The sequence below is a fragment of the Melanostigma gelatinosum genome (genome assembly GCF_949748355.1).
Source record: "Melanostigma gelatinosum genome assembly, chromosome: 13".
Classification (NCBI taxonomy): Eukaryota; Metazoa; Chordata; class Actinopteri; order Perciformes; family Zoarcidae; genus Melanostigma; species Melanostigma gelatinosum.
The window spans coordinates 8108165-8246087 of NC_136646.1; the positions used below are offsets into that span (position 1 = coordinate 8108165).

The 137923-nt window shown below is 44.3% G+C and overlaps 13 protein-coding genes across 22 annotated transcripts; 6 read left to right on the forward strand and 7 right to left on the reverse strand.

The window, feature by feature from the left end:
* Nucleotides 1–1034: 1034 nt before the first annotated feature.
* On the reverse strand, nucleotides 1035–17060 carry LOC306786475 (histone acetyltransferase KAT7-like). Of its 3 annotated transcripts, XM_079281255.1 has the most exons (16): nucleotides 16994–17060; nucleotides 15068–15212; nucleotides 13548–13763; nucleotides 11962–12246; nucleotides 11747–11829; nucleotides 11228–11314; nucleotides 9736–9834; nucleotides 9525–9635; nucleotides 9360–9407; nucleotides 8443–8634; nucleotides 5800–5889; nucleotides 4941–5081; nucleotides 4674–4767; nucleotides 4225–4371; nucleotides 1987–2093; nucleotides 1035–1800 (listed from the first exon to the last, which is right to left on the reverse strand). In XM_079281255.1, the coding sequence occupies exons 1-16, from the start codon at nucleotides 17006–17008 to the stop codon at nucleotides 1702–1704; spliced, it is 1959 nt and encodes a 652-aa protein (XP_079137381.1). In that variant the 5' UTR covers nucleotides 17009–17060; the 3' UTR covers nucleotides 1035–1701. The 3 variants fall into 3 exon arrangements, with proteins under 3 accessions (XP_079137381.1, XP_079137382.1, XP_079137380.1); XM_079281256.1 differs by lacking the exon at nucleotides 9360–9407; XM_079281254.1 differs by having other exon boundaries at nucleotides 9360–9635.
* Nucleotides 17061–17634: 574 nt separating this feature from the next.
* aldh16a1 (aldehyde dehydrogenase 16 family, member A1) lies at nucleotides 17635–24657 on the forward strand. The gene is made up of 17 exons (XM_079282362.1): nucleotides 17635–17915; nucleotides 18954–19053; nucleotides 19156–19282; nucleotides 19357–19514; nucleotides 19600–19677; nucleotides 19906–20093; nucleotides 20238–20396; nucleotides 20526–20684; nucleotides 20915–21071; nucleotides 21334–21409; nucleotides 21542–21647; nucleotides 21748–21884; nucleotides 22161–22331; nucleotides 22990–23194; nucleotides 23299–23484; nucleotides 23633–23758; nucleotides 23862–24657. Exons 1-17 carry the CDS (start codon nucleotides 17826–17828, stop codon nucleotides 24027–24029), a joined length of 2391 nt encoding a protein of 796 aa, XP_079138488.1. The 5' UTR covers nucleotides 17635–17825; the 3' UTR covers nucleotides 24030–24657.
* A 3555-nt stretch (nucleotides 24658–28212) lies between these two features.
* Nucleotides 28213–29982, forward strand: LOC306787512 (ferritin, spleen middle subunit). The gene is made up of 4 exons (XM_079282669.1): nucleotides 28213–28519; nucleotides 28987–29133; nucleotides 29311–29436; nucleotides 29551–29982. The coding sequence occupies exons 1-4, from the start codon at nucleotides 28418–28420 to the stop codon at nucleotides 29704–29706; spliced, it is 531 nt and encodes a 176-aa protein (XP_079138795.1). The 5' UTR covers nucleotides 28213–28417; the 3' UTR covers nucleotides 29707–29982.
* A 3031-nt stretch (nucleotides 29983–33013) lies between these two features.
* Nucleotides 33014–34783, forward strand: LOC306787565 (ferritin, spleen middle subunit). The gene is made up of 4 exons (XM_079282744.1): nucleotides 33014–33320; nucleotides 33788–33934; nucleotides 34112–34237; nucleotides 34352–34783. Exons 1-4 carry the CDS (start codon nucleotides 33219–33221, stop codon nucleotides 34505–34507), a joined length of 531 nt encoding a protein of 176 aa, XP_079138870.1. The 5' UTR covers nucleotides 33014–33218; the 3' UTR covers nucleotides 34508–34783.
* Nucleotides 34784–37851: 3068 nt separating this feature from the next.
* On the forward strand, nucleotides 37852–40131 carry LOC306787533 (ferritin, spleen middle subunit-like). Its single transcript, XM_079282698.1, has 4 exons — nucleotides 37852–38167; nucleotides 38659–38805; nucleotides 39463–39588; nucleotides 39705–40131. The coding sequence occupies exons 1-4, from the start codon at nucleotides 38066–38068 to the stop codon at nucleotides 39858–39860; spliced, it is 531 nt and encodes a 176-aa protein (XP_079138824.1). The 5' UTR covers nucleotides 37852–38065; the 3' UTR covers nucleotides 39861–40131.
* A 2331-nt stretch (nucleotides 40132–42462) lies between these two features.
* On the reverse strand, nucleotides 42463–53603 carry LOC306787451 (deoxyribonuclease-1-like). Its single transcript, XM_079282581.1, has 9 exons — nucleotides 53219–53603; nucleotides 50881–51019; nucleotides 50084–50172; nucleotides 49836–49922; nucleotides 48304–48416; nucleotides 47804–47916; nucleotides 47515–47678; nucleotides 47299–47392; nucleotides 42463–42653 (listed from the first exon to the last, which is right to left on the reverse strand). The coding sequence occupies exons 2-9, from the start codon at nucleotides 51016–51018 to the stop codon at nucleotides 42606–42608; spliced, it is 846 nt and encodes a 281-aa protein (XP_079138707.1). The 5' UTR covers nucleotide 51019; nucleotides 53219–53603; the 3' UTR covers nucleotides 42463–42605.
* A 10266-nt stretch (nucleotides 53604–63869) lies between these two features.
* Nucleotides 63870–65628, forward strand: LOC306787238 (ferritin, spleen middle subunit-like). Its single transcript, XM_079282331.1, has 4 exons — nucleotides 63870–64168; nucleotides 64634–64780; nucleotides 64959–65084; nucleotides 65203–65628. The coding sequence occupies exons 1-4, from the start codon at nucleotides 64067–64069 to the stop codon at nucleotides 65356–65358; spliced, it is 531 nt and encodes a 176-aa protein (XP_079138457.1). The 5' UTR covers nucleotides 63870–64066; the 3' UTR covers nucleotides 65359–65628.
* Nucleotides 65629–67697: 2069 nt separating this feature from the next.
* On the forward strand, nucleotides 67698–69483 carry trir (telomerase RNA component interacting RNase). 4 transcript variants are annotated; one of them, XM_079282200.1, is made up of 3 exons: nucleotides 67698–68526; nucleotides 68862–68933; nucleotides 69029–69483. In XM_079282200.1, the coding sequence occupies exons 1-3, from the start codon at nucleotides 68218–68220 to the stop codon at nucleotides 69134–69136; spliced, it is 489 nt and encodes a 162-aa protein (XP_079138326.1). In that variant the 5' UTR covers nucleotides 67698–68217; the 3' UTR covers nucleotides 69137–69483. The 4 variants fall into 4 exon arrangements, with proteins under 4 accessions (XP_079138326.1, XP_079138325.1, XP_079138328.1 ...); XM_079282199.1 differs by having other exon boundaries at nucleotides 67698–68508; nucleotides 68810–68933; XM_079282202.1 differs by having other exon boundaries at nucleotides 67698–68437.
* Nucleotides 69484–69569: 86 nt separating this feature from the next.
* On the reverse strand, nucleotides 69570–78883 carry ubn2b (ubinuclein 2b). Of its 3 annotated transcripts, none has more exons than XM_079282197.1 (17): nucleotides 77487–78883; nucleotides 76669–76797; nucleotides 76459–76560; nucleotides 75922–76053; nucleotides 75704–75810; nucleotides 74865–75375; nucleotides 74577–74647; nucleotides 74366–74495; nucleotides 74019–74125; nucleotides 73800–73910; nucleotides 73281–73424; nucleotides 73149–73199; nucleotides 73015–73057; nucleotides 71553–72845; nucleotides 71039–71240; nucleotides 70480–70548; nucleotides 69570–70237 (listed from the first exon to the last, which is right to left on the reverse strand). In XM_079282197.1, the coding sequence occupies exons 1-17, from the start codon at nucleotides 77838–77840 to the stop codon at nucleotides 70191–70193; spliced, it is 3603 nt and encodes a 1200-aa protein (XP_079138323.1). In that variant the 5' UTR covers nucleotides 77841–78883; the 3' UTR covers nucleotides 69570–70190. The 3 variants fall into 3 exon arrangements, with proteins under 3 accessions (XP_079138323.1, XP_079138324.1, XP_079138322.1); XM_079282196.1 differs by having other exon boundaries at nucleotides 69573–70237; nucleotides 71517–72845; XM_079282198.1 differs by lacking the exon at nucleotides 70480–70548 and having other exon boundaries at nucleotides 69572–70237; nucleotides 71517–72845.
* Nucleotides 78884–80292: 1409 nt separating this feature from the next.
* rpsa (ribosomal protein SA) lies at nucleotides 80293–82960 on the reverse strand. Its single transcript, XM_079281295.1, has 8 exons — nucleotides 82907–82960; nucleotides 82160–82329; nucleotides 81883–82001; nucleotides 81368–81613; nucleotides 80939–81067; nucleotides 80666–80828; nucleotides 80542–80562; nucleotides 80293–80430 (listed from the first exon to the last, which is right to left on the reverse strand). The coding sequence occupies exons 2-8, from the start codon at nucleotides 82290–82292 to the stop codon at nucleotides 80336–80338; spliced, it is 906 nt and encodes a 301-aa protein (XP_079137421.1). The 5' UTR covers nucleotides 82293–82329; nucleotides 82907–82960; the 3' UTR covers nucleotides 80293–80335.
* A 932-nt stretch (nucleotides 82961–83892) lies between these two features.
* On the reverse strand, nucleotides 83893–88488 carry LOC306786296 (mitochondrial glycine transporter A-like). 2 transcript variants are annotated; one of them, XM_079281026.1, is made up of 8 exons: nucleotides 88159–88488; nucleotides 87342–87439; nucleotides 86779–86894; nucleotides 86483–86567; nucleotides 86171–86350; nucleotides 85436–85604; nucleotides 85117–85277; nucleotides 83893–85023 (listed from the first exon to the last, which is right to left on the reverse strand). In XM_079281026.1, the coding sequence occupies exons 2-8, from the start codon at nucleotides 87354–87356 to the stop codon at nucleotides 84901–84903; spliced, it is 849 nt and encodes a 282-aa protein (XP_079137152.1). In that variant the 5' UTR covers nucleotides 87357–87439; nucleotides 88159–88488; the 3' UTR covers nucleotides 83893–84900. The 2 variants fall into 2 exon arrangements, with proteins under 2 accessions (XP_079137152.1, XP_079137153.1); XM_079281027.1 differs by having other exon boundaries at nucleotides 86779–86907.
* Nucleotides 88489–89508: 1020 nt separating this feature from the next.
* LOC306787043 (myosin-9-like) lies at nucleotides 89509–120598 on the reverse strand. Of its 2 annotated transcripts, XM_079282042.1 has the most exons (41): nucleotides 120397–120598; nucleotides 108983–109314; nucleotides 107681–107837; nucleotides 106148–106175; nucleotides 105951–106044; nucleotides 105042–105062; nucleotides 103883–103975; nucleotides 103712–103775; nucleotides 103467–103565; nucleotides 103228–103371; nucleotides 103035–103130; nucleotides 102648–102919; nucleotides 102354–102527; nucleotides 102053–102226; nucleotides 101789–101903; nucleotides 100460–100644; nucleotides 99461–99582; nucleotides 99295–99364; nucleotides 99046–99206; nucleotides 98810–98918; nucleotides 98603–98734; nucleotides 98212–98418; nucleotides 97999–98136; nucleotides 97725–97848; nucleotides 97426–97597; nucleotides 97116–97328; nucleotides 96856–97000; nucleotides 96543–96749; nucleotides 96204–96308; nucleotides 95516–95668; nucleotides 95153–95401; nucleotides 94847–95059; nucleotides 94559–94771; nucleotides 93453–93614; nucleotides 93227–93355; nucleotides 93046–93134; nucleotides 92822–92945; nucleotides 92450–92658; nucleotides 91710–91818; nucleotides 91424–91596; nucleotides 89509–91123 (listed from the first exon to the last, which is right to left on the reverse strand). In XM_079282042.1, exons 2-41 carry the CDS (start codon nucleotides 109307–109309, stop codon nucleotides 91015–91017), a joined length of 5880 nt encoding a protein of 1959 aa, XP_079138168.1. In that variant the 5' UTR covers nucleotides 109310–109314; nucleotides 120397–120598; the 3' UTR covers nucleotides 89509–91014. The 2 variants fall into 2 exon arrangements, with proteins under 2 accessions (XP_079138168.1, XP_079138169.1); XM_079282043.1 differs by lacking the exon at nucleotides 105042–105062.
* Nucleotides 120599–126368: 5770 nt separating this feature from the next.
* txn2 (thioredoxin 2) lies at nucleotides 126369–129827 on the reverse strand. The gene is made up of 4 exons (XM_079282124.1): nucleotides 129755–129827; nucleotides 128240–128511; nucleotides 127310–127433; nucleotides 126369–127172 (listed from the first exon to the last, which is right to left on the reverse strand). Exons 2-4 carry the CDS (start codon nucleotides 128509–128511, stop codon nucleotides 127056–127058), a joined length of 513 nt encoding a protein of 170 aa, XP_079138250.1. The 5' UTR covers nucleotides 129755–129827; the 3' UTR covers nucleotides 126369–127055.
* Between the last annotated feature and the right edge of the window lie 8096 nt (nucleotides 129828–137923).

A 137923-nucleotide genomic window follows, 5' to 3' on the forward strand; every position in this document is an offset into this window, starting at 1 on the left:
GGCAGCTATAGCTTCCCGACTGGTGCGATGGGTTAAATACTGGACACGATGTGTGTGTTTGTAGCATGAGAGAGATGCTGAGTTATTGATTAGCTCTGAGTTCAAACAGTCACTATTAAGAGTCAGAAAAATGTCTAAACACTCTGGCCTGTCTGGCAACATTTCTGAAACAAAGAGAATCCGTAAAAGAGAACAGCTGACTGTGGATAAAAAGGTCTACGCTATTTTTTTTAAAGACATATATATATATATATATATATATATATATATATATATATATATATATATATATATATATATATATAAACAAAGAAACTTATAAAAGGCAAAACTAAATTTTTTCTCACCTATTTGGATCAGCCTTAAAAAATTGATCACCAGAATTATTTTTTTCCTCACTTCCTGCCTGTTTTAATCCTGTTCCAATTTTGTTTTCCAATCCTCGAAGAACTCTGTTTGGCATCTCTCTGTTTGGGATCTCTCTGTCTAGCCATGTGTGACCCGAGCGGTAAATCAATGCCGGGGCTCTTATTCCTACAAACTTCATTCATTTTTATTTTTTTGGCCCAGGCCTTGTCCTGTTTAACCACAGCCAGCTGGTCTGTGTCGGCCGAAATGCCTCGCATGAGTCAACGTGCTGCAGACCTGCGTTGTGTCGAGCACCTCGACAACAGAATGAAAAGCAGCACCGGTTCAATACCAGCTGCCGCAGATTGGGTTAGAAGGTGTGCCTGGTGCTCTGCGCTAATCAAGTGTCTGGGAGGAGGTGCACTAACAACGCACAATTACTTTCACTTTCCAGACAACAAATGAGGTCGAGGAGACATCAGCGGCAATCTTACGTAGACAGACGTCATCTGCCGCTGCTTTGCTCATTGTTTTATAATTTAGTCACACTGATCGTTAGACCCTGAAACCGAAATAACTAAATATATCTATATATATATATATATATATATATATATATATATATAAAATATATAAAGAAATCGTGAACAGCTGATTCTCTTCTATGGAACCCCTAAGTGGTCAATATTTAATACGTTAAAAAATATATTATTAAATGAATAATCACATTAATAAATTGTAAATCAACAATTTGTGAAATGATTAAAATTCTATTTAAATGAGCAAAATATTTAAAATCGCCATGTAATATATTAATGCAATTTAAGTTAGTAATAGCCAGTGGCATACGGTTGTTTACATGTATGACCTAATCATAAACAGGCTGTAGTGTAACATATTGATTATTGCTCGTATTAGCTTAACTAACTATTTAGGGACATCTGAAGCTACAATATTACTTTAGTTTCATTCGCTTCTAAACACAACCATTAATTGAACATTAATGATATGCATGTTTTTTTTTTTTGTTCACCTTTAAGTGTTTATTGCAAAAGAAGCCCTCCCCGATGACTCCTTTTCTTCTATTTTTGTGTAATGTCCAAACCAATACTCTGGACAGGCATCGTATCGGTGTTCTCATGTTCCACCTCCATGACAGTGACTGCTGAACCCAGAGTTAACGGTGGACACAACAAGTGGCTGACTGCGCTGTAGCTGTTGAAAAGGGTTTTGTACAAGAGTGTGTGGGAAGGGTTTAGGCTCAGGGTCTGTGAGCATGCCAGTGTGCGCTGGAGGATCTGTCTGTGTGTATATGCGTGCGTTTCTGGGTTTGTAGTGTGAAAGGAAGCTCCTCTACGTCCCTTTAGGCGGTGTCCATTTTAAGGCTTTGGGGTCAATGGTCTTGCCATTGCCGCGTTTGGTCTCCTTGGACTTCCAGTCGTCGATAAGGTCCTGCAGAGAGAGAAAATGCCCCTTAGTCAGCTGCGCTAATGTACAGCTATGGGATGAAGCTGAAATGTGCTCGTCCTCAGTACCCAAGTAATGCGGCTTTGAAACTTAAATGATAACCAATCAGCTACCAGCTGGGCAAAGTAGAGATTCCCTACCAAACGGTCAAAACAGCATTTTATTTCCTACCTGTCTCTTTAAAACCAGGTGCTTTCCCTTCCAGTATTTGAGCATCTGGAGGGATTGCAGCGTGCTGACAATATCCACTGGGTTCACCGCCGTCTCCTGACTGATCTCTGTGAACACAAGAGTGGGACAAGAGGAGGTCAGAGTGATCCGGACTGTCTGATTAAGAAGACTTAAATCTTCAGCCATGCTAGCGTCTCTATGAGGCAGTACAAAGCAGTGCTTTGAGCTAAATGCTGAAACCAGTATGCTAAAACCAGTATGCTAAAATGCTCACAGTAATGATGTTGAAGAAATTGTTAAGAAATATGTTGTTGTTTTTTTGCTTTCTTGCTTTCTTGCCCAGAGTTAAATGAGATGATTGAAGCCACTCATGTCTGGCAGTAAATGTACAGCTACAGCCAGCCGCTGGTTAGCTTAGGATAAAGACTGGAAACAGCTAGCTTGTTTCAGCCAGCAGCTGGTTAGCTTAGGATAAAGACTGGAAACAGCTAGCTTGTTTCAGCCAGCCGCTGGTTAGCTTAGTTTAGGATAAAGACAGGAAACAGCTAGCTTGTTTCAGCCAGCAGCTGGTTAGCTTAGTTTAGGATAAAGACAGGAAACAGCTAGCTTGTTTCAGCCAGCCGCTGGTTAGCTTAGGATAAAGACTGGAAACAGCTAGGTTATTTCAGCCAGCAGCTGGTTAGCTTAGCTTAGGATAAAGACAAGAAACAGCTAGCTTGTTTTGGTCCAAAGGTAACACCCACCGGCACCTCCAAAGCTCACTAATGACCATGTAATGTCTTGTTTGTTTAATACATCGCCGGACAATCAGAGATCACAGGGAGACTTTTATTTGTATAATTGAGGCTTGAGTTGACTGAAACAATACTCAACATTATACAACTTCAGCTAAAGTATGACCACATCCAGAGGTGCAAACACAGCGGTATAGTTAGAACTGATCAGAAGGCTCCAGAATGATGACAAAACCCACTTTGTACAATGTACGCTAATCTCTACAGACGTGGCGGCGAGTGGTGGAGGCAGAGCGGTCGCATCATGGCAGCACAGAGCGTTTTCAATGTCGACTGGAAATGACTGAGATGAGTTATTTGTGTTACTCTGTACGAGTTGAAAAGATCTTCCTAAATGCAAAATGGCATGCAGGAATTACTGAAAAAGAGGACACAAAGAGGGAACAGAGAGTTATCACTGAACTATTCGCTGCTTTGTCACACTGTCGTGGTTGCCGTCTGACCCCGGAGGCTATTATTCGATGCTTTTGCTACCTCCAGTAAGCGTGACAAAATGATGTTTGAATTACTGTGAATCATCTAAAACTAAATGCAATATTGTGTCTTAGTCAGCTGGAATTATTTAAAAATGAAAAATAAATAAATCATATTGAGTCTATGACCATTGAAGACAAATGCTCAACATCCGTAATGACTTATGAATTGTCATAACTTTGGCGCTTCATCCAGCACCATCATCAGGTCAAATCCAACACTAAAGACATTCCCATCAGCCTCAGCTGTACTTTGTGTTTCGTGCAAATGTTAGCATGCTACCACGCTAAACTAAGTTGATGAGCATTGTACCTGCGTGACATCACAGCTGTAATTGGGAGCATGTTAGCATACGGACATTGACCGTCGTGCCTCACGAGGGACATTTTTTGTCTTTTCAATTTTACGATAATTTTGTCTGTGTTAATACATTTTGGCAAGTTTGTGAGTTGGGATTTTGGAACTTCAACCTGAAGCTCCTATAATAAACCGTGTTGCCAAAATACAGACAAAACGTCCCCATTGAAACCCATTATAATCCCAAATGTTGACCCCACGGCTATTACAGCATAGATTCTATTGCATAAGACTTTCAATCTAGAGCAGCGCCTTCAAAATTGTCGTTCTTACTATTTTCAATCACATTTAGCCATTTTCTCACTCGGGGCAAATACATGCAATTCACCTGATACACCCAGGAGAAAGATAATATGTTTGGGATGACCCCGTTTTGTTTGGGTTTAAGTCTTGGGTGCATCCGCCTTCATTTATCACCTGAACGCTGACCTGGAGTGGCCACAGTGTTCTCTGGTCCAGTCACTAAAGACGACACGCATGAATGCATGCGTGCACATAATAACACACACACACACACACACACATCTTAAATCCCCACTGCCCATCTTTCCTCTCCCCTAGGGTTTTTCCCTATCTCTTGCCAGAACTTCAGAGAGTGCAGTCCAGCTCTGACCTTTGATGGAGATCTCTTTGCCCAGAAAGTTGTTCAGGTAGCGCAGCAGCACCTCCTTCCAGTAACTCCGGTAGCTGATGAGGCCCAGGTCAGACAGGGGGCGCTCAGGTGAGCCCACCTTCTCCTCCACTTTGGACAACAGGTAACCTTAAAAGGGGAGATTAGAAAGAGCTTTTTTTGTTGGCAACACTCCTCCTCAAGCATTCCTATCTCCCACTGAAATGTAATAAGGATACAGAAAAAATACAGCAGATGAACTAATGCCTGTAATAGCCAAAATACAAGAGTGTGCTCCGGTATCCTCGGAAGGGAAAGTTCCAGACAGCCTCCTGTATCTGGTGTTATTGTGCTGTGCAGAATCCCTTGGCCTGTGTTTAAAGTTTATGAGGCAAAAACACACACGCAAGAACACGCAAAGAGGAATACACACACTGAGCGTGTGCACTCACTGAAGTCTATGAGCATCTTGCCGTAGCCCTGCCTCATGTACTGCGGCATGGTGAGGATGCAGGATACGTTGTAGTTGAGGAAAGAGTTTTTCTCCTGCAGAGGGAGAATAAATCCGTAAACACGATGGTTTGGCTGAAATGGGAAACATCTGATCTTTGCATTTACCAATCTCATTTTGGCTGTGCATATTCACTTGAGCTCGTTTATTTTCTCTGGTAAACACTGGACATTTGTGCTGTAAAACTAATCCATGTCTCCCAAGTTACCTTGGAGAAGTATCCGACTAGATGGCACCCTGTGTTGTCAGCTTCGGTCATGACATAGAAGAGGAACGGTTCTACATCGTAATACAGAGTCTTGTGGTCCAGGAAGAGCTTCGCCAGCAGACACAGGTTCTGGCAGTAGATCTGTGAGCAAGAGCAGTGTCATTTATCAAAGTTTACAGGGAACACAGCTGGCTAATCTCACACAGACAGATCATTAGGTGTGAGAGTATTACTTTCAGGCACAACAATAGGTTAGACGGTCCAGAGAGACAGGTCGTACTCAAAACTAAAGAGAAACTGCAAAAAACCAACCAGAAGTGTCTTTTTTTTTTTTACATGGACACTACTAATCAAACAAAAGGGGACTTGGAGGTAGCGTCACCTTTCCTTAATGCTCACACTGTTGACACTTGTCCACAGTAAAGGAGACAGGCTAGGTGTCAAAGAGCCTTCCAGTGATTTAGGAGAACCTGCTGCATTCAGAAGTGTTCTCATCTTTTAAGTATGAATGAAATGCACAAGTGATCCAGACGGTGTGCCTTTCACTACAGCGGGAAAAACCCTTGTTTGACTTAAGAATTTAAACAGGAAGAATCACACCTTAAAAGGGAAGTATTTATATTTTCTAATTCTTTCTAGTCTCCTAATAAGAGCACTGAGATGGTTACATGTGTTATGTTGGAACGAAGCGGAACAGTTAGCCCTGAAACAAGTAATTCTGCCGCGTTTGTAAAGAGCTCGGTCAGTCCGACTTGGGACAAGAAAACCTCAATGAAAGAAGTAAGAAAAGCTTACGATAAGAACACGAAATGATACCCAATGATACCCGGGGCCTTCCCGGGAGGCGGCGCTCTTTTACCTTGTTCTTCTTTCCGTCCACCTCAAAGACAGAGATGTTCCCCTTCCTGTAGATCTCGTCACCTGGAGGGTGCTTCCACACGCACTTGGCCTTTATGCAACAGAGATAAGAGAAAGCGGCGCCGGTTAGTTTATATAGAAGTCAGCAAAACATTTGACTTTTAGTTTCGCGTGGTGCTCATTCTGGATTTAGGAAAAGAACCAAAGAAACAGAGGCAGAGATATTCTGACTCCCATAATTTCCGGACTATAGAGCGCACCTATATATAGGCCGCACCTGCTAATTTTTAAAAGAAAAAAGAAATTGTACATAAATAACTAGATCCTCCCTGCTTGATCAACTGCCCTCATCTTAGATAAACCTGTATGTGTGATATGGGTGGAGCGTCCCTTTAAACCAGTGGTCGCCAACCCGTCGATCTCGGAGACGTTCAATGCACCGATCAATGGCAGCCCACTGCTCCCTATATACAGGGATGGGTCAAATGCAGTTGTCAAATTTCGTGTATGTGTAAATGTATATGACAATAAAAATGGTTTCTTCTTCTTCTTAAATGTTTTCTTACGGACTTCGGAAGACCAACGTCAGAAAAGATCTCCGCCTGAAAATGGGTTCTTACACAGCCGAAGTGCACTTCCTCATTCGGGGGAGCACAGTTCTCAGGTGCACGCAATTCTTAAATCGCGTGCACCTGGATTTGCATACAGAAACGCCCCGCCAGCTCCGTATAAGGGCATGCAACTGAAGAGACGTGTGCACAATCGGCAGACTTCACAGGCAACGCGAAAGCAACTTCAGACTGATTAAAATCATGTCAAAGCGGAAAGTTGTGTCCGGATCTAGTCCTATCGTGTTTTTCTCTGTACATTGTAATCCTAGTTCGACTTGATTATAGTGAATGCATTGGGTGCCTTCCATTTCCGCCCATCATACAATATTTGTCATTCAATAATTAAGATGTACTTGAAATGTGTTCTTTTATTTTTGTTATTCATGTTTTTTTTTCCATTGAATGGTATATTTGAGACTGAACTAGTTCATGTTTATCTCAGTGATAGTGTCCAAATTAGCATAAAATATCACTGGTATGTAAAAACTACACAGACAACAAAATAGATAATATAATGGGTAAATGTTGATCAAAATCTTATTCCCTTCTGCTCATAATAAAACAAGTAAACAACTCAAAAGTTGACACTGTCAGGTCCATTCTCCATCCATTGTGTACGGTCCCTTTAAGAATTAGGATTTGGTCAGTCTTTCCTTCACAAGCAGGAAAATTATTTCTCTTTCTTTATTTGGGAAAAGTTCATATTTGTGTTGTCAAATTTCACTGTGACCCTTAAATTCTGTCTCTTGTGTTATCATATACTGAATGCAAGCAAAACTACAGAGCAAAAACACTCTGATTGAACCAATAACTGTCTCAAACAATGGATTTTTGCGGCCCCAAAAAAAATTGCCGCTCGCTACGGCCGCAAACATGACACGCTCCCATTGGGGCTAAGCCCCCCCCTTTCTTTGAATCCTAGAAATGCCCCTGGTCTGGACAGACTTTTTCTCTCAACGCCTCAATAGGTAGATCTTGCCTGTCACCAAGGCAGGGGTTGGGGATCTTGGGCTTAAAAAGGTTGGTGACCACTGCTTTAAACCATGATAGTGTATCTTTTTAATCCCAGTGGACTGTTTTCAATTGACGTTTGAAATTCTCATTTCAATAATGGCCACAGTCCACTACAAACAACAGTGTTGTGGCCATATAATAGTTTGGAATCCGAGCTCCAAACTATGAAGTTCAGTAAAACAAATGTCCTCTTTTCGCTTCTCTCACTCCAATATAAAAAATGGTGTGAACTGCATCAAGAGGGCAAAGTTATACAGGCTATCTAAATAGAGTCTGCATGGTCTAGGAATACAATTATGAGTTGCCTCTGGCGTCGAGATAGCAAGGTTATGGTTGGAACTAAGGCCCAGGCTCATTTCGTGCCACAGTCCATTTTCACTTTGATGCTTCAACATCACTGACTGGCAGCTTCAATCTTTTTGGTTGTCGATCAGAGACATTTCAGCTATGATTAAGTACCGCTCCCTAAACCTCACCAGGCAGAGTTTGCAGTATTTGGCAGTGGGTTTTTTTACCGTTATTGTTGAAATGTGGGATAAGGATAGAAAATTGTCAAGAAAATACTGAAAAAGGATGCAATTTTTATTATCCCCTTTTTGAACGATAAATCATCTCCACAGTGAAAAGACCATTGAAACTTCAGAGAACAGCCGGACACATTATATGTAATGCATGGTTACCAGACATGAGACTAATGTTGTCACAATACCAACAAAATACAACTAAAAACAGTGTATCTGCAGGTCTAAAACACTGAATTAAAGACTTTTACAACATAAATGCAAAATGGAATTGAATTTCGGTAAAAGTTGCCAAAACAAGAAGAGAAACTACAGTATGCATAAACTAGCATGTAGATGAGTCCAATACAGTGTGCCCAAGAGGAATTGCAAGTAAGGTTTCAAGACACATTGCATTGTGGGATTGTTAGTGAAAAAGGAGCACGAGACAGATTTCAGACAGAGCCATCCTCTGATTTCAAAGGACCTGCAGATGCCGCGTAGAAAAAGCTGTCTTACCATGTGCCGCCGCAGAATGGTCTGGCTCTTCATGTACTTGAGGCAGAACTCGCACATGTAGAGCCTCCCCAGGCGGGCGTATTCCTCTGGGTATGGGGAATGGTACCACGTGTCCAGCTCGTAGCGGCCAAACACGATGGTCTTTATCATGTTGCTGCCCTCCGACACCTGGCCGGCCAGCCGCAGTTTCTCCTATAGAGGCCAGGACAGGAGGGACAGGGGGAGAAAAGGCACAAAGAGGACGAGAAGAGAGGAGAGGAGAGAAGAGAAGGAAGAAAAGATCTCGATTATTCAGGGAAGAGGATCCGGTGAACCAAAGATCACATGTAGGAAAACCTCAGTGGAGGCAACCAGCCAGATAAAACAATAACAAGGTGCAGGAAGAAAGATTTCAATGGGGAACAAATAGGAAAAGGCTTAAAGTTGAGCTCTGAAACTAATTTACTAAGTTTACACGTTATCTGCAAGGATTCGTAAGACGCGGCAAACAGAAGATAAGATTTGGGTCAGAATTGTGCCCTTTTGGTACTGAAGTATTTTTCAAAATCCGTGAAACTGAATTTAAGACTTAAATAGTGTGAACATGATTCAAGGCATTGAATCGATGGCAAAGGAATTTAAGAGAATTGAAGCTGCGTTACCGTACAAGGAGAACATTACTTTGACAAAGAAAGTATACCTGTCTTATGTTTTTCCAGATGTCTTTTTTTTTGTGGTGAAATAAAACCCAATAGCAGCTTGAAACGGCAACTCTGAATCTATTGTGTGATTTTGGAAAATTTGTAAGCACATGCCGTTTGTAGGTAACCAACTAAAACATACAAAACCTTCTGGATAATAAAGCCTTCTCATCAAAGTAACAGAGCAGAGGTAAAGAAAAGAAACACAGAATAACAGGAAGTGATTGTCCAAACTACCAAAAATATCTCAGACTCCTCCTGTGGCTGCAGAGGAGGGTTTGCTGACTGAAACAGAGAAGAAGAGGAATAATGCAGAAAAAGGTGGGGGGGGGAGGGACCAAAAAAACAAAGGGAAGCGGGAAAGAGTAAGGGAGGGCGGTGATGATGACTTTTCTCTCTTACAAGGTCCTCCGAGGCACGTGCCTGTGCTTTCCTGAACAGCTCGAGGTCGTAGTCGCTGGTGATGTTCTCCAGCAGCGGCTCCCTGCTCGCTCCGTGGCTCTGACGGTGGTCCTGGAAGTAGGGGGAGGGGAGGAGAGCCTTTCAAAATATGTATGGTTAGGCTGTGGAGGTGTATCAAAGGGTTAAACACTTTCAGTTCTCATACACTTACCACGTACTTGTCCTTCTGCTCCTTATTGAGGCTAGAATTCCTCTTCCTCCTCAGCTCCGTCACCTTCTCCTTGTAGCGCAGCTGACGGTCTGACGGGGCCTGAGAGCACACGGAGGCAAACACTTCAAACAGGGAAGAGTTCGCACTGCCTGATGAGAATATATACAGAAATAATGTGCTCCTGAGATAGATCCATTTCTATTTATACTGGTGTTATTGATATTTTACTACTGCTTTATGTAATGGAAAAAATGAACAAAAACTGTGACGGTTCATAATTGTTAGTACATTGCTTTTAACTACTCTATCGGCGTCCTACAGGGAGCTGTGCTAGGACCACTTCTATGTCGCCTTTATATAAAAGATGTGCAGATGTCTGAAGACGTCCAGCAATATGCTGATGATACGGTGATCTATACTCACGGTTGCACAGACAGCAAACATACCAATGCAATAAGCCATATATTAAGGCAAATCGTCTGGTTATATTTAAATAACTTTTGGTTTATAGGAATGTCAATAAACTTCAAAACAGCTATGTTCTTGTAAACCTACGATGAGCAAATGAGACTGAAACATGGCATTTTCTTTTTTTCATTTCAATCTTTTTATTCATTTTTTACATTTCATTACTTTCTGGTTTATTGTCTAATGCTCTTGCCCATGAGACTTCATTGATGTATGGTATAATAGTTTTTATTCTCAAATACTCTCAAGGTTCAGCTGTCCGTTATGTTTTTCTTGAAAATATGAAACATGGAGATGTTTGTTACTTTTGGATACTGTATTTGTTCCTACAAGTCCAGTAATAAATGTACTTTAAATAAAACAAACACATGCTAACAGAATGTATATGAATTGACTCTTTAAGTTCTGGACCACAAACCAAACGGCCTTCAGAGCCGGTAAAAAGTATGTTTTAAATCAGTTGATGTTTTAGAGAAAATCCTACTCAGTCCTCTGTTATTGAGGTCCTTGCATGTTTTCTTTTCATGCATGTTTTTTACTGACATACTACGTATAGTTTGCAGCAAACTACCATGTGTTACACTGTTCCATTACTTGTCCTGCTATTTTATAAAACATGTAGTTCTATTCTGGTTTAGGTGAAAATGGGTAAATCAGTGTTCTGCAACAACTCAGACTCATTTACAGTATTTTCTCTGTTGATCAATGAGCACAGTCCCTGTCAAATTAACTAAGGAATGACATCAGAACCAGGAAGCGTCACTTCACACTCACTGTGACTCAACCAAACAGCAGTTCCTCGTGACTTTGCCTCCGAGGAATCACAGTGCGATCTCAGACCTGAGGTATTACTGCTTATAGAATGCGGGAATTCCTCTTACCCTTACAATAATATGTATGTGTACATGCATCTCTCTGTTTTAGGTGTGAGCATGTGTCACTGTTTGTTAGGCTTGTCTGATGCACTTGCTGTTTATACCTATGTGTGTGTGTGTGTGTGTGTGTGTGTGCGTGTGTGCGTTACCTGGTTTCTTGTGGAGTGTCTATTCTCGTCCTGACGGTGTGACAACGTCCTTTCCTCGGCCTGTTTGTCGCGCGTCGATGCCTTGCCCTAACAAAACATCAACACTGTGTCTGCCACCAACGACTCACAACAGCCCCCACAGCTGGGGGGGGGGGGGGGGGGGGAGAATTCCGTGTTCCTGGAAGCTTCGCAGCTTGACAACTTGGATTTACCAGTAAGTCTGTTGGTTTCGTCCACTGGACACTCGGTCGCAGTGCGATGTCTGAGATATTTTTCACAGAGGAAACTTGGTTTGACTAATGAGTAATATCATAAAAGCACCAAAGTAGCAGAACAAAATGTTTTACAGATGTCAGAACTACAACAAAAAAATGGAAAAAAGGAAGAGAACAGAAAATACATGAAATGGTGAGAGCTTCTGTTTTAAAATAGCTTTCAACGTCATGGTTTCTACACCTACTTCTTACCCTGGATGCCCTGTTGATATGTCTTTGTGCGTAAGTGTGTGTGTGTGTGTACCTTGCATTCATCAGCAGAGAGATTGTGGTAGAGAGGACATCCCGATATGGAGAAATGTCTCTCATGCCTCCCCGTTAGATGACCTGAGAGAAAAAGAGGGAGGGAGAGAGAGCGAGAGAGAGAGAGCGAGAGAGACACTAAGGGTTGGTGCGTGGGAGCGGGATGTCTGGTGCAATGAAAAAATACAAAAAACGTTGCGGTGTTTGTGCCCTCACCCAATGAGTTGCACCCGGGTGTGGGACACTTCATGTTGAAGTTGTAGCTCTCGTGGAAGCGCCGCCGTTTGGGCCGGTGGGAGAGGTCGTGGGCGGCGGCCTCTTTGAGCGACAGCTCTTTGGCCAATCTCTCGTCCTCCTCTTGCGACACTACAATGTCGTTGCTGGACGACACGAGGTCGGTGCTGGGGCTGGAAACGTCGATGTCGGACTCCGAGGACGGGGCGTTACCCGTCGGGGTCCGGGGAGGGGTCTCGTCTCGGTCCGCCCCCTGCTTCAGGTCCGCTGAGCCAATCAGGGACGAAAGGAACGAGAGGGAATTATTGCAAGGACGCTGACCTCTGCATAAATCTGTGGTTCTGCTGCAGTAAGGCTGGCAGGTGAATGGGACACATAGCAGCCCCTCTCCTCTCCTATTTTTTCGCATTGGACTTTTCAAGCGAGATTGCAAACCTCTGCCAATGCTTAACAGCGTCTTGAATTTTATGTTACACCCTGAAACATCTTTCCTAAAACCACATGCATTTCAACCGAGTCACTTTCAGAAACCCTGCAGGTGGGCAAAGCAAACAAAGACACAAAGAGGTACAATCCATTGACTTCGAGACGAGGGAACCGGAAGTGGGAAAAAAATGCAAACTAATTTCCGGGTTTTAGGACTCAGTCCTGCAGCACTCTTATACGAGAATCCAAAAATCTTCATGTCTATGTCAACTTGTCACCTATCGAGAAATTAGCCCGTTAACATTAACTCTGGTGTTCCACAAGGGTCCGTTTGAGGACCTGTGACGTTTTTAATTTGCCCAATGTTCTAGATTTGAATTTGCAAGCATCAACAGTATCTTTTATTCTCAGAGAAATCTTGATAAGTTTATAGTTGTTTTGCTCCTGAATGGTGTGGATTTCTCCTAAAAGAGGGGGAGCCATTAGCCTCTGCGCCTCTTGGCTTTACATGCATATCTGTTGCTACTGTATGATTCTTTGTTTGTGTTTTATGACGTCACTCTTAATATCGTTTCGCTGTTTGACTCCCTGTTAAGGCACTAAACGATAAAGTTCAACAACCAAACAATCTAAGGCGCTGACACATCTCTTTTAATGGCTACAGATCAGCGTGTGAAGTTAAGACAACAGATCCTGGCCTCCCCGTGAGGTAATTCAATTATCCCGTAGACAGAAAACACACGGTCAGGATATGTACGGAGACACGTTTGTCTTCATTATAATCGGGAACACACTGTGATCACAGACGGGGCTCATGACATTAGCTGAATGGCAATGAATGAACTACGCACATAAGACGCTCTTCTTCCTCCTTCCACCCCTCATCTTCACCTCATTCACCCTTCTCTTCCAGCTTCCTTTTACAACCCCTTCATTCTCATCAGTCTTTCACTTACACTCTTCTCTGACTTTACTGCCTAACTTCCACCCCCCTCTTTTCATCTCTTCTTCCTTGCCTCTGTTTCTACTCTCATGACAACACCAAATGGCATAAACTTTTCATAAAGGAGGTTGAAAGCACCCCTTTAATGGCATGTATAGGTGTAATATCTAAGACACACTGGAAATACTACCGGTCTCACCATTAGCCTCGGTGTCTGAGCCAGACGACCTGCTCTGACGCAGTGGGTATTTTTTGGCCGCGGTGTTTGTCGCCCCCTGCTGGCTGCGTGTGATCCTGCGCCCGGAGGAGAAGACGGACGCTGCCACTGCTGCTGCCGCCAACTCTGCAGCTGAATCCAGGCCTTCGTCTGGACCAATGGCCGCAGGAGAGCTGCTCCGTACTGAGCTGCAGTTATCTACAAGAGAAGAGATCCCTTAATGATTTCCAATATGGTTTTAGATACTACCTACAACATTAATATACAGATTCAATATGAATACACTTAGAAATATAATCTGGATGCATCTTACTGCTAATGTTTCTTTACATTTAAATGCATTTCTTTCCCTTCATGACATTGCTACTTTTAATTGCCTACAATTTTAGTGGGCTTTTAAATTGACTACTATTTTGATGATTAATTGATCATTTAAGTTAATTGTTAAGGCACAAATATCCTAGTTCCTGCTCTTACATTACGAGGATTTGCTACTACAACTTCTATAAACTGCACAGCTCTTTGATTTTCATTCAAATATATTGTACTTATTTGTATGTGTGTATATATATATATATATATATATATGCTTTTACTTTAGATTTGAATTTAATAACAAAAAAAATGTATTTTTATTTTCTCTTACTGTGTTTATGTTATGCACCAATGCACCAAAGCAAATGTCTTGTATGTGAAAGTGAAGTGAGGGGGGGGGGGGGGTGAGGTCTCCCTGTGGTCCCTGGACGTAAACATCCTCACTCATTCAAATGACACTTAAATTTAATTATATTGTAAATGTCTGGCTCGGTAATAAATATGTATGATTAAATATGTATGAAATGAAGAACATAACCACTAAAGATTCACTACAAATAAAAAGCAGAAAACTAAACTGGATTACAATAAATGGATTTAATTAAAACCAACAAGGAAAACTGGCCAAAAAAAAATATGCTTCTAATTTTCTAAGGTCCAAGGAAAGAGAATACTGGTGTTATTACATTAGGCTTTTAAGACAAAGTTACAACCACGTTGCATGGGTGACACTTTGAAGTTAAAATGTAAGGTTTATAATGTGTTACAGTGCAGCAGTTAGACCCAATTCAATGTTAATAGTAGAATGCTATGCTAAGCCAGTCAACACATGGCGAAAACCGAAACTAATTAAAACTACCTGAACTTGATAATACAACCGACCCAAGCAATTACTTCAACACTACATGCACAATGTATGAGCTAACGTTATAAGAACTGTTTTGATAGAGCTGACACGTTAGCATGTAGCTCACTGATGCTAACCTACAACCTGCATGTAAGAATTCCTTTCAGTGCTTTAAAAGACCCTCCTGTTGTCTCTTATTCCACAATGTATCATCCCCATCTTCCTATTGTTCTTACTTATTAAATATGAATATGTGAAATAAGTTCATACTTTTTTTAGTTTGTTCTTTCTATATTGGACTATTTACAAGAAAAGAAAAAAAAAACGTTGAAACGTTTACCTTGTGAGCTCCGACTGAGGCGCAGTGAGGCGCGAGTCAAACGCGTGCTGCTGCGCCTGCGCACGCTCTCGGAAGCTTCCACGTGCTCGAGGTCGGCGGAAAAATCCGAGTCCTCCGTCCCGTCCGAGCTGCTGCCGGCGGTCCTCTGCAAACCACAACGTTCATCAGCTATCAGCGTGATTAAAGTCAAAGTCGGGACTGTCAGCAAAAATAAGTATCAGACGACTTAGCAAAAGTATGTGAGGCTGATGTTAGCAAAGCTTTGTGTGTGTTTGTTGTTGTTGTTTGTTTGTTTTATTTTACCATCGGGTAATTCAACAAAGATCAGATGCTGGGGGAGGAGCATCAACCCCTCCGGCTCTGAGCCCCCTCTTGCCACGATGGACTTGTCAATAAATGCTTAAAATAAGGCTAATCGCCATTGACACGGGGACAAGCCGAATAACGCCGATCGCATCTATTGTACTAACCCCAATTTGCCACAACGCCGGAGTGCACCTTCCGCGTGAATCTCCAGTTTGTCGTCAATTAAGTGGACTCGAAGACATTTACCAAAAAAAAAAAAAAAAACCTACAACAACTCGGCAAAGACAAATGAACTACTGAAACGTCCCATGAACTTGTGTCACTGCATAATTTGTCGGAAGTGCAGGCTGCCTATCTGCAGGCCACACGGAATGAATGGGGTGATGCTCACCTCACCCCACCAGAGACACAAAAATCCGGCAGGGTGGGGCAAGAGGACTCGAGTACCCTCTGAAATAATAACCAAAATGTAATGTTACAGGACTAGGGTGACTAATAGGACTAATTAATGGGGTGCAATGATAATGTGTATATTTTTCTGTATTTTACTCAATTCATATTTAGTTTACAATCATATTTATATATTTTTCTAATTATTACATATGGCACATTGATTATACACAGGGCCACCCAATAAAATATATTAATAGGATATGATAACCTTTTATTGATGCACACGGGGGTGAAGTAGGTGTTAGACAGAAAAAAAGGTCAACATTAGAAGAGCTACACCATGAATCAAAATGATATTAAAGCTACTCACATATACAAATCAAATTAAAATAAGACTTTATGCAAGAGAGTACCCTGTGCCAGTGTACACTGTACAATGCTTAATATGAATTAATGTGGCAATTGTACAAAAATAATTATACATTATAAGTAAGGCTACTTGTCTATTAATTGGAATAAAAAATTAACTACATTTTAATAGTACTAGAAGACAGTAACAAACAATATACAAATGAAAAAAATTATACACTACAGCGTGGACCACAGCGCACATTCGACGTTAAGCGCGTTTGACAACAAGAAGCTGAGGACTTCTTGTTGTGAATTATTTTTTTACGACCAATCACATTGAAGAGGAGGCGGGGTTTTAGAGAGTCGGACCAATGAACGCAACGCCTGTCCAGATTCTGTCCAATGACAGCGTTGTTTTGGTGTGGACGCTTCGTTTCCATCCTCGCAATCAAAAGACAGCCCGTTCCTTTACCAACAGTGAAAGCGGCCGTTATTGACACGAACAATCAGCACCTCCATGCACTCCGCCAGCTGGTAGAAATCTGACCAAATCTCGTAAAGGCCAAATGTTCAGAGCTCTTGTCACTATACCACGAGGAAGTGACGCTTAATAAACTGCAACACATTCTTGCAACTCAGCAGCAAACATTAGCTAGCGTAGCTTTGAGCAACAACACAAGACGATAGCTCAGTCGAGCGACACTGCTAACGTCCGCATTCAACACACACTCACAACTTATTAATTGTATAATCGCGTTTCAGCTCACAGGCGGTCCCACACAGTTAGATGTTTGGCTGACATGAACTGTGACGTTATGTTGTTGTGTGTCCGATCTGCAGGCTAACGGCTGAGTCTGCTGCAAACAGCTGTCTTACCTTTCTCCGGGGCATTCTCAAAGGTGTTAACGTTACGTGTGTCGCCTGTGGCCGGTTACTACTCCCTTTTTTTATTTCAGCTTGTATAAATGATAATAACAAAAAATCACCAGCTTTTGATATGAGCCAACTCAGCTGAAAAAGGCGCACCAATTTTCCGCACTTCCTTGTGAGTACTCGTTCGTTTTTCGGGTCCGTTGGCGAAATGCCTCCGTGTGGAACATGAAGCTGCGGTGGTCCTTTGATTCAACGGATAATGGCAAGAGTTGTAAAGTATCTCACATTTCTAAAATGTGAAGTTGACAAATACTTATTATAAGTCAGTTACTGAACTGTTATCTAATTAGCTGCTCACAGTAATTACAAACACGTGTCACGTAGCACAGAGCGGAACCAACTGCTAAAACACAGCTATCGTTTTAACAACATTTGAAATACATCTAACATATATATTTAAAATAGCTGTTGGTAGCTTACAAAAACACACACACACTACGCTGTTTGCTTAAATCCAATCTAATAAATGAACCCTGGGAAACCGGACACGACACCGGAAGTATGCAGAAATGAAACATCTCGCTCGACGTATGTCACGTTATCTCTACGCGTTCATTTCTACAGCACAAGTTGTTCCAGTGGGAGGGATGCTAGCAGCACGTTGCATTTAACGTGGAGTGGGACATCAGTCGCCTTCCTGCTAGCCCTCTCCCCTCAATACCTTGCAGTTACCACTTTATAAACTTCCAAGCAGACGTTTTCACACTAAACGCAAACCCAGAAAACGAATACCAAGCGCCAGGGAGACTTCTATCCTTACCGACTTGTAACTATTATGGCTGGTAGCACCGCCAAGACAGTGCACGATATTTTTCAAAGCATGGAGTACGGACCAGCAGCAACTTCCAGCGCTGCCACTGCACAGGTAAAGCTGTCAGCTTCATTCACGACAGAAGGAGCGATTGAACGGCAATGGTTGCAATAACACTAATTAATGCTGCTTATGGGTTAATATTATTAGCATGTTCTGCTCTCCGTGGTTGTCTTCCCTCGGGTTTAGCATATTCCTGTCAGACCATTTGACCTTGAAGTTCATTAACTGTTAGCAGTCTGTAACTCACAAGACAAACATGTGACTTAGACTGTACAGCACTCGCTATGAAGTGTCGAGGCTAAGGCCAGATGTTTGGACACATGTTTCCTCTGAAGGGGATTTTTTTTTCTTCCCAATTAGTCCCACTGTGTCTTTAAAATCAAACAACTAAGACTTCCTGATGTAAGCAGGTGGTAAATGTGGGTTGGTCGTTTGTTCGATTTTTAATCTTTATCAGCGTATTTTTTATATATTCTTAAGCAGCCGTTGCAAGCTTGGATACCATTCAGAGAGCATATCACTGTACGATAATACTGTGTTGGTCCATGTTTAAGGACAATTATAAAATAAATGGTGCCATGTCCCAGTACAGTCACTAAATGTATTGTCATGGTAGTTTGATATAACGGCACTAATATTGTTTTATAGTTGACATCATCGCTGCAGTCTGTCTTCATACTGGAACAGGAGACTTGACTACAGCCATCTAAAGATACATATTAGCTGTGGAATATTATAACGTGACACCAGACCTTCTGCACAGAGACTCTGTACTTTGGTCTTCATGTCTGTAAATAGTTGACACACTCCGCCTGGCGTACCCGTCTTTTATCAGTCCCTGTCCAGCGGAGGTGGTGTCTATCCAAAGAGATATTCCCGTTCTCTCAGACGCACAGGGTTTTGAAACTGTGCACATGACATTACTAAACATTACTAAATTGTTCAGCATGTTTGGGTCAGATGATGATCTTTTTCTGAATGATGGTGAACACCATCAGCCTGGTGCCGTCCTCAGAGGCGGCTTTGGTCGCCGTCCTTTAGGCTTCCTCAGCAGCTTGAACATCGGCTGACGCTTCTCTTCTCCACCAGGCCTGGCTGGACCACCATTCCCGTTCTCTGGGCCTGTTCATCGATGGCAAGTTTGTCCGTCCGGCAGACAGACAGAGTCGCTCCCTGGCTGATTCTAAAGGTAAGAGCAGCCTGAGATCACCGTGCAAGAAAAACAAGCACAGCTTCCAGTTAACTCTTTAAAAAAAGACAATGTGCATGCACGTTCTTCACTGCTCTCCAGGCGGTAACTTGTGCAGCACAGTGTGCGCCGCGCAGGACGACGTTTCCCAGTGTGCCTCCTCTGCCGTTAAGGGCCACAAGGCCTGGGGGGACCTGAGCTGCTACCAGAGGGCCAAAGTGCTGCTCAGGTAGGACAAACTCGCCTCTACACATCCCAGGAACCTCAGAGCTGACTGGTTAACGGCCCGTTCTATGCTGACAGGTCGGCGAGTGTTCTCGGGCAGCACGGCCCGTGCGTGTCGGAGCTGTGCGAGCTGTGCGAGGCGTCCTGCTCGCCCTCCAGCCTCGTCCGACTGCTGCAGTACTACAGCAGCTGGGCGCAGCTCAGAGACACTCTCATCGCCAACTGGACGCCACTGGGTGAGGTTAACAGGGGATTTGGTGTGAGTATTCATTTCCGGGTAGAGTTATTTATTTTTAACCTTTTTTTTTTCCTGTTTCTCAGGTGTGGTGGCAGCAGTCGCCTCTGATGACTGCTCTCTCTATTCCCTTATGCTCAAAGTCCTACCAGCACTGGCCATGGGTAACACACACACACACAATTAAACACACATGGAAAAAGTTTCCTTTTAACGCAGAATAGAAAGATGCAGGACATCAGCAAATTTGAGAAGCCGAAACCATTAAATATGTGGCGTTTTTGCTTATGGATAATTTGTTACAATTTTGCCTAAATTTCCACCTCTGATCAAATCCAATTTTTGTTCATAATGTTCTGTTTTGAGTTCTGATTTATTCTGCCTCCTTCTAGGCAACTCCGTCATCGTCGTCCCTGGTCGGACCAGCGCCCCCCCAGCGCTCCTATTGGCGCAGCTTCTTATGGGAGCAGGACTTCCTGCCGGGGCTCTTAATGTCTTAACAGGAAGTGACATGTCGCTGGGTGCCAGCGTGGCCCAGAATGCCAGCATCAGCTCCGTCACCTACAGCGGCAACAAGCAGGTACGTGTGAGGAAACTGCTGTAACATTCCTGACCAGAGCGTTGACAGCCCTTCTGTGCATTTGTTAGAAATAGCTTTCAACACTGTTTTTAAATGTTACCAACATTTCCTGCTTCATTGCAACAATGTTTGTCTCTCTTTCAGGACGGGGTGTCGCTGTGTAAGGCCACAGCGGGGATGGGCGTTCCCGTTTCTGTCTCTCCGAACATCGGCGCCAGGTGTCCCTTCATCATCTTTGAGTCCGCCGACATCGACAGCGCAGTGGACGCAGTGCTAGAGGCAGCCTTCAAGAAGAAAAGAGAGGTGAGTTACACTAAAGAGTATCCTCTATAGTAGACGCGCTGAGTATTATTATAAGTACCTCGCACAACCCCACTTCAAAAAATCCGAACCGTCCCGTGACCATTTTCCCCTTCCTCTCTCTCCGCTCAGGTCCACTGGGTGCTGTGCGTGCAGGAGAGTGTGCTGGACAGCGTTGTGGCCCGTCTCAGGCACCGTATGGCAGGGATGAAGTGTGTGGCCCTGCACAGTGACGGGGACCGGGGCCTGGTGGACTCTGCAGTACAGGGTGCTCAGCAGCAGGGGGCCACGGTTAGTCAGAAACACAAAGAAAAGCTTCATTAGCTGCAGTGATGGTCCAAGTATGTGACTGAGAGGAGAGTAGGTTCACACCGTGACTATAATTGAGGCGAAAGAAACTAACTGGACTTGAATTATGTATTTATTTATTTTTGATGTATGCCAAGACCAAAGAGTAGGTAATGAGCCGTGACCTACAGGGTTTTTTTGTTTTCTTACTTTTTCTCTCTCTGGCCCCCCAGCTGGTTCAGTCCTGCGCTGCCCCCCCTTCAGGGGCTCAGTACCCTCCCACGGTGCTCTGCGGGGCGGCCCCCTCCTCTCCGTTTGTGGTCAACCCCCCTCCCGGACCCCTGCTGCCTCTCATGACTTTCAGAAGCAACACAGAAGCAGTGGCCCTTGGTAAGGAAGCCTCCGCGGATAGTTGAAGGAGCTATCTGACTTTGGACAGTTAAGTTCCCTTCGGGCGCTTTGTGAGAGACCTCGTTAAGATATCATGTGGAGCATTTTACCGTCGTTACTTCATCCCAGTGAGTTGATGAGCGCTTGCAGTGGCCTCTACACTGCGTTTCTATTGTTTTGTGTTCAGTAAAACAGACTTCAGAGGACGAAAGCACTTTGTATTTTACTATTGCACCACAGTCACGGTCTCTGTGCTTCACAGGGAACCACAGTCCTCATGGCCAGGCAGCCTCCATCTGGACTGAAGACCTCACACTGGCTTTGGAGGCGGCGAAGAGGTACACACTTGTTCTGTTCCTCTCCCTCCTCTTTGTCTTCTTCCACAATCACCTTTTTTCTTTTTCCTTGTAAACCTTCACTGTACTAAATGTTTGCTATCTGTTTCCTGTCTGCTGTTCTCTTCTCCTCAGTCTGTCAGTGGGCTCAGTGTGGGTGAATTCCCACTCGGTGTCTGACCCCTGTCTGCCCGTCTCTGGTCACAAAGACAGCGGCACCTGCACTGACGGAGGACAGGAGGTATTCACTTACAGTTTTGACTTTGTCCCGACTCCCTTCACTGGGTTACTTAACCACCGGCCACGGGAACAAACATAACGACCTCTCCGCTGTCTTCCAGGGTCTGTACCAGTTTCTACGCCCGTCCTCCTCTTCCTGCCCTCCTCTTCCTCGCTCCTCCCCTGTCTTTATGGACTACTCAAAGTTTGGAACAGCAGCCTCCCCGACTATCATTCCTGATGACTCAGACCCTGCCAGGTGGGTTTATAATGTTTTCATAAGGTATCACAAGGCATCATAGCTGCACATTATTAACATAGTATTAGTATCAGGGCTTTACCAAATGTCTTTATTGTTTATTTGAAACTTTTATTGACTTTTAAAAACAATTTTAAAAATCCTCAAAGTTATTGATCGGATTGAAAAAGTTAGTTTTTTAATTCTGGGTTTAAACGGAATGAAAAAGAGTCTGTAATTGAATGCACATCTGTCCACATGCCTCACTCAATCACTCCCTCCCTCCTCACCCCTCAGTGCTCCAAAGGTCTACCTGCAGTTTGTCGGCGGTAAGCCATGTAAGTCCGTGTCTGGCTGCAGTGTGGCTGTGCAGTCACCAGGGGGCGGCAGTGTTTTAGCCTACTGTCCCGATGGAGGCCGAAAAGACGTCCGAAACGCCGTGGAGGCTGCTGTCAAAGTCCAGCCCGGGTGAGAGCTTCACCACACAGAGATACACAAAGTCTCTCAAGTCGGGTTAAGTCCAGCTGCAAAACCCTAACCCATAATAGACACACTTACACATCAATATGGTGAATAGCTGATGCGCACACACATTTGGATATACAAGGGCTAATATTAAACAGAGTAATGATGAACAATAGAAAAGCAACAAGTCAACAACATTTGCTCACCACACTAAATAAACAGAGCAAATTATTCAACGTGGCCGCGGGTGAAACACCCTTTTTTTCTTACTTCAAATTTCAAACACATTTTTCAGGCTGGACGGATCTTTAATCCATTTTGGTGGAATTTGGCCTTTTTTTTTTATTGGAGACATTATTTCCAGTTTTTAGACGCTCTCAAGGACAAACATGAGTACAATCCAGAGAGGCAGCAAAGTATTTCACAACTGTTCACCAGTCAAAGTCCAACATTGACATTTAATGAGTCATACACAGAATATAAACAAAGCACATGATGCTCATGCTGAAATCCAATAAACATACAGCATGTGAGTCCACGTAAACCATTACAAGAACAGTATTACTCGCTGAATGTGTCTGCAGGACAGTTCCTAACCATCATTCCCAGTTTATATGTCTTATAACTATTTTATTTCTCGAACCTCCTTCCCCTCCCCTAGCTGGATGAAAAAGAGTCCGTCTGCACGCGCTCAGTCTCTCTACTCTCTGGCCAAGGGCCTGGAGGCCAAGAGGCGGGACTTGGCTGCATCAATCAACGCTCAGACCGGCCTCTCAATGGACGAGGCTCATGAGGAGGTGGAGCTCAGCATCGCCAGGCTCAGTGATTGGGCGGCTTACTGTGACAAAGTCCAAGGAGGAACTCCGGTGAGGCTTTTTTATATCGTACAAAGTTTCGAAAAAACTCTTCTCTAATGCCGATCAATTATGAATAACCTGCATGTCTTTGTTGTTGCGTCGCTCTCCTCCAGCCTCTGCCACAGTGTGGCTCTGCTCTCTCCCTCCCTGAAGCCCTGGGAGTCGTGGGGATCGTCCTCCCCGACAACACTCCCCTCCTCTCCATGGTGACACTTCTCGGGGCAGCCGTCGGCAATGGCAACGCCGTCGTCATGGTCCCCGGTCAGAAGTATCCACTACCGGCCTTGGCGTTCATTCAGGCGAGTGACGAGATGTTAAGCATGCTCTGCTGTTAGTCAAAACAATAAGTTAGAAAAATGCTTCACAATAAAAGCTTTTACCACAAAATAGTAGCCAAATACGAGTCAGAGTGTGTATTTATCTATAAACACTGATCTTCCTCCTCAGGTGCTCCAGTCTTCAGACCTGCCAGCAGGATTGGTAAACATCATTACGGGAAGTAGAGACCAGCTGACAGTGGCCCTGGCTACTCACAGCGTCATCAAGGCCATCTGGTACTGGGGCAGTGCTGAGGTGAGCACTAAACACAAACACAGTGGTCAAATTTCAACTCTGGTGAAAAGAGGCGTGGGGGTTCGATTAAGTCTTCCCTTCGCTCTCTGTGTTCCTGCCGTAGGGCTGTCAGTACCTCCAGTACTCCTGCACCAGCCCTCTGAAGACCCTGCGCCTGTCCTGCCAGAAGGAGGATGGAGGGAAGGACTGGGCTCAGTCTCACCCCGCGCTCCTGGAGGAGACGTGGAGAAGCGCCGTCCAGTGGAAGAGTGTCTGGATTCCGACTGCATGAAAAGACGAGAGGGAGGGAGAATGAAACTGGGAAGGTGACAGGAAAGCTAGAAAGGGGGAGAAGAGTTGCAGATTTCCACCGTTTTAACGTCAGCCTGTAGAGTTAAAGTGTAAATGTAGGATGTAGATTTGACAGGAAGGATCAGAAAATGAGCTGTCAGGATGTAATTAACAGTGACCAAACAAGTACAAATCTAGATGACACCTGTTGATTTTGTCAACTCAGATGGCTCCTTTTTTGTTTTTTTCACAATTTCTTATTCATGTTTCTGTGGAGTCCTGTGATTCAGAGATTTATTCCAACATTTTATGGCCCAGTAGGAAGTTTTATGACGTAAAGAAATGTGGAATCAAGCAGCCAGCCACAGAGACAAACCCCGAAGGTCCACCTCATCAACAAGATCAAAGAAACAGAAGTTAACACACAGTTTATAATCATGGAAATGTTACAACCGAGGAAATGTTAATATCATAAAACACAGTACAGTCAAACTCTTCATGTGTTGTCAATAGCTTGTGGTTTCAACAGCCCCGAGATCTTATGAAATACTTTATAAATGAACATGCAACTTTAAAATGAAGCTGAAATATGAAACTCTGTCCTGTTATCTGTTTGAAATAAAGTAAAACAAAACGCAACTAAATGTTAAGTTTCCTTCAAAAAGATCAAAATGCTCTCAACATCATATCAGAGTCGGACGGCCATAATCAGCTGGGATTTATTATTAACGGGTTATGAGTGAGTGAGCAGAATGAGAACATAAGAGGTTAAATACATTAACATATTCAAATATTTAATTTTGAGAAAAATAAATCAGAAAGCACTTATGAAGACAGGAAACACAGATATTTCTACCAAAAACTTAAAATAGAAATACTTTGAGATCCACATGCTGGCTGATGTATTAACAGCATTAAATCAAATTTTCACTTCTACTAAAAAGGGAATTGTCTACGTTCAGCAGATCATTGTTGGTTTTGGTGTTCTGAGAGGATTTATTGATAATTACAAGATATCTCAGACATGGGAAACATCCACTGATGTGCCAAATATGTTCAAGTTTAGGTCGGACAATACAACAAGCACAAACATTCCCTGTGAGTTTGTTTCCATGTCCAAGTTCACACTGAAGTGTGTGTGTGTGTGTGTGTGTGTGTGTGTGTGTGTGTGTGTGTGTGTGTGTGTGTTTTCAGAGAAGGACTCTGGTGACTCGCTGTATAAAAAAACATGATCAATATTCAATCCTATCCCAATTTGGGGATTTATACACTTGTGTTTTTCTCCAGAGTACTGCAGGGCGTTATGGATGGTTGCTCCGGCCTGTTGGTCAGTTGATTGATGCTCATTCAGAAAAAAGGGCCAATGAGATCCAAAATACAGAGAAGCCTAACTCACTTTTGGGTTAACTGTCATTCTAGAAGAGGTTTTTAGTGGTCAAGTCCAGTAGACAGACTTTGTTTAAATCAGCAACATCATCGTTCAGTAAAATCCCGTCTTGTTTCAGATTCCTTTTTTTTTTTTTTTTGTCTCAAACCGGTTCCAGCCGGCTGAGCCCTGAGGTGTGAAGTTGCTGTCAGACACATACTTCGGTCACAAGACTCGGCCCTTGAGACTGTGGAATGCTGACTCACAACAATGACTCAGCACAAACCTCAGCTGAACCTGACACCACTTTTGTGTGATTAAGGCCGACTGAACGTGCTTCGTGACACAGCACAAAATAAAGACGGCTGCTGTTCCGAAGTGCTGAGTCACTTTATTCCAAGTATGAGAATGTGGGATAGAAAGTGAGTACAACCACAGAAATTGTGCTGTATTGGCAAGTTCTTATCTTTTCAAATGAAGTTTATTTGCGTGACAGGTTAAAGTGCTTTTTACTACAGGGGATCTGACATAATCAACCCCTGTCTTACTGTTTATAGATCACCTAATATTTATATGTGTTGTGTACATTATTACACAAAGTAACCTTGAGTTGACTTATGACATATATGTTCATGCCAGGATTTGGCCCAGGAGTGGTCATTTTATTGTACTAACATTAACAAGTTTCCATGCAGGTTGAGATCCTGTATACAAGAGTGATGTAACTTCTGTGAAAAGTGCTGAGTCATCTGCTTCTGAAGCAAACAACGAACCACATGAGCGATCCTGGAAGTTCCTAGAACGAAGGCCTCCTGAATACTGCAATGTAAAGAATATGTCTTAGACAAGATGGGATGAGGGCGAAGTAGTCGAGGTGTTTCCTGAAAAATGAATGAATCTTCAGAGAGCGTGTCTTTCAAATCAAAGTGTGGCCCTTTGCACTGCGGCCATACCAACCACACTACACTCTCATCCAGATCAACACCCGGCTGGAGACTATGGTGCCACTCATAAAAGTCTGGAATGTGTTGCGTGATTAGTCATCTTTTAAAAAAAAAGAAAATATATATGTTATATATATAGGAGATGCTCACTGAAGTTGACAAAAATTGGATCATCACTTTGTTAAAGATGATCTCTTGTGTTATTTAAAGCATGATATTCAAGTGTACAAGAGGACAAACCTCAACCCAAAATCTCAGTGTGTGTTTCAGAGGCTGATAAATAACAGAGCATGTAGACTATTTCAAAGTCAGTTCCAAACAGTGATCAAATCACAGTTTCACTAAACACCATCATCCAAACCGCACTCTTTAGGGAGACCTGATGTCACTTATCTGACTCACATTGAACAGATATGAGCATGCAGAAAGAAAAAGTTGGCTTGAAACAGGACTGAGGCTTTTAGAAGCACGACTTTCATTAAAAACAAAAATGATCATAAACAATATGTAAGTACAGCATTTCCTTGGCTGCCCCATGTTATTTTAAAGCTAAGACCTTTCAGGCTTTTCAGACTCTGTCTTGTCTCGCAACAGTGCTGTGGTATTGAGTAATGCAATACAAAAAAAAAGAACCCCTCGGTGGAAAACACATAATCAGCAGTTTTGAGATGTCGTGTTGTATAACGAGATAAAACAAGTTCTGCTGTATCGGGCCAAAGTTAACTCGCTAACCAAGGTCTACAGATGCCTTATGGGGAGTATTGGTTAACAATCCAGTGCTGGGTCGCTTCATAGAGAGAAGGCAAGGCCAGAACTCAGGATGTAATCTCTGTTAAAAAAATCATGAAAATCACTATTAAACAGAGGATTGGAAGTTATTCTGATGTTTATCATTTGCAGTTGCAAGTACTTGCATTCAACGATTTTGGGACCAGAAACTGTTTTCTATTTATATTTAAATATGCCCTGATTAGGGGTGTAACGGTTCACAAAATTCACAGTTGAGTTCGGTACGATACAGTGGAGCCACGGTTCGGTACGTTTCGGGACAGTAGAAAACTATAAATGCCAGAGAAATGTACTTGATTTTAAAATATATTTATTCATTACAACTAACATCATAAAGTTATTCTTTGACTTTGAACAATGATGGAACTATACCTGAGTGACCCATCTTCTGGGGTGTCTCCTTAGCAACACATAAGCATAAAAAACAAAAACTGCTCCTTAATGTTATGTAGTGTTGTTACTTACATCTTGCAAAAGAGATTTTTTATCTCAATGGGACTACATGGTTAAATAACGTTAAAAAAAAAGATTTTTTTCCTTTTTTTAATTCAAACGTATTCGGTTCGTCATGCATATCGAACAGTGAGCCTAGTACCGAATGGTTCAATATGAATACGCGTATCGTTACACCCCTAGCCCTGATGTATTGTAGTTTATACAACAGTAGAGGATTTTGTCTACATGTACTATTCAGTTTTCTAAATCTAAATGTACAGTTTCATATCTTTAACCTGTTTGTATAAAGGGAAAATGATAACTTCACAACCCACCTTTGCACACATAAATTGCACACTCAACCTATTCAGTCTTTGAATTTACATTCAAATATAATTCAGTTTATTGTCTTTTGAGATAATAACAAAAAGTGCTTCGTCATTGCACGTGTGAATAAATCAATGGAATTATGAAAAACCTGTTTTTCCCCGAATGAGGAAGGGGGATGCGACCTCATCCTTCGTCTCACAGCTCTCCCGCTGTCTGAGCTCAGTGATTGGCGGAAATGCGTGGAGTGACGTAACGTGTGTCACGAGCTCCGGCAAGGGTATAAAACCGCGGAGCGAGACGTTTACCATTCACACCAGGGAAAGAAAGCACAAGCAGTTCTTGCTTCAACAGTGTTTGAACGGAACGTCTTCCTTTGTCCCGCGTACTACTTCTTCTACTCTGCATTCCGGACACGAGAAACCTTTACTACTTGAACACTACCGAGAAAGTCGCCGTTAAGCTATTTATTTTGTACCGTTTTGCCAAGAAAACAAGAGAAGAAACCCGCAAGAAACGCCAGCTACAATGGAGTCTCAGGTCCGTCAGAACTACCACCGCGACTGCGAGGCCGCCGTCAACCGGATGGTCAACATGGAGCTGTTCGCCTCTTACACCTACACTTCCATGGTGAGAGAAACACTTCAATTTATTTTATCTTCGTAGTAATGTATGCTAAGTATCTGCATCTATTGCATGTCTGATATAAAAAACTGGCTGATAAAAGAAGAAATATAACATACAATTGTCATTAAATTGATTGTGTTTTATAAGTAATGCAGTATGGCAGCACTGTTTCTCTGCATCTCTCACTTGTTTATCTGATGGTTGCCAGATAAGGAATGTTTTATCCCCCACTCACCACATTGAATCAAACATGCTGAGTCATGTTTATGCTCTTTTTAACTTCTTCAAACATGACACTGGTCTGTGTCCAAACCGACTAGACGTTTCAAAACCATGACTCATGTTTCTGAACACTACTTTGCTGCATAACTATTGTTTGTCACAACCTTTTTTTATTGTTTTTTTAAATAATTGGTGAAGTCTGCTAATCATAGTTCCTAACCTCTGCTCCTCCTGTCCCTTGTTTACAGGCCTTTTACTTCTCCCGTGACGATGTGGCCCTCGAAGGCTTCGCCCATTTCTTCAAGGAGAACAGCGACGAGGAGAGGGAGCACGCCCAGAAGCTGCTGGCCTTCCAGAACAACAGGGGAGGACGCATCTTCCTCCAGGACCTGAAGGTCGGTACACACTGGAGGACTGGCCCCGTTGAGACGTGTCTTGCAGCACCCTGTCTGTCTAGGACAAATAAACTGGGATTAACCTGCAGCAGTGGGACACTCGGTCCCTCCCGTTTACCACCAATTATTATCATGACTCTTCAGTCTGCTATAATTAAATGTTTTTCCCTCCTGTAGAAACCAGACCGTGATGAGTGGGGCAGCGGGCTGGAGGCCATGCAGTGCGCCCTGCAGCTGGAGAAGAACGTCAACCAGGCCCTGCTGGACCTGCACAAACTGGCTTCTGACAACGTAGACCCTCATGTAAGTGTGAATTAGTGCCGCATGGTCTGCCAGAGACGGTCCCGGCTACACCACAAACTCGTGTGCTCTAGCATTCGTCTGTACGTGTAGTAATCTCTCTCGTCTCTTCCTCAGATGTGTGACTTCCTGGAGACCCACTACCTGAACGAGCAGGTGGAGGCCATCAAGAAGCTGGGCGACTACATCTCCAACCTCTCCCGCATGGACGCCAACAAAAACAAGATGGCGGAGTACCTGTTCGACAAGCACACCCTGGGGGCAAAGAGCTAAATATGCAAAGTCTCAGGGTTGAGCCTGGAGTGAAGATGTGGCACACAGGCCTTAAACGCACCCTTCTGCTCCAGTGAGCGTGAATTTAAATCTAATCTGCTTGACCTGTGGAGTTGATGAGTTCTGGTGATGTCACCGGGTTTTTTAAATGTCATTTAAGGATGGATATTTATAAGGTGATGACTTTGCCCTCATTACCTATAAATCTGCTCTTGTGTGACATTTGAATGACTGTTTCTGATCTGTTCTTAATCTGAATAAACATGTTGAGCTGGACTCTGTTGTCTGATCTGCATCTGTTACGCACCCTTTTCATATTGACTTAAAAGCTGTTATGTTTACACACCATCGTTTATTAAACCAAAGTGCTGGTTAGTAGTCGGTAACTCCTAAATGGAGCTAATCTGTAACTCTTTCCCTTATAAAGTGTACGTGCCCATGAATGACTGCACCGCCTTAAATCCAAGATAACTGCCATCAAGTCACCAGAGCTTTACACTCTGGTTTTTCCTTCACGGCAGGGACATTTTTATTTGTCCCTCAGTTCAACGACTCATGCCATGCTGATTGAGGTCCTGTATACGAGAGTGATGTAACTTCTGTGAAAAGTGCTGAGTCATCTGCTTCTGAAGCAAACAACGAACCACATGAGCGATCCTGGAAGTTCCTAGAACGAAGGCCTCCTGAATACTACAATGTAAAGAATATGTCTTAGACAAGATGGGATGAGGGCGACGTAGTCTGTGTTTCATGAAAAATGACTGCATCTTCAGAGAGCGTGTCTTTCAAATCAAAGTGTGGCCCTTTGCACTGCGGCCATACCAACCACACTACACTCTCATCCAGATCAACACCCGGCTGGAGACTATGGTGCCACTCATAAAAGTCTGGAATGTGTTAAGTGATTAGTCATCTTTAAAAAAAAAAGAAAATATATATGTAAACAGGCGGCTGGAATGTAGCAGTTATGTTAACTAGCCTGGATGCTATGCTAACTACCAGCAATGATTGGACGAATATATTGAAAAGCAAACATATCACAACATGCAATGTGTTTTCTGTGGAATTTCTGTCAAATTTATATTTTGAACTCAACACTCAAATTTCAATACTAATTCATTTTTACCGTCCCTCAAGCTCCCACAAGCCTTTCGCTCGCCGTGACCTTTCACCTGTCCGATGCACAGGCATGAACCCCCCAAACAGCTCAGCCTCAGACCGTGAGGAGATGCTCACTGAAGTTGACAAAATTGGATTAGAATTGCTGACTTGCACCTGTAAGTGTTTCTGTTGGTGGTGCGCTAGCCCTCATGGCGCCATACTTACTGTGTGCCAGATGAGACGAGAGGCCTAAAGGAAGCAACGACTCTTAAGACCTGACATGATTACACGTTGGCCCTCTCGTTGGCCAGCACTGCAAACATGCTTACTGTCGTTTTAGCTGATACATAACTACCACAATTTTATACTATTTAACAAAAAAATCTGCACAAGTGATTTTCACCAGCAGCATTAAATCAGCAGTTTAGAAATGAAATAATTGTTGTGACCCTTGACGTCCACCTGGCACTACACCAGTGGAAAGCTATTGGCTGAAAGTGCCGTATCACTTTATTAAAGATGATCTCTTGTGTTATTTAAAGCATGATATTCAAGTGTACAAGAGGACAAACCTCAACCCAAAATCTCAGTGTGTGTTTCAGAGGCTGATAAATAACAGAGCATGTAGACTATTTCAAAGTCAGTTCCAAACAGTGATCAAATCACAGTTTCACTAAACACCATCATCCAAACCGCACTCTTTAGGGAGACCTGATGTCACTTATCTGACTCACATTGAACAGATATGAGCATGCAGAAAGAAAAAGTTGGCTTGAAACAGGACTGAGGCTTTTAGAAGCACGACTTTCATTAAAAACAAAAATGATCATAAACAATATGTAAGTACAGCATTTCCTTGGCTGCCCCATGTTATTTTAAAGCTAAGACCTTTCAGGCTTTTCAGACTCTGTCTTGTCTCGCAACAGTGCTGTGGTATTGAGTAATGCAATACAAAAAAAAAGAACCCCTCGGTGGAAAACACATAATCAGCAGTTTTGAGATGTCGTGTTGTATAACGAGATAAAACAAGTTCTGCTGTATCGGGCCAAAGTTAACTCGCTAACCAAGGTCTACAGATGCCTTATGGGGAGTATTGGTTAACAATCCAGTGCTGGGTCGCTTCATAGAGAGAAGGCAAGGCCAGAACTCAGGATGTAATCTCTGTTAAAAAAATCATGAAAATCACTATTAAACAGAGGATTGGAAGTTATTCTGATGTTTATCATTTGCAGTTGCAAGTACTTGCATTCAACGATTTTGGGACCAGAAACTGTTTTCTATTTATATTTAAATATGCCCTGATTAGGGGTGTAACGGTTCACAAAATTCACAGTTGAGTTCGGTACGATACAGTGGAGCCACGGTTCGGTACGTTTCGGGACAGTAGAAAACTATAAATGCCAGAGAAATGTACTTGATTTTAAAATATATTTATTCATTACAACTAACATCATAAAGTTATTCTTTGACTTTGAACAATGATGGAACTATACCTGAGTGACCCATCTTCTGGGGTGTCTCCTTAGCAACACATAAGCATAAAAAACAAAAACTGCTCCTTAATGTTATGTAGTGTTGTTACTTACATCTTGCAAAAGAGATTTTTTATCTCAATGGGACTACATGGTTAAATAACGTTAAAAAAAAAGATTTTTTTCCTTTTTTTAATTCAAACGTATTCGGTTCGTCATGCATATCGAACAGTGAGCCTAGTACCGAATGGTTCAATATGAATACGCGTATCGTTACACCCCTAGCCCTGATGTATTGTAGTTTATACAACAGTAGAGGATTTTGTCTACATGTACTATTCAGTTTTCTAAATCTAAATGTACAGTTTCATATCTTTAACCTGTTTGTATAAAGGGAAAATGATAACTTCACAACCCACCTTTGCACACATAAATTGCACACTCAACCTATTCAGTCTTTGAATTTACATTCAAATATAATTCAGTTTATTGTCTTTTGAGATAATAACAAAAAGTGCTTCGTCATTGCACGTGTGAATAAATCAATGGAATTATGAAAAACCTGTTTTTCCCCGAATGAGGAAGGGGGATGCGACCTCATCCTTCGTCTCACAGCTCTCCCGCTGTCTGAGCTCAGTGATTGGCGGAAATGCGTGGAGTGACGTAACGTGTGTCACGAGCTCCGGCAAGGGTATAAAACCGCGGAGCGAGACGTTTACCATTCACACCAGGGAAAGAAAGCACAAGCAGTTCTTGCTTCAACAGTGTTTGAACGGAACGTCTTCCTTTGTCCCGCGTACTACTTCTTCTACTCTGCATTCCGGACACGAGAAACCTTTACTACTTGAACACTACCGAGAAAGTCGCCGTTAAGCTATTTATTTTGTACCGTTTTGCCAAGAAAACAAGAGAAGAAACCCGCAAGAAACGCCAGCTACAATGGAGTCTCAGGTCCGTCAGAACTACCACCGCGACTGCGAGGCCGCCGTCAACCGGATGGTCAACATGGAGCTGTTCGCCTCTTACACCTACACTTCCATGGTGAGAGAAACACTTCAATTTATTTTATCTTCGTAGTAATGTATGCTAAGTATCTGCATCTATTGCATGTCTGATATAAAAAACTGGCTGATAAAAGAAGAAATATAACATACAATTGTCATTAAATTGATTGTGTTTTATAAGTAATGCAGTATGGCAGCACTGTTTCTCTGCATCTCTCACTTGTTTATCTGATGGTTGCCAGATAAGGAATGTTTTATCCCCCACTCACCACATTGAATCAAACATGCTGAGTCATGTTTATGCTCTTTTTAACTTCTTCAAACATGACACTGGTCTGTGTCCAAACCGACTAGACGTTTCAAAACCATGACTCATGTTTCTGAACACTACTTTGCTGCATAACTATTGTTTGTCACAACCTTTTTTTATTGTTTTTTTAAATAATTGGTGAAGTCTGCTAATCATAGTTCCTAACCTCTGCTCCTCCTGTCCCTTGTTTACAGGCCTTTTACTTCTCCCGTGACGATGTGGCCCTCGAAGGCTTCGCCCATTTCTTCAAGGAGAACAGCGACGAGGAGAGGGAGCACGCCCAGAAGCTGCTGGCCTTCCAGAACAACAGGGGAGGACGCATCTTCCTCCAGGACCTGAAGGTCGGTACACACTGGAGGACTGGCCCCGTTGAGACGTGTCTTGCAGCACCCTGTCTGTCTAGGACAAATAAACTGGGATTAACCTGCAGCAGTGGGACACTCGGTCCCTCCCGTTTACCACCAATTATTATCATGACTCTTCAGTCTGCTATAATTAAATGTTTTTCCCTCCTGTAGAAACCAGACCGTGATGAGTGGGGCAGCGGGCTGGAGGCCATGCAGTGCGCCCTGCAGCTGGAGAAGAACGTCAACCAGGCCCTGCTGGACCTGCACAAACTGGCTTCTGACAACGTAGACCCTCATGTAAGTGTGAATTAGTGCCGCATGGTCTGCCAGAGACGGTCCCGGCTACACCACAAACTCGTGTGCTCTAGCATTCGTCTGTACGTGTAGTAATCTCTCTCGTCTCTTCCTCAGATGTGTGACTTCCTGGAGACCCACTACCTGAACGAGCAGGTGGAGGCCATCAAGAAGCTGGGCGACTACATCTCCAACCTCTCCCGCATGGACGCCAACAAAAACAAGATGGCGGAGTACCTGTTCGACAAGCACACCCTGGGGGCAAAGAGCTAAATATGCAAAGTCTCAGGGTTGAGCCTGGAGTGAAGATGTGGCACACAGGCCTTAAACGCACCCTTCTGCTCCAGTGAGCGTGAATTTAAATCTAATCTGCTTGACCTGTGGAGTTGATTAGTTCTGGTGATGTCACCGGGTTTTTTAAATGTCATTTAAGGATGGATATTTATAAGGTGATGACTTTGCCCTCATTACCTATAAATCTGCTCTTGTGTGACATTTGAATGACTGTTTCTGATCTGTTCTTAATCTGAATAAACATGTTGAGCTGGACTCTGTTGTCTGATCTGCATCTGTTACGCACCCTTTTCATATTGACTTAAAAGCTGTTATGTTTACACACCATCGTTTATTAAACCAAAGTGCTGGTTAGTAGTCGGTAACTCCTAAATGGAGCTAATCTGTAACTCTTTCCCTTATAAAGTGTACGTGCCCATGAATGACTGCACCGCCTTAAATCCAAGATAACTGCCATCAAGTCACCAGAGCTTTACACTCTGGTTTTTCCTTCACGGCAGGGACATTTTTATTTGTCCCTCAGTTCAACGACTCATGCCATGCTGATTGAGGTCCTGTATACGAGAGTGATGTAACTTCTGTGAAAAGTGCTGAGTCATCTGCTTCTGAAGCAAACAACGAACCACATGAGCGATCCTGGAAGTTCCTAGAACGAAGGCCTCCTGAATACTACAATGTAAAGAATATGTCTTAGACAAGATGGGATGAGGGCGACGTAGTCTGTGTTTCATGAAAAATGACTGCATCTTCAGAGAGCGTGTCTTTCAAATCAAAGTGTGGCCCTTTGCACTGCGGCCATACCAACCACACTACACTCTCATCCAGATCAACACCCGGCTGGAGACTATGGTGCCACTCATAAAAGTCTGGAATGTGTTAAGTGATTAGTCATCTTTAAAAAAAAAAGAAAATATATATGTAAACAGGCGGCTGGAATGTAGCAGTTATGTTAACTAGCCTGGATGCTATGCTAACTACCAGCAATGATTGGACGAATATATTGAAAAGCAAACATATCACAACATGCAATGTGTTTTCTGTGGAATTTCTGTCAAATTTATATTTTGAACTCAACACTCAAATTTCAATACTAATTCATTTTTACCGTCCCTCAAGCTCCCACAAGCCTTTCGCTCGCCGTGACCTTTCACCTGTCCGATGCACAGGCATGAACCCCCCAAACAGCTCAGCCTCAGACCGTGAGGAGATGCTCACTGAAGTTGACAAAATTGGATTAGAATTGCTGACTTGCACCTGTAAGTGTTTCTGTTGGTGGTGCGCTAGCCCTCATGGCGCCATACTTACTGTGTGCCAGATGAGACGAGAGGCCTAAAGGAAGCAACGACTCTTAAGACCTGACATGATTACACGTTGGCCCTCTCGTTGGCCAGCACTGCAAACATGCTTACTGTCGTTTTAGCTGATACATAACTACCACAATTTTATACTATTTAACAAAAAAATCTGCACAAGTGATTTTCACCAGCAGCATTAAATCAGCAGTTTAGAAATGAAATAATTGTTGTGACCCTTGACGTCCACCTGGCACTACACCAGTGGAAAGCTATTGGCTGAAAGTGCCGTATCACTTTATTAAAGATGATCTCTTGTGTTATTTAAAGCATGATATTCAAGTGTACAAGAGGACAAACCTCAACCCAAAATCTCAGTGTGTGTTTCAGAGGCTGATGAATAACAGAGCATGTAGACTATTTCAAAGTCAGTTCCAAACAGTGATCAAATCACAGTTTCACTAAACACCATCATCCAAACCGCACTCTTTAGGGAGACCTGATGTCACTTATCTGACTCACATTGAACAGATATGAGCATGCAGAAAGAAAAAGTTGGCTTGAAACAGGACTGAGGCTTTTAGAAGCACGACTTTCATTAAAAACAAAAATAATCACAAACAATAAGTAAGTACAGCATTTCCTTGGCTCCCCCATGTTATTTTAAAGCTAAGACCTTTCAGGCTTTTCAGACTCTGTCGTGTATCACAACAGTGCTGTGGTATTGAGTAATGCAATACAACAAAAAAAGAACGCCTCGGTGGAAAACACATAATCAGCAGTTTTGAGATGTCGTGTTGTATAACGAGATAAAACAAGTTCTGCTGTATCGGGCCAAAGTTAACTAGCTAACCAAGGTCTACAGATGCCTTATGGGGAGTATTGGTTAACAATCCAGTGCTGGGTCGCTTCATAGAGAGAAGGCAAGGCCAGAACTCAGGATGTAATCTCTGTTAAAAAAATCATGAAAATGTCAAGAGCACTATGAAACAGAGGATTGGAAGTTATTCTGATGTTTATCATTTGCAGTTACAAGTACTTGCATTCAACGATTTTGGGACCAGAAACAGTTTTCTATTTATATTTAAATATGCCCTGATTAGGGGTGTAACGGTTCACAAAATTCACAGTTGAGTTCGGTACGATACAGTGGAGCCACGGTTCGGTACGTTTCGGTACAGTAGAAAACTATAAATGCCAGAGAAATGTACTTGATTTTAAAATATATTTATTCATTACAACTAACATCATGAAGTTATTCTTTGACTTTGAACAATGATGGAACTATACCTGAGTGACCCATCTTCTGGGGTGTCTCCTTAGCAACACATAAGCATAAAAAACAAAAACTGCTCCTTAATGTTATGTAGTATTGTTACTTACATGTTGCTTACATCTTGTATTGTTACTTACATCTTGCAAAAGAGATTTTTAATCTCAATGGGACTACCTGGTTAAATAAAGTTTTTTTTTTTTTTTAAGATTTATTTTAATTTTTTTTAATTCAAACGTATTCGGTTCGTCATGTGTACCGAACCGTGAGCCTCATACCGAACGGTTCAATACGATACGCGTATCTTTACACCCCTAGCCCTGATGTATTGTAGTTTATACAAAAACAGTAGAGGATTTTGTCGACATGTAGTATTCAGTTTTCTAAATCTAATTTTACAGTTTTATATCTTTATGCTGTTTGTATGAAGGGAAAATGATAACTTCACAACCCACCTTTGCACACATAAATTGCACACTCAACCTATTCAGTCTTTGAATTTACATTCAAATATAATTCAGTTTATTGTCTTTTGAGATAATTACAAAAAGTGCCTCGTCATTGCACGTGTGAATAAATCAATGGAATGTGAAAAACCTGTTTTCCCCGAATGAGGAAGGGGGATGCGACCTCATCCCTCGTCTCACAGCTCTCCCGCTGTCTGAGCTCAGTGATTAGCGGAAATGCGTGGAGTGACGTAACGTGTGTCACGGGCTCCGGCAAGGGTATAAAACCGCGGAGCGAGACGTTTACCATTCACACCAGGGAAAGAAAGCACAAGCAGTTCTTGCTTCAACAGTGTTTGAACGGAACGTCTTCCTTTGTCCCGCGTACTACTTCTTCTACTCTGCATTCCGGACACGACAAACCTTTACTACTTGAACACTACCGAGAAAGTCGCCGTTAAGCTGTTTTTTTGTACCGTTTTGCTAAGAAAACAAGAGAAGAAACCCGTAAGAAACGCCAGCTACAATGGAGTCTCAGGTCCGTCAGAACTACCACCGCGACTGCGAGGCCGCCGTCAACCGGATGGTCAACATGGAGCTGTTCGCCTCTTACACCTACACTTCCATGGTGAGAAAAACAACACTTCAATTTATTTTATCTTCGTAGTAATGTATGCTAAGTATCTGCATCGATTGTATGTGTTGATATAAAAATAACTGGCTGATAAAAGAAGACTTATAATACACAATTGTCATTAAATTGATTGTGTTTTATAAGTAATTCAGTATATGGCAGCACTGTTTCTCTGCATCTCTCACTTGTTTATCTGATGGTTGCCAGATAAGGAATGTTTTATCCCCCACTCACCACATTGAATCAAACATGCTGAGTCATGTTTATGCTCTTTTTAAGTTCTTCAAACATGAGACTGGTCTGTGTCCAAACAGACTAGACTTTTCAAAACCATGACTCATGTGCCTGAACACTACTTTGCTGCATAACTATTGTTTGTCACAACCTTTTTTTTTAAATTTTTTTTTTTTTTAAATAATTGGTGACTTCTGCTAATCGCACTTCCTAACCTCTGCTCTTCCTCCCCTCCTGTCCCTTGTTTACAGGCCTTTTACTTCTCCCGTGACGATGTGGCCCTCGAAGGCTTCGCCCATTTCTTCAAGGAGAACAGCGACGAGGAGAGGGAGCACGCCCAGAAGCTGCTGGCCTTCCAGAACAACAGGGGAGGACGCATCTTCCTCCAGGACCTGAAGGTCGGTACACACTGGAGGACTGGCCCCGTTGAGACGTGTCTTGCAGCACCCTGTCTGTCTAGGACAGGGGTGTCCAAACATTTTTCAAAGAGTGCCAGATTTGATAATGTGAAAATGCCCAAGGGCCAACAGTCCCTGCTGACATTATTTTAAACAATACAAGTAGCTTATACATACATTGTTATTTAATCATTTTATTTTCAATGACAGCAAATAGCAATGTAACCAAATGTAAGCATTAATGTGTGAGCAAATCTCAACAACTATTCCGCCTTTCTTTCACATCTTGAAAGTCCGATAACAAAGAACAAGCCTTCTAAAAGCTAATTACATAGAAACTGATCAATATTCTCACCTAAGACAATCTTAAATATGACTTAGTGAGGGTAATTAAAAGTTGTCTCACATTTAAATTCAACACACATTAAACAGGCTAATGAAAAAAAATCAAGTTGTATCTGATTATAGCTCTTCAGTGTTACGAGCCAGGCCATTAGCAAACTCTGTCTTCTCGGGGCAACTTTGGACATGCCTGGTCTAGGACAAATAAACTGGGATTAACCTGCAGCAGTGGGACACTCGGTCCCTCCCGTTTACCACCAATTATTATCATGACCCTTCAGTCTGCTATAATTAAATGTTTTCTTCCCTCTGTAGAAACCAGACCGTGATGAGTGGGGCAGCGGGCTGGAGGCCATGCAGTGCGCCCTGCAGCTGGAGAAGAACCTCAACCAGGCCCTGCTGGACCTGCACAAACTGGCTTCTGACAACGTAGACCCTCATGTAAGTGTGAATTAGTGCCGCGTGGTCTGCCAGAGACGGTCCCGGCTACACCACAAACTCGTGTGCTCTAGCATTCGTCTGTACGTGTAGTAATCTCTCTCTCGTCTCTTCCTCAGATGTGCGACTTCCTGGAGACTCACTACCTGAACGAGCAGGTGGAGGCCATCAAGAAGCTGGGCGACTACATCTCTAACCTCTCCCGCATGGACGCCAACAAAAACAAGATGGCGGAGTACCTGTTCGACAAGCACACCCTGGGGGCAAAGAGCTAAATATGCAAAGTCTCAGGGTTGAGCCTGGAGTGAAGATGTGGCACACAGGCCTTAAACGCACCCTTCTGCTCCAGTGAGCGTGAATTTAAATCTAATCTGCTTGACCTGTGGAGTTGATGAGTTCTGGTGAAGTCACCGGGTTTTTTTAAATGTCACATAAGGATGGATATTTATAAGGTGATGACTTTGCCCTCATTACCTATAAATCTGCTCTTGTGTGACATTTGAATGACTGTTTCTGATCTGTTCTTAATCTGAATAAACATGTTGAGCTGGACTCTGTTGTCTGATCTGCATCTGTTACGCACCCTTTTCATATTGACTTAAAAGCTGTTATGTTTACACACCATCATTTATTAAACCAAAGTGCTGGTTAGTAGTCGTAACTCCTAAATGGAGCTAATCTGTAACGCTTTCCCTTATAAAATGTATATTTAAAATGCATCATTCTGAATCTTGATTGTATGACACATGGACAGTTGGCATGTAATAGTTATTCTGCATGCTCGAGGAGCCTGAAAGACTCTGCCCTGCTGTGGGAGTCAGAGACGCACCCACCCCTGGACACACGCAGCAGGATCTCTATTCCCGGCAGTTTATATAACTGCGAGTCGTTTTATGCGCTGCTGTTTGCAGAGGGGGTCCTCGGTAAAATATTACCTCCGGCATTGTGGGAGATTACATTATCCTGTTACCGTGGTTACGCTGGTGTGGAGGTGATTCAGGGTGCAACGGTTGTAAAATATCAGTTTGAGTGTGGTGGTTTGTATTGGTGATCCAACAAAATGTGACTAAATTACATTTAGTCAGCCAGATTTAAAACCATAAACTGTGTTACTATGACATCAAGTAGGATCTGTGCATAGTGTTGGATAGCCTGCAAGAAAGATGATTATCTGCAACAACAAACAGGTTAATAATATTGTACTAAATAATTCATCCATGTTACTGCGACGAAAAACATTTTTGCATGAAAGAAGAGTCGGAGGTGCATATTTACCTGCTTCTGTGAGTCGTGTGGGGAAGGAGAGGGCCTGTTGTGAACAGGGCACAGAGGCTTTGCTTGTGTGAATCCCCGGAGGCTCCTCTGCAACTTCTCTCGGGAGGTTTTTATTTACCTGCACAGTGCATGTGACCGGGTCAGGCTGGAGGGGAGGGGTGAAGAGAGGAGGTGTGTTGCGGATGGAGTTCGAGGTTTTCAGGTCAAGGAGGTACGATCGGAAAAATTGTCTCTCACAGTGGTTTTATGTGTCGGCTACAATGTGGCAGTCTTACTATAGAAATTCAAAGAATTTCTGCTTTTGATTTGATTCAGTTTCTAGAATTATTCAACTCACCACCAACTCACTGTGTTGAGGTAACATTTGCAATGCTCCACAGCAGGGGCGGAGCCATCCAGGGCTCAGCCCAAACCTAAGGGGGGCCGGGGAGGGATTGTAAACCATTCATGGCAGCTATATACATTATTTTACAAGCCTTTACGAGGTAATGGAGGGACTAAAAATCTGCACATCATTCCCAAGGAAACAGTCATCCTGCAGAGCCCACATCCTATTTAGTATCTAATTGTTCTCCAACTGTTTAACAAAATAGGTTTCAAGAATACGTTCAATTTCACCCGACATATCTATGCAAGGAGAGAGGGGAAACTTATAGAATGATACACTTGTTTGGAGGACTTCGTGACACTAGTTGTAAAACGCATCTGCCTTCGGTGTCACATGTTCATTTGTGTCATTTGTGCTAAGATGGTTGAGTACAGCTCCCTGCAGCAGCTCACCTTCACTGTTCAACCAGCAAGCTCGTGGAACACTCACCATAATAAGTCGTTTGTTTGTTTCACTCATGTAGCAGAAAGGAACAACTGCATTCTGTTGCTAACCCTGTGTTGGACAATGACAATAACTTAACCTTGAACCTTGACAGACACCAGTGATTCAGTGACATAAATGTTTTCTATCCAAATTTCTAAATACTTTATTTAAAGTAACATCAATCCGTTCCAATTTACCATCAAACCGTATTTTGTGAAATATTCAGTATGCTAGTTAGCCAAAGCTTCACAGACCTGCTGTGCCCAGTTACGGTTGCTAAGCGGTGATTGGACAGTTGCTCTTCGGGGGAGGGCTTTAGCGAACAGTCAGTTAATGCCACAGGCCGGTCTCCACCGAGTGCCTAGCCTTGCTGCACCTTCATGAACCATAACTAATGAAAGTAACCCTGGGTGCATTTGAACAGCCCACAGTGGGCGATGCCTTTGTGATCGAACGGTTTTATCTGAAATATCTGAAGCAATGATAGTTTTTGTTGTCAGAGGATTGATTCGTGTGATTAAGGAATGAAATGAAGCTGTTCAAAATCACATCGTCACTTTCATTTTTATCTTTGAAAATGATCCTCAGAAAGTCTCTTTCGGTTTCAGGGCAACAGAGACAGACGTACTGCTGCTACTGCTGGCGTCACGACATGCAGATCGCTTTAGTGTTTTGTGCAACGCTTTCGATACATACCTCTGAAAATGTTGCTGCTACTTGATACAATAAAGGTGAATGGACTTTTGTTTGTGTTGCTTCAAACATTGACGAAAATGACAAAACAGAACAGCAGAAATAATTTGTTTATTTTGGTCTCGTCAATTCAACGCTGCATGGTTGCAGCGGGTTCCCCCACGCAGTCATCATTATCCCAATTCACCGTGGAGGTCTCTGCAACGGTTTTGGCACTCATCATGATTCAGGGAACCTTTTAGATGAGCCTCACCTCCACAGGCAAATGGTCACTGACAGCCAATGCCTGAGAGAGAGAGAGAGAGAGAGAGAGAGAGAGAGAGAGAGAGAGAGAGAGAGAGAGAGAGAGAGAGAAACTGGTTTGTTTATCATGTTTTGTAAAACTCAAGTCATCAAAATACCCTTTTCACTTGCATCACTAAAGGACTACATACAGTACTGGTTTTGCATGTTTCAGCACCATCAACCAAAACTGATGACCATTTTCCAAGCATGTGTGCAAGTTTGTTTTCAAAAATAGTCAACTGTCAAAACAAAAACTGGTAAAAAACATGAAAATAAAAAAATAAATGTGCTGCATTATTTGGGGCCCTGAGCTGAACTATTGCTCGGCTGGTTCGTTGCTGGTTCGTTGCCTGGCAACTGCTCAAAGGAAAGAAACAGTCCAGCACATAACCTTCCATAAAATCTGATTATTTGGTGAGTTTTAGAGGTGCGTGGAGGTGGACTTTGATACACTGATGCACAATTATGAATCCCACTGCTCTTCTTGGCAAAACCGCCCTGTGTAGCTGGTTGACAATGTTAGGGTTAGCCATTAGACCTTTACTTGTTTGGGCCAGTGCAGCCCATTGGTCAGGACATAGAACCTGAACAAATCAGGCTACCAGTACCTCGGTGAGCATGGTTGCTGGCCAATCCTTGCGCTTGAATGGCTGCACAGGGCGGGTCTTGCCAAGAAGAGCAGTAGGATTCATAATAACGCCTTACTGACACCTCCTCGTGTTCAGAATCTGTTGCACCTGTAACCTCCCAACAGTGATGTCACTGTGCATTGACCAAGCCGTCACTATACGTCTACATCACTGCTGCAAGGAGAAAACCATTGACATGGAATAGGAGTAGAACGCAATCAAGACCCAGAGCTGCCGTTGGCAACCAGCCTGCAGCTCAGCTCATATTCTGTAACCAGTGTAGCATTAAAGCATGATGGAGCTAGCAAGTTACTTAGTCAGCTGTCCACTAGTTAGTTAGCTAGCTAGTTAATGCTGGTTACAATAAATGATCCATGGCAATAGCGATGTGCTTTCCTACGCTGTGACAAGAGGATGAAACATTAAGTGGTTTGTAGAATCTTTAAGGCCTTCAGATTCGTTACCATTATGAGACAGAGACGTGTTTCGTAAAAATGAACCAAAGGTTTTATTTAAGGGATCAAAGAAAATAGTCAAGTTTGCAGGGACGAGAGCTGCGGGGAGGAAAGAATATTAATGGACAAAAACAATACTGGAACCAATAAGGGATCTTAAATAATTATTACATATTAAGCTAAAAATGCCCTTACTAAAAACTCTAAGACTACATTATAATCTAATATCCTAAAATGTCCTATCCAACATAAACTAAGAATTTTGTCCAGGGCCCAGTTCAGAGTCTCCATCGCTGTTCGTCTTGTCACCGCAACTTCTCATCTTCTTCTACTGTTTTAAATGAACACGGTCATTATTGCTACTGCCACCCACTGGTATGGAAGAGTATTTAATTACTAAGCCAGCCACTATATTGCAGCTCAGACAGACGCTCCACAATGGCAAATTATTTGCAGCAACTAAATATTCTTTTGGACCGATTAAGTGAAATTGGACATTTTCCCACGGCACACCTGACGATATCTCACGGCACTCTGGTGTGCCGCGGCACAGTGGTTGAAAATCACTGTGTTGAACAATGTAAATGAATTAAAACTTCAAGGCAAAACAGACAAAATAGCAGCAGGTGAACCTACAAACAGGGCTCACCATGCTCCAAAATAATACAAATGAAGGTTGTGACGAGTTACTACCTTGTATATGAGGTACTAACATATGCAGTCACTCATCGACGGCACAACGATGATGGAGCTTCGAAAATAATTTCCAACCAACAAGTTAGTCCAGAGTTATTATTAAAGGCAGCTGTATTTTATAATGGTTGGCATGCTAAGTCATCACATTAAATACATACCTGGAACACAAAAAACACTACGAGCCACCACAGAGACAGGACAAGGGCCCAGAAGGAATGAGGCCATGCCAACTGGTGCCTTTCGAAAGATGGCTCTGGCCAAATCCCAATGTCCCCCCTTACGGACTCACGGACTTTGAGGCGCGCTCCCGCGAAGTCCGTGAGCGTTTAGGGATGTCCCACTGTCAAATCATCAAGTGTTTGAGGGCTCTCTGGCCTTTTTGAGCCCTTTATGAACCCTTTCCGTAAGTCAGCATGGTATGCTGACTTAGCCTAAGGGAATTACCCACAAATCATTGCAATGTGACCTTAAACACGGGGTAACCAGTGGACGCATGGAGACGTAAAAAAAAGGTAAACAAAGAGGACGGCTCACTTGTGTTCAGCCTGTCATAATAAATGTACTCAGAAACATTAAGGGTTAAAGATGGAACAAAAAATAAACATGAAATCAGATATTTATTTATTCATCAAATATTTGATTTTGTCATTGAAGCTGTTTTGACAAAAACGAGTAAATAGATGATATGAAGTTAGATCTCATCTTGTGAGGAAAGAGTCTGATGACGTTCAAATCAAGGAGTACAAAGTATAAAATAAATACCCACAATTATACATCATATTTTTTGTCGTTTTCATGGTAACGTAATATGTTGCAGCAAAGTGCTGTCCTGTCCCTATTTACACCATTTCAAGCCCTCTGCGTTCACAACAACCCTACTGCTTCATTCTCTCTGGAGCATTCCCCACCACATGTACAACAGCAACGTCCCGATATGAAGTCATTTAAAATGTCAATAAAATAAATAAGATAATAAGAAGTTTATAAATCATAATAATCAGTAATGAAGAACACAGACATCAGATTGTATTGTCTCATCCTGTCTCCTTTGTTGTTTTTCTTACTTTATCATTTGTCGGTGTTTCCTGTTTTATTTTGTGTTTTCCCGCCACTGTGATTGTCTGCCCCGCCCCTGACTGATCCCACCTGTGTCCCATCACCTACACCTCCCCACTGTACTTGAACCTTGTGTTCCCCTGTCTCTGTGCCGCTTCATCTTAGTCCTTTGTGTCAAGCGTTCCAGCCATTCTCCTCGTGTTATGTTCTGTGCCTGTTTTTCGTCAACTACGTTTTTTGCCTGATCCATTTGAGTGCCTTGAGCAAATATTTCCACCGCAGCCTCTGTGCTCTGTATGCTGACTTACTTCCATGTGTGTGTGAGTGTAGTTGAAGGAGATAGAGTGAACGGATTAAAAAATGAATTCTAAGCTAAGTAAAGCAGAAGCCTTCTTAGTTTCAGGTCATTATACACCAATAAAAACACAGTTATGAATGTTATATTATAATTCTGCCTTTTAATCCACACTCTTGTGTAAGAAATTTGAGTAAAAAACTGTAGTTAGTAGATATAATAAAAGTGTTTAATAATTCATAATTAATAATTCATAGTTAGTCATAATCATAAGGGTTTTGAGAATGCATAATTAAGATAAACATAAGCATAAACATACATGCAGAAGCATGAAACTTCTGCCAAGTGCAGAAGTGTAGCTTTTATTTTGAAGGATTATTATAGATGGGATTAAGCAATAACTGACAATCATTGAATGGATTAGCTGCTCAGGAGAGACAGATGTGAAGACAGGCGTCTGCTGAGCTGAGGGTGGGTAGCCAATAGAAATTGAGATAGACGGAAGGGAGGAGTCGTGAATTAATATGTGGGAGGGGTAATTCAAAGTCTTTTTTTCCTGGCTCACTCTCACCTGGATGCTCCCGGACGACAGATGTGGTTAACCGGAGGAGCCGAGCGAGGTTTTTTGCAAATGGGGTTTTATTGTTTTAATATGTCATAGGAGTGTACACTCCAATGTATAACTGTAATCGTGCTTACATCAGTGGAATTAAATTCCTTATAATTGTAAACCAGTTTGGGTAGCGTTATTATCGCAGCGTGTGTGTCGACGGCACAAAGCCGGCCACATGGCAGTCACATGTGCTCTGGCCTTCTCTCTTGTTGTGAGGTAAAATTCTTCCATAACACTTGCCACACTTCCTTTTTACTCATTTACTCTGGCTCTCTACACTTCGTAACCATCGACCATCTGGTTGGAGGTCGACACGCTCTACCCACTGAGCTACAGCCGCCTCAAAATCAGAGAAGATGTCAAACAATGTCTGCCACGCCCACAAATTATGCAGTCGACATCGCCACATTTGGGGAACGGCCCTGGGTGAACCAGATGTTTCATCTTCTCCCCTGCCATGGAAGTCTGAATGAAACCGAAATTAGCCCGCTACACCGGCCACGATGACAACGGCACACATAAAAATGGCCCACGCTCTGACTATCCTGCCACATTGATTTGAATGTGAATGTAAATGTTAAATGTACTTGCTTTAACACTACATGTCATTCACCCATTCAGACCCTTTCACACACTGATGGCAGGGGCTGCCATGCAAAATGCCACCTGTCCATCAGGACTAAGCATTCAGGACTAACTGACATTCATCACACACATACACGAGGACGACCCGCTGTAGCACCGAGCCATAGCCTAGTTCTATGTCCGTTCTACTCCTTCATTTATTTCTGTGGTGAAAACATGAAAGTGTTAAGCTGCTCTTCATAGACCCGGCCTTTTTGTAAATTGCAACTGATGTGAATTCTATCACAGAGAAGAGTTAAAGCTAAAGTTGATTTTACCTGCTGCTCGGTGAGACCAAAGGCCAACATGAAGTTGAAGACCCCAGCACTGCTAGGCACCACTCCATTCATCATGTCACCAGTGACCACAATCCTGCAGATACAGGAAGAGGAGTGGGTTTTAGAGTATGTACACCTGTGTGTGTGTGTGTGTGTGTGTGTGTGTGTGTGTGTGTGTGTGTGTGTGTGTGTGTGTGTGTGTGTGTGTGTGTCCACCTGTCGTAAGGGAAGCCTGTTTTCCCTGTTCTTGGCACTGTCGTTTCCTGATTGTTGGTGATCAGCCAGTGGAACCATGGGTCCGCGGAGAGGCGGATCCACAGCCATCTGTGGCTCGATACATAAGTGCCACCAGCGTTGAAGTCGCCCAGCAGCACGATGTTCTGCAGGGAGAGCAGAAGTAGTTTCAACCATCCCAATCTCATATAACAAATGAATCATCCTTTACACGTTTTTTAAATTGTTTTTCCACCAATTGTTTTTGTGTTTTCTGGAGGAGAATATTCACTTTGGTGTTCCAGTAATTGCGGACATAAGTCGTCACGTCATAGAGGGCATCGATTTGCAGCACAGCGTCGCTTGGAGAGGTGTGCTGGGAGATCAGAACAAACTTCCCCACAGCTATAAAACAGGAGGAAGGAGAAAGGAGTGAGTGAACGAAGAGGGAAATACGAGATGACAAGAGACAAGTTGATGTTTTGGATGTGGCAGACATGATTCATACAACAACAAAGTGAGCTCACTGTCTTTTAAATGTGGCAGCACAGAGTTGCCGGCCCTATTTGGCGGACATAAATACTGTATGGCAGTCAGAATTCAACTGAAGACAAAACATCTTTTAAAGGGGCCTTGGTGACCAACGGATCGTGACCTCAGAATCTCTCACACACGTCTGGTGTTTAGTTCTCAGTTGGTCACCAAACGAGAGAGGCAACCTACATCACTGGCGTCTGACAGTGAGAAAGAGTTATCGCTCTCTGTTCTTTGCCGCACTCTTTCAGAGCCTACCGGTTTGTGTGGAGGAGAACTCAACGATGAAGGGCGGCCGGCTGAAGCGACTGTAGAAACCGTAGGGAATGTCGTTGTAGGGGACAGATCTAACCACAGACACCATCAGCGCCCTGCAGAGGAAAGATAGTACTTTACCACATCTCTCACTTCCTGTAAACACATTGCTTTTGAAGTAGTCTTCAAAAAGCGGTTAAAGTTCATCAACTCTTTCTTGTAGTCAGCTATTCACAGCATTGCTGGAGCATTTTCACAAGTTGTTTATCATCGTCGTTTATCGGTCCCGTGACCACTCGGGAGCAGCTTGACCGGTCCTGAATGTGTGAATGGATGAATGCAATGTGCAGATGTGTCATGGTTTTTGTTGTTTGTGCCCAACAGATTTACGTATAATTACCAAAGGAAGACTGTATTGCTGAATACAGCTGGACCAAAACGTACTCTGTGTTCACCAGTATTCTTTGCAGGAATTAGATTTCATGATGTGTTTGGTGTTTTTAAAGTGGGCTATTTATAGAGCAGATAGTATGCTGTATATGCTGTCCTGTTTCTTTATATGACACTCCATATAGTATGGCAATTTCAAATGCGAAAAGCTGTCAAAAGTGTAGAGTTTTCTAGCACAGCATGTGACACATGATCACCCATATTTACCTTAAACTCTGATCTGCTATTATCTGTACTCAACCATCTTTCATAACAACCAGCGGTGGGGAGTAACCGTGTTATGTGGATTATGTTGTGGAACAATCTGTGGATTCATCTGTGGACTCTTTGAGTGTGTCGAGATAAACAGCGATACTTTCAGGAAGAAAGGAACTTGTTTCACCAACTTGTACGAGGGAAATTGGATCAATAAAACCTTTTTTGCTTTCACCTACGAGCAGTGTGTGAGCGATGTGCATAGGACCAGAAACACGTGTCAACTTAAGGTTTACATTCTGCTGCAGGTTTTGGACGCTATACACATGTACAATTTTGGGTTACTTGTACTTGAGTGTTTCCATTTCCTGTTACTAAATACGTCCGTCCCACTACATCTCAGAGGCAAATACTTACAATCAAGGTTTACTTCAGTTACTTTACTTCAGGTTGCTTCTCAGATTGTGCTTTCACATACAAAACATGTAACATACATTGTAACATGACGCATTGCTACAGATTAAACTGCCCAACTGTAAATCAATTAGTTCAAATTGGCTCCACCAAGATAACAATAATAATCTAGCATTGTAATCTATTCCTCTGACAGGGCTCAGTCTGCTGCATTATGTGGTTATACTTGTGATACTTTATGTTTTTCTGATAATACTTATGATGTTGAATGCTTGTAGTTGAGTATTTGAATTGTAATGTTGGCTACTTTTACATAAGTCGTTTTCTGGCACTAATCGCTGACAATAAGGACAAAGACACTGAGCAGATCCGAAGTATAACTTTAAAAGATAAATGTTTGTTTTCTGGTCACTGATGTGGGGTCTCAACGGAGGATTCCCGCAGAGGATCGGTTGTTTTTGCCTCTCTCTGTTTACCTGTAGAGGAAGAAATATCTCTCCTTGTGTGAACTAGCACCCAGAGGGTCACTGTAGATGGCGCTGTACGCGAACTGAGGACACTGACTGCGAAAACACACACAAACACACACAGATGTAGAGCATCATTTAGTTTGTCTCAAATCATAATGTGAGTTCATGAGCCGTCCAACTTAACTTCTACAGAAGGTCACTATATTCTGTGTGTAGTAATATAAGCACTATATAAGGTGTGTGGTTGGTCTAACTTGTTGACGGCCGTCACGAGTCTTGCGGTCACTGACAGATCCGGGTCTATGAGCTCCTGGATCAGAATGATGTCGTAGCGACAGACAATCTGAGAAACAGAAAACAACACATATCTGATGAGACTTCTTGCTGCGGTGCGGCCTTATTATATTAGTGGTCTGTTTAGTTTCATTCCATTCAAGTAGAGTTCTCCTGAAACAAAGAGAAACAGAACTAAAAGAGGTGAACCAGCATAACATCTCCTTTTACAGTCAAATTAAATAATCTGTGATGGTTATTGTTCTAGGTAATAAAGGGGTACTTCACTAATTCCTCACTTAAAAGCGTTTTAACAGGGTTCAACGTTGACTTTTTTTTTTGAATCACTTGCCCCCATATATATTGTTTCTTTTATTTCATCTTTGTTGTTATCAAATACTAACAAAGACCAAAGTCAGTAAATTACTAAATAATGGGAAATGTAGGATCCATTTTCATTTATTTATTATAATTTTTTTAATCTACCTCTTGTGATTCCCCTAACTTTATGGATTTGAAAAAGAATAGCTGGAGTGCCCCTTTAATGTCCTAAAGCCTCTGAACAATACAGTATTGTAACTCAATGTAATGACATCCTCATACTTCTAATGTGCTGCCAACTTATTGCAGTTGAAGGGAGGCCAGCTGTCCGGTAAACCTTGTGGTATTTTAACGTTACTCAGTGCTGTTCAAAATATATCCTCTTTATATCGATGAGATACAGTCTTAGAAAAAAGGAATATTGGATGCATGAAACAAAAATAAAACATTTTCAGACCGTGCCGATGATGTTCATGAGAGTCGCGTCTTTGGATTTCTTGTCTCCAAATGTCTGGATGTTGAAGGCTCCCAGCAGCAGGGAGGTAGACAGATGCAGCAGGACCAACAAGAGGCCCAACACACACACCCAACGCATCCTGAGCCAAAGAGGTCACATTAGTGTGTATATTTAAAATACATCATTCTAAATCTTGATTGTATGACACATGGACAGTTAGCATGTAATAGTTATTCTGCATGCTGGAGGAGCCTGAAAGACTCTCTGCCCTGCTGTGGGAGTCAGAGACGCACCAACACCTGCACCCCTGGACACACAGCAGGATCTCTATTCCCGGCAGTTTATCTCAAAGCGAGTCGGCAACCCGACGTTTCATGTGTTGCTTTTTGCAGAGGCATCCTGTGTCACGGGGTGTGATAGAGAACTCAAAAGCAGACCAGGCAGCGTAGCGTGAAGCAGGTATTTATTAAACACAAATAGGAATCGTTACCAAAACACAACAGGGAATTCCAAGCACAAGACAAGAGAGGAGGGGGAAAGTCCAGCAAGAACGAGACAAGGCAGGCAGCCGAGGAAACCGGGAACAGGACGAGCAAAATAGGTCACAAAAAAATGACTGGCCCCCCACCAGGTTTGGGCTGAGCCCCGAATGTTCACAACGTGTGGATCCGCCCCTGCTGTGTGACATTTAGAGTGTGTACTGCTATGATGTGTTTGGAAGTGTAGAGACTTCTGGAAAAATACATTTTCTGTCAGGTCCCATGTAAGGGTTGCATGCAAACACATTGAACCTGACAGTAGATGAATGTGGAACGAGAGTGTGTAGAGATGATCAACAGAGGCTATTTTTAGCTGCGGCATTCACAGCAGTAGTGAGAAGGCAACAGATGGTGAATATGTGATAAAGAGAGTTGATTTGAGGTCATGTGTGATGAAATCTCTCTCCTCTATTGAGTCATGTTTACATGGTTTTCACACCAAAATGTAAAGTAATATCTCCAGTAAAAACATGAGGTGAACCAAACCACAGCCTGGAAATATAATATGTGTCGTCTTAAGACACACTTGTTTTCTGACGGATAGACTTACTTATACACTTGTTCATTTATTTATTCAGAGGTAGATGCATTCTTAATCATGTGATGTATGAACATCAATGTCATGTAGCGATCATAGTGGAACATGGTTGTTATGTTTCCTTCACGGGACATTGCTGAGGTAGAAATAATTCAAGATAATTATTTGATGGTAAAACATTTTATACTTTCATTAATAACTTAAGTTTCACATTGTTTCCAAATTCATTCATATTTCAAAAGATGGGCAGAGATGAGTGTGATGATGGGTGTGCCGTTATTGAGACCTCAGAAAATGTTCTATTGTGCTGTGATGGATGGAATCAGTAAGTAGCATTTAGTGGTGGAATGAGTACATTTACTCAAGTAGGCCTACTGTACTTTTGAGGTACTTTTACTTGAGTATATCCATATCCATGCACCGTACATCCATCTTGTGCTTCTGTATATTTCTATTCCACTACAATTCAGAAATACATATTTTTTACTCCACTTTATTTATTTGACAGCTTTAGTTACTTTGCAGCTTCAGATTGTAAATAAAAATAAAAAATACTTTTCTAAAATATGATGTATTAATATAGATCATGCTAAATCTCTGCAAATACATTTGTTAAAATTAGTTTTGCCTTTACCAGTAAAAATTACACATAAACCCATCAGTTATGATCATCCAGTATTATAAAATACATGATAATGAAATGGGACATTCAACACAATGAATAGCTACGTTTGGTTCTTTAAGTAAATAAGCTATATTTTCATGCTATTAGGACTACTTTTTTGAATGCATGACTTTTACTTGTAACAGAGTATATATACATTGTGTCGCGTGTGGTGCTCTCGCACGTTCTAAAGAGTTTTAAAGAGAGAAACCTGTACGGGTCAATTATACCAAACAGTAATATATGACGAACAACAACACGATCAGTTGTTCATTCGTTTTCATTTTCTCGACCGCAAAACGTGGATCTTAATTTTTTTTCTTGATTTTAATTTAATTTCCCCTCCACTCCCTATACCTACGTTATAGAGCTCGGATTGGTTTGAAAAAGATCATTTTTATATCCCTACTCTGAGATCCACAGGTTTGAATCTCTTTCTAACTCACGGTCGTTGGTGACCGGCTCGGAGTGAGGTGTCCCCAGGTCTCTACTACTTTAAGAATGCATGTGACTGTGTGTGTGTGTGTGTGTGTGTGTGTGTGTGTGTGTGTGTGTGTGTGTGTGTGTGTGTGTGTGTGTGTGTGTGCTGCAGCTTACCGCAGGGGCTGAACGATCTCCCCCTAGAGGAGACCCCTCTCTCTTGGTTTCGATGTCCCGTCCGGGATGGAAAAATGTAGCAAATAGTTACGTTTTCACTTGTTTATTTAATTCAATTCAAAGTATATTTATTTGGAATCCAATTCAGAGAAAAAGTGGTCTATCGCCAACAAGTTTGCAACACCAGAAAAAGAATAAAACCTAAACCAGTGAGCAAAGTGTATTGCCAAAAAGTCCGGAGATTGGTTAAATTAATTTTTAGTTTAACACAGGTTACGACCTGCCGCTCCCCCTTCTTCTGCCCTGATCTTCTAAAATCGAAGGTATTTATCATCAGCTGAGCAAGAGGCAGAGGAAGTCCAGCCCTCTCCTGTCTGTCTTGTGAAACAGCTCGGAGCACTGAACTCCGCCCGGACAGGCTATTGCTCTGGTCAGGGCCTTATCTGACCCCCTTCCGTCTATTCTGACTTTAGTGACCCCCCACTGTTACAAAGGACGTATGGCACATCTGCTCACTGTTAGGTACAAGACAATGGAAACATGATATCACAGTAAAAACCAATTAGACAGGTTTGTTGCCAAGCATGGATTATATAACAGAGTAAACTTTCAAATATATGTACTCTTTGACAAGGTTATTTGACTCCTACCTTTATGAGGTATGGAGCCCTATCCCTAAGCAATAAGTGGTAAAATACCAAGAATAATAATAGTATATAGGTCATATGCTATAAAAGGTTACCTTTGTCTGTATGTGTTCGTGGCTAAAACGCATGAAACATCAAAAGAGGAACTGTGTATAAGCGCAGGCATCACCAAAAGAGGAACTAATACAGTTGGTCACAGATGATTCATGGTTCATCGCATCGCCCTGGGATTGTCATGCATGTGTGTGGGTGTTGCAATAGGTGTGTGTGTTCAATGCTCGGCCGTATGCCAAGGTCGAAAGCCTTCTCCAAGTCCACAAAGCACATGTAGACTGGTTAGGCAAACTCCCAGAACCCCTCCAGTAGTCTTGTGAGGGTAAAGAGCTGGTCTACTGGTCCACTGTTCCACGGCCGGGACGGAATCCGCACTGCTCCTCTTGAATCTGAGGTTCGACAAGCGGTCGGAGCATCCTTTCCAGCACCCTGGCATAAGCCTTCCCCGGGAGGCTGAGTAATTCCCCGGTAGTTCGAGCACACTCTCCGGTACCCCTTTTTGAAGATGGGAACCACCACCCCGGTCTGCCATTCCATGGGCACTGATCCCGACCCCCATGCGACATTGAAGAGGCGTGTCAGCCAGGACAGCCCAACTACGTCCAGCACTGTCAGCATCTCAGGGCGGATCTCATCCACTCCCGGCGCCTTGCCACCAAGGAGCTTTTGAACTACCACAGCGACCTCTGCCAGGGATATGGGTGAACCTCCCCCTAGGTCCTCAGGCACTGCCTCCTCTGCAGAGGACATGTTGGTCGGGTTTAGGAGGTCCTCAAAGTGCTCTTTCCACCGCCCGACGATATCCCCCGTCCGGGTTAGCAGTCCCCCCCCCTGCTGAGAACAGCCTGGGGTAAGCCCTGCTTTCCCTTCCTGAGCCGTCGGATGGTTTGCCAGAACCTCCTTGAGGCCAACGGAAAGTCCTTCTCCATGGCCTCCCCGAACTCCTCCCATGCCCGAGTTTTAGCATTTGCGACTACCGCAGCTGCAGCCCTTCTGGCCTGCTGGTACCTGTCAGCTCAGGAGACCCCTGGGCCAACCAGGCCTTGAAGGTCTCCTTCAGCTTGACGGCTTCCTTCACCTTCGGTGTCCATCACCGGGTTCTCGGGTTGCCGCCACGACAGGCACCGATGACCTTCCGGCCACAGCTCCGAGCGGCCGCGTCCACAATAGAGGCTTTGAACATGGTCCATTCGGATTCCGTGTCCCCAACCTCCCTCGGGATGTGTGAGAAGTTCTTCCAGAGGTGGGAGTTAAAGACCTCCCGGACAGGGTCCTCCGCCAGACGTTCCCAGTTCACCCTCACTACACATTTGGGCTTGCCGGGTCTCTCCAACCGGGTCCCCCGCCATCTGATCCAACTCACGGCCAGGTGGTGATCAGTTGACAGCTCTGCTCCTCTCTTCACCGGAGTGTCCAAGACGGCCGCAAATCAAATGATACGATTACAAAGTCGATCATTGATCTCCGGCCTAAGGTGTTCTGGTACCAGGTTCACTTATGAGCCACCTTATGTTCGAACATGGTGTTCGATATGGCCAAACCGTGGCAAGCACAGAAGTCCAATAACGAAACACCATTCGGGTTCAGCTTAGCCGTATGACTTTGCTATATGTTGATGTGTGTGTGTGTGTGGGGGGGGGGGGGGGGGGTGTTGCAATCGGTGCGTGTGTGTGGGTGTGTGGGTGTGGGTGTTGCAATAGGTGTGTGTGTGTGTGTGTGTGTTGCAATAGGTGTGTGTGTGTGTGTGTGTGTGTGTGTGGGTGGGTGTGGGTGTTGCAATAGGTGTGTGTGTGTACATGGCAGTATGACTGCTATATGTTGATGTGTGTGTGTGTGTGTGTGTGTCGAACTGCACTATGTGTAGAACACTGTGTACAGCTGACGCCTGCTTTGGAGAGCCACAGATCCATATGGCTTATCTGAGTCACATTCCACTAACAAGGACCATGGCAATAACAATATGAGTTTCAAGAGGTTTATTGCATGATGGAATGATTGTTAGATTTAGGAAGTGGAAGGGGTCGAGGGATGAAGGGATGTAGGGTAGGGATGGGGTACAGGGATGAAGGGATGTAGGCTAGGGATGGGGTAGAAGAGGAATGAAGGGATGGAGGTCAAGGGATGAAAGGGTGCAGGGAAGAAGAAACAAGGAGGGTAGAGAGGGTTGTAGAAAGAAGGTTGGGGGAGCGATGGGGGAGGGATGGGGGACCGTTGGTGTCCGGTGGCTGGCGGGAATGGGGGGAATGGAGACTGTAGAGTAGGGGCCGTCTCTTCGGAAGACTCTGGTGGTGCAGAGTCCCCCGTTGTTCCTGTAATCCTGCGAGAGAGAGAGAGAGAGTGAGAGAGACAAAAACGGGGTTGGGGGGAGGGTTCAGAAAACTGTGTCGAAGAGAAAGAATCAGAATCAGCTTTGTTGGCCATGTACCAGCCTCGTCATTTGTTCGTTATGCGGAAGTTGTGCAGCTAAATAAACTGTTTTGTGTTAGATCTCTGTGTGGCCTCCCTTTTAGTTGCCAGCCTTGAGCCAGGTGGTAACAACAGCCAATGAAATTGCAGCATTATTAACGCTGTCCAAGGTGCTCAAAATCCACTTTCATAGTGCTGTTTTCAGCTCCTGGACGCAGGTTCGAGTCTCAGTTGGGGCAAAGCCGCTCATCAATGATAAAGAGCTATTTATGAATCAAGAAATGTGTACCCAACTTTACCGTTTACTGATTATCACTAGATTGTAGTGGCAGATAGATTATCAAGTATTGACTTATTTATGGCTATTAACCTATTATATTGCAGTTTTCCTAATTATCAACATTTAAATTGCAATCACTTAATTACTTCAATTCAATATTTATTAACTGTTCACTATAATGATTCACTTAATGAGTTGTGTAGACATTAGTGAAGAAAATATATTTATTAAACACAACAGGGACGGTAAACATTGAACACAGAGCCCATAGTGCAAGGTCACAAATACACAACACAAATGAGTACAACAGATATAATAATGAATCCAGTAAAAAGTAATCCAATTACTGAAATGAGCAAAGACATATACACGACAGAACACTCTTTTCTTTCTCTTATTTTCCCTTTTCAACCTCTCATCTCTTTTTTTCTGTCTCATAAAAAGGAGACGCTGGAACTCATTCCAGGTTGTCTCCTTCTCCATGCCCTGGTCTTTGTAAAGGGAAAAGACTTTACCAGGGAAGTAAATCTACTTCCCTGTTAGTCCAGGGAACCCCGTGTGAATGTGAAGACTCTTTGGATCCTGCTTCAGTTCCATCTGACAGAATCAACACTTTCGACCTGTGTGCTGGAATTCAGTCCTCTTCCTCTTCTGCTGTCCTCTGTCCTCCACCCTTTTCCTTGTAGCATCCAGTTCCAGCTGAAAGAACTTTGGGGAAGGAAGATCAGAGATGCTGTCGATTAATTCTGGCTGGGCAGGGAGGGAGACGCCACAATGACACCATCTTCATTAGGTTGCGCACAGGAAAGGAGCCTGGCCAGAGACCCGTGGATTCCAGCTCTGTCTTCATCCAGCTCCTCTGCTGCTGTGAACAGGTCCACTGGCTGACTTCGTGGTCGTAGCCAGGGAGCTGTGGAGGAGGACGGGTGGGGACAGCTAACGGCCTGGGTAACGGCTCACCTAGTCAGACAAGAATAAACAGAGCTAATTAGTACCATTTTTGGTGCGACTTGATTTCATCTTCTTGACATTCATGAAAAACATTCTAATAGTAACTTTGATCTCTCTGTGCAGGTGACAGTTGACCGGGCTCTGCTGACGTCTCAGGAGAAATCCGGGGTGCCTCTGACACTATAGAGAATATTAAACATGTTATTATCATTGACAGTAACGTGAAGCAAGAATGTAACATGACATCTACACTGTAGTCTGTGAAACTCTACTTTTTGTCCGAATACAGTGCACTAGCAACTTTAAAGAATTAACAACAGTTTTGACAGGTTTATAACGGATATGAGCACAGTGAATATGACAGATACGTTTACATGTTGGATGCATTTACCCTCTATGTGAACCCTTCAGATGAGTTGGTGCAGCCAGTGCAGCAGATGGTTCTAACGAAAAAGCCTTGAAAGTCATTTATATTTTGACAACATACAAACACTGCTGTTAGTATCGTTACTTCACCTTTCTCAACCTTATCCAATGAAACAGACTGTTTCTAACATTAATATATAAAGAATATACTTCATTCATACACGTGTGTTCATGTTTCAATGGGTTAATATTCAGTAGCCACTAGCTATTATACATAACTATAAACTACATGCATTACTGACGATACGTGACGTGATACAACGGAGACGTGTGTGTTTATTTAACGTTAACGTGATTCAAATGAAGCACCGGGTCCGGTCATAGCTTCTTGTTCTTTCGTTACGTGTATGTAAAGTAACAGAGTATATCTGACGTTAACCGGCCGCTGGTCAGCCTCTATATTCACCGACGTACAGCAGTAATCGCTAAATCATGTATTTAAATGCACGTTCGTGTTAACTTGATACTTTCGGCCACAAAAACATAACAAAGTCGGACATGAATGAACCCTTATGAACAATAAAACTGAAGACAACTACACAACTAACTTTATCTTTACAGCTTTCATGTGAATGTCAGACAGCGCAGACTAACTATCATGACATTTTAATTCATTGTTATTCATCTTAATGATTTACCGTTTAACGTAGCGTCCACACAGCGAAGAGCTCCAGAAAATCCGGGCTGTCGCAGGAGAAAGTCTTTCACTCGCAAAACGGCACCACAGCGCAACTAGCGGCCAAAGATATATTACGCTATTAAGCCCACATATTGGGGGGAGATGAGCTGCAGGAGGGTGCAGGGTGGTCCAGGGAGGTGTTGTGCAGGTACTTTGCCCAGGAAAGGTGCCCCTTGTCTGGGTGACATGTACTAACCCTACGGCTTACGGCCATACCTCTCTGATGCGCCCGATCTCGTGTTGACAATAGATATCTAATTCAAAAACAAATTGCAAAAACCTTAATAATTCAAAGAGTTTAAAGATTACAAATATGAAAAGTCATATCACACCTCTCCTGTAAGAGCTGAACATTTTGATATTTGAACAGTTTCTGTGGCTTAAAAAAATTCATCAGTGGTGATATTTGTAGGAGTATAAGTTTTAGTATAAGTATTATTTGTATAAGTATTAGTAGCATTTGAATAAGTACTAGTAGTAGTGATATTTGTAGTCGTAGTAGAAGTTGTAGTTGTAGTAGAAGTATTATTAGAAGTAGAAGTATTAGTAATTAGAATAAGTAGTAGAAGACGTAGTATTAGTAGTCATAGTAACAGCTGTAGTATTGGTCGTAGTATTTAATATCACAGTAGTAGTAGTAGTAGTAATAGTAATGGCAGTAGAAGATGTAGCAGTAGTAGTAGTACTAGTAGCAGTCGTACTAATAGCTGTAGTAGTATTACTACTTTTAGTAGCATGAATAGCAGTAGTAGTAGTAGCAGTTGTCGTATAAGTAATAGTAGTAGTGGTAGTAATAGCAGTAGTGGTAGTAAAAATATTGATGGTAGCAGTAGTAGCAGTAATAGTAGCAACAGCAAAAGTTATAGTCGAAGTAGTAATACTATATTAGCAGCAGCATTAGTAGTTGTCGCAGTATTAGTAAGAGCATTCATTTTTTTAACAAAAAAGCCTAATTCTGAGCTTGTTTAAATACAGTTAATCCATGGGGCTTTTATTTTGAAAGGGTGGTGCTGGGTGGGGAGAGGAGACATAATCATAATGTCTGACACACATAAACAGAGGTTATTAAATGCCTGGCTTCATCACAATTAGAATTCACTCTTTGGGGCTTTTATTTTGAAATGGGGTGTGTGTGGGGGGGTCCTCTAAAAGTCTCTAAGACCTGAATGACTGTATGAGAGAGAGAGACATAGACAGGGAGAGAGAGAAGAAAGAATTTGTGAGAGAGAGAGGCTCTGATATCGCTGGCAAACTTTCTCATTTGGAGATTGTCCGATGTTTTATCTTTTACAGCTTACATGACTGTTGTCCTGCTCTGCCATGTCTTTCCTCGTCTCTCCCTCTTGTGTCGCGGTGTGTTTAAATGTCACTCGAATCAGGAAACTTATCAGAATACTCATGTCTGATTGGCCGAGATGCAACACGTAACAGCTGCAACAAATCATGTGTGTGCGGCTTTTATTTTAAAATGGGGTGGGTGTGTGTGTGTGTGTGGGGGGGGGGGGGGGTGGAGGAGGGGGGAAAGACCTCTGAAGATCCCTAAGACCTGAATGCTTTACACAGAGTTTGATCACGGCTCTATCTTCGGACAAACAGTCAAATGTCACCAGCCTCTGAAGCAGGGTCCCAGCAGTGAACCCCATGTGCACAGCAGCTTCCCCGGGGTGTCAGGGAAGTACATCTACTGCCCCTCCAGATGTTCTCCCTGCACAAGGACCAGGACATGGTGAAGGAGAAGACCCGGAGAGACTTCTCACAGTCTGACTTTTATGAGGCTGAGAGGGACAGATGGATTGCAGAGAAGAAGAAGTGACCACGAACTCAACAAACCCCAAATATACCCTCACTCACACACAACACTGTTCAATTGTATTAATTGAATTATTTAACCAGAATAAATATAATGATTGCATTAGAATGAATATCATTATTTAATTAGAATGTATACATTTAAAGCACTAGAATAAATATGGTTTGTATACGGACATTTGAGAAGCTGAAACTAGATAATGTTGACGATTATTGTTTCAGCACTTATATTGTAAATATGTTTCTGGATACACATCTAATGTATATATACTGTATATTAAATGTATTGTTCATTTGTTTTATATATGATGTTTTAGGGGCATTTTGTTTTTGTGCATCTGTATTTTTTCAATAAATTATCTTGAAAGTGCCCCTCTGACTGTCTTTACTTTAGTGGTAGTAATACACAGAAAATTAAATGATTCAACATTTATCTTTGCTCATCTGCACAACAAACATACATTGTTATTGTTGCAATAATATAAGTAAAACTGCAGCATCATATTTGGAAATTAGTATCTCATCTTGATTCTTTGACGTGAAGCACTTTGTGTTTATGCATGAATGCTATACAAATAAACTATCATTATTTTGGTATTATAGCCACATTCTGTAGCTAATCATTTGAACCAAATACTGGACATTTAGTTTTGGTAAGGTGGGAATCGAACCGGCTCATTTTGGCCTATCCGCGGCAGGCCCTCAAGAAAAAGGTTTGAGTATTACTTATTATTCTACCACTGGTTGCAGCACGGCAGTAAGGAAACAGGACAGAGGGTTCTTTTGGTGATTTGGTTTCAGCCCGGCAGGGGGCGATAAAGCGCTGCTGTGTTTAACACCGACTGACTTGATCACAGAAGGAAACGCTGCATGACGTAATTAGTGTAGCAGCCACAAACAGGAAGAAAACATCCAGCTGTTATCTAAGCAGCCTGTGTAGCATTGTGACAGTAATGAAACGGCATTGAGAGTCAGGAACAAACTGGTGTTTGGTCATGCTGTGTCCGGATCACATCCCACCCAGTCCAGTGGTGGGCCGTCAGGGCCTGCAAGGCCTTCTCTGCTGGCCTAAACAGAATCACAAAGTTATAGCTATTTTATAATTTAATAGTTTTTCTTAAACACGACATGTATTATAATTTATAAAAATATTTTCCCCATTGTCTTATTTTCTCATTGCACAGCTAATGTCTTCCTCAGTTGCTCTGCTTCCAGTGCAGCTTGTTTTAAGTAAAGCTTTTATCCAATCAGATTTCACCTCTGTGTCTCTAGGTAAGAAGAGAGGCCAAGGCCTGCAGACTCTCAAGTGAATCCCTTTGCAGTTTAAGTAAATGGGGACGATATTGTTGATTGTAATAGTGTTCAACCAATCAGATCTTTAATTTGACATGTTGGGCGTGTTCTTTGACGTGTCAGAACCTGCTAGCTGGCCTACAAGTACGTGATTGGTCAGTGGGCTAGTGTGACATGTTGGGCGGTGACTATCCCAATATCTACTGCCTCTGTCGAGCGGACATTTTCAGCCCTCAAACACATTAAAACGTATTCAAGAAATACAACTGGGGAGGCTCGACTGTCTTCACTGGCGTCCATGAATCGAGAAGGACTTCTTACTGGAACTAAAATGCACAGATGTACTGAACAACCGTGAGATTAAACTCTTTGTTAACAAAGAAAGGAGGATGCAGTTTGTCTTTAAGTGAACAACAACTTTGGTAAGTGAACTGCTTTTGTTTTTACATCTGCAGTAGCTTTAATATGCTTGTTTATATGTTATTATTTGTACAACTTGTTTTTATGAAGATGGATTTTTGTTTGGTTTTATATGTGATAGGGTCTATTGTTACGTCCAATGAATTCGTTGAGAAATTGTATTCAATGGCACGAAAAGCGATCAAACGTGTGGTGTTTTCTGGCACAGCATGTGATGTGACACATGATCACCAAGTTCAATCTGCTAATATGTAGGCTATATTGAACCGGCTTTAATTAAACCTGTGGTGGGAAGTAACTAACTACATGTACTCAAGTACTGCGCCTTAGTACAATTTTGACAGTTTTTTGAGGTACTTGAGTGTTTCCATTTGCTGTGACTAAATACCTCTCTACTCCACTACATCTCAGAGGCAAATGTTTACAATTAGTTTACTTACTTTACTCACTGTCACTTTTCAGTCAAAATGATGAGATACTTAAACACACAGTCATAGAAGCAGCTCTTTGGCTGGTTACTGTACACTTGAAATGGAAATGTATTGTGAGTACATTGAAAACTACTTTAAACGTGGCTTTACAACACATGAAATACTTCACATGGGATTGTGCAAACGCACCCTTGACAGGATTTTAAGCTTTGAACAAAGTTATTGTGAAACTTGTGTTTGATATTTTCTTTAAAAGTTTGATAGAGTAATGTGGGTTTCTTAACTCTAAATTAAAAGGATTTAAGTTATGATAACAGAAATGTGCTTACATATATTTTTACATTTATATAACTGCATGTACAATGTTTTTACACTTGAATAAACAATAATCAAATGCAGATACAGTTATTTACCAATATGTTAGGAGAAGTTACATTTACACAGTCTTACATTTACAACCGGCCCTTTGCGGGCGACCGTGATGCTGATGTGGCCCAGAGTGAAAATGAGTGTGACAGTGTGAGGAATTATAAAATGATAATGGTTGCATTGTGGGAAATGTAGGATGCATTTTTCTTGTTTTTTTTGTTTTTGTATTTAATCTACCTCTTGTGAGTCTCCCCAAACTTTACGGATGTGAAACAAAATAAAATTCCCTGAGTGCTCCTTTAACTACATAGCTAACCAAGGTCTACAGATGCCTTATGGGGAGTATTGGTTCACAATCCAGTGCTGGGTCGCTTCATAGAGAGAAGGCAAGGCCAGAACTCAGGATGTAATCTCTGTTAAAAAAATCATAAAAATGTCAAGAGCACTATGAAACAGAGGATCGGAAGTTATTCTGATGTTTAACATTATTCAGTTTTCTAAATCTAAATGTACAGTTTTATATCTTTATGCTGTTTGTATGAAGGGAAAATGAAACTTCACAACCCATCTTTGCACACATAAATTGCACACTCAACCTATTCAGTCTTTGAATTTACATTCATATATAATTCAGTTTATTGTCTTTTGAGATAATAACAAAAAGTGCCTCGTCATTGCACGTGTGAATAAATCAATGGAATGTGAAAAACCTGTTTTCCCCGAATGAGGAAGGGGGATGCGACCTCATCCCTTGTCTCACAGCTCTCCCGCTGTCTGAGCTCAGTGATTGGCGGAAATGCGTGGAGTGACGTAACGTGTCTCACGAGCTCCGGCAAGGGTATAAAACCGCGGAGCGAGACGTTTACCATTCACACCAAGGAAAGAAAGCACAAGCAGTTCTTGCTTCAACAGTGTTTGAACGGAACTTCTTCCTTTGTCCCGCGTACTACTTCTTCTACTCTGCATTCCGGACACGACAAACATTTATTACTTGAACACTACCGAGAAAGTCGTCGTTAAGCTATTTTTTTGTACCGTTTTGCTAAGAAAACGAGGAAAAACCCGCAAGAAACGCCAGCTACAATGGAGTCTCAGGTCCGTCAGAACTACCACCGCGACTGCGAGGCCGCCGTCAACCGGATGGTCAACATGGAGCTGTTCGCCTCTTACACCTACACTTCCATGGTGAGAAAAACACTTCAATGTATTTTATCTTCGTATTAATGTATGCTAAGTATCTGCATCTATTGCATGTATTGATATAAAAAAAATTAGCTGTTAAAAGAATAAATATAATTGTCATTAAATTGATTGTGTTTTATAAGTAATGCAGTATATGACAGCACTGTTTCTCTGCATCTCTCACTTGTTTATCTGATGGTTGCCAGATAAGGAATGTTTTATCCCCCACTCGCCACATTGAATCAAACCTGCTGAGTCATGTTTATGCTCTTTTTAAGTTCTTCAAACATGACACTGGTCTGTGTCCAAACCGACTAAACCGTTCAAAACCATGACTCATGTGCCTGAACACTACTTTGCTGCATTGTTTGTCACAACCTTTTTTTATTTTTTTTTAATAATTGGTGAAGTCTGCTAATCACAGTTCCTAACCTCTGCTCTTCCTCCCCTCCTGTCCCTTGTTTACAGGCCTTTTACTTCTCCCGTGACGATGTGGCCCTCGAAGGCTTCGCCCATTTCTTCAAGGAGAACAGTGACGAGGAGAGGGAGCACGCCCAGAAGCTGCTGGCCTTCCAGAACAACAGGGGAGGACGCATCTTCCTCCAGGACCTGAAGGTCGGTACACACTGGAGGACTGGCCCCGTTGAGACGTGTCTTGCAGCACCCTGTCTGTCTAGGACAAATAAACTGGGATTAACCTGCAGCAGTGGGACACTCGGTCCCTCCCGTTTACCACCAATTATTATCATGACTCTTCAGTCTGCTATAATTAAATGTTTTCTTCCCTCTGTAGAAACCAGACCGTGATGAGTGGGGCAGCGGGCTGGAGGCCATGCAGTGCGCCCTGCAGCTGGAGAAGAACGTCAACCAGGCCCTGCTGGACCTGCACAAACTGGCTTCTGACAACGTAGACCCTCATGCAAGTGTGAATTAGTGCCGCGTGGTCTGCCAAAGACGGTCCCGGCTACACCACAAACTCGTGTGCTCTAGCATTCGTCTGTACGTGTAGTAATCTCTCTCTCGTCTCTGTTCCTCAGATGTGCGACTTCCTGGAGACCCACTACCTGAACGAGCAGGTGGAGGCCATCAAGAAGCTGGGCGACTACATCTCCAACCTCTCCCGCATGGACGCCAACAAAGACAAGATGGCGGAGTACCTGTTCGACAAGCACACCCTGGGGGCAAAGAGCTAAATATGCAAAGTCTCAGGGTTGAGCCTGGAGTGAAGATGTGGCACACAGGCCTTAAACGCACCCTTCTGTTCCAGTGAGCGTGCATTTAAATCTAATCTGCTTGACCTGTGGAGTTGATGAGTTCTGGTGATGTCACCGGGTTTTTTAAATGTCATTTAAGGATGGATATTTATAATGTGACTACTTTGCCCTCATCACCTATAAATCTCCTCTTGTGTGACATTTGAATGACTGTTTCTGATCTGTTCTGAATCTGAATAAACATGTTGAGCTGGACTCTGTTGTCTGATCTGCATCTGTTACGCACCCTTTTCATATTGACTTAAAAGCTGTTATGTTTACACACCATCATTTATTAAACCAAAGTGCTGGTTAGTAGTCGGGTAACTCATAAATGGCGCTAATCTGTAACGCTTTCCCTTATAAAGTGTACATGCCCATGAATGACTGCACTGCCTTAAATCTACAAGAATTGTCACCAAGTCAACAGAGCTTTACGCTCTGGTTTTCCTTCTCAGCAGGGACAATTTAATTTTCCCCACAGTTCAACGACGTGAAAGTCCTGATTCCTCCTACATTCCTCCTACATTTTCTTTTATTACTGAACAAAGGAATTCAACAATGGCACACTGCCACATAACTGTTAATTATGAAATCTAATGATAAGAGTTTCAATGTTTTTATTGGCCTGCATTGTTGGAAGGAACACATCTGTGCAGAATATATCTAATTTTGTTTACAAATTTGTAAACTTATTTTTGACATTTGTTCATTAGTCTCTGGACTTACCCAGAGACTGTGGATGTCTACTTTCACTTCAACTTCAGGGTAAATAACCACCTATTCATTTCCATGTAAACTGATATGGGATTCTTACACACTGCTGATAACAAATGAACTCCGTTGGTGAAGTGCAGCCTGTTTCAATAAATGATGTAACAGTGTCCCTTAGAGAGTGGGCCTGCAGACACTTAATTCATTGTATTTAAGTTGTAAAATAGCAGTTTTATTTTTCTAAATATAGTTTTTATTTCACACTGCTGTACTATTATTTGTGTTGACTTTTTATTTCTATTTTATTACATTTTATCATTTTATTTTCTCGTGGGCATTGGTCTCAAGTTATAACATTTTTATTTAGTTTACTTTTAGTTGTTTTTCTTCTGCTTTATTAGTTTTCTCAGTCCACACTTGTTCTGTTGTATTTTTGGCTTGTCAGTCATCTGTGAAGCACTTTGACCTGCACTAACATGTATGACATTTGCTGTACAAATAAAGATTGATTGATTGATTGATGAGAATACACCTCCGATCACCCCTCCCTTTCAGGCCCTCAGGTAACGAAAAAACACAAAAGGCTCTTGAGAGGCACAGTGTGGTTTGTCCGTTCTGGGCTGCGGTAGAAACATGGCGGTGCAACCTGGTCTGTTTCGGAGTGAAGGCGTCCATCCCACTTTGGATGGAGCGTGATCTCATTTCTGTATATCTGACCCAGTTTGTTAGTGGACCTAATCCGTGAGGTCAGACCAGGAAGCAGACACTTCTCTGCGCTTCCATTAGAGCAGTTACCCAAAATATAGAGACTGTGTCTGCCCCACGGCCACTTCAATGTATTAAATTAAAAGTAAACAGTCGATGAGTTAAACGTCTTCACACGTCTTTACTAGATATGATCAACCTGTCTTTACTAACTACGTACTGGCATTCCTTCAAAGTAGCTGTAAATAAGGTCAAGGGGATTACTCACAAGCATGCATTCTGTGTCCCTAATAAATTGAAAACAAAAATGCCACAAAATTGTGAGGGACATGTCTTTAGCTTTAGTCTTTGATCTTTGTTTGCTGAAAAAAAAATGAAATTAGTTATTACAGCAATGACTGATGCCTTTGAGTTGAAGAAATCTCTGACAACATAAAGACAAAAAAAACATCAATATTATATCAATTCTGAGATTTTCCAAAGTAAAAGTCAGACATTTCTTTTCAGATCGAAGTCATTTCATTATGTTGATATTTAGAGATGTCCTGAAATCAAATATGACAATCATCATTGAGCAATGGGTTTTTATAGTACCTCAAGTATTCAGAAATGTAGCTATTTCACAGTAGAAATATCTGACTTTCACAATGGAAAATCTCATAATTAAAACGCTTGTTTCCATGTCTTTATGTAGTCAGTGATTATCATTGATTATTTAAGTGAGGGACAAATGCAATGTACATGTTTGAAGTAAAAGCTCAACAGTAGTCTTCCAGTAAGGATTCTTAAATATCTGCGTCACTTCTGGCACAGCAGCGGACGCTACAGCCACACAGTGACGTCATCAGGGGGAAATTAAACATGGCCGACAGCAAGCGCTAGACGGCTGAAGTTAGCGAAAAGCGTGTGTAAATTCTACGAACCTCTGAGACTTTGCTGCAGGCATTTGAACTTTGAGGTACACCTTTGCTGTATCGTTGTATTTGGATACGTCTCACACATGAATTGGAGGTCCAAGTAGAGTTTGTTCGTCTGTAAAGAGCTCACTAAACCGGACATTAGTCCGCGGTGTTAGCACGTTAGCAACCGGACCAGCGCCTGCTTTTGTTTTTGTCTGGAGGTTGTGCTCCAGAGGGCTGCCATTGTGAAGCCTTTTAAAATTATTTTTCTTTTTTTCCCGACTTGGACTGCAGCTATTTAGGTGGACTGATTCCGGGGCTTTTTGTATTGTGTTGCGGGTCCAGCCCGTCTAGCGGCGTGTTAGCGGTGTTGTTCATTCAAGGCCAACTTGGCAACAAAGCCACACTTTGCAGACTACGGATACTTAACTCGACTCGAGCCGCTGGACCGTAACTGCCTCTGAACATTGCGCCCGGCAACATGTATTCAAAGCGCGCACACGGCAAACCTCAGACGAGCGGCAGCAGCAGCGACTCCAGCTGCGGCAGCCCCGCGTCCCCCTCCAGCAGCCCCGCGCCGGCGGCGAGCAGAGCCCCGGTGCCCGGGGGCAACGCGTTCGCCAACGACGGCAGCTTCATGGAGATGTTCAAGAAGAAGATGGAGGCGGAGGCGAAGAGGAAAAAGGACACGCAGCAAACAGGTGGCGAGGCGAGAGACACCGAGCAAGGACTGACACCAGTGGAAAAGAAGCCCCCTCCTGTGACGAGCTTTGTAAGGGGTTTGGCAGTTGTAAGATGAGATAGCAGTATTTCAACACGCATCCAAAGTGGGGCACCATTGACAGTCTCTCTCTGACACTAAAGTTATTACATCCTGAAATAATGGCCAATATTTCAGTCGTACATGCCAGTGATTTGTTTTACTTTTCCATGTGTTCTGAACACATTGTGGCAATAATTGTAGACCAGCGAAGACTATGGATGCTCCTTTTTACTGATGATGGTTTTGCCGGTGGTGCGGCGAGAAACTAAATGTAGGCCGTCTGCTCTGGTGTACTCTCCTTCATTGACAGTCCATCTGCAAGGGCTCCTATAACGGTTTCAGTCTTCTATCCCCTAACCCAGGTGGGGAAGCGCAGAGGCGGCGTGTTCCTAAAGACCGGCGTGGTTGCAAAGAAGCAGAACAACGAATCAGAAGTGAGTGGAGATGATGGCGGCGGGGGGGGGGGGGGTCAATTTGAAATGTTCTTGGACTTCTGACTTTAATCACTTTGCGTTTTCCTGTCCCGCAGAGCAAGCCTGGCAAGAGCGATGCTTGGTCATCGTATATGGCCGAGGTAAAAAAGTACAAAGCCCACGAGTGTGGGGACGACGATAAGACCAGGCCTCTGGTCAAGTAGGGTTCCATGACGCGAACGCGACAAAGTGTTTGTGAGGTGGACACCATCTGGGAGAAGCTCCGGGACGGCCGGCCAATCTTGAACCTTCTCATACTGCCAGTTCAAGTCACCCTTCGCAGAAAGCTCTTCACAAACTGCGTCGATTGAAGGGCCTTTTTCCCTCTTTGTTGTTTTTGTCCTGCTTGTTCTTTGTTGGGACTCTGGTAATCTGATGTCAAAAGGTGTTTTGGAAACTTGGCATTCATTATTGTTAAATGTTTTCTAATTTGTCATGTCTGGGTTAAGTTAGGGTTCATCAGCAGTTGGATTTGATTTAATAGTCAAACCAAGGTGTCAATTAAATCTACACTGCCCATTAATGTGTGGTGTTGTGCCTCAGTTTTGTGTTGGTTTGTAATAGTCTCACTTGACTTCACTGCGAGACTCTTGTTAAAAGTATAAACTTACCAAATATCTCCATTTTTGAAGGGAAAAATGTTTAATTAAAAGTAGGTTTGAGTTCTATACAGACCGGAATTCATTCAGGAATTCAAGTACAATGAAAAAGTGTACAGCTCTCGTTGAGAAAAGACAAAGCTCATTCTATTTGCAGTTTACATTTCTTACAGGTATCAGTGATAATTACATCCTGATAAAAACAGCACCAAATAGACACAGTGACCATGCATCAGAGAGGGAGACATACAAAAGGCACACGTTCAATCCCACCTACCAAACTCATTCACACACACACACCTAAAAATCCCATTCGTTCCTTCTCCCTGTCCACAGTGATATAGGTCTATGTTGTAAACATTGACAGCCTGTATTTGTCATTTCATTGAATGGTATTTAAAAGTTATCAAATTGTTTTTTTTTGAAAAAGTTACATTTAAACTGCGGTGTTCGTGAAATGTTGAGCCAATCTTTTCAGATCAAGATCTTTAAGTGTAACAAAGTCCTCATTTCAGACCTGTCCATCTGTCACCAAAAGTCACGTTCATGTCCCAACACGTCACATGGTCATTTCATTAGACAGCCCCTCCCCCCCTGGGGGGTTTGCAATCCAGCTGTATCATAGCGTCTTCCTCTTAGCGTCTCCTCCCTGGTTTTGACTGATATCTGGATGGGAATGATAGTTTTTGAAATGTCAGTGAAAAGCATCAGACAGAAAAACATATTACGGAGGTCGGACGACAGATAGAAATGACTACACAGAAAGGCATGCTGCCACCAACAGGCGAGCAGAGAACAGGACAACCCCGAGACAGAGAACACCAGACACTTGGAAGAGGAGGGGAGGGAGGGAGGGAGGGAGTAAATGGAACAGGCGTTTGAGGGTGGAGGGGGGGTTCAGATTTTACCTGAGAAAGCGAGCTGCAAGTGAGGAGGCAGAGCAACCTGAGACCCTGCCTGGAGACTCTTATACAGATCTGAGGAGACAGGACAGGGGAACAAGAACCAATGAGGGAGATGAGGAACAGATGGAGAGGGGAGAAGGGGGTGGGGGCAGGAGAGAGAGAGAGCGAGATGGCACAAAGGTGAAGGGGGCGGGTGATGACAGCCATGACAGGGGGAGTAACCAATAGAGGATTGAGCATCGTTTTGGTAGAGAAGGTAGAGGAAAAGGGAGACATTTTGGGGAGAAATGAAGCAAACAGAATGGAATAATGTCAAACAGGAGAAAAATCACAAGCTTACATTTGACACACGATATGATAAAACAAACGATGCTATGACATAAAACACAAAACAACGCCTATGCAGGAACACCAGACAAGGCAATGCCTGCCCTAATGTGTAAACATGAATATTTCACCTCAATAAACATTACATCATATTTAGCAACCTGCCACAGATAGTAAATGGACGCGTGGTGCAACGTTTAAATTTCAGCCACGTCCGTGTTTCTGCCCCACTCACTCTGGGTCAGGGTAGAGAACGATGCGTTGCTACTGGCCGCCGAGCCGCCGGCCACCGTGCTGGAGCCCAGCGGGGGCAGGTTCAGCAGCTGGGGGAACTGGAAGGGCAGGGATACGGGCACCAGGCCCCCGAGCATCCCGAACCCCAGGGGCAGCGGCGGGGCCGAGCCGAGCAGACTGCTGCCGCCGCCCGCCGTGGTGACCTGAGCAGGAGACGTAGATGTTGTGTCGGAAAGAAAAACACGTTAGCTATGTTTATATGCAAACCTCCAAAATGCAGCCTAAAATCTTTCCCACATATGAGACTTTCAGTTCATCTGAATCAAGATAAAATATCTTCCTGTTCAGTAGTACTCAGATTCTTTGCTGAAGGATAAGTAGCTGTAGCACAAAGCGAAAGTGTGGAATGATCAAACTGCTACGGCACAGTGCATGTAAATGTGTTCAAATAATTCATTTAGACAAAAGGAAGCACTCACGACAGGTTTTGATCTGGACATGCTGGCGGTGCAAACCTGGGGCAACTGAGAAGAGACGGCTGACGCTGGGACAGACGTGACCGGCTTGGCCCCCTGAGGTGTCCCGCCCCCCAGCCTCTGACGCTGGCCCTGGTTGGCAGAGGCTATTGTGGGGGAGGCACTGGATCCTGAAAGCTTGCTTATGGATATGGTGTTAATAAGGCTGGCGTTGGTGGTGCTGTTGTTGCTGAGCGTCTTCTGGCCGCCAACAGGAGTGTAGCTAACTTGCACCTGCTTGCTCGCTCCTCCTTGGACACCTGAGAACACCGGGCGGTACCCGACTGCGCTTTTGGCAGAGTACTGGTGTATCGGGGGGTTTGCCTGAGACCTGGGGCCGATGGAGATGGAGGGCGAGGCTGAGGTGGTAGTGGTGGGGTTGAGGGTGCGCGGCGTGAGCTTGACGATCGGCGGGATGCTGCTGTGGGCCGACTTGGTGAGGGTGGCGTGCATGGGGGTGATGAAGTTGGACTGCGGCCGGGCCTGAACCCCAGAGAGAGTCTGAGTGAGGGAGGGGGAGGATTTGCTCAGCGGGGTGTGGGGCAGGCGAGGCATCTGGAAGGTTTTGGGGAGCATGTGTGAGGAGGATATGAGGGTGTGCGACCGAGGCTGGGGCGACACGATGATGAGAGCGTCGTTGCCTTTATTATTGCTGCCTTTGAGGAGGCCGGAAGTGGGGGCCCCCGCCTTCGGGGCCACGAGCGGGGACGCGGTGGGCGGCGGGCGAGGTTTAGGCGACGACGCCGAGCCAGGCATGTTGGCCTTGGCCATGCCCACAGCCACGGTCCTCTGAGTGTTCAACACCGAGTGTCTGTGCACCTGCGCCGCGCCCTTGATGAGCCCCATCCCGTCCGCCCGCACCGAGGGCAGCAGGGCCGAGGTGACGGAGAGGGGCCGAGACAGAAGGGCCGAGGTGACGGAGAGGGGCCGAGACAGAGGGGTGGAGATGGACGAAGAGGTAGAGATGTAGTGAGGTGCGTTGGAGCTGGGGGTGCCGACTGAGTTCTTCTTCTGCTGCTGCTGGACGAGCGGCGAGACGTGGAGCGAGGAGGGCTTGGCGGCAGCCTTGGGTCCGTCGGGGGACGGGGGGTTGTCCCCGTGGGCCAGGCCCTTGGCTGCGTTGCCGAGGATGGCCAGGGCCTGGGAGATGGAGTCCAGGGAGGGGGCCGTCGGGTCCTCGTCGAGCGAATCCACACATATGGGCTCGGACGGAGGCGGTCGCTTGGCAACCTGGCCCGCGGGGGAGGGCGTGGTGCCCGCTGAGGGTGTGGACCGCTGAACCCACACGGCCTCCTGGAAGTACACATTACACAGAAACATCAACACAAGCTGTATTTATCATAACCGAAATGTATCACACACATTCACGTCATGTTAAAGGAAAGGTTTGCATTTCGAGAGATGAGTGTCACGTCTTTATCAAAAACTAAACTCTGCTGTCGATATGAAAGTCAAGTCTCACCTTTGGCTTGGCCTTGGGAGTAGTGACCATCCTTTTCTTTGCTCTGGAGCCCAAAAAAACAACACAAACGGAGTGAGAACAAGCCAGACAGTTAGTTCTGAAGATACCGGTGAATGAAAAGTCACGTGACTCACGTGTAGCCTGTGAGGTGACCGTGAGCCATGATGCTCTCTTTGAACAGCATCCTGCGAACAGAAAAACACACGTCACATAGACATACAAGGCAGCGGTGATCTATTGTGAATACTAACTTAGCGGTCACGTACCTGGCCTGCATCCAGCCTTTGGGCCAGAGAAGTTTGACTTCGGTCTCCATGAAGGCTTTGAGGTAGTCCTCTAGAGACAGAGAGTTCTTGCCCTCCAGCTCATAGCAGCCCAGCTTCACCCGCACCAGGTTGCACAGCAGTAACCTGCACGCGATCGAAATACTCCGTCACAACGAAACAATATAGCATCACAGGTACATTGTGTACAGTTCCAATGATGATCCAGCTGGTATGACAGACGGACGTCGCACCATTCACTGAAATATGTTCCTCTCGGTGGAAATCACATTTATCAATCTGTGATAAGATTCAGACGACAATATTACCAACTCTGAGGAGCTCGGACAGATAAAAAGTTCATTCTCAGCTAAATGAAAATAGTGGAATTTTAAAATACTTTTTCAGGACATTTGACTTTTTATCAAATTTTCCACGACTTGAAAACTGTTTCCCAGGACGCATGGGTTCCCCTGTTATTGCCACTTCCACAAGAAACAAACCTCCCTCCCTGAAACTGACCTGAGTTTGTCGTCCCACACAAACTTCTTCCGAGGGCCCATCACCCTCTTCCCTGGCTTCTCCTCGTCGTCATCCTCTGACCCGTTCTTCTCTCCCTCCCCCGACTGCTGCCTGTGAGCACAGAGAGAAACACCTTTAGAGAGGCTGGAAATACGATAAAAACAAGAAAAGAAAAGGCAAACAGATGCTGCGATAAACTGGCCCGACAAGCGTCCTCACTTTGCCACCTTGGCGATACAGTCCATGTTGTACCGGGCGATCTGCTCCGGCATCACGCTGCACACCGCCAGCTTCAGCTTCAGCAGCGGCGTTCGGAGGCGGTCGTCCTGGGAGACGACGGACAAGCAGAGTCAAAAAATAACACGAACCTGCCAGCACACAGTCATCAATTCTGGGCGACATAAGCCTTTTAGTGTCATCTGCTAATCAATTACATCAAAAACAAACTGAATTATTCTCTGGCCAAACATTTCCCTTCACTATAGAAAAGCCTGAAACGTCCAACCACTGAATCCTGCACATTGTTAAAGCGACATATGAAGAGCAAACTGCAGACAGCAGCGCACCTGTATGTTGAGGCTGAGCTTCTTAAGGCGTTTGAGCAGAGCTTCCTTATTGCAGGGCACAAAGGCCTCCAGGTGGGCGTAGACGACCGCGCGCACCTCCGCCGGCTGCTCCTGAACCTGCAACTCGATGCTGCCGCCGAGCGAAGACACGAGTGTGAGCGATACAAAACGTGTTATTGTTGAAAACGTGAACATCTGGCACGGTACTCACTCCAGCAGGATGTTGTTCATGTCCAGTGTGAAGAATTTCTTCCTGCCCTCCGTGTCAAACAGACGGGACGCCTGTGAAGGGACAAGCAGTGTGTTCATATTTCATAAAAGGTTGTGGGGAGGATGAGATGTTTAGGATTTTTCATATATTTTTGCTTTATAGCATTAAAACTTGAACATCTTTAGTTTCGGACTGTCGGTCAGATTGCAGAACGACTAATCAAAGAAAATAACTCTTAGCTGCAGCTCTGATCGAACACACGATCCAGCGGAGTGCTGAAGCTCGTACCGATCGCAGGTCTTCAATGCGCTTGGCGAGCGGCGCCGCGAGTCCGCTGGGCAGAGGGGGAGGGGCCATCACGGTGCCCTGCGGCACTCTGCTGCCGCCGGCTTTGTGTCCCATCCCAAAGGAGCCGTTCTCTCCCTGCAGGGGGCTGGAGGGCTGAGGGGAGTCCAGCATCCCGAAGTCCAGGTCGCCCATCATGTCCTGCAGGATGTCGTTGTTGGCCGAGCCCAGCAGCGACATTACGACCGGGTCGGCGGTTAGGTCGGAAATGTTGCACTCGGTGCCGCCGGCGGCCTTGGGCTGGGCGCTGAGGAGTGCTGCGCTGGTGGCGATGGGCGCTTTGGCGGCGATGGCGATTACGGGACGCGGCAAACCGACAGCCGGCACGGTCCTCTTGCGCAACTCCTCCTTCTCCCGAGTGAAGCGACGCAGCATGTTGGCCAGGTGGATGGAATCCTTCATCAGCTTCTTCCTCTTCTTCTTCTCCGGCCGATGGACATTCAGGGCCGACACTCTGCCAGGACGGGAGCAGAACGAGGAGAAGGACGGTTAATGGACTCATGCGGAGAATATGAAATAAGAATTATGGGAAATTAAGAGCAAGGGAGTTAACAGCGTTCACAAAGAGAAAAGCAGCAAATCCTCACATTTCAATGGCTGCAATTGACATTTTTCCACGATCAAAGAAACAATTCACTGATTTTCTATTGATCAACTAAACAATTACTCAACTAATAGTTTCAGTCTATTTTTTCTAGCCACCTGACTGAGTCATTGCTCCGACAATCTGCTCATTAAGCTGCATTGCTGTGTGCAACAAAGCCCGTGGTAAAAACACTCACCCGGGCTTTGGTACTTTGATCTTCCTGGGTTTCTTGTCCTCCAGAATTCCACCATCTGGCTTTTTCCGATGTTTCTTTATCACCCGTTCCTCGCCTTCTTTCGTCTTCTGCAAAACAGGTGCAGCGGTCGTTCATATTCAGAGGAATAAAACTGAAAACGGGCATATTTGGCTGCGTATTATTGACAATCTGCCTGCGTGTGAGGAATGAGACTTTACCTTGAAGCGATTGTCGTCCGCGCCGGCGTTCTCTCCCTCGGAGTCGGACGCCGCTCTGAACTGCAGCGTGCCCGTGTTGATGTAGAAGCCTCCGTGCTTGGTGGTGAGGGAGGCCGGGACCAGCTCGTCATACTGAGGCCAGGAGAGACGCATAATTACCGTTAGTTTTCCTTCTACTACCGTGCGCTGCGCCAGGCTTTCACCACGGCTCAGAATAACAACAGAAGTCCCAAGTTTACTCAACACCATACTTAACTGTGCACGCACATTATACTTTTGCAGTATCTTGTTTCTGCTGTTAGGATATAAGAAGATAATGATACAAGATGTGATCAAACTGCAACATCAGACGACTATTTCTACTATTGAAGAGCAACATACGTTTTCATGGAGATTACATATTTCGCAAATGAAATGAAAGCACTTTTTTCATTTTGATTTAATTTGATTTGATTGCTGACTATTAAGGAATACAAGTGACCCATATGAGTAATGCAGAGAGTGACGTGTGTGTGTTTTGTCAAAAAGGGAACTCACAGCCTCTGAATTGTCGATGAAAGGGTCCGTCTCGTCGTAGCCATAGCCGATGTCAATGAGATCCTGCATCCTGTCCTTCTTCTTCTTCTTTGGGACACCGCCCTGCAAAACACACAAACATTTTAAAATGCATACACCAGACATCCTTCTGCATGCACGCGGTTACAGCTGTCACATCTGATTGGTGCATCTTGAGAACACGACTCTTACATATTTGTTGTCAAACTTCTTGGCCATCGCTTCGACCTCCCGTCTCTCGCGGTCATCGTCGGCAAACGGGTCGTTGGGGTCCAGGGCAGGAGCGAGTCCTTTGGGGACTGTTGAACCTGGAGGCTTTACCTGAGGGGGGGAAATGAGAAAGTAATGACATGAGACATCTGTAGAGTACCTATTCTCGTAAAAAGGAGCAATGAAAAGGGGCAAGGAAATTATATTACATGAAGATCGGGTTACTAGTCACTACAACAACTGTGAAAACACTTCTTTAAAGTCTCCTGTGGCTCTTGACGGAGCTATTAAACATCTGGGGGAGTCTGAATTACTGAATGAGGGCGTGGAGTTTTATTCCGCATCCATTTTGAGTAATTCCGACAACACAAAGTTGTAATCACAACTTGGAAACTTTTGCCTGTTCTGAAAGCTCCGCTACATCTGGCTTGACACTTCTTTATTACAATCAAAACAAATCTGCACACCTCACATCAGCCAAAGTAACTCATATATAGATATAGTGTCTGAAGTCACACTTAGGTCACTCTGTGACATGAACGGGATTAATCCTTTAAACACTTTCCTGACCTTAATACCCCGTATAATAAACAAATACATCACTATTGCGCATAATGACAGCAGTTATTCACTGGGTAACAGCCTTATTAACGCCACTTATGCGCGATTAACAACACATCCAAAGTTTGACACCTCAGCCTCACAACAGCAACCAGCGCAGCACTTCCGAAGTGATGCCAGGTTAGGCCCCTCCCGCTCCCATCATGGTGCCATCACGGTGCCCTACTGTGCGCTCTAACCTGAGTAAGAGTTGTGTTGACCAGCTCGCCGTAGTTGAACTCGGAGGACCCGCGGTCACTTGGCTCGGACAGCGGGAGGTGGAGGCGGACGGTGGGTTTCGCCTCCCCGGTCTCGGCGTCGCATCCCTTCGCGTTCACGTTACCGAACGGACCTCCACCACCTCCCGACCCGACCGCCGCCGCCGCCGCCGCGGCAGCAGCAGCAGCAGCACCGCCACCTCCATCTCCATCTTTCACAAAAGTGATGTCGACGGCCTCGTCTTCGCGGCGGCGCTTCTTGCTGGACTCCGGGGTCGGCGTTGGAGTGTTGAAGGACGAGATGGTGACGAACGGTACTTTCCTCGGTTCTGCCATTTGACGCTTTCGGTCCGACGACCGGGCACACGGCACTCCTCTCGAGCCGCCCGTTGGCTGGAGAGCTAAAACCTGGAGATGGTCGATAAGTAATGTTAGAGCTAGCTAGTTGCTCTGCTAGCTAGCTTCCTCAGAATGTGTGCGGAGGGCAACACAATTACTTTTATCTCCTCCCGGTCCGTATTAATCCATACAGTAGTGTCCCCGGCAGAGCCCCCGTCACCTACGAGGGACTTAAACTGTGGGAAATAACAGTTTTGAGCGCTTCCATGAAATTGGAGGTTAGCTACCGCAAGGAGGATTCTGTAGTAGCCATCTTGATCATTATTATCATTATTCAGTGGCTGGGCGTGCGTATGAAAGGAAAGCGGAAGCCGGCGAGGAAAAGGAACCGTGTTTGTCCAATGGCAGCGCTGAAACACGCCCACCTGACAGACATGCGCGAATGTTCAGGGGGACGATTGTTCTGTATGGGCGGGATGTCCGGACCCCTGAACGCATCACCACTGTTTACAACGGGCGGGTTGTCTGGACTGATGAACGCATCACCACTGTTTACAACGGGCGGGATGTCTGGACCCCTGAACGCATCACCACTGTTTACTACAGGCAGGGATTATGTATGACGCTTTTTTTTCTGCCCTGGTTGCTCGTAAAATCCGGAAATGAAACTATACATCCTCCATCTTCCCCCTGAAGCTAAAGAGGTGCACTTCAGAAGTATGAGTGAACTTCACCGTTGCAATATACTCTTAAAATAAAGTAGACAATTATGTAATTCAGATGCAGAGAGTACAGATTGAGATTTTGGAGTTTGAATTAATGCTGCAGTTAACACTTTTTGAACTATACATGCCAAATTCGAATTGCGTTTTAAGAACGGGGATATTGCACTTCTCATAAACAGCTTAATTATTTTACAAACGTTTCATTCATTCGTTTATACAAACATCTTTTTCTAAGTATCTTCATTTGCTATACAAGATATATGATTACTCTGATTTCAGTATTTGTGTTGGTATATTTCTATGTGCTTGTCTGCTCTGGTCAAGTTGAAGAAAATAAAAACTTAATAACACGCAGAAAAATCAATGCAGTGCTGCAAAATGCAGTGTTTTGATAAATAAAAAAAGATCTCTCAAATAAACACAATCTTATGGACTCGGAAAAACATTTTTGTTCATAGCGCTTGAAGCATGAGGCGTCTTTTAATGCAGAGACAGCATTGCAGGTTGAGTTGTCGGGTCATTTTTGCAATATGAAAATATGAATACAAGTCTGACTTTTTGTCCAGTCTAAGTGCTCGTCTTTGTATGAGTAATGATGCCATCAGATCACAAAGATTGTATCTGTATTCATGTATCAATCTTATTCAAATGAACCACTTTAATATTTTCATTTGAACAGAACAGGGACTGTAAAAGTGTTACACCGAAACAGCCTCATTTATTTCAGTTATATTTAAATCTACTTTGGCTCAATTACCATAAGCCTGTTTTCTTTCATGGTTCTCCTGAGCAACCATTAACTCTGTTATCTACAGAGGTCTTTAGTCTATCAGTAAAAAAACTGTTTTGGTTAGCTTCTCAAGAATGTAATTTTGCTCTCTGGAAATGAAATACAAATAATGTATGCATGTACATACAGCCACACTGTGCAATTTCATCCAATTACATGCTGCATATTAACCTGATGTGCATCAGCTGCAAAGACCCAACTCACTTCACTTCATTTTCTGCAACATTTTGAAAGGCCGTTGCAACATGAAAGATGATTTAGTTTAAATAATGCCCAACACAAAGCAGTCATGTCTACTCTCCTTTCACCTGTACTGGGTTGACCGGCTGCACTACCACATGGTCAGCTTATCTTCACCATACCATTTTACACCATTATAGTTCTCACTAAACCGTATCAAGGTGTTTGTTTGGGGCAACCGTGGCTTACTGGGTAGAGAGGGTTGTCCGCCAACCGAAAGGTCACCGGTTCGATCCTCGGCTGCACCGTGTCAAAGTGTCCCTGAGCAAGACACTGTACCCCTAACTGCTCCCCGGGCGCCTGTCATTGGCAGCCAACTGCGCCCTATATATACACATATATATATATACACACACACACACACAGGGATGGGTCAAATGCAGAGAATAATTTCCCCACTGTGGGAATAATAAAGTAATGTTTCTTCTTTCTTCAATGTCTTTTGACATGTGGTCATTTTTACACCTTAAGATACATGTAGTGAATAAATTCCTCTTATATCAGCAGTATGATGATTTGCTTCCTACGATACTGAATCAACAAATTGTCACAATATCATTCTTCAATGTTCAAAGTGTCACATGTTCCACTGGCTTTATCACATTGCCTTCATCAGCGATTTATGTTGTGACAGGAACATTACAGCCAACAGTAACCTTCAGTGAATGTCCATTAAATAAACAGAAAAACAAAATCAAAGTGTGAAAACACTGTTTATTGTTGCCATTGCGATCAATTTAAGCCCAGTCGGACGTAGCGCCGCCCCAGTCAGATGCCTGGGCAGTGGGGGCGGTGGACCAGTCCTCCGTGGCAGGCTGGGTGCTCCAGTCCTCTGCAGGGAAAAAAAGATAAAAATGGATTTAGCATCAAGTCGTGAAATGAACACTTTGAAGTGCCCAGCTAATTTTTAGATTCATTTTAAACTTAATCAAAAATATCTCACCTGTCTTAACAGCTGGAGCAGCTGGAACAAGAAAAAAAAATAATATGTTTCGTGTCAAATAAAGTACAAACATTAGTGGAAGGTTCGATTAGGTTGGTTACCGAAAGGAAACTAGTGATCTTACCGGGGGCAGGGAACTGTTGGATGGGCACAGACGGCACCGCAACACCCTCAGACCAGTCGGCCACCTCAGGCTGGGTGAACTCTGCAGCGGGGGCGCTCCATTCACCCTGGAACTCCTCCTTCCCAACAGCCTTCTCAGCTGCGGCCTGCTCCTCCTTCTCAATCTGCATTGACAATGTGTGCATTAGAGTGCGCAAATCAACCCATGTAACACGTATGACGCAGCAACCTCAAGCCACTGTACAGTTCTCACGGGGCACTGTGTTCGTCTTACCTCCTCGGGATCCCTGTAGAAGTACAGATCTGGCATGACCTCCCATGGGTGCTCCCTGGAGATGGTTCCCCTCATCCTGAGAACCTCCCTGGCCAACATCCACCACATCAGACCCACAGAGTGGTGACCCTGCACAGTCGCAGAGTAGATTGTAGCAGAAAATCTGCATTATATGAATGTTTCACAAGGTCCAAACCAAGATATTAAAAAGTTCAACATTTTGTGGCAAGACCTCCACTCTCACCCCCTCTGAGTAGTTTAGAGAGGCGGAGTGAGGACCAGCATCATTATTTAGCACACGTCCTACACCCAGCACTGCACAGACGAGACAGCGCCGGGCTCTAACGGCGTGCAACATTCAAGAATTTGCTGAAGTAATAGAAAAACATAAGAATGTCAATATATGATCAATTCTTCAGTTGGTCTCACCTTGTTGTTACAGGGGATTGCAATGTCAACATATCCCAGTGGGGAGTCAGTGTTGCACAAGGCAATGGTGGGGATGTTGACGTAGGACGCCTCAGTCAGTGGCTGATGGTCAGCACGGGGGTCTGTCACGAGCAGGAGACGGGGCTCCCTGAAAGCCGCCTGGATCTGATTGGTGAATGTACCGGGAGTGAACCGACCGTGGAAGGTGGTGGAACCGGTGGCAGAGGCGAACTTCAGCACTGCTCTCTGAAGAGGACCAGAAAGAGCAAGTTACACTCCGGATCTCAGTTAAATTCTGAGCGTTCTTCAAGTTAAACAAATTGAAGTGTGGCACAGGTCACTATCAAACTCCAGTCATGGGACAGCTGTCCTACTGATGTTAGCGAAAACCCGGCCGGCTCACTCTTGCACACATCCGACACCTGAACACCGACATCAGTGCCCGGCTTTAACAGAGTGCTTATCACAGTTGATGTACCAGTGTCTGAAGTAATTTATCGAGAGTTTTACTCTACCTGTCCGGTGTTCCTGGAAGAGATGACGCACACATCAGCTGGGTTTTCAATAGCAACAATGGCCCTGGCCGCAAGCAGCAGCTTCTCCCAGGTCCTCTTCAGGTTGATGATATACACACCTGGTGATTGAGGGAGAACCCCAAGGCATAAGGAGAAGGTCCAACTTCATTTACATTCTGAACTTTGAGTACAACCACGGTGCAGATGGCCATAAAAAAATTAAAAAAAGTTTATTGGCAGGTTCGTTTTTCAACATAATTTCACTTTCTTCACTCACCATCACTTTTTCTCTTGTACACATACTGATCCATCTGGAAGTCCAAGTTGGTTCCTCCCAGATGGGTTCCTGCCGCCAGGAACTTCAGCACATCCTCCTCCTTCATTTGAAGGACATCTAGACCTCCGGACATCGTGACCGCTTTCCTTGAGTTACGAGTGATAGGAGAGCTGGATAAAGGAGAAGCTCAGGTCAGATACCAGCGGCCGGGTTGTCTTAATGCTAGTACGTAAACTGAGACTTAAATTATTTGATGCATTACACTATATATAATAGTTGTATATTATATATATATAATATACATAATATACAACTATTATATCATGAATTGGGCAAAAAGCTGAAGCTTATTAGGCTTCAGCATACTTCTAACTAGGCAGACACTACCGGGTCATGGACAAGCGTAAACCAGAATGCAAACAAAGTGCGTGTCTACGTAATTGTATTCTTACATCTCGAATGGCAGATTTATAATTGTATTTCATTTCGGTTAGCTGCCAATGTGATCTCATAGAAGTATTAAGAGTCATGCGCGAGGGGAACACTACGAGGTGAGCGCGTGTCAGCGGCTAGCAAGTTAGCTATGTACATTAGCATATCTTCTTTGGGATAATTTAACACGAAAAGGACACGATAGGTCGGGGTTGTACCGCCTTATAGCGTGCTTAACGGGCAGTCTGTCTTTACTTCGTCTTTTAGGCGTCATTTTAAGTTTTATTATCGAAATAAATCGGATTAAAAACTCACCACGAAACAACGCCGTATGGAAGTCTGACCACACGGTGAAAAGAGGGCGCTGGGAGGAAATGACGTGGTATAAGTACCCGATTTCAAAGCCTGTGATTGGTTGGTTATTGTGTGGGGCGGATATCGGTTCCCTAAATCCACCACTAGAGGGTGGTGTTGTGCCATATGATGTAACGATGGGCGCGGAGGTAACCACGGGTCGGTTCACGGGTCTGATGGGTGTCCCATATTAAGACAGTGGCGATGGAAAGACCATATTAAGACAATGCCGAGACACTGACTCTCCGGTTAAAGACTGACCCGTGTTGCAACTCTATTTGCTCGAGATAATGAGTTCCAGGCAAAGATAACACAATATGTACACAATGTCACTACGAGTTGAGACACCATTTCAATAAAACGTGTTTTATGTAAGAAAGTATAATTTTAAAAAAAAGGACACTGCAGACATAAAGGACAGACACAAAGGCAGATAGGTGGGTTGATTGGGAAATATGTGTTGATTCAATACTTAGGTTTTGGGTGAATGTCAAGGACATTGGTGGCAATGGATCCTACAAATAAGGCCAAAAAAGGAGCGAGTGTGATGCGTCACACGCTGGAATAACATGTTTCTTTAGTTGTTTTCTGGGGAAAAAAAATCTGGATTGCCAACACAATGTAGAGTCGTGTTGGTCACTATCTGACTTATTATGCTCCATTGGACAAGCTGCCATTTGATATCCAGCCTTTCAAACTATAGTCTGTAAATCAGTTGTAAAATTCACATGTGGCACAAATGAGGTGTGTGTAGCCTGCAGGCAAATGAAGTTTAAAAGACAGCTTGATATCAAGCTTTATAATCTTCACAGAGAAGTGTATGTGTCTAACAGAACTACATCAACCAAATTCGAGGAAAACAACAAAAGTCATAAAGTTTAGTCAGCATATATTTCTCTAAGAAGAGGCATTTTATTTTCACATTTTTATTTTTAACAATTGTCATGCACCAATCACCAAGTCAAATTCTTTGTATGTGCAAACATAACATGGCAATAAGAGTTTGTGATTCAGATGAATAATTTCAGCAGATAGCTCACGCTGTCTTACTTTATAAATAATAATTTTAATTTAAAAAAGTATCAAAATGACCGACGCACAGCTTATTTCTGGTTCTGCACAAAGATGAAATGTCTGGTTGTAAATAAGCTGAATATTAGGCTCGTTGTGTCACAGCGACCCTGTACAGCCTGGGCTAATAATTCAGTGTGTCATGAGACACGTGTGGTCTCTGGATCATTGATGCTGATAAAATGGGTACACCCAGATTCATGTTCCACATAGTTACACTGCTTTATTCTCTTTAAAATCCTTAAAACATTAAACATCTTTACATGAAAGTACACTTCAGACACATTTTAAAAAGGCAGATGAATGCACATATGTAGTTTTACGGAAGAAAAATAAAGTAAGAATATAAACAACATTGTGTGTTTGGAGAGGCTTTCAAGAGTCTCCAGGTTTTAACCTGTGCGTGCGACAGAACTGAAGGGGTCAAAGTGCGTTGCAGAAGTCTGAGCTGTATCTGGGACACCGTCTTGAGTAATGCAGTCTTATAGAGATCACAACTGTGACAACATGAATTCTCACAGAGGCCAAATAATCAGAATTATTTTTAAAACTTGATGTGCAATACAGGGCGTCATATCGTGCCGGTGGTATTTTAAATTACTTTCTCCAGACTGACGAAGCACTGGCCAAAAATCAGCTTCCTGAACTTCCGCCATAAGCCAGCAGAGCACATTTCATGGAGCAAAGTCTCCTCACCTGTTTGGTAATGTGCCCGTTAGTCTTTAGACAACAAGTGCAGGCCGTCTTCATTCACCGGTCTGCACCTCTTGTGTTGTGGTGAAACTTCTTCATGAGTAGCTTCCTGTTTCACATTAGCCTCCTCACTGGGACTTGAGTTTGAGCTCTTCTCTCTCACTCACAAGGCTCTTATCGACTTTTCGCCTTCAGGACTTGAGTCCAAAACGGGCCATCATCTGCTCATATACGGTCCATGCCATGGCGGCGATCATGGTCCTCCTCAGTGCCCGTGGAACTGCCGCTGTGAAGAACCCCTGGAGTCCGTGTTCCTGAGAGGGAGAGAGGACGCGACGGAAGAACAAGGACAGTTAAAAACAGTCTGTTCAAACGGATTTGCCCAAAAGGAGGAGGGAGACGGTTACCATATAGATGTATCTGATCGCCTCGGCCGTCCTCAGCGGTGGATTCACTTGGACGTGTGTTTTGACCACATCAGCAGGCTGGGTGATCAGGGAGGCCACAATCCCCGACAGGACGCCACAGCTGAAGTTAGCCAGGGGGGCGGAAGCAGACGTGCTGATTTCTTGAAGGACGATAGACAGTGAGTATTTAATTCAAATGAAAATAAATAGCCTACGCAAGAACAACAGTTACTGTTTTTTGTATCCTTCATTTGGGACTTTGTTTTTAAAACAGACATGGTGCAGGTTGTTGCTGAATGACCTCGGGGTGTGCGCTTACCTTTTGGCAGCGAGGCCTTGGTCTGGCTGTAGAACATGACGTAGATTCCAGAGAAAGGAACATCTCTGAGCAGAGTGGCCATCAGGCCAGAGAACAGAGCGGCAGGACCTTCAGTCCGACACACGCTGCGCAGAGCGCCGGTCACACTGCCATAACTGTACCGGCCGCACTGAAACACACAGTCGGTTTAGTTCAGTATGCGCACAACACACTCGTCTCAACAGACAACACACGAAACGGAAAAGCACACCGTGCAGCTCGTCTGTCTGGTTTACACTCTTTATACTGAGTCAGACAACAATACCTGAACATTGCATGCTGATACAGTGCACGGAAACAAATTAGTGAGCTAAAAGGCAACAGATAAACATTTTAAATAGCTGGCTAAAAGTCAATGAGCCACAAGTAATGGATAAATGGACAAAACGTTAAACTTCTGACACTCCAAGCTAGGACGAATGCAAACTTAACCAAAGCAACCTAAACACTGACAGCACAAGTGTATGAAAAAAATACTGCAACAATATCCACTTATATATGATTCATAGTGTGAAATAACATCCAGTTTGAAATTGGTTCGAATGAACACATTTGGAACATGACTGGTGGTGTTGATGATGGAGTACATCAAAGAAAAAAGTTGGGAACCACTGGTCATGTTATCGGGACGTCTGGCCAAATGTATCTGCCCCCCCCCCCACACACACACACGCGCGCATGTCTGTCTGTGCTTACTTCAAAGCGCGTCTTGATGACAGTGACCGGCAGCATGAAGACCCCTGCCACCGTCCGGGCCCCTCCTCCCAGCAGCACGGCCTCCATGGCCCCTGGGCTGCCGTCCTGGAAGAAGTGCTGCTTCAGAGAGTAGTAGGTGCTGAAGTAGATCCCCACTCCCGGGATGGTCCGAGCAAAGGACTGGAGGCGCAACAGATGGATGAGAGGGCAGAGTCAGGAGAGGGGACTTTATTTTTAATACACTGAGAAGACATTAAACGGGACGGGGGGGGGGGGGGGGGGGGGACAAAGACAGAATAAAGATGTCCTAACCGGTGAAACTCCTTTCCACAGTCCCAGCAGCCTCTCTGTCCGCACCACGCTCCGGAGCACAGTCATCATCCCCACCCTGCCCGAGCTGAAAGAGGAACGCTCAGATAAGCTGATCGATGGGGACATAATGAATGCTGCCTTCATGCACGGGGCCTCTCGCTGCATGTGTGATAACAAGGATTAGCCGAGGTAAAACGTACCATTGTGTTAGTCCAGTCAACACGGCAGGTTTTTTTTGAAGGTCGTAAGGCAACAACACATGTGATGCAACAGTGCGTTTGTGTACGAGGACTCACCCGGGCTGCATGCTGCTCTGCAGACGGGTCTTGATCAGGTCTAGAGGCTGGAAGAGCAGCGTGGAGCAGGTCCCACTGACGGAGCCACACATGAAGGCTTTGATGGCCGGGTGGGCCTGAGGGATAAAACTAAACATTTGATTCATACACAGCTAATGATACAGATAATGAAGCTTGATTTGTGACACAAAGCAAAGTTATTTTCAAATCAAATCGCACCGCGTAACCCAACTTTTTGACTGTATTTTCACAGCGTACACTGTGCCAGAAAAATAAACTGTCCACCCTCGCTGTATTATTCAGCTGTGACGTTACAACACGGTTTGCCTCCCTAAATGTAATAATCCAGGAACTTGTCACGTTAACTAGAATCGAGTTAAAGTGAAAAAGTCGGGTAGAATAGGTCACAAGTATGTCAGACTGGTGTTATCTGTCAGACAGGACGCCCCTGACCTAAAATCAGGCGCGACAACAAGAATGATCCTTCTGCTTGAACCCAAAAAGGTTACACCTAATCAGATAAACAAAAGTGTAAATTATTTTAAAAGCTTTGGAAGACTCACCAGTGACAGTTCCATAGTTTCTTTCCACACCCAAAATCTCTCGTCTTCTTTTGTCAATCTGTCGCTCTGCTGCTCTCCACTCTGAAGTGTCTGCACACCTGAAAAAGAGAGGGAATAAAATGAGATATCGTTCAGTTGTAAGGTCAGTCTGTTAAAACATAGTCTCCATACTGAGACACTCACACAGGTGCCCTGCTGTCTGAAGATGATCACACACACACACACACACACACACACACACACACACACACACACACACACACACACACACACACACACACACACACACACACACACACACACACACACACACACACACACACACACAATGTGCTTCCTATTTGCGACCACCGGACAGACAACACACAGCTACTTATCGACTAACCGAAGATCGTTGTGCTACATAATAGGATGATCTGGTGCATGATTAACTCAACGTGTGTGTGCGTGAGCTGCATCTATCTGGGGGTCTAAAAAGTCTGATAACGCCACCTTTTTTCTTTTCTGAGCAATGTCTCCAAATCACACACCTGCAGTTATAGTTATAATTGAATTTGACCCCATGTAGAAATAGTCCATTAACGGCCAAATAACACCAATATCATCCGACCATGCATTCATAGGATGCATGCAGCTCAACCGTTTCAACAGACAGAACCAAGACAAGGTGTGCAGTATTTTCTTGCTCAACACATGATTATTAACAGACCTATGGGGCTAATAGCTTACACTGTGTGATAGCTACATGCAGGGTCAGAATTATCAATTCATACAAAACAGTCTAGAAACACTTCAGGTGTGTTCTTCTGTAACTTACCCTCCTTCAATGTTGCAATTTTCGAAAGTGTTCAATGAACACAAACGACACGGTGACGAAAAGAAGAGACGTTATCTGACAGAGCGCATCCTGTGTGATTATAACAGGTTCGTCTTCTTCTTCCTCCTCCTCTGAAAGGACAGCACCTTACCAGTTAGTGTCACAGGCAAGTTCTCTCTCCGTCGAGGAGTTTAAAAAAATAAAACCGACGAATTTAAATGTCAGTGAAAATCCTCCCGCACACCTGAACTCTACTCCTCACTAAAGCGCTGTGCTGCGCCATTAAAACACGACTTTCTACCGGCTCACTGAAAAGTCAAACAGGCCGGTTCCTGCTCCATGACTCGGCATATCGTAACGGTGAGAAAGCCCCGCCTATCTTGGAACTGGCTTCTGATTGGTTAAACAGTGGGCCGGTGTGTCACTATTAAAGGGGCACCGCATAATACTTACTACCCGAGATAAAAATAAAAAAAGTGAGAAGTCTTTTATCCTTCATTATAAAAAACATATATATCATAAACATGAAAACGCTTCTTGGTAGAGACTTTATGCAGTTGAGATCAACAGACTATTTCTGAACGTACATTCAGTCAAGAAGAACTGTCTTTACTCCAGTAAAAGTAACCACCACCACAAATTGCTCTTTTACAAGTAAAAGTCGGCATTTTACTGAAGTAAAAGTACAGAAGCGTCATCAGCAAATAAGTAAAAGTACCGAATGAGTCCTTATAAAGAGTTTTACAATTATAGCATTGCATCACTTGTATTCATGCTTCAATGAGTTTGTTTTGCAAGTGAAACGATATTAAGTTGCCCTTTAATATTGAATTATAACTAGAGTAAAAAAAACTACATTATCCAGTGAAGTGAAACATAGAAATACTCAAGTACCTTATAGTCCTGTGCTTAGGTCAATTTAGTCACTTTCCACCACTAGCTATAAAGAAAATGTATTTCTGTCTATATTTGACACAAATGTAAATCTAGTAACAGAAACCTACAAACAAAACGCTGTATTATTTTTGAAGTCGTGGTTGGTCATGTCTTATAGAACAAACGTGCGTCATATGAAAAAAGTTCTCACCCAAATGTCTCACGCCGTCCTTGTTCACTAGATTTTATTCACTTAAACCGGTTCTGACTAGCTGTGCTCAGACTGTTTCCTAATGTGTCTTCTGGAGAACCCCCTACTGCCCTCTGCTGGTGAAAATACATAATGTCATAAACAACAACTTCAGTCTCAGAGTTCTGGACTTCAAACCTGACTTTACAAAACACGTAATCCCCAAAGTATTGCCTTAAAAACATGAGTACGAGCCAACGATAAAGACACAGGTAGACAACATGTAGCGGTTTAGAAAGCCTCTTTAATTGCAATGATACCAACATGATTTTCCATTCCAGAGGTGCAGTCAGACAAACATTACAAAAGAACTGAGGAGATTCAGTTTTCTTTTTTTGGATTTTCTTTGATTTTTTTAAGTGCGAAAGAGCGATCGTTTTTTAAATTTATCTGTGAGCTGTTATTCTTAACACATTCCTCTCACTTCCCAGCAGTGTGAGCCGAAAGCAACCCCCGAGCACAGCCTGTGAGGGGTCTCTAGCATCTCGGATCAAACCGCTCATCCTATACATCTGCTCAATACCTTGCCCACATGTTGACTCATGTCTACATGAAGCCCCGTCAGCCAGAGTACAGTGTACTTGGTTACAGTGATGAAGTACTTCCCCTCAGCAAGCTGTGCTCTGAGAATACAGTGTGTGCTGTGAGTAATAGACCACCCCGTCACCCCATTTAAACTTGAACATAAACAAAAACACTGATAGTGATAATAAATGTAAAAAACAAGAGTCAATGCATGTCCAGGAAAAAAACAAAAAAGCCACCAAAACCCCACCCAGTAGAATTCAGCTGCATTAAGGCCTTAGTGTGTGTTGGCAGTCTGTGCGCTTACTGACTGAGCACGCGCACCGTCAAGCCAAGACCTCCAAGCTTCTCCGCCAATGTGTCAATGAAAAAAGAACACAGAAATGCAGTGGTTTATAATGTCTAGGCTTAAGTGTTTCTTTTGTTTGTCTTCTCAACTCAGTGCAAAATTAAGAAATTTCCGCACAGTCACAATCAAATGTCTTCAATATGCGCGTTAATGAGTCCCCAATTGTGTCACTTGGAATCCGCCTTCAATTTCATTTCCGCAAGAAACGTGCGTGTGAAACATTATTAAGCCCAAAAAAAGCGTAGTCACGAGTACTAACTGCAGCTAAATTGATAGGATACATTTCCGCATATAAACCTTCATTATAAACTGAAGCGCGAGCATAAACACGAAGCACTTCCATTCTTAACCGTTATCATTGGAAAAAAAAAACTTCGGCATAAAATACATTTCTATAGATTGAGATATTACTTTGGTCCCCTTCCAGTAATCCGTCTTCATCTAAGTTACTTATTTCTTTGTTTTCTCTTTCTTCAATTAGAAAAATAGATCCCCAAATCAGGACTAATATATTTGTAATGTTTCCTAACAAAAATATTAGATTTTTCCCAGAGAATGAAAAAATTAAGCAAACTAATTTGGCTCCCCCCCAAAAAAAACATCTTGTCAGCATGGCGATTGTCGGAGTTTACTGGCTTCTGTATGTGTGAAGGTGTGTTAAGAATGCATAGATTGTCAATGGTAAAGAGATCAGACTGTCACAGGGCTGAACTTGGAGGAGCGGTTCGAATCCCTGTCCAAGTCTGACTCGTGTGTTCCTGCCCGCTCAGTAGGTACAGCAATGTGCGCGCCTAAGTGTGTTTGGATCGGCCTATTCGTGATGCGGTTCTACGGAGTCGAGTGGCACTGTGGCGGTTCATTCAGGCTTGGGCTCGGGGGTCTCAGGCTTGGGCTCGCTGTCCTCGTCGCTTTCGATGCCCGCGCGGGTAACGGTGCGGCGCACGGTGAAGGGGAAGTCGCCACGCCTAGAAAGATAAAATGGGAAAGAAAGAAGAGATTAAAACTGCAGAACGCTTAAAGTTGTGTGAGACACATTTGAAGACTTTGGTCTGATGGAAAGTTCACTGCATTCAAACTCAATTTGATCATCACGCTTGAAATAATGTGCCGGCACTTTGAAGAGCACCGTCTTGCATTTAGCTTCTTGTATATAGTTCTTTCAGTCTACTAGGATCCATCTGGTCACTTTCCTGAATTAATGATACATTCACCAACGTCAACAGATCTGTGTAGAATGGATAACAATGAAAGGACCCTTTTCCCACCGGAGCTTGTTCTTGAGGGTGGCGACCTCACGGTTCATGACGTCAGCCGACTCGGAGGCGTCCTCCAGCTCCCTCTGCAGCTTCCTCCGGTTGGCGTTGGCTCTCTGGGCCTCTTCCTCAGCCTCCTCCAGCTGACGCTTCAGCTGCTTCATACGAGAGTTCGACTTGTCCACCTGCAATTTGGACACAGATAGCGTTAGACGTACAGAAGAGTACCGATGGCCGTTCTCCCGGATGTGGGCTACGACCGCTATCATCTCGACAGCAGTGACGGAGAACCTCTGACCTGGTCTTTGTACTGCTCCGTGTTGCGTCTCTCGTCGTCCACCTGCAGGATGACTTCCTTCAGTTTCTTCTCGGTGCGTCTCACGAGCTTGGTGGCACCCTGTCTCTCCCTGAGTCAAGAGCACAGCATTGGTCAGACTAACGTCACATAATGCGCGCTGGTGTAACCTGGTGGTGGAGGACCTAGTTAGACCTCGACTTGTGTAAAAGAAGATTTACTTCCTGCAATGAAGTAATACCATCAAAATGCACTTCAAGTATCAAGACTAAATGTACTGATAATGCAGAGACGGTGTGGTCGGGTGCATGGACCCCGCTTTAGCCGCTTGTAGGTTTAATATCATTGGGTTATATTACTGAGAGAGTAAAAGTTTAGTGCTTCATCCACACACTCTTAGCACATCGCTATTGCCAGATGACAACTTTCTTCGTCTTAACATTTTCTGTAACCAGGTGGAATTAACAAGCTAGCTAGCTAGCTAGCTAGCTAGCTAGCAGGGAGCAGGCTAGTTAGCCAGCTAGCTCATTCCACCATGCTTTAATGCTACAGTGGCTACAGAAAATGAATGGGCTGGGTCTAAGAGTTCCTCCTCCTCACTCTCCGCCGCTACACCCAGTTTGTAATACTACAAATATATAAATACTGCAATACTTCCATCAGTGGGGGCATTCAGGAACATATTTTTTTTATTATTAGGTGTAAATATAATGCAGAATAAAAGCCTTGGCTTAGGCTCCCACCTGGTCTCCATGTCCAGCTGTTCCTCCAGCGCAGCGATCTTTGCCTCCAGGGCAGCCATATTGGCCTTGTACTTGGACTTGACCGTTCCCTCCAGCTCCTGCAGCTTCAGCTTCAGCTCCTTGTTCTGACGCTCTAGCTGGCACCGAGCCCCCTCCACACGCTGACAAGTACTGCGCTCCGATGTCAGCTCCACGTTCATCTGGTCAGACTGAAAACAGAAGAAAGAAAGAAGTTGGACAGGGTCTGTTCTCTAAGCCTGGGGGTTTGATCGATTTAATAACTTAAATAAAACCATTTTCACACCACAAATGGAAAAGTGTTTCTTCTGGAATTACACTGGAATGAGCTGCTGAATATTCGTGTCCACAAACCTGCAGCACTGCTTTCTTCAGCCTGTCGTTGGTCAGCTCAGTGTTGCACTGCTCCTCCTCCAGCTCTTCCTCCAGCTGAGCGATGCGAGCCTCCATCCGTCTCCTGTCCTCTACAGCCTGAGCACTGAGAGGTCGATCCGAGAAAGGTGGGAAAACGGTCAACAACAGGCGACGCACACAACAGACAGTTGGGCTTTTTTTATTTTACTTGAGGGATGCCTTACTTCTTGCTGGCCTGGTTGTTAATCTCATCCTGCAGCTCGTCTCTCTCCTGTTGGGCCTGTCTCTTTACTCGCTCTGCAGCCGCCAACTCCTGCACAGAGGAGAACGAGGAAAGAGCAAAAACATTCAGAGTGCAACAGAGGCCAGGGAGTAGAATAGAGTGTGAGGGGAGCGCGTGCCCACCTCCTGCATCTGGATCATCTCAGCCTCCATGCCCTTCAGCTTCTTCTCCGTCTCCTTGCTTGAAGAGAGGATCTCCTCTCTGGACATGCGAGTGTCCTCCAGCTCCCGGATGAGATCCTTCATGTGGGCCTGCGGAGTCAGTCAAACCGAGTCAGAGGAAGCTGTTGATGTGGACAACGGCGCTTTTCTTTTTGTCGTATTGAAGACATTTCAACAACCGACTCACTTGGATTTTCTTCAGCTGTTTCAGGGCCTCGTCGCGGTTCTTGTTGGCATTGTCGATGCCCGCCTCCAGCTCCTTCAGGTCCAGCTCCAGCTTCTTGCGCCCGGCCACGGCTGCGGAGCGCTGCTTCCTCTCGTCCTCCAGCTCCATCTCCATCTCCCGCACCTGATGGACACCAGTTTCAGTTCAGCCACTTCCCAAAACACTGCATGCTTACACCCTCTAAGCTGTAACCACATTTAATTTAAATGATTTGAAGTCATCATTGAGTTCAAAACCACCACTGTGTTAGAAATGTACTAATTTAGCTCTGAATATGGCAACAGCACGTGCACTTTCATGCCCATTTTCAAATGATTGTCATGGTGGAAAAAACAGGCTGACTGCTTCCATTCAAATGTTAAGCACATTTTAAGTGTATTTTTGAAATGTCGCCAAAATGTGAATTAGCCGCCTTTCCATCAACCGATTACAAACACATAAGCTTTGCTACAGCGTAGTTTGGTCGGAAATTGGCGCTATAGTCTACGCATGTCTGTAGTATGCCAGTAAACAGAGTAGAAGAAGAAGTAGCGATCCGAAAACAAGACAAGTCAACTTGGCCGATCGAACTCATCTACGATCTTTCATTTATTAAACGTTCTTTTGCACGTTTAGCAATACAAGAGAAGACGCCGACAGCAGAAACCGTTGATCAGCCATGTGATTATCGTATGTTTGCTACGGTCGTATTTATTAAGCAAAGCCCTTTCAACAACTCATTTCAATAATCAGGCAAAAAACACCTCAAACGAGCGTAAAAACTTGTTTGCACAATTGAGGAAGTTGTTGAATTTTGCCGTTTCAATAAAGCTCGTCTAATACGATCCTTAAAAATTAGCATAAAATACTTGACCGTAAACGTAGCTTATGCTTTTTGTTTCTAAAGAACATCTGTCAAGAAGTTTGAAGGAACTGCACAAGTACACATGGTGTTTCTGTCTGTAACCAAACTGTTCTAGGACACTATAGACAGATTGTTCACCAGTCTAGAACCAACTTCCCACAGGAAGCAGAAAACAGTTCCCATACAAACAAGATTTGGTCTTCAGTCTTCATCCCTTTCATACCTGTTTGACCAGCGCCCTCTTCTTCTCCTCGCCCATCTCGTCCCGTCCCGACAGGTCTCTCTCATACTGGGCCTTCATGGCCTGCATGTTGACCTCCAGGCGCAGCTTGGCGTCCTCGGTGCCCTGCAGCTCGTCCTCCAGCTCCTCCAGCTGAGTCCTCATCTCCTCCAGCTGCTGGTCCATCACTCGCTTGGCCTTCTCCAGCTCGTGGACCTGCAGGAAAAGGATTTTGTGACGCGGACACTACGGGCACAAAGAACCCTCTGAAAACACATTTTCCACACTCACGCTCTTGCCGACGTCATCCTTGGAGGACACCAGGTCTTCCATCTCGGCGCGGAGCAGTTTGTTGTTGCGGTCCACTTCATCCTTGATGTCCATCATCGAGTCCAGCTCGCGGGTCAAAGCCAATGCCCGGGTCTCCTTTTCGCGGGCCTCGGCTTCAGCCTTGTCACGCTCTTCTGCATAGCGGGCAGAAATGTTCTTCTCCTCCGCCAGCATCTGGAAGAAGTTGGAATGACACGTGTCAAATCTTTAGAAGTCCATGAATAAAGTGTTACACACATGCTTTACACACACACACACACATCTTACCTGGTCAAACTTCTTCTGCTTCTTCTCCAGGTTGGAGACGATCTGCCGGAGGTGGTCCTGGTCTACCAGCAGGTCGTCCAGCTCCTGCTGGACACGAGTCTTGGTTTTGTCCAACTTCTCGAAGGCGGAACATTTCTCCTCCATGCGCTGGTTCAGACCCTCCAGGTCCCTCTGAAGCCTCTTCTTCCCCTCCTCGGTGGTCTCCAGGCAACCCGCGTCCTGCTCGACCCTCTTCTTCATTTCGAGAAGCTGTACGGAAAGAGGCGTGTGTCACTCGAACAGTCAATGCTGCGAGGCCTCATAAAATATCCCCAATGGAGGCAGCAATTCTCAAAATGACGTTTCTGAGCTGTGTGTTCTTACCTGAGCCTGAACCGTTTGCAGCTGCTTCTCCACATTCCTCTTGGCCTCCTCTTCCTCCTCCAGCTGTTCTCTCAGGTTGTTCTGCTCGTCTTCCAGCTGGCGCAGACGTGTGCTGTGGGACAGCTTCTGGCGAGTCTCTTCCTGGAGCAGTTCCTGTTGTGAACATGGGCATGTGATGCAAATTAGAAGCAGCAGATCAGTTCGATTTTTGTGATGAACGATTTTAAAATGTGAGCAATTTACCTGATCAATCATACGACACATTCTTAGAAATAATTAAATTAAAGTCCCTCTCCACTCAGTCCAAATGTATTTTTCTTAACATTGTTTCATTTGAGATGTTTGAGCTTCGCTGTGCAGAATGATGAATGTGCAGTTTGACACGAGAACATTTTCAAATTCATCTGCCGAAGGGGTAAAAGTCTCTCAGTCAATCACCTTAAATATGATTCTCAGACATGATGGATTTTGGAGGGTCGTGGTCCATTATGAAACCTACTGTTACACTTTGTCTGAAACGCTCTTGAAAAGCTGCAGGGATGCGTTCTCTGACCACACTTGATCAAGGCAGGGGTTCAGCAGCCCCAAATATGTGGAAATTTGGCCAAAGCATGCAGAGGAAGGGAACGTTTTGGCCCACGGTAGTGTTGTCGCTGAACATACAGGCAGCGGGTGCGTCGGTGCGTACCTGGATATCCTGCAGCTGGGACTCCACAGCAGAGCAGTCTTTTGTTGCCTTGATGGATTTGCCCTCTACGTCGCACAGCACGGTGCTGACGCTCTCCAGTTCGGCCTGTGGACAAAAGGCAACGAGTGAACCAGTGAACAGAAACAACACATCACCTCATCAGTGTTCCATCTGTCTGGACATAGAATAGCCGGTTTCATAAAGACTCTGGCTTAGCATCGCAGAGAAGTGATCTTCCTGACCACAGACTGGATTCGGAGCGCACGCACAGAGCAATCAAACCGCACTGACAAAAAGAACAAGGAAACATCAGTGACAAAGGGTTGCAAAGAGACGCACCTGCACTTTGGCCAGTTTGTCGGCCTGCTCCAGCCTCTGGCGCTCGCTCTCCGAGTGTTTGAGCAGCAGCTCCTGGACCTGGCCTTCGGCCTTCTTCCGGCGATGCTCAGAGTCTCCCTTCCCCTGCATCAGCGTCTGCATCTCAATGGCGAGCTCGTTCCTCTCCGACTCCAGAGCCTGCTTGGCCTTCTCCATGGACACTTTGTTCTGCAAGGGAGGGGGGGGCATTAATGGTTTCAGCAGTCAAAATAACAAATGTGCATTGTGGTGAAATCAAAGTAGTTCTGATAAAAAGACTGATGGCGTGTTTTACCCTCTTCGCCTGCTCCAGCTGCTCGTTGAGCTCATCGAAGGCCTGGCCGTGTTTCTGCCTCATCTCAACCAGCAGCTGTTCGTGAACTTTGGCCTCCTCGTCCAGACTCCTTTTGAGATGTGACACCTCGGTCTCGCGCTTGGACCTGAGAAGGGAGAGTGGAGCATAATCTTGTGTCAAGATAGATAACTGACTGAAAATAAATAAACCGCACAGCGTTACTTTAGCCGACGTGGCGGTCTCCAGACCGATGTCTCTACCTGAGCTCCTGCTGAGCGGCGGTGGAGTCCAGAGTGTCCTCCAGCTCAGTCTTGAGGGCCTCCAGCTCTTCTCCCAGGTCCCTGCGGTGTTTCTCTGCCTTGGTGCGCGCCTGCCTCTCCAGCTCAAGGTCCTCCTGCAGTTCAGAGAGCTGAGCCTCCATCTCACGGATCTTTTTCTGCGCCAGGTTCTTCTGCGCCGCCTCCTCCTCGATCCTAACGGGAGGAATAGATCAACAAAACAAAATGTGTAAATGGAGGTAAAATGACAAACGATTAATAAAAACAAGCAGCGGCAGAGTCCCATACAGACCTGGCCAGAGCTGCCTGGAGCTCCTCCTCCTTCTTGGCGAGTTGGGCGCGGAGCTCGGCGATCTGGGCCTGCAGCTCGGCGATCTGGTCGTGGATCTCGTTGAAGTCGCCGTCCAACTTGCGTCGGTTCTTTTCCAGCTCCTGGCGCTGCTTCTCCTCCCTGCGCAGGCGGTCTGACAGAAATTAAAAAAAAAAAAAAGTTTATCGAGAGGAAAGAAAGTTGGAAACTATAGTAACACCTGTTTAAGACAAGTGGGATCTATTAGAGCTATAACGAAAGTGATCGTGTTCTCGTCCTACCCTCCAGGTCTGTGATCATGGCCTCGTGTTTGGTCTTGAGTTTTTGCAGGCTCTTGGATTTCTCCTCCTCCTCGGTCAGGTTGGTGGTGAACTCTGAGATCCTCTCCTCCATCAACTTCTTCTCCTGTAGTCACAAAAATAAAGCGGCTCAACAATAGGTATCCGCAGAGACGACACACTTTCATTTCTCCTGAACAGAAAGGGTTAAATCGAGCTCCGTCTTCGGTTTGTCAGGGCGCTTACACCCGTGTCTGTCAGTTCTTCTCATCCTAACCTTGTTTAGCTTGTTGTTCTGGTCGTCGAGAACCATGACATCATCTTCGATCTTCTTCATCTTGGACTCCAGGGTGACCTTCTCCAGCTGAAGCTTCTGTCTGGCCGCTTCCTCCTCGTCCAGCTGCTGCTCCAAGTCCTGCGAGCAGATAAACGTTAGGAGGGCTGGCGGAGCAAATCAAACGGCAACGGAACAGAGGAGAGTAGAACTTACTCCGATATTCTGCTGCATCTTCTTTTTCTCAGACGAGAGGTGCGAGGCGCGCTCCTCCTCCTCCTCCACGCGGGCCTCCAGGTCGTGGAGGATCTCCTCCAGCTCCTGCTTCCTGGCGGCCAGACGGGCTCTCATCTCCTCCGCCTCGGCGCAGAGTTCCGTCTCGGCCTGAAGCTGCTCCTGCAGGGCTATCTTCTCGGCACTCAGCTGTGAATGTGCAAAGAAATTGCTTTAATGTCGCAACGGCACTTATATGATGTTCAAACAAAGCATCCTACCTCATTATCCATCAATGAATATTATATGGAAGTCTGTTCTACATTTCATACCAATTTCCTGATTACAAAAAGACAGTAACACGTAACAGAGGTTGTGGTTTCTTAAGTTTTACCTGATGCTGTTTGTCCTCCATCTCCTGGAGCTGCTGCTCGGCATACAAATGCTTCTCCTTCACCTTCACCAGCTCGTCATCCTTGGCCAGCATCTCCTCCTCCTGCCTGCTGACTTGCAGCAGAGGCTTCACCTGAAGACAAAATAATGGAAGTTAGAAAAGAAAAGGGGGGGGGGGGGGGGTTTAAAGTAAGAGGCTGGGGTTTACCTTGGTGAAGAGCCTCCACCACTGCCAGTTCCTGAGTTTGAGATACGCGGCGCAGTTCCTCTGGATCACCTTCATCGCGGTCAGCTGCTGCTGTCTCTTGGCAAAAGCCCTACGAAGCAATATTAGTTCAGACGTGCAGATTTATAAAAAAAAAAAAAAAAAAAAAAAAAAAAAAAAATCTTTTCTTGCACAAGCTACTAAACAGGATCTTGCAAGCAGTCGCGTTTCTCTCTTACTTGCGGGCCACGTAGCCTCTGCACCAGGCCTGGAAACTGATGATGATGTCCGTGATCTTCATGTCTCTCTCCTCCTCCAGGTGAGCGAGGACTCCCGCCCTGAAGAAAACTTTGCTCTGGCCGATCCGGAACAGGTTGGGATCCAGCTCCAGGCTTTTGATCTGACGTGACAGGAGGTGCACGGATCAAATTAAACTGCAGAGGGGTTTGTTAGTGCGGAGCTTGGCTAGAATTTGGTGGGGCCCTTACCATGAGCACGCAGGCCTGCTTTCCATCCATGAAGCCCTTGGGGATGGCATTGGGAGTGAGGATTTCATACCTTGGAGAGGAAGCAGATGATAGGATTTATTGTTTTTCCTGACACACACCTACCAGAGAACAAGGCATGCTGGGAACAGTGTTATCGTTCGGTCACCTCTGTCTGAACTCCTGGAAGACGATGCGGTTGGGGAAGCCCTGTCTGCAGATACGGATCCCCTCCAGCACACCGTTGCACCTGAGCTGGTCCAGGACCAAGTAGGGTTCCAGTTTACCAGCCTGAGAACGAGGAACATTTACTGATAAGCAGCGTGAACAGCTCTATTCAACACAGTGAATTATCAAAAAAAGTTTAGTACAGTGGATCAAAATCATAAAAGGGCCCAGGAAACATGGAACTAAAAGTCCCTTTTGCACAATAAGATTGTTTTTCCACTGCATCTGAAGCGCTAAGGATTTTAGAGTGACGGCAGCATTTGAAACTCGACTGTTAATAATAAAAAACAATAATAATAATAAATCACCCCAGAGTTCCCTCTCTTATTCACTCGTGCTCTCAGCTTGGTTAACTGTCTTTTTTCTTTTATTAGCCAGGAAACTTACAGTAAAGCTCAAATAAAGAAATTCATAGTCGACTAACACTCACACAATCTTGTCAACTAATAATATATATCAGTGGATTTAATCGACAGATCTGTAAAACTGAGTTTCTCCACAAAGTATCACAGATAAAGCACCACTTTAAATCTCATCTCGTTTAAGAGAGCTGTGGTCAAAGGTTTCTTGGAAATAAAAAGAATAACTAATCGACTATAGTTCTTAGTCAACTAACAAAATGACGATTAGTCGACTAGGAGGCCCCAGCCCTAGTTTTTAGTGGTACGCAAGTTGTAGCAGTCATTGTGCGTGACCAATCCGCACCATTCAGCCCCTTCAAACTCCACCCTTAAACTTCCTGAAACATTAGAAAGCACTAAAACCGGCACAGGGACTTTTTCCATTTTTTTGTTCTACCCCTGGAACTATAGAACAAGAACTAAATTTAGTCCCCAAGGACTGAAAAGACCTTTTGAGTTCCTCAAAAAGGTTTTGGGTCCTCTGGGCAAAGTTCCTGCAGTACAAACACCCCAAACAGATGCCAGAACTTCTCGGGTACCTTCTTCTCGTGGTTGGGGATGATGCAACGGACAAAGTTGGGGTTGGTGTTCTTCAGAGTGGCCATGAGTTTGGACAGCTGCTCTTTGTACAGCTGGCCCACCGTGCGGAACATACCCTTGCGGGTCTTGAAGGCACCGGGCATGTCAGACATGGACACCTTATCCAGACCCACGATGCGGTCCACTGAAAAGAAGAAACAATAAGGAGAGACTTTATGCAAGAAGCTAGTGGATTTTAAAATTCAAGCATTTGAATATTTTAAACAGGCAAACTCAACCCAAATGCAAGAATGATGATCACTGTGTCTCCTCTTCCTTTTGGGTAAATATACACCAGGAGAGAGAGAGAGCGCGTGGAGGCGGTTCATAACACCAGGACCAGTGAAACACCACACAAACCGAGTGAATGCTGAGGGAGACGGCAGTCAGGCGTAGGAGGACAACAAAGGAGTCACCAAAACAACCAAAAAGCCAGTGAAGCATGGAGAGATTACACACCACAACGAAAACAAGTCAGTGCAGTGAATGGAAGCGGCTGGTCAACTGTTGACGCCGCCGGTTTGTAAGTCTGAGTGAAAAGCGTACGCGTGATGGTTCGACTGAATGTATGTGTGTCAGGAAAGTGGCAAACTGAGGCGGTTGCAGTGTGCATATTGTTTTTTTTGTGGTGATTTATTTTTAAGAACACACCAAACCCATGCAGTATATACCCATCGCTGCAGTACCCATGACCAACACCAGGAGTCCCCAAACAACACTATTACACAGGGGGGGAAAAGGAGAGTTCAATGAGAGCAACAAGTGGTGACCAGACGTTTTTGTTACTGCAAGACTCAGACACAATCCTAATCGACTGAAAGTTTAAAGCCAAAACACAAGATTAAACATTTAGGAGAACTGGATGGACGGCAGTAAGGGATTCATGGTGGGGGAAAAAAGCATGTTTAAAAACAGACAGACAGGAATAAGAATAAGAGGAAAGGACAAAATAAATGGAAAAAAGAAACCTCGTCACCTGAGTCCACGTGTAGCATAGGAAACCGGTGATAAAAATAGGCTCTCTGACATTTCTGTACCTCTGAGACCCAGTAAAAAGAGAGAACAACAGACAAAAACGGGTCCGAACAGAGGAATGGATGGAAAGAAGTGGGATTTGAGAAGGTAAAAACAAAGGTCCACACACCAGACAATAAAAGAGCAAAAAACAAACAAAAAAAACAAAAACTGAAGTGTAAAATGGGAAGCCGACATGAAATATAGATACATTCCCACTTCCGGCGTCACAACCGGGGAAGCTGTGACTCCCGGGTTCATCTGCCTCAACTCACCGTCCCTCCAGAGCTCAGACACAAACTTGTCGGTGGACTGGTTGAGCAGTGAGGCCACGTTGTCGTTCAAGGGGTCCATGTTCTTCATCAGCCACTCGTCTGCCTTGTAGTCCACCTGAGGAGTGACATGAGGGAAGAAGACTCTCTTAGACCTCTGGGACATTATCATAGAGCTTGAGAACTGGACGACAGGAGACAATGTATGGAAAAATTAAGCCGAAAAGAAATGGCGATAATGAGAACGCATCCTGATGAATCATTTACCTTGCCAGCGTAATGGATGATACAGAAGTCAGCCTCGTCCTTCAGTTTCTTGGGCTTAAAGAACTTGGGGTGAGTGCCCTGCTCCTGGAGCACCTTCTCCACAAAGCTCTTGTCTGTGGCTTTGGGGAACCAGCACTCCTCATCCAGCAGGGCGAGGATACCGGGGGGACTGGCCTGCATGCAGAGGGGAGAGTGCAGATCTTGAGGCATGAGATAGAAATGCAGTGAAGTTCTGAACGCAGAGAAGTATGCAGGACTTCATGCCGGGTCACTTGGAGAAACGGGGATTTCCAAAACTCACGGGTTTCTCAATGAGCTCGATGCAGGGCTGCAGGTCCAGGCCGAAGTCGATGAAGCTCCACTCGATGCCCTCCCTCTGGTACTCCTCCTGCTCCAGGATGAACATGGTGTGGTTGAAGAGCTGCTGCAGCTTCTCGTTGGTGTAGTTGATGCACAGCTGCTCAAATGAGTTGAGCTGGGGTGGGAGGGGGGGGGGGGGGGGGGGTCAGAAGAGAATAGCGCCGTTCAATCAACAGCACAAATACAAACAGACGTTACAATCATGCGTTACAATACACTTTTAAGCCGCGATTACCTCGAAGATCTCAAATCCGGCGATGTCGAGGATGCCGATGAAGGAGGCTCCCTGCCTCTTGGTCTTGTCCAGGGCTTTGTTGATCCTCATGACGAGCCAGCGGAACATCCTCTCGTACGTGGCCTTGGCCAGGGCCTCCACGGCAAACTCTGCTTGCTCCTGGGTCTGGGCCTTCTGGACGTAGTCTCTGCCCACCTTGATGCGGGGCGACAGGATGGCCCTGGTGAAGTCCGTGACGTTCAACCCCATGAGGTGGCACACCTTCTGGGCAGCTGATGAGTTGAAAGAGAGGGAAAAACGAGATTTAAGATAGAACTGCAGGATCATCGACAACTCATGAAGGTTCAATGCTGACGGACAGCTACTTCAGGTGAAGCTGTGACGTACTGGTGTCGTCGGGCATGGCGGCCTGGTCTGTGTGGCGCTCCTTCTTGAAGGTCATGTTCCCGAGCTGCAGCACAGAGGCCACCACCTTCAACAAGCCTGCACAAAAAGGAGCATAAATGTGGTTTGATGTTGAAACTTGAAGGTAAATGTAGGGAAGAAAAAAAGAATTAAGGTAATTTGCCGTGTGCCTCACCTATTTGCTCATCCTCGGGGATGCTCATGATCTTGAAGGCCTCCAGAGTCTCTGTAAACAGGTCCTTGTCCTGCTGACCGGGAATGGTGACGTTCCCGTTAGAGAGGAACCGGTAGTTGTTGTAGTTTTCAAGGAGGAGTTCATCTGAGAGGAAAGGACGGTCGAAATGAGTTAGGTGGCAAAAGAGACAACCCTCAGTCTGCCGTCTTTAAAACAGAGTTAACTAATACGTCGCTTACCGCGCAATTTATCGCCGGCCCCCGTGAGCAAGTAGTAGAAGATGTGAAAGGTCCTCTCGTCTTTGGCCTGGCGAATGGCACGGGATTTCTCCAGCAAGTCTGGTGGTCAATCTGTCAAGGAAAAGGTTTCCCCGATACCAACGCGGCTGTATTTCAAAATCGTCTTGAGACAAAAAAGAAAAAACAAGCAGCACTAAAATGTCTTCAAATCTAAAAAAAAGAAGCAACGACCGCATTGAGGATACAAGTTTCAATATTGGCACCGACGATGTAACCATTGACATCAAAGTTGATCCTGATGAATTTTCCCTAGAGGAGGAAAAACCAAAACAAATTAAGAGAGCCATGTGGGGGAAAGTCCAGCAGGAAGACGGGCAGTTAAGGTCTGAATCGCAAGATGGAGCACGAAGTCTTACGAATCGGGAGGAGTTGTCGTTCTTGACCGTCTTGCCGTTGCCAAAGGCCTCCAGGATGGGGTTAGCCTGCAGCAGCTGCTTCTCCAGCTCCCCCTGATGGACACGAAGATAACAGCAAGGCAACATTTAAGAACACTTTCCTTTTGTCCACCAATAAATCAGGATGGCTCTCACCATGGATTCAGATCCAACCACTGATGCAGCTTGAGAACCTCATGTTATGATCAGTCATTCATTTAACTGAATGTTACTTCATTGAAAGAAAGAAACTGAGCAGTAAGAAATATGCCGCCATACTTACGTCTGAAGAGAAGGGAGAACACGGTGTGCGAAAACATAAATTGATCAAAGGAGGGATACTACACACACACACACGCAAGCAACACACATTGCACCAAAGCATTTCCTCCCCCCACACACACACACAACATCATGTTAGTGCCCAAATCTGCAAACACCTAGAGACCGTGTGACCTTCATCAGTAACCCATCACCTGTTACCCAACGCAAGAACAATCCAGTGAACCCAAAGCACAAAAACAAACAAGCGATCATTTTCTGCTTCACTATAAACTTTAACTTCTTCCTTCAAGCTTTACTGGATTGGTTTTACTCATTTATTTCCCCAAAAAACGGGTTGCTAAGCATTTGTGTGAAGGACCTGGATTATCAATTAATTTCAAACTGTGCTGCAAATCTGATTCTGGATGACAGTTCTTTCACTGAACCTCTTGATCAATAAATGAAATGAAATTACACAAAAACAGAAAAGCAGTCGGACTCTGACAGAGTAGCGATACAGATGATGAAAAATTCAACCAGACAAACTCATAAATACGTCTCTCAGACCAAATATTGCTGTGCTTTTTTTTTTTTCTTCAGCAAAGACCCCTCCCTCTTATCCTTCCATTGTCTGGCTGAATTTTTCTCAGGAACATTAAAAAGGCTGCCACCGATCTGCAAACAAACTTCCTCCCTTACTTCCTATTGGCTGGCAGGACACGTCACCTCTGCCCTCGATTACAAAGCGACTCCCACAACAGTGCGCGCCAGCGAGAGGGGAAAGGGAGGGAGGGACGGAGGATGAGGGAGGAGGAGGAAGGTGATGACAGAAGCAGGTGGGGAGGAAGAGCGAATGGAAGGGAGAGAGTTAACTCACATGTGACAGGATCGAGCTGTTCTGTTGATGGGAAGAGAGAAATACGACAACCTCAACAAAAGGGGGTTTGATGGATGTGCGTTCATCACTACGCTGACAGTCTGTCATAAAGCAGGCAGGCGAGATAACAGCGGTGCAGCTTTTCCAGCACTCGACTGCTTGATGGTAGTTGTATTTCTGATGAGAAGGTGCAGTTAAATCAACAAAGCCAAGCGCGACACACCTCTGGTGCGTATGAAATGTCAGGAGTGCCAGAAAATCTGCACTACCGTTTCTCTCTGTGCCTGCAGGGCTATAGAGAGGGGAAGTCCCGCCCCTCCCGGTGCACCGCCATGAGACCTCATCTCCAAAAAAAAATATGTACAACGGCGAGAACTTTTTGATTCTGTTGAATTGTGCCATGAAATAAACATGTTTGTCAATTTAAAAGATAATTTTGCACTAACAGAAAGTGGCATTTTGTCTTAAAACTGTATTACACTGTAATAAATACGTAACTAGAAAGACCACCAAAAGTCAAGTAAGTGACATCTCTCTCTGAAGGCGTGTTTCGTACCAGGATGAAGTCACACCAATAACGGGTAAAACACATCAGAAGCTCATAACAATGTGATGAAGGGTTAACAATCATGTGCACAATCAAGTGTGCACACGTACGCCGATGCACATCACAGTCACTAATTAAAAAGTTGTTCAGTGAAGCGTGAAAAAAATGATATGGAAAATGTTGTTCCTGGAGGACCAATGCCTTGGAGGAATTTAAGGATTGTGTCTCACCTGCAAATAAATCGAATAAAAAACAACAGGAGGGAGTGAAGTGAGAGATAAAAGGAGTGACTGGGAGAGATGTAAAGAGTAATGGAGGGAAGGTTTGAGGGAGGAACTGTGTGGATCAGAGGCAGGACTGACCTGGTCTTTCTTGGTCTTGTGGGAGGAGGCCACATGAGCCAGATACTGGATCACCTTCTTGGTGTTCTCTGTCTTTCCGGCACCAGACTCTCCTCTATGAGACGAAGAGAAAAACTATTTAGAGAAGGAAGGGCCAAAGAAACAAAACAGCAGCAGTATTGTTACTGTAGCGCGTCATGTGGACGTCAGGAACTCACGTGCAAAGAATGGACTGGTCTTCCCGATCTGTGGAAAAAGATGCAAATGTCGATTATGCAAAACCCCTGAAGAACAACTATGCCGCTTGTTCTAAGTGAGCATGCGTTATCGCCGCGGCGCATACGGTTTTGTAGTCTGCACAACAGGAAGTGCATTGGTCACAGACAGGAAATCAATATCCGGCTTCCTGTGACTGTAAGTTAACATAAGTGCTGCTGGGTTTCAAAGTAAGCAGCTAATTACCCTTCACTGGAGCCAAACGTGGAAAGAGAAAAAAAGACTGGGACAGAGGGGAGTTTTCTTTTTTTTTTTTTTTTTTTATGGGTGGTGTACATGACACACAACACATCAGGATACAGGCCTAAAATGAGTCTGTATTGCAAAGCTAGGAGTGAACAGAGGAGACGGACTAAACGAACGTATTACAATACAAAAGCCCTCCAGGAACCACCAATCAGGTGCTCGAGCCGGGGGATCTTTGAGCAAATAGCTCGATAATGATGTATTGTAGGGTTGACTATTTGTGCTTTCACAAAAATATTTGTACAATGAGATTTTTTGACAAATGCATTAATCATCAGTGTATAATATATAATGAGCAAAGCTATAACCCTCTGGTAAGTTCAGAGGATGACATCACTTTACCTTTAAAACTAGGAGAAGACAACATTTCTCAAATCCAAGAGGATATCTAGATACGTCGGTATAATGCCCAGCTCTACTCGTAATGTTTTGTTGTAAATGTTGATTAAAGTAAAGACCCACTACATATTTAGATGATGTGGCAAAAGACACAAAAAACATGACGTATGCCAGACACAGGAAATGGAAAGGAAGATGAGAACTTAACAGGATACGATTCAAACATGATCACTGTAGGCTGTGGTATTAAAGAAATGAAAGTATGGAGTCACATAACGTGATCTGTGTTTGAGGGTACGGTTTTGGAGAATGCTTCATCAGCAGTAAACATTTCATTTAGTAAACGCATCTAAGGGGCACATTACACATACAAGTGTATGGACCTCGGTAAAGTTCAGCTGCATCAGTCTCAAGAACAAACTCAACCAGCAAGATTATATTTTTACGGCCTCTGTATATTCTTCCAAAGAATGTGGCCAGTGAGCTGTACAGGCGTCGCACAGGCCTCTTATTTTAAAATACAACCTTTCTCAGCTAGAATTGAGAGCGTCTGGTATTTTCCGAGGCCGGTGGGGCGAGTAAATCATGCAGCAACGCTCTGCAAGCGTCACAGCCAAGACTCTGCAGCAACCGCAGTTACTGATAAAATAAACTGCCTGTATAATAGTATAAATACGAACACCCTAATCTCTCGGGAGCCTTATAGTTTACAGCTCTGCACAGTAAAGAACAGTAGCTTCATTGACGATACAATCTTATTACAAGCTCGGGGGGGCAGCTAAAATATTTGGCAAAGGGTTTTAATAAAAGCAAAAACTTTGAATTCCACTTCATCCCCCCCCCCCCCCCCCCTCATGATGCGATACCTCATCGCGGTTGACGCGACTTACCCTGCATCATGCTTCTGTAGGCCGTGTCGGTGATGGCGTAGATGTGAGGCGGCATCTCGTGCCTCTTCTTGCCCTTGTACATGTCGACGATCTCCTCGGAGTAGATGGGCAGGTTCTTGTAGGGGTTTATGACGACACAGAAGAGACCAGAGTATGTCTGCGGGACGGATGGAGGCGGCGTTTAGAAAGAAACAAGAAGATGCACTTGAACATGGAATATATATAATAAATATTACTATTTTAAGTCTAATCCAAGAGACCGGCCATGACAAAAAAAAGTCTCCATTTAGTGTGCAGATCATGGACTGGGATGCGACACATGCTACGTAGCGTTTTCCCCAAAATGTGCTTCGCTATAAAAAAACAGAACTTGTCCAGAACATGCCCCCCCCCCCCCCATCATCATCAAGACTGAGCAGAAAAGTTTCTCATGACTTTGCATTTGTTACCCTCCAATATCATTACGTAACCTCAACCGCACCCTGCTGCATGTTTAAACGGATGATTGGCAGAGGTGCTGTGATACTGCGGCCACGTCACAGGTGTCAGGTCTCCGCAGCAGAACGGTCTTCTTTGAACGTTAACACCCTCCTCCATTCCCCTCTATAAACTCCACAGGAACATTTCTTTTGTGTATCTTGGCTCTCATGCAACTCCAGATTTTTTTCTTTTCTTTTTTCAGTGTCCTGCATTCCTGCGCCGCCCTCCCCAACATCTCTGTAGCAGGCATGTCTCCCTCTCCCTCGAGAAGCTGTTGATCTAAAAAAGACGACAGAGCCCGGATGCGCTCTAACCAAACCGGGGCCTGGATCTCTGGAGGGCTGTGTGATATGACCGGGTCACACACACACACACACACACACACACACACACAACAAAGAGAGCAAATCACTCCCAGCCCACCACACCACATGAGGATAAATAACATAAATTATGTGGGAGGGAAGTAATTGCAGTTACAACACCATTTACGTTCCATGTCCAGCGTTGGTCCACATGGTCCAAAACTGGACCATGATGCCCCGCCCCCACACACACACACACACCCCCAACTGTCTCTTCACATCTCTCGTACTCTGGACTGCATTGTTCCCTGCAGCTTCCTGTTTACAAGACAGCTCCAACCACAAGACGGTCTTGCATACCATGAGCATGTTAGCTGTGTCACTTTGTAGTACAATGCGTAAGGAAAATAGCAGCAACACTACACTGTTTATCATACCCACAAGCTGTAAAACCCAACATTATCTTTAGATATGCTTTGTTTAAGGCATTTTGCACCCCGACAGGCTTCATACTCACGTAGATGAGACCAGAGTAGTATCTCTCCTTCAGGTTGTGCAGCACCGAGGCCTCGTTCAGGCAGGTGAGCTCGGCCATGTCTTCCACCTTGCTGAACTTGGGCGGGTTCATCTTCTGGATGTCATCCTTGTTCACCCGGATGTTCTTGCCGGAGTCGGCCAGCTCCACCACGCACTCGTCGCCGCGCTCCTCCTTCACGGAGCCGGCCTCGAAGCCCAGGCGCTCCGAGGGCACCCATACCAACTTCTTGGTGGCCCAGTCGGCCTGTGCCAGCGGGTTGTTGACCATATTGCGGTCCACGTACAGGAACTTGTCTGCTGCGGACATGGTGGCTGTTTCAAGGCGAGAGAGAGCGAGGAAGAAAGATTGTTTGTGGTTAATGCTGGGAAATGAAGGAAATCATAGACAGATATGCAGATATTAAAAATATAAAATCCTGATTTAAATGTTTGTTATCCATCGCCACATTAAAATCATGTCCTCAATACTGGTTTTATTAACAGGACCAGAGCATTGCTTTCCTTCCATATTCAACATGCAATCTCTGTGGAATGAAACGGTCTGACGGGAAGCGGCTGCTCATAGTTAGGTCGGGTCGACATAAAACACAGCCCTGTCAGACGAAGCTCTGTGTTACTTCTTGGCAAACTGCTGTGAACACACACATTTCCAGCTGCTGGACCATCTGGGGGACAGAGAAGAAACATTTGCCCAGCAGAGGTGCCGCCAGTTTGACAGAGCGCTCCAGCACACTGGCCGTCCGCTGGTGGGCAGCCTGTGAGGAGCGTGTCTTCGTTGTCCTTTTCTACTGGTTGGTTGTGCTCAGAGGGGAGGGGGGGGGGCATTAATGCGGGTGATCTTGGGAGAGATAGCTGAAACCTCTGCATGACTTATGGCCCTTGTCAACCAAACTGTTCCAGGGGACTAAACCCAGCAACTAAAATGACACAAGTCTTTTTTTCTACACAACTGTTTATCTTTATAGTTCCCCTGAAGCAGAAAAAACAAAGGATCAAGGGACTGAAAAGCAAGTTGTGTCTGTATACAACACCACAGAGGCATCATGTTCTTTGGAACTACTATTAACCGTTTCCTGGTTCTTTTTGTTTTAGTACAGAACCACATTGAAACAATCAGTAAACAAATGTGTTGTTTTTCATGGTCACGCCTTCTCGGTACCAGACCGTTTCTTTTGAAGTTTCCTTTTGTTAGACTTTGATGGTCGTATAGGTTTCCTTTGAAGTAAATACCAGCCACAACAAAAACACATGGCATTAAATGCTGCGTGTCGAAAAATAATATCGACCGCGACTACACTGCAGATCAAAACAACCTTGAATCTGGAGCTGCTCTTGCTTCAACACGCCTCTGAAAAAGCTCCCACACAACATGTTGGTGACAGGGAGTGCTGCGCTTTAACCTACATAGAAAGTGACCAGACAAGTATTACCAGTAACGAGGAAAAGGGACAACAAGGCAACTCGCCCAAAATGAGAGTGCAATCAACTGAACGCGATGTGCTTTCACGGCACCAGACTTCAATTCCATCTCAGCGGGAGCATGACACCCTTTCCCCAGCACCGCCCGGTGTCATTGGGCTGTCTCTGACAACCCACAGAGCTCCCCTAGAAAGGGTAGTTTGCATATGCAGTGTCGCTCGTATGCAAACAACTCGGACAATCACAGCTGAGGTCGGGTCAGGCCCAGTGTTATCATAGTGTCTGAAATATTTAAATATTAGCTGGACGTGTCCATGAGAGTATTTCTGCATCGCGATGTTGTCCTTTGAGATGAAGTTCTGGTGCCAAATTCTCAACCCTCTCATGGTCGACATCATTCAACACTGCTTGCACAATGCACACAACAGCGCGGAAATAAACTCATTGAAGAATGCACGATGCATCCGCAAGATTCGTAGTGAAAGAAAAAGGGCGTTCTTCTGTCAACAATGTGGGAGAAAACATTTACAAGCCTCGCATTTCATAGCTTGATCACAGACATAAATTATATTTGTATTAAACATGGTATTCCCTAAGCTTATTACAGTGGATGATCCGAATGTTACTTCATAACAAATAGTATCATCAAAATATCCAAATTTGAGTTGAGGAATTGATGTTTTTTAAGTTAGGCCTACTATAGTATCTAATGGATGCTTCAAAGTACAGCCCAACGATTATAGATTTTCTTAACGAAAATGATACAACGGCCAATAGTAATTTTTGACAAACAAATATGGATTCATTATAATATAAAGATACTCTTAATATGAATCTCTTCAAATAAACTTCCGGTGCTCTCCGTTGGACAAATTATGTAATAATGACACGTTTTCTAAATGACCTAAAGTACATTTAAAAAGTACAGAAAATTCTTGTCGACTGGCCAACACATACGGTGATATATCTACAATGAGTTAATCAGCAATATATGCACGTCGTACTTCTGACAACTGTTCTCTTGACGAAATGCAAACATTCCTCGTCCGCACTGAAAAAGAGAGCCCTTTAGTTGCTGCGTTTAACGAGGGTATTATGTCCCGCGTCAGCTCCAGCACATTAACCCTGATCTGTGAGAAAGGGAGCAGAGGAAGAGGCAGTCTTCTCATGACCCCCGCCTCTCTCCATCCTCCATCGCTCTCCGTCGGGCTGCAGCCGCCGCCCGTCACCGCTCGACCCCGCCGCCGAACTCATCTCCCGTTTCCTGACCCCGTCCCGCAACGGAACGTGGCGCTAATTAGTCCTGTGTCGCCTCTCAGCTGGCTCCGCGCTCCCTACTCTGCCTTCCCTTACCCCGCCCTAGAATCCTAACACCCCCCTCTCTGTTTATCCAGTCTTTTCAGGGTCACATTCCTCCCGTGCTCACCCTTTATCAGGGAGAGCCGGCAAGCAACGGCATTCCACAAATTTCTGTCCTCTGTGCCCCCCCTTACGTTTCTCTCAGACCTGTTTTCTGGCTTTCCTTCCCGTTTCCTCCCCCCTACTCCCATCCCAGCAGCAGACTATGTGTGCCTTTGGATGTTTTATGGGGGTGTCAGCATCACCTCACACAAGTGTCAGCACACCCAGAACTGCAGAGGTCCAACAGACCTATGCTCCAGTCGTCCCTGTGAGTAAGTTCCCATGCTCCTTTAAAATAGACTTGCGCGTTACTCGCTCCAGTACATGTGGATCAGTTGGCCCCCGTGCAGGGTCGACTAGGAGCCATAACTCACGATAATCCCTGTAGCTTTATTGTTTGGCAAAAACAAGAAGTGCCGTCGAAGAGGCTGGAAACGGTGCTGCTTTTAGCTCGATATGTTCCATCGTTATAATCAAGGTGCAGGGCGGCATGTCGTCCATTCATTATCAATTAATCTGACAATTAGGGCAGGGCCATACATCGACATCCTGATACGAGGATATCATCTTTGATTTAGAATATTGTAATAAGGCACACGCATTGTCTTTTCCTGGTTGTAAAGGCTGCATTACAGGAAAGTGATTAAACTGTTTAACGATCCACTGTTCCAGCTGTTCTATTATTTGCCTTTACCCACTTAGTCATGATATCCACACTACTGATTATTATACAGAGATTTCATTGTTTATATATTTAGTAAAAGCACCAATTGTCATCCTTACAATATTGATGAAGGTATTTGGTAAAAAATACATCGTGATATTTGATTTTCTCCGCATCGGCCAGACCCACTACCAATCATTCTCCAGATTAACGGTTTAAAATGTCAGGAAGCGAGGAAACACGCCAACAAAAAGAAACTGTGACCCTCAAGATGACATCTTTAAATTGTTTGGTTTTTTTGTCCGACCAACGGGTCAAAACCCAAAGATATTCAGTTTACTATCACATAAAAATACATCATGAACTAGGGATTGTTTGGTATTTTTGCTAAAGAAATTACACACTAGTCACAAAATGAACGGGCAACTTTATTGACAATCAACTGAGCATTTCAGTTCTAATCTGGACATTAATTATAGCAAAGTCTGTTGACATCTGCGCCAGTGTGGCTCACATATTTGCCACAGATAACTCAAGTGACACACTTCAAAGCACCTCCAGAGAGTAACGCTAGGTCTAAAATTAGTCCAAAGGCTATTCTAGTTTAACAAGTGCTGCTCTATAATTGAAAGTAGAAGAAAAAAAAAGCAGAGGGATAAAGACCTCCCATCAGACAATGTCAGATGTAGGCCTTGCCTAGAGGAGGCTGACCGTTGACTTGACTTTGAGATGAACCAGTCTTCATTGAAAGGAACCCCTGCTTGGCTCAGGTCCCTGCCAAGTCCTCCGTACAGATCCTGTGAGAATCAAGCGTTCTCCGATTCCTTGTCGCTTTGCAACACGCTCAGCTGTGAAAAGAGTTCACCATCTAGTCTATTGAGACCCGTTTACGACGAGATTAGCCGGCCTAGATAATCATAACACGGATTACTCATTAATTGAACACATGGCAGCAGGAAGAAAACAGTCGACATGCAAAGATCCGTGAACTTTATGAAACCTGACTGAGATGCCATTAAAGGAGTATGTCTTAAAACAAATGCCCGGATGAAAACAGAGTTAATGGTGTCCTGTCAAAGCAGCAGCCGTCTTGAAAGAGGAACGGTAAAAAGGACGAGAACGTTCTTTTTAGGAACCGGCCTCATCACAGGGACCAGAATGTGGTTACAGAGAGGAAGTGATGCAGAGGCCAGGTGGAGGAGGAGGAGGCTACAAAGTGTCCTTTTCAGTCCTGGTTGTCCTGTTTAGAAAGCAGGTCAACCTCGGTCTTCATAAAACGGAGGCCATCCACCCAGCATTCAGACTCCCTCTCATTCCTTTATACCTCGGGGACTCTCCCCGAGTTACTTGTAAAAACCAGGAGACGAGACAACTTCTACCAAAGCATGACCGCGTATCCTGCTCCAGCTAAAGGGAACACACAAAGCAGCTGTGCCGTGTCGACTGCCCCATTGACCGGAAGAACATTAATAGACCGACCGACCGGTCAATAACACTGCACTCCCCACCAACTGCTACATCCCAGCTGGCTCGATCCGAGCCATGGCTGCCCGTCCTCCTCATGCTGTGGATGTTATAGTCACCCTTGTTGGTTTGGCTTCATCCGTTTAGATAACCAACAAACACTCCACTCAAGTGTCAGCCCCTCTTTAGTCTTGGCTTTACCACGTTTATCCCCCTCACAGCACAATCGACTGACAGAGTTGGCTCTCTCATGAAAGTGAGTTAATACAGAGTCCGTCAGAATTCATTGAGGGCTCACACGTCGGCACTCTCTCTCCGTCTCTCCCCCCCCCCTCCTTCTCTGGAAGTGGGAAGGGTGGGGCAAGGACGCGAGCAGGGAGACAAAGAGGAAATGACAAACTGAGAAAACTATTTTGCCATTCGGGGAACTTGTTGTGAGAGTCTTTCAAAAAGTGAGAGTTTTTTTACTTTAGCGCACGCTGTGTGGCTCGGAGAGGCAAAATCCAACATCACTTTCCACATTACATCTTGCATTCCTGCCCCGACTGGGATCTGGTTTCACTTTGAACTGTAAGCTGGTCGATGCCAGCTACCGTTTACAACCAGAGGCCCCTGCTATAGGTCTGACTGAAGCTCTCGGCACGTCGCCTACACCAGTGGCTCCCAACACTACCAGATATAAAAAGGGGACGTTACGATAATGTTTCATACAGTTGGAACTGTACGGCTGGTTTAGTTTATCCATTCCTTTTACTTAGTTAATTCAGTTGTTTGATCACCCAGGATTGGGAACCACTGACCCACACACAACTGCTCCAAGTGCACAGATAGTCTTTTAGGCCATTTTTAAACATTCTGAATTTTTTTTAATGGTTTATATATTTCAACTAAATCTGACCAATGAAGGCAGACCGATTGAACGCTTAAGTTAAATGAGAGGGAGAACAGGGTGTTGGTGTGATAAGCACATAATTTCCGGGGTCATAGAACAAATTCCACATCCATCAGTTAAACAGTGATCCCGTCACACCATTGAATGCACTATTGACTGGTTATTTGATAAAAACAGAGCAGATACCACGGTGCCCTATTCCTGGAGCACTCTGCAGTATTTACCATTGGATAAATAGATAGGTGATTACGTAAGCCTTTTTAAGCAGACTGAAAGAATGCAGAGGGGAGTTAAAATACACATTTCAATATGTCAGCAAAGCTTTTTTTTCTGAGGACCGCTAAGCTGACACGGCCAACAGACCCAGTGAAGAAACTCTGCTACTACCACCTCATGTCTGCTCCTTCAACCTTTGTGAACTACCATGTGGCTCTTTTCAGCTACATCACCTCTTATCTCTACCTTCCACTCCCTTTGAGTCACTCAGACTCACCTCGTCAAACAATGCAATCGCCGACCTCCCGAGAGCCACATGCCGGATCGACAACCTGGGCGTCTGGTGTGCGATGCAATTTGGACCGACATGGGAATAAAGCGTCCAATGGGAGACAGGAGATAGACGCGTTGCGCAGCATGTTTCAAAGTTCACCGTGCGAATGTGTCTGCTTAGAGTTTGCGCAACACTTTCGCCCACACTTTTCTATGGAATCACAGGCCAGGTGTGCAGTTCCCACGCAGCACACACAAAGTCTAACTTTGGAAATCACCACTGAAGCTCTAATAAAATGTATGGCGTTACTCCCCGTTTCAAATGCACTGAATGTTAAGCGCATCACTAAAAAGACTTCCAACCAGCAGAACCTTGTGAAACCTATTTCCTTCAAGGACGTTATGTGGGGGAAATGGCGAGCCACGGTGGCGACTATCGCATCATTCTTAAACAAACAGGAAGCCGGGGCATTACACCGGCAATGCAGAGAGTTCAGTAATCATTGACGAAGGATTACCTCACCGTTTATACCACAAAAGAGAAAGCAGAATTATCTACAGAGCCACGAGTAATCATTGGGTCTGGTCAAGGTCCGTCCGTCCAGATCAAGTAATTTCTGTGTATAGTCCAAGACGGAGCGCAACCACTTCCTGGTATTGTTCCATTGAAAACTTACAGGTTCTTGCTGTGAGAGGGTGGGGGAGGAAAGGATGGTGGCAAAAAAAAACACAAGCAGAGGAAAATAGGTTTGTGTGGGGGGGGGGGGGGGGGGGGGGGGACCCAGAGAACGCATTACTGCAGATTCGTCCTGGAGCCCAGTTGGTTCAACCAGTCTGACTGAGGCAACTTAATTATGCTGCTCATGTCGACGAGAAGAAATCGGTTTGGGCAGGACAAAAAAGAAAAAAAAAATATGCTTGAAAGAACCGAATTAAAAGCCTCCATTAGTGATATACGGTACATGCAGGATGTGTGCAAGTCTTGTGTTTGATACCGTCTGCGTCACAAACTCATGTCAGCTCTGCCATGGTTAATGGAGAATCTTAACTCTCCGCTCTGACTCGAATGTTTTGCCCGCATGAATGAATCTCAGCTGACTGGGTAGGAAAACCAGGCATGACCCCCTCGCTGCTCGACCTATCATCAACGACATCTAGCACTACAGGGGAAAGTATCACTAGAACACGCTGGAGCAATGCACCAGAAAAGACAATTGGCACAGTTCACTGGCCAAAAATGTCACCAAAAACATCAAAAGCCTTGCAGACACTTTCAAATAGCTGGTCGTGTCAAACAAACTGTCCAAAACCAAATGATACTTTTTAGGGCTGCAACAATGAATCGATTATTGAAATAGTTTTCGTAATCTATTATCAAATTTCATTATCGATTCGTTGTGTCGCGCGATTACGCCACTCAATAAGTTTTGAGAAAAAAAGGGAAAAACAGAGCGGCGCACAGCAGTTGTTGTGATGTGGAGTTTCTAATGACGACCAAGACACATCTGGTTTTGAACGGAACACTTTACTTCCTGAAAACTGCAGTTTAACAACTGTTGCAGTGAACAGAACGCGCTCTTGCACCCGACATATAACGTTAGGTTTTCACTTATTATTGTCGTGAATAAGCACGTATCATGCTACGTCCTGTCTCTTCACAGTAAAATCACTTCCATTTTCATGCTCTTCACAATAAAGTAAACATGCAATCAAACAATTTACAACAGAGGAAAAACCATCGGAGAGAGCCGTAACATTGTTCTGAAACATGGCGGAGGCAGAGAAATCAGTACGACCTAAGTCGTGCAAGGTGTGGGAGCATTGCACACTTAATAAATTGAAAGGGTGTGCTCATTGCAAGATATGCGAAAGAGACATGATATGGCACGGGAGCACCACAGTGATGATTCAGTTTGTGAGTGTAGTGTAGAGAACAAGTTCTGATGTTCAAACAAATCCTGTTACGTTTTCTGATTTGTATTTTTCTTTATAAATGATTCATTGTTCTGACATCTCAGGTCCCTTTAAACAAAAATACATATTTTTGTGCACATGTTTGGGAAGCTGCAGCCGGTGAATTTTTAGCATCTTTGCTTAACGAAAACAACCACCAAATTATCAAGATAGTTCCATATCATTACAGCTCAAGCTCGGTTTTGTTTCCCAGCCTGTGTCATCATCCGTTTCTCTCCTCTTAGCCTGATAATCTGAATTAAATGCACAATCGAGCCTACGAGTGCAGTTAGACGTGCACACAGACAACATATAAAAGATTAGAAATACCTCACATTTGTTACAAGAACCTTGAGAGTTCATACCCGAAGACAACTGTGGGTTGTGTGCGAGACATACTGTGTCATGCTGCACTCGTATTTGCAACAAAAGGAAAAAGGGGGGACAGCAAGTAGGGGGACAGCAAGTAATCTGGCTCAGCCACGACGAACCTACCTTCAATAAAAAAAAAAAAAAACAACCACAGACCGTACACCGGCCCCTTGTTCACATTTTAAGACACCTGGGTTTCATTTCGTCTAGCCTACAATACGTAACCCTCGGGGGGGGGGGGGGACATTGCTGACACACGGGTGATGGAATGTAACGATCTCCGCGGGGTGCTCCATAACCGCGCCGAAACTGGCAACAAGTGAGAAGAACACTGGCCTCCGGGGAAGCCGTTGCACAATGCATTGCAATTGATTAATCCATGACTCAAATCACAACAACAGGATGTGACATACTACATGTCACTTAACATGCCCCTTTAAGGCTTCATATTTACAGATCGTCTCTTTCTCAAGCCGCACAGCAAACGACTGGGCCTGCTCTATGACGGTGTATCATCCGGAGAGATGGCTTTGATAAAACAAGCAGCATATGACTAAACGCACAGACAGTGGTTTGTATTTCCCAGCTACCGTTAACTTTTCAGCATGAAACATCATATGCACAATCATTTCTATGTCCGAGTATCCAGTGAGGTAACCTCACACTGCAGTTTCATAGCTTCATGGCAGAAAGCGTCAGCTGACCGTAAGCGTATGGTTCCGATTGCTACAAATGAGAGCGGAGAGGTGCCGCTCTCACCAACACTTTTTCCGCAACGAGAAGCAAGTTTCGGGTGAGTGGACGCCAGCCATCGATGCCCGGAGACGGCGCGGCTAATGCCCAAGCCACACACGGCGGCTGAACGTCAGTGGGGCAGCGCGGGCATACCAGAGACTGTTTGCTTGCCAGAGTGCAAACACAATGATGTGCCGGCTAACAGCGCAAACACAAATTGCCCTGACAATGAAAGCACAATTGTGTAGGTGTGCAAAGACCAGGCACAGTTAGGCACGATGAGAATGTGACACTTGCGGGATCGGAGGAGAGTCTGTGATTGGCCAGTGGGAATAAAAATATCAAGTGGGTTGATCTAACGTCTTATTTTAATTAGGTTAAATTAATGAAGGTTTGTTTCCTGTGATCGTTCATGTACTTGCTGCAAACTTAAGAACATGTGTTAGGCAATACGTGGAAAAAATATATTCAGCAGATGTTCTTCACTTCAAATACTTTTACACTCGTCTGAAACTCTTAACGCATGAACCTTAACATTATGTTTGCACTTTATTTACCCAGTACTGTCATCTTTTCCCACCTCTGTTGCTCTTCCCGAGGTTTGTCCCTGTTCTGTCCTGTGTTTCACAGTCTGTGACGCCCTCTCAGGCAAAATTGTGACTCTATAAATAAAAAACTGTCTCAACTTGGCTTGATATTGATACGTCCTATAAAATCTCTCATGCTGCCTAGCAGATGTTCATCACGGTGGACCGCACTGTAATTACAAGACAGACCTGGTCATTTTCAGCTGGCATTCTTTCTTGTGGATTTCATTGCAACAACCAGTGCATATTAACCCCTGTGAGATAAAGTCTGAGCCATCACCAGACCAGAGCCTCTAAAGTGTGTTCTGAGCTGGTCAAAACTGCATCTCTGCACTATGCACCCTGGGCTTGGAGCAACTTACAAGCGAAACATTTAGTTGGAAACACTGCCTTCATATCAGGCATTCAAATGCCACATCCAAAACATGTTTAATGAAGAGTGGAATTTTTTTTCAAATATGTGAAAGTTGTACATTTATATTATCTATTCTATGCTGTCATCTTCTCTCTTAAACACGATAACTACTTTATGGTTACATGATTAAACAACGCACGTTAATAATAGCCCGTATTACAATTGCATATAAATGCTGATATAAATTCAAAACATGCTCCAACTCATGTGACTTCCATCAAGAAGGCCCTCCTGCAGAGAGGTCGTGGTAAAACTATGATGAAGCTCAACAGTTATGTTACCCTCTGGTAAACTAAATCACAGCCAACGGTATTCCTCCTTTGCTGGGGCCCCGGAATGCTTCACAGACCTGCGTATGACATTGGTTCAGTGAGCTCGCGCTGAAGAAGCACAGCACCGGTTTTTTTTACTCCACCGGTAAACCAGTGACGTCATTCCGCCAGCCAGACTTAATACCAGCGGCCACACACGGCGTGAGTTTCTCGCTGCTAACGTTACACACCGAAAAAAGTTCGACTACAACCACATAGCATTGACAAACTACCCTGTCTCCACGGTGCCGGTGTACATTTAGGCTAAAATTCACTTTTCCTCCATTTTCTTCGCACTCAAACTCTCCACCGGCCTTTTTCCGCAACTCATTCAAGCGAATCACTTCCTGCCTCCACCGTTATAGCTTTCAGCATCTCGCCAGCTGCCACAATGCGGATACTGTGACGGCATACGTCCCGCATATCGCACGCTTTGTAAATGTACGTTAATTTGAAGTTTTTGAGAACAATAAAGCGTGAAGTCGGGCCTTAAAAAAACAAGAAACCTCGGTTTAAATCTGTTGAGGAGGTCCCACTCCACCCTTTCTTCGCGGTTGCTGAAGTTGCGGCAACTAGCAACCGTGCTTCCTGGTTGGGCTGCACTTGCAGAGTGACGGGCAGACTGAATGAGTTATGGAAGAGTACATGGAGAGAGCATGGCGGACAAAAGTGTTCAAGTTGAAAACTATTACCTGCTTGTTCGGGTGCAGGACGCCTTTCAGGAGGGGGTCGCTAACAAAAAACCGGGTGGCTCAGTCAGCTCTCCGTGAGTCAAACTTCTGTTCCGGTCGACAGCAGCTTCGCAGAGAGTTCAGGCTAAACTACAGCGCTTGCTTGCTTCCTCCCTCTCTTTCTCCACTCCAGTCACTCTTTCTATCTTTTTTTTCACCCCTCTTCCTTCTGCCCTCCCTCCTCTACTGGCTGTTCACTGGTTCGCGTAATTACGCTCAGTACGTAGCCATCCGGAGCCGGGGCGCGGTCCAGGACCGAGGCGGGCCCCCGCCCGCGTGCACCGCCCCTCTGGCCAATGGCTGCCGCGCTTTGATAATCCGCACACTTTGGACCAATCAAAGACGGGGCATAGCTGGAGGGGTGATGGCCACTGCGCAGGCGAGGGGCGCAGGGAAACGCTGAATTTGAAAGGGGAGGGAGGAGGGAGGGGAGAGGGCAGATGAAGCTGTGTTTAATGAGAGAGGTATGTGCATACTAAGGATTTTTATGACCATATAAGTAGCAGTCACCTCTCAGGATGGACTGCATCATCCAGGGCCTCCCTCGTGTGTCAACATGGTCTAGTCTGACCACCGTCTGCTTTGAAAACAAGTAGCGGTGATGGCTCCTGTTTGATACTCTTTCTGCCGCCACATATCAGACAAATTACTAGTACTGCTACTCATGTCATTAATGTGTTTGTGTTACATCAAATACTTAAACTACACACTTAAAGGAGCTTCTTTTTTTTACTGTATACTCAATAATTTAACCTTTTTGAAACTGTACACTTCTTTCTGATTGGAAAGATGATATAATCATAGGTGTAATATTGATAATAGAGCACTTCAATTATCCATGTTAGTTTGTCTTTCTCTGTTCCAAAAGGAGGTCAGAAGGATTTAGTGTCTGGCCCTTGGACACTTTGGCAGGATGGATATTGGCCTTGAACCTCTCAAAACATCATGTCACTGTTAGAAATAAATCCTGTCCCCTTACTGGCCCCTGCGTCCACCAAGGGAATACAAATATTTTGTTTATCTACCATATATAAACAATTTATGCTCCCTAGAGTTCTTAGATGCAAGTCAAAAAAAGATTTGGATGACATCTTGGCAAACTAGATAGTGATCTATCTCGTGTTTATTTAAGGACTCTAAGAGATAAAGAAGAGAGACTTCTAAACCCTTAACCGCTCTTTTTTAGCATGTTCTGTCAATGCTCGTGCACTTGAATTTGGCATTGATCATTTGTTTTTATTTAAACCCACCAGGGCATCTCACCCATAAACGATTACATCAAGAGACCTAACAAGACGTGAGGTGCAGAACACATTTACTCTCACAGGTGTCCGTCACTCAAAACAGGTAAGCCTAGATATCGTGAACAGACACGTCGGCACTACGTGGGAACCGCCGCAGGCGATCACGTAATTAATGGGAAGGAGGGAAAACGCGTGTTCAGTCCTCACATCACTCCTGACATTTGTTTTCATTGGCAAAAAAAAGGGCCCGACTTGTTCCTGAGAAGTGTAAGCAATGAAGAAGACAGGGAGACATACGAGACGACACGTTTATGAAATCAAAGACCAAAGGGTGAGTGAAATGATGGAAGTTCTGTCTGCACAGGCGAATGGAACAGTACAAAGTGAACCTGTTTGCTTTAAAATGCTCTCCTGGGATTCAGACTGGGTGATCTGAGCTCAGTTTGCGGAGTGGAGCTGAAGGCACAAAGCCAATGCACATGCCATAACCAGACAGGAGACATTAGCGATGGGAAATAATAAAAATCACTTTCTCAGTGTGAAACATGAATTGTTTTAATCAGCAGCTTTGATCAGCAGCCCAAACTGAGATGGAAAGATAACTTAGAGCAGGCATTCCCAACCAGGGGAACATTTACACCAGGTGTACTCATGCAGTCGGCACTGTTACGGAGATAGAATGTCAGTAGCACAACGAACAAGATTTATATGTGATTGGATTTTTTTTTTAAAGAATCCACATATTGAGTCAGCTGTTACACTTGAGCACCACTTGTTGCGATTGAGAGTGCATTTGAGTTATAGTTAGCAAGCAAGAAGAAAAGTCTGAACAGATCATTTCAATGCAAAAGTGACAAATAAATGGTTGCAATTGTCAGCTAAAAGTAACGGATACATGAACAAGATAGCTAACGGATAAACAGTTTGAATAGTTTGCCAAAAGCAATGAATAAGTAATAATACATTGAATGTCTAGCTTCTGTCACCAGTAAATGCAAACTTAAAGGGGAGCACCACCTAAATTAAAGGTCCCATATTTATTATAAAGCAGGTCGAAGTGAGGTACAGTTGTGCCGTCACAACTACACAATATATTAACCGTCTCACAGTTTCGAATGTAAACATTCTTAAAGTGTCCCAGTTTCCAGTTGCAGTGTACGTGACAGACATCAGCTGACAGGAAGTAGTAAACATGTGCCCAGGCCCAGCTCTAGAGAAAAGGGGCGTGACATGTCTCCTTTCAGGATTCAAATATGTTACTTCCATTGCCGTTCAAAGTTCAAGTCTCAAAACCAGAAAACAGAGAAGCTGTGATGTCATCAAGTAACATGTCTATTTATCTTTATTTATAACCAAATGAGCTTTATTCTATTGTGTGGCATTGTCAGATCTGAAGCAGAAAATGTGCCCACAAACTCAGAACATTCCCCATATTAATATTCCCAATTCACCGTCACTTAATACGCAATGACATCACAAATCTGAGTGTTAGCACCCTAGTTTTTGGGAGAGTTGTTTATGTTTAGAGCAAATTGAGTCAGGGTTATGCGAGTTCATCCGACAGTGCGTCTGGCAAAAGAAGACGCACTGCATTGGATGACTTGTAAAGGTCACTCCACTCTTGACCTCTTTATGTTTCGTCTCCCCATCCAAACATTTAGGAGGCAACGCAGGAACAAGAAACAGATGCTGCCGCGCTCTGCTCCACGGATAGATCAAGTTTTGACAAGACCTGATGCAAATATCGCCTCATCAAATCAAATCGCACCGCCACATGCTCAGCACGCCATAGCAAAGGGCAACTCTTGACCCGGAGAAGTCGGATCGTAAAGGGGGGGGGGGGCCTCAGGTATGGCCGGCATCCACTGGCAAACAGGAAAATCCTGTGATTTACGTCTACCGCGTGTCATCATGAAAGGAATGCGTCTGTGTGTTTTCCTACATGTTTAGCAGCTGGGCATCACATGCATGTCGAACGCTCGGCGCCTGCCTTGGAAAAGTTAAAAATAATCTCATACTCTCTCTCCTCTCCGGGATGGATGGGAAATATCCCAAATATCCCAAATTTTCAGCGTCAAAGGTCCCCCTCCCCCCCCCTCCGTCCCCGTCACCCGTTAGTTGAGTGGGACCAGATGCAGAGAGAGGAGTAAAAGGGAGGAAAAAGAGACTTTAAATAAACAAATTTCTAAAACAATAAAAAAGTTCATATTTGAAAAAACAACGCATGCTGGGAAAAGTACACAAAATACACAACGATGGCAGGAGACGTAAAATAAACACAAGTGGGCACAGAGAGAGAGAAATGTAGGACTGAAACCGTAGGCATGTTTTACCAAATATGGACACTTCTGACCTCACTATCTCCCCTCCCTCTCTCATTTTCACTGTGACCTAGTCTCTCTCTCTCGCTCACTCTCTCCCTTTCCTTCAGTCGGTGGTAATAGCAGCAGGGTGTGTCTGTAATTCAGGGTGTGTGAAGCCATTATATCATTCAGTCAGAAAGAAAAGCACCCATTCAGCTGCAGCATGGTTAACTCGCTGACCACTCTCGCTGTGTAATCGCATGTGTGTGTGTGTGTCTCCTCATGCATGACACACACAGACATGTATAGTAGAAGTAGCCCAGATCTGTGTCAAACTTGAGAGTAAATAGGTTGCTTCAGCGTGTTCCCTCACTCTGACCCAGATCCTCTGGCTGTAAACACTTACCGGACAGAACCCTTGTGTTTTTTGTTCAACATCACTCCCCAGGCATGTAAAGTGTGTGTGTGTGAGAGAGGGGAGTCACCTAAAAGGCCAGAGCCACAAAGAACAATCAAGAGCACATCCAGCTTTTGAGATAATGCGTCAACAATGTCTTCTGTCCTTCAAGTTCCCCCTTCCCCAGCACCTACATCCTCCTCATTTCCTCAGTAATCAGCACACAGCAACACACTCAGGAATGTGGAGTAAAAAAAAAGAAGCAAAACAAGCACTAAGATGTCTATTCGTTAAATTACAATCCGGGCAGATTTGACAGCATTTCTAATGAAATCAATATGGTATTGCAAGCCCTGTGTGTGTGTGTGTGTGTTGCAACAGTGACTAATCTCAGGTTGATGTTGTGGTCTGGGGCAGAACGGAGAGCTAACAAAGGTGGAGGGCAGCGTGTGTTTAAACTATAAATACAGCTATGAATTTACTATAAACACAGAATGCTCTAGGGACGTGTGCAGATCTGGGTGGTGTTGTTGCAGAGTCTCTCGCTCTCCCCCACCACACACAACCATGAACCTCTCACACACACAGCAAAAACATTTTGATATCAGTGATTTCCTTTCAAACAAACACGCATGAACAGTTTCAGGCGGGACAGAGTCAGAAGAAGAAAACAGCAACTCTGCTTCTCGGCTCGTGTGTTCAGCAGCAGCAGCAACCTAGCTTCCCCCGTGTCTTTTTTCTTTGCCTTATATGGTCACAAGAGAGGGTGAGTGAGAGCGAGCGCGAGCGAGGACGGAGGTGTGGTCTATTGTTCCTGGCGGAAGAGGTGTAGGGTTACGTGCCGCTCTCGAACCTCAGGAGCTCGTGCTCGTCTGCTCAGTCGCCTTTCTCTCCTCTGGCCGAGGAGGCAGACAAAAGAGGATGCGTAGTCAACGTTAACAAAAAATGTGCCGTCACATCGCCTCAGACATCTCCAAACCACACAGGAATGCCTTTCATCCAGTGTACAACAAACATGGATCACCTGATTACGTAACGTCAGTGGAATCCCCTTTTTTCTTAATTTTTTTTTTTTTTTTTTTAAATGTGCGTGAACACATCATCAGTAATGATCTAATCCGAGCTAGCAGCGCCAGATGGCATGATTCTGTGATGACATGCCGGGTACGCAATATTGAGTCGGTTAGCGACTAGTGAGAGAGAAGCGGGGCTGCAGGTACTCTCCAGTCTCATTCAGCCTCGCGCGACCCCATTTATCTCCGGTGTTTCTAACGGGCACTGACACGGAAAACAGCCTTTAATCCTGGGCGCGCGCAAGGTCCCATGGGAGTCCTCACACGGTGTAGCAGCACTTCCCGGTTGGAAAATGACTGAATTTATCTTGTGTAAAGGACTTGCCAATGCCTACTATTGCACTGTTGACAATGTCCTAGTGATAACACACCACCTTATCAGTTTTACTTTTATAATTGGGAACCCTAGCAACCGCCGCAGAGGACTGAAATCAGTGGTTCGACACACCGTCGACCGGGGTCAGAGTCCGTCTGCCATCGACTCTGATGGAGGTTTGATGCGAGACTCGCGGAATTAAGTCAAGATTAGAGACAGCCGCTGTCGATTTGAGGGAGAAGAGAATATAGGTAATTTAAAGGGCGGCAATAATTGGGAGATTGCGTTTGTGCGTCTCAGTGTCACAGATGAGGGGTTGTGTCAGCATGAGCAACACCTCCATGTTCAGACAGAAGGCCGAGAGATAGACATAAGACGCCGGCGTCTTTAATCAAACAGGGAATAATTGAGGGATACTTAAGCTTCTTCATTCAAATGTGGTGTTCGTGAAAAGCTCCCCTTCATTTCCCTAGTGAGACAATACACGGGGAAAGTACACAGCTATTATTTTAAATCAGTATCATTTGGGACAATAAAAGCTAGGACCACCTTGTTTTTTGAGGGGGGGGGGGTTCAGTCAAAAACAATTCAAATACAGAACATCTTCTGACTCCTTTATTACTTCACTTGTTCATGTTTACGGTACATAGAGTTCATTTGAGTAATGAACTAAATCAAACTCGTATTTGCAATTCCCACACATACATACACACACAACGCACACCTTCCTCTCACATAATTAGGCAGAATGTGTAAAACGACCCATGTGTGGCTTTTTGCGATGTGAAGAGAAACTCCACCACCGTGTGGACAAAAGCAGGAACTACAGGTTAACACCATCACTAGCCTCATTCAGTATAGTCAGCTGTTAAGTTGAATCCTCCACCGCTAAAACTAAAAAAATAAAGTTCATCCCTCATGTTTTTACAGTATACGTACAGTGCGGCGGCGTAGTTCCCAGTCTGCAGACTTTTACATGTACGCATAAAGAGCATGAGGAGTAGAGCCGTCACATTATTGAAGAGAAATGGAAACCGCTGCAAAAAAACTAACCAACAAATGAAAGCGCACACCCATCTCTAGACAAACAAAAATAAAAAGGAGACAGAGGAAACGATGCAAAGCCGGAGCAGTTCCTCTAGGGATGGGTGTGAGCATTTTGAGTGTTTGCCACCTGGGATCGCGGCAAGGTTTCTTTGTTTCTAAACTGGCTGAAGATGGCGGCTGTAATCACACACACAACGGCACCGTGACGGCGGTTAATGGCCGGGTCGGGGACGAGCTGGGTTACTGGCCGATGACCTTGCCAACAAATACGTCCAGCTCGTCGTCGTCTTTGATCCCCACGAATTGGCCGACTACGTCACCGCCCCGTATGGCGAGCACCGTAGGGACGGCAGACACCTGGGAAGAGCCAGAGTCACGTGTTATAACACCGATCATATTAATAAGAAAAGTTAAACAAACTACAAAACCCCCAAAGTCTAGATGGTGAATTCAACAAACGGACTGAACGTCATCAATGCTCCAGAGAGTCTCACCCCGTACTCGATGGCCAGGTCTGTGTGATCGTCTATGTCCACTTTCGCCATGGCAACGCGGCCTTTCTGTTTCGCAATGGCCTTCTCCAACCTGGGTCCGAGGATCTTACAGGGACCGCACCACCTAAAAACACACACAAACAGAACCAAAGACAGACTTAATGAGTAACAAGTACACCCACTAGGAGGAGTCAACCACTAGACGCTACTTGAGACTTCAAAAAAATAAAAAATGAAAAAATAAAGATGGCGCAAACTACTTGAAATGCACTTCACAATTCAATTAAGGTCAGAACCAATCAGCTATCGGTCTGACGACAATCTAGCCTCAGGCGATTTATCCGGGGTTCTGGTCTCCCTCCTTTACCAAAGGAAAGGATAAAATACCGTCCCACAATTCCTTGCGGCGGCAACATTTAAAGTGACACACCATTTGGCTAGTTACTATTTATGGTGAAGCATCGTTTTTTTTAAAAGAAAATAGCGATAAGCATCGTCTACATGACACCTAATGAGTCCATGTAGCAAGCGTGCCGACTATCTCGACCTCGATGAGATCAATTTGAGTTTAAATCAGACATCAGACTGCATCAAATCATGTTTAAAGCGAGGGAGATGGAGACCTTTCTACTGGACAGAAAACATTGTGGTGTTGTGCAACCTCACATGACTAGCGAGTGGAATACCCCCGGGTCAGTTACGTACACGTGTGTTTATTTTTAACACACCCTGTATGTAACACCTCTAGTCATTTAAAGAGGCAGCGCAGCTGGAAAACAAGCGCTTTCTCGAGGTCAGCGCCCGAAACTTTTTTTTTTTTTTGAAAACAGAAATAATCCAATCCGACATTACGGTTTCCCACTTTACTTTAGCATGTATACCGTCATATAGGTGGACAGTCACCTACTACCAACCCCCCGCGCTACTCACTGTGCATGGAAGTCGACTAGCACGGGCAGATCGCTGTTGAGCACCCTAACCGTGAAGTCCTCGTGGTCCTGGACGTTGAAGGAGACTTCCCGGCAGGAGGTGTGAGGGAGGGAGCGGGGCAGAGAGCGGGAGGGCGAGAGGAAGGATGCCCGGGTGGCGGCGGACTGCAGAGAAGAGGTGGAAAAAGAAGAGGCGGCGGTGGATGCTGGGAGGCAGCGGATGTCTTTCGCAGAGAGCATCCAAATTCTGCGCACCAGCAGCCTGTGAGCCATCTGCGTGGAAGACGTAAGAGTAAAAAAAACAGAAGGAGAATGTTGGTTAATAAGAGTTTGTTGTTGTGATACGCTACACTCTAGGCCTGTGCGTATTCATCGATTCTGCAACAATCCAATTATTTATGAATTGAGGTTAAGGTAATGCTCGAAATGCACTGGTTCCAGCATGTCAGATGTGAACATTTGCTGGTTTGGGGCGATGTCACGGCTTCCTGTTATTGTATATTGAATATCTTTGGGATCTGGGCTGATGGACAGACAAAACACCTTCTTGATTAATCTGCTGATTCTTTTTTTAAGCAGATCATTTCGTAACAGTTTGGTCTTCAGATGTAAAAAATAAGTATGGTGAAAAATGCCCAACAAATTTTTTACCAAAACCTAATCAAAGTATTGAAACTGGTTGTTTTGACCAGTCCAACATTCAGACACACAAAAATATATATTTTTAGTCGTCATTAAAAACAAACATGATTATATTCACGATTGAGAATTTGTTTTTTTTTGCTTTAAAAAAAGAGAAGCAATGAATCGATTATGAAACCTGTTGCAGATTAATATTCTGTGGATTGGACTACCTGATTACTCAACTAATCGTATCGATCGTTGCCCTGAAGAGCTTCACATGTGATCAGCTTACGGAAGACATCGGCCCCATAAACATTTGACCATCTATCATCCACATACAACAACATCGGTCAGTGGTTTATCCATCACTTAGACAGTTTACTTAAACTCTGGAGCTCTACGTGTAGCAGTCTGTAATGTTTTAGGAATGTCTGTGACTCGTGAGAAACGTTACTCAACCACAAACACACTTTAGTATCTATTAGCTAGTAATGTTATAAATCAAGTGTGCGTCTTTAAGAAGTTAGCTCGGTTAAATGAGGTAAACAGCTCGTGTCTCCTTAACACAGCCATGTTGCACAGCTGTTATGACACACCAACACAACAAGGAGCTGTAAAAAACACTCAATGTTTTATTTATGAATATTAAAGTAAAACACGAATACCTCGGTGTATTCACGGTTTCTTATGCTTGCTGCGTATCTACGTTACGTATGACTTTACCCTATTCGTCCTCGTTCCCTCGCTTCCTAACTTCACCTCACCACGCCGTCGCCTCCTCGCGCCATGAGACGCACACAAACACTGAAACCGGACAGTTCCGCGACTCAACACCAAATGTCACGCACGGCATTACCAAATTACAGCAATACGGTGCTTTTTCCGTGTTTACCTCGCTGCTTAGCTGGCGTTGATCTCGGCCTCGGCTGACCACTAAAGTACTTCCGCTTTGGTGCCGCGGATGAAAAAAAGAAATAGGGGACCGAGCAGCTTTTTATCGTCTCTTCAGGCTGCAGTACCGCGAGTAGCGCCATCTCATGGCCACCCAAGGAAGTACAGGGCAGTGCGTTTAAGAGACGCAATAGGGGGGAAATAAATCCTTGAAAACAATTCACAGGTAGTATTTATTTTGTCAGCAGTGAAAAGTGACCAAGCACATTTACTCAAGTACTGTGTAAGCACAGTTTTGAAGTACTTGTACTTGATACTTTCCATATACTTTATAGTTCTACTCCACGACAATTCAGAAGTATTGAAATGATTGACTTAATCATTAGTCATTCGAAATACTTAATTGTAAGTCAAAGTCTTACATAAAAAATTTAACTTTAGTAGAAATATACAAGTATTATAAGAAAGATGTACTTAAGGGAACCAAAAGTAACCTTGTCAGACTGAGATGATTATATCATTGGGACACTATTATTGATGCATTAACATGTCAATGTTTAATTCTATAACTGGTTTAGGTGGAGTTGATTTCAAATGCGTTATTTTGGGTAGTTCAATTTATAACACAGCATCTTGTTTTATATATGGATCACATGTTTTGTTTGTCAAATTTTGATTTAAAAATGTATTATCTAAAAAAAGCCAGTAGCGGCTGATTGGTCTGGAAAAGCCTGCCTGCTTTTAAGATACACCTTAAATCCCACTATTATTCTCTTGCTTTTAATTCTGTTTAACATGTTTTCCTGTTTTTATCCGAATCCCTGGGTTTAAATTGTGCTTAGATCTATTTTAATCTTGCTTTGTTTCCACATATATACACACAAATATGTCTCTAGCTCGTATGTGTAAACATTTATGTCTAAACCTGTTTGCTTTTTAAAGTCCTCAATGATATAAACTTGAAACTTAAACATTTTACATTACATGACATATGATAACTTTATAAAATGAAATATATTGTTTAAAATGATGCCATTGGTTCCCAACCTTTTTTATTTGTGACCCTTTAGAGAAAACAGTGTCTGGTTGGGGCTGCGTGTCCCATTTAAGATGTATGAGTCATTAGGAGTTTCACCAAAGAGACATTTCCCCTTTAAACTTCTCAGATGGTTACATGTAAATAACTATTTAAATTTAAAATGTAAAATTTTCGATAAAATAAATACAGATTTGTGTTTTTTTCTTTTCTTATTTTCTCCCAGATTGATCCTGGGCAGAAGGACCTGACTGCTAAAACATTGGGCTAATCTAAAGAAGACATAATCCACCTACAAACACCATTAAAGCTGACAAATTCATTATTTTGATCAATTAATGATTTATTCAGATTGTATATTTTCCTTTAAGAAGATATAACAAATGAATCACTGAGCCGCAAAAGTGTTGGCAGATGTTGTTATCCTCGGAGAGAGCCAGGCTAGCTGTTTCCCCTTGTCTTATGCTACGCTAACCAGTAGCTTCATATAATAACAACTCTAAACTTAGTAGTAAACATACATTATTGTCTAATCCACTCACAAACAGAAATGTAAAAACAACAATTTTTTGGTTTTATAGGAAGTTACATGATGCAACTCTTTCTTGACGAAAACCTAGCTTTATGCTAAGCTAAGCTAATTGCCTCCTAGGTTTAGCTCCATATGTACAGCACACATACACGTGAGAGTGGTATCAATTCTCTCCTCTGAGCCCTATCTCCTAAAAATTACGTTCCCCCGAAACTAAAATGCATTCTCAATTGACCATAAACGTATTTTCTCCCTGAAACATATTTTCTCCCTGATTACGTTTGTGTTTGACGTGTTACAAATACGTTTCTAATCAACATATCTTTGCCTTACTCTACTCATTATTATTTTTCTGTGATCTGCCTTGCCTTTATTTACTAACCCTACCCCTGTCCTTACTCTGACCCTCACCATAACCACGTCCCCCCGTGCGTGGATCAGCGCATTTCTGCCGGAGACAGGCGGCGTGTTGCGGTAGTATTCTGACCGCATGATAGGGAGGAGAGGCGGTGGTGGAGAGGGGAAAAAAGGTGCGTGTCAAAATGTTGATTTGAAACGTATTTTGTAATACGTCAAACACAAACATAATCAGGGAGAAAATACGTTTATGGTCAAACGTAATTGAGAATGCATTTTAGTTTCGGGAGAACGTCATTTTTAGGATACAGGGTTGCTCCTCTCATACTCATGATGGCAAATTAGAGTATTTCCCAATATGTCAATTTATAGGCCATCAATTGAATTGCTATGTCAGGCACTGCCTCGTGACATGAGCAGGAGAATATGATTGTAGACTGACATTGTTGCTGCAAGACCGGCCTGTGATAACTGAAGAAAGAAAGAAAGAAAGAAAGAAAGAAAGAAAGAAAGAAAGAAAGAAAGAAAGAAAGGAAGAAAAATAGTTTGCTATTATGAATATAAACAATAAACAAGTGCCCTAATAACTTGTGTGGTTCCTATTTTCTTCCGTAAATGAATGTCGTCCCCTAACCGCTGCTTGCGATTAATTCATAATTCATTGAGACGGAATGGTCGATGGACTGCGCCTTTCATGTCCGAGAGGGCAGCAGGATGAAAGGGATGGAAGGTGGGTGGGCTGTTTGGAACAGAGATGGTTGTCATCCAGGGCTCAGTGAAGTCAGGCTCAAAGAGACTGGAGAGATGAGGACAAGAGTGCGGAGGAGAAGCCTCTGTTCTTTGATTCATTTTTACCAAGAGGCATGGTCCTTTGTCATGACAACCGTGAGTATCCTCTTGTAAGGATGAAGAGTCAGACTCCCTCTGTTTTGTCTTTCTTTGTGCCACATTTTGCCACTGCGGAAACTAAACGACCTCCATTTGGAAAGCGGGGCTGGAAAGAAGATTGCTTCGACAAATTCAGTGCAAGGTCTTGTTGATCACCCTCACTTTGGATCGGAAGGCTTTTAAACAGGATGAGTCAAAGCGTCGAGAGGAAAGTGGAGATTTCTAGACCTTCTCTCGCCCTTCGGCCTCCTCCGCTGTTTCGCAGCATCGGACCGCCTGGCCCTTCTGCCGGTCTGCCCCCACACCGACGACTCCGCTCTATTTTCTGCAGGTCCAGAGCTGTGCTGCCTGCAAACGTGCACCCCATCGAAGCTTCGGATGCACATGCCTTTACGAACATCCAGACGGGCAACCATGCTGGTACGATTGTGCGTCCACTCTCAGATGATACTAAGTCTGGCACAGCGTTGATTGCACATCAGCCTGAAGTGGACTCAGATCTCCACACGGGAGCTCTGTTCAGGTCAGGGGTTTTTGCCGCCACACGGTCTTCGGCGTCAGCAAGCACTCAGGTGCAAAGCGAGCAGCGGGACAGACAGCTGTGTTCTCACCTCTGTCTGCCCGCAAGAGCCAATGGCAGAAACAGGGGCAGGCAGGGCAGATGGGTGACTCCGCCTCAGACATCAGAGGATCCTGCGATCAAACAGAAGCAGCAGCCAAAGGGGAGAAAGAGGAGCTTCAAGGTGGACTGCGCAGGCAAACAGAAATATGCAGCGCCGTCACACAGCGAGAAAGAGGAAGATGCCAGGCTCTGTGAGTGGTTACAAAGTCTGGGCCTCGCAGGTAGCAAAGAGGGAGATTCTGTCGCTCCAAAGGACCAGCGGCAGCTATTTGCATCCAGACGCAGCGGGGTGAGCAGAGAGCAAGGGACAGCAGCCAGCCACAGGCGAGACAGACGCCCCCATTTCCTACCTCCCCTCTGTCAGTCGGGCTCTCTGCTGCACGTGCCTCTGCTGCTCCCAGAGAACTCCCCCCCGCCCTCACCCTGCACCTACCCAAACCCTCCCATCCGCCAGCTACCCGTGCCGCTGCTGCAGCCGCGCTCGTCGCGGAGGAAGTGAGAGGCTGTCGGCCAGCCAGAGAGGGGAGGCCACTGACTCGCTCAGGCTCAGAGGCTCTGGTTGTGTACTGATCTGACTTTAAGTCTTGTTATGTTCGGGTTCTTGATTTAATTCTATGTCTTTTCTTCTTTCTTACTCAATATTTCCATGCCATCTTAATTGTCCCCCTATATTGTTCCCTTATACATGCACTTAATCCGTTTTAAAATTGATTAATCAAGGTGGACACAATAACATGAATAGCTGTACAGTCTGATGCAATCTGGTTTATTATAGCTCTCTGAAGATGTTAAGGTTTTGTGGAGTTGTGTCTGTTCAGTTTTTTTTACTCCTAACATGTTTTTTTTAACTTTTCATTTTTCATACAGGGGGAAAATAACCGAAACAGTTTGCATTAGCCCGTGTGCAGACTACCAGGGTTACTGACACCTCTGCAGTAGTCAGAGCCCGAGGCTACGTGGAAATATTGTGGAGGAGTTCAACATATTTGAAAGAAATAGATAATAAGGATTCTATTTAAAACTACATGTAGCGATATTGATTCAGTGTTAACAACTGTGTTGCAATTGAAAGGGCACGACAAATAGTTTGCAAGTGAGCAAAGACGTCTAATCAATGAACTAAAAGTAATTATAAATGTTTTAAATATATCGCAAAAAGTAATGGCTGTTGGCCAGCCAGAGAGGGGGGGCCACTGACTCGCCCAAGACAGCTGATACGAATGGATACGCATGTATATTAGCTCAACGTAATGGATGGAGCCTACACATTTAAGATATAGGCTAACGGATAGCCCACACTATTTTGTGAGCTAAATGTGATACACATTTTAAATACTGTCGCTACGCTAATGAAAAGCCGACACAATTTGTTTTCTAAAAGATGATAAACATTTTAGATAGCGAGGCTAAAGAATAGGCAACACATTTTAGATAGCCGTGGATAACAGTTGATATATATACGTTGTCAAAAGGCTAAAATAAGTAGCTGAACAGCTGAAAGCAGTCTATGAACAGTTGAAGAAGAAACAGAGTTCGAGGGACCTGAAATGTAATGGGTAAACAGTTGAGAATAAATCGTTTGCGAGCTAGTTAGCTTAAAATTAGTCTAAAGTAAATTGTGAAAAGGCAAAAAGTAATGTTTGTTGTGAACCGCAGCTCTAGAAGCGTTTATGTGCATCTGTCCTCTGTATTAACTGCGATGCATGAAGTTACTTATCAAGTCCTACTTGTTCAGTAATTACGGCGTTGAGAGAAACATTTATTTCAGGCTCTTGGTGTTTTTTTCTTCTGTGTCACATTCTCATCTCTCCTGCAGAGGGCGCTGTGCATGTAACACACAGGAGGCGGTGGGGGGATGTTTATTAGACTGTGGCCGTCGGGCCGAACAGAGCGGTGCTCTGTGTCCCTGCTGAGGTGGGATCTGTGTGTCAGGACCAGAACACACCAGCCTCAGTGCTGCTTACCGCTCGCCCTCGCGTACCCCTCCCGCACATGTTTACCCTCGAACTCAGCCCAAACTGTTTGTGAGTGAGGCTCTTTTTTCAAGGCCTGCCTGCCCCCCCCCCCCCCCCCCCCCCCAGCCCTCTTTCCGCCAAATAAACATTGCACCGGAAATTGCAGGGATATCTGGGATTTTTGAGGGGTCCCGGTGGAAAGAAGGAGAGGACTAGAACAAGGGCGCTCTCTGTGACACCTCGGAGGTGAGGGGAGGGCGAAGACGTGGACGGAGTCGGGGGGGGGATCCAGAGGGGAGGGCGTGACCTTGCCTTGGGTGGTTGGTGAAGTGGGCAGCATCAGCATCTCCACTGACGAACAGGTACAGGTGACCCAGTTTCCTTTGACCCCATCAGGGCCCGGCGTGCTTGCTAAAGCTGACCTCGCTAATCACAGGACCCTGACCCCGGGCTAAAGGTCGAGAGGAAACTGTACTCTGAGAGACGCACGGCAAACTGTGCTAACTGCCGCACCTGATCGCTGTCCTCCTGTGGCTCTGTATTCCCGCTCCCGTCTCGGCTGCAAGAGTTGGGAATACAACAGCCATTGATGAAGCTGAGGCGTCGGGACAAAGCACGCATGAATGGCAGGGTGTGTTTTCTTTTGAGTATACAGACCCCCCCCCCCCCCCCCCCCCAACCTGCCTTTGTGTGTGAAGTTTTGTCCCAGCTCACTCCCCAGACATCTTTAATTGACAATAACACCCCGGTGGTGGAAAAGCACACAGCTTAAAGCCTGTTGTTGAGCAGTTTGCGCCAAGAAGATGGAAAATTACAGTTGATGACCTTGTGTTTATCTCAATGAGTGTGAAACTGTACCCACAGTGATTTTGTGAGTCTCCTCACATTCTTTTGCTGGTCATCTTTTTTTTAAATGTTGTGACGACTCTCTTTCTGTCGAGGCTTACCACTGGCCTGTAATTGAGATATCCTGAGAGTTATGTTCCTTATGTACACCATGTCTTCAATTATAGTCATATACATATATATATATAGTTATATATAAAAACTTGGGAAAGCAGGAATTGCACAAACAGAAATTCAAACGAACGCCTTTCTCATCTGTCCTTGAAGGTCTGAGGTCTTGAATATCTTAAAACGCAGCGCTACACACCGAGGCTTACATTAAAGAACGCAGCCAACACGTCCTGATGAGAGTGTGAATTTGTGAGCATGGACACACACTGACAGGAATGTGTTTGGCTGTGCGGACGTAGACACTTGTATGGGATGACACACCTGACAGCTATGTGAGTTTACACGCTTCCTGGCTCCTTTTCCGCCAAGATCTACTCTTAAACCGATCCGTGTTTCAGTGTTTGGGAAATCAACAGTGGAGTTCCTGTTCTTGGTTTAAAAATAACTTTGTGACTTAAATTACTTAAATCCCCCCCCCCCTCATCCTTTCTTACTGGCACTCTCCCTTTGCTTGTTTTTCTTTCCTATTTCTTGTTTTGGAACAGGCTGTGCCCTCTCTCTTTCTTTCAGTCACCTTATAGACGTCCATGCTACACACAAGCACACTCGGAAGATTCATGGAGAAAAATGATGGTGATTATAACTATGATGATAATAACAGAACAAAATTTACTTCACTTTGCCAAAGTGGTTGTCTCCTTTTTTAAAAACATCTTTATTGCCATTTTCAGAAAGAGCATAGTTGTCAAAGCACAAGCACAGACAACAATGAGACGTTTATAGAGCTAGAATTACTGCCTCCGCCAACCACCACCATCCATGTCAGTCCAATGGTTTCATCACATCATCACTTTATTCTATGAGATATTTGTGTGAAATTGCCATTATTAGCACATGAATTATTAAGTTATGGCCAAAAACGTTGTTTTTTTTATGTCACAGTGATCTTTGACCAACTAATTCTAATTAGTTCAACCTTGAGTTCAAGTGGACCTGTTTGAAGAAATTTGCTCAAGGCATTCCCGAGATACCACGAAAAATGGGACGGATGTGAGGGCACAGTGATCTTGACCTCCACAATTGAATAAGTTCAGCCTTGAGTTTAGTGGGCGTTTGTACCAGAATTTGAAGAAATTCCCTCCAGACAATCCAGAGGTATCGCGTTTACAAGAACAGAGCGGACGGACCAGCAGACAACCTGAAAATCGTGAAGCTATCGCCGGCGCGGAGGCATGAAAAAGTAAATAAACACCATAATAATAACGGCAGTAGTGGAAAAAGAACATAGAATACAGGAGACAAAGGGGGAATTAAAACACAGCGAGTGCTACAGCATGTTCTTTTAGCATGTTAGCATGCTAACATTTGCGAAATAGCATTCAATGCAGAGTACAAGTCAAATATTTGGTGGCGCAAGCAAAGCAGCCTAAATGAGGGTTAAAAGCTAAATCATCGGAAAATACTTGAAAAACTGTGATATTTTATGTATTATATATAAGAATTTTTGCCTTTATGTCATATTTATTGAGGATAGAGACAGGAATTGAACTGTGGACATTGTGCTTATGTGGTGCGCACCTTAACCATTCGAATACAGGACACCCATAGAGTTTAAATTTAGGACGAGAAAACACTAAAAGGCCGCCCCACGCTCAGCCATAAAAGTCAGACAAAGACAAATTACAACAACCTTCCCCTCTTGTGTGACCCCCGCTCCCACAAAGGGACAACAAAGACACCTGTCCTCTTTGGTCTGAGAAGTCCAGAGTACCGGTAATATTTCCAACAGTGGACAGAGGCCGGAGCTTCAGGCTGTTACGCTG

Coding starts and splice junctions, on each gene's coding strand:
- rpsa (XM_079281295.1), bottom strand. CDS start 82,292: ATGTCCGGAGGTCTAGATGTCCTTCAAATGAAGGAGGAGGATGTGCTG. Junction 81,614..81,882: donor CTTCCAGGAACACCGGACAG/GTAGAGTAAAAC, acceptor GGTCCTCTTCAG/AGAGCAGTGCTGAAGTTCGC. Junction 80,563..80,665: donor CCAACAGTTCCCTGCCCCCG/GTAAGATCACTA, acceptor TTCTTGTTCCAG/CTGCTCCAGCTGTTAAGACA.
- LOC306787043 (XM_079282042.1), bottom strand. CDS start 109,309: ATGTCCGCAGCAGACAAGTTCCTGTACGTGGACCGCAATATGGTCAAC. Junction 99,583..100,459: donor TCCCCAACCACGAGAAGAAG/GTACCCGAGAAG, acceptor CCTCGTTCTCAG/GCTGGTAAACTGGAACCCTA. Junction 95,060..95,152: donor AGCAGAAGAAGTTTGACCAG/GTAAGATGTGTG, acceptor AACTTCTTCCAG/ATGCTGGCGGAGGAGAAGAA.
- LOC306787451 (XM_079282581.1), bottom strand. CDS start 51,018: ATGCGTTGGGTGTGTGTGTTGGGCCTCTTGTTGGTCCTGCTGCATCTG. Junction 50,173..50,880: donor TCATGAACATCATCGGCACG/GTCTGAAAATGT, acceptor TCTGTTTCTCAG/ATTGTCTGTCGCTACGACAT. Junction 49,923..50,083: donor CTCGTGACGGCCGTCAACAA/GTTAGACCAACC, acceptor GTGTTTTCGCAG/TCAGTGTCCTCAGTTCGCGT.
- LOC306786475 (XM_079281254.1), bottom strand. Junction 12,247..13,547: donor CTCAGACACCGAGGCTAATG/GTGAGACCGGTA, acceptor TGATTGGCTCAG/CGGACCTGAAGCAGGGGGCG. Junction 4,372..4,673: donor CAAGATGCTCATAGACTTCA/GTGAGTGCACAC, acceptor TCCCCTTTTAAG/GTTACCTGTTGTCCAAAGTG.
- LOC306787565 (XM_079282744.1), top strand. CDS start 33,219: ATGGAGTCTCAGGTCCGTCAGAACTACCACCGCGACTGCGAGGCCGCC. Junction 33,935..34,111: donor TCTTCCTCCAGGACCTGAAG/GTCGGTACACAC, acceptor TCCCTCCTGTAG/AAACCAGACCGTGATGAGTG. Junction 34,238..34,351: donor CTGACAACGTAGACCCTCAT/GTAAGTGTGAAT, acceptor TCTCTTCCTCAG/ATGTGTGACTTCCTGGAGAC.
- ubn2b (XM_079282196.1), bottom strand. CDS start 77,840: ATGGCAGAACCGAGGAAAGTACCGTTCGTCACCATCTCGTCCTTCAAC. Junction 76,798..77,486: donor TCAACACAACTCTTACTCAG/GTTAGAGCGCAC, acceptor TCCCCCCCTCAG/GTAAAGCCTCCAGGTTCAAC. Junction 72,846..73,014: donor CTCCCAAGGCCAAGCCAAAG/GTGAGACTTGAC, acceptor GTGTACTTCCAG/GAGGCCGTGTGGGTTCAGCG.
- LOC306787533 (XM_079282698.1), top strand. CDS start 38,066: ATGGAGTCTCAGGTCCGTCAGAACTACCACCGCGACTGCGAGGCCGCC. Junction 38,806..39,462: donor TCTTCCTCCAGGACCTGAAG/GTCGGTACACAC, acceptor TTCCCTCTGTAG/AAACCAGACCGTGATGAGTG. Junction 39,589..39,704: donor CTGACAACGTAGACCCTCAT/GTAAGTGTGAAT, acceptor TCTCTTCCTCAG/ATGTGCGACTTCCTGGAGAC.
- LOC306787512 (XM_079282669.1), top strand. CDS start 28,418: ATGGAGTCTCAGGTCCGTCAGAACTACCACCGCGACTGCGAGGCCGCC. Junction 28,520..28,986: donor CTTACACCTACACTTCCATG/GTGAGAGAAACA, acceptor CCTTGTTTACAG/GCCTTTTACTTCTCCCGTGA. Junction 29,134..29,310: donor TCTTCCTCCAGGACCTGAAG/GTCGGTACACAC, acceptor TCCCTCCTGTAG/AAACCAGACCGTGATGAGTG.
- txn2 (XM_079282124.1), bottom strand. CDS start 128,511: ATGGCTCACAGGCTGCTGGTGCGCAGAATTTGGATGCTCTCTGCGAAA. Junction 127,434..128,239: donor CTAGTCGACTTCCATGCACA/GTGAGTAGCGCG, acceptor GTGTGTTTTTAG/GTGGTGCGGTCCCTGTAAGA. Junction 127,173..127,309: donor ACCTGGCCATCGAGTACGGG/GTGAGACTCTCT, acceptor GGCTCTTCCCAG/GTGTCTGCCGTCCCTACGGT.
- trir (XM_079282199.1), top strand. CDS start 68,218: ATGTATTCAAAGCGCGCACACGGCAAACCTCAGACGAGCGGCAGCAGC. Junction 68,509..68,809: donor CCCCTCCTGTGACGAGCTTT/GTAAGGGGTTTG, acceptor CTTCATTGACAG/TCCATCTGCAAGGGCTCCTA. Junction 68,934..69,028: donor AGCAGAACAACGAATCAGAA/GTGAGTGGAGAT, acceptor CCTGTCCCGCAG/AGCAAGCCTGGCAAGAGCGA.
- aldh16a1 (XM_079282362.1), top strand. CDS start 17,826: ATGGCTGGTAGCACCGCCAAGACAGTGCACGATATTTTTCAAAGCATG. Junction 19,054..19,155: donor CTCCCTGGCTGATTCTAAAG/GTAAGAGCAGCC, acceptor ACTGCTCTCCAG/GCGGTAACTTGTGCAGCACA. Junction 20,685..20,914: donor CTCAGCAGCAGGGGGCCACG/GTTAGTCAGAAA, acceptor CTGGCCCCCCAG/CTGGTTCAGTCCTGCGCTGC.
- LOC306787238 (XM_079282331.1), top strand. CDS start 64,067: ATGGAGTCTCAGGTCCGTCAGAACTACCACCGCGACTGCGAGGCCGCC. Junction 64,169..64,633: donor CTTACACCTACACTTCCATG/GTGAGAAAAACA, acceptor CCTTGTTTACAG/GCCTTTTACTTCTCCCGTGA. Junction 65,085..65,202: donor CTGACAACGTAGACCCTCAT/GCAAGTGTGAAT, acceptor TCTGTTCCTCAG/ATGTGCGACTTCCTGGAGAC.
- LOC306786296 (XM_079281026.1), bottom strand. Junction 86,568..86,778: donor CAGAGCAGCATGCAGCCCGG/GTGAGTCCTCGT, acceptor TTCCTCTTTCAG/CTCGGGCAGGGTGGGGATGA. Junction 85,278..85,435: donor CAAGGCCTCGCTGCCAAAAG/GTAAGCGCACAC, acceptor TCGTCCTTCAAG/AAATCAGCACGTCTGCTTCC.